Source organism: Acanthochromis polyacanthus, chromosome 12 (assembly GCF_021347895.1).
Source record: "Acanthochromis polyacanthus isolate Apoly-LR-REF ecotype Palm Island chromosome 12, KAUST_Apoly_ChrSc, whole genome shotgun sequence".
Lineage (NCBI taxonomy): Eukaryota > Metazoa > Chordata > Actinopteri > Pomacentridae > Acanthochromis > Acanthochromis polyacanthus.
Window position 1 is genome coordinate 4,545,530 of NC_067124.1, and position 144,179 is coordinate 4,689,708.

General features: G+C 40.3%; 1 protein-coding gene across 1 annotated transcript; it reads left to right on the forward strand.

Annotated features, from left to right (window-relative positions):
• The first annotated feature begins 43,222 nt into the window (after positions 1-43,222).
• On the forward strand, positions 43,223-109,935 carry gask1a (golgi associated kinase 1A). Its single transcript, XM_051956416.1, has 6 exons — positions 43,223-43,539; positions 69,101-70,228; positions 74,242-74,679; positions 103,368-103,490; positions 106,292-106,395; positions 108,364-109,935. Exons 1-6 carry the CDS (start codon positions 43,537-43,539, stop codon positions 108,566-108,568), a joined length of 2,001 nt encoding a protein of 666 aa, XP_051812376.1. The 5' UTR covers positions 43,223-43,536; the 3' UTR covers positions 108,569-109,935.
• The last annotated feature ends 34,244 nt before the right edge of the window (positions 109,936-144,179 follow it).

The window sequence follows — 144,179 nt, forward strand, 5'->3', positions numbered from 1 at the left end:
GGCAACAAATGGAAATCAGCTTTGTGCTAAATCCGACTTATTTGCTGCAACCTTGTGTAAACGTATGAGATTGTACATTCATTAATATGCACTGTCCCGTTCAAATAAATAAACAAATAAATAAATAAAGAAAGCTTTCACGAAGCTCAGAACTAGATTCTGCTGTTGGTCCATCCCCACCTGTTCCCCTGACCGCCAATGCTGAATATCTAACCATAAATGGAAGGAAAAAACCTAGCAAAACAGTAAATGTTTCATCCAGAACCGGACTTTTGTTGTATTGGCACTTCTCAGAGAGGCGTCTCTTTACAAGACTGGGTACTATATAGTGATAATGCAACATTTACAAAAACTATTTCAAAACTGTTATAAATGGATTATTTATTAGCTAACAAATCATCATTTAGTTGGTTTACTTTTACTGCTAACAGTGTCCAGATTGTAAATTGCAGATAAAACAAGCTTGCATTTTGGAGGGATTTTACTATGGTGAGTTCACTTCATTACTGTCAGTGTCTTTAGGTGTAAAAGATCTAATTATCTGAATAGTCCTACAGATATTGGAGTCCCAAACACACATATAACCACCAATTCCTACTTCGCAGAACTGATCATTGTTTTAGCTACTGGTTATAACTCCTAAACTAAACTGTATGAATTTTTTTTAGGTGCAAAGTGTCCATACAGGTACTTTTACTTCAGGTTTCTCACAAAAAGAGGAAGCAGGCTGGAAAAGGCACAAATAGGGAGAGGAAGCAGTGAGGAAGTACTTGACCTGATTCAGCATGGGAAAGTGACAGAGGTTTTGTGGTTGGTAAACATTGAGTAAAGGCTAAGTGGGAAACAAAAGAAGGTCTGACAGAAGAGTAGAGCAGGAAACTTCTATCATTCCTCCTTGAATTAGTGTCATAATTCTACATTCATCTCATGCAGTCTCTCTGTGGTAACCTTGCCAGACTGCTATTGCGGAAGGACCCTCCCAACAGGAAAGGGAAAATTTATTTCCCTTGCTGACCAGTGGTGGTAGTAGCGGCTGTTTTGGGTAGGTCATCTCTTCTTAATGAAACCCAGTGGGCTGGAAATCCATGTCGAGTCGTTGTTGGACGTTGTTGGCACTGATCGGTTTGGGTGGAATTCTTTTTTAAAATACCAAAAAGGAAATGGGTGATTTTGAATCCTTGCACATTCAAACAAGACTTTTCCTACAGTTGGAGCCTACAGAGCTTACAGTTAACTGGCATTTTAGATTTTTTTTTTTTTTAATTTTCCCCACTGGCCTGTAAGATTAATGATGCATGTAATTATAAGCAAGCTATGACCATTTCTAGAAAAACAAAACATAATCCTGCTTTTTGATTTCACCAAGCAAACCCTGTCTTTGGTCTAATATCTGGCCTGCTGTGAGTTTGTACGTACACATTTAGTCCTCATTAAATATCCATTTTTCCAATCAGTGCTTCAAAACCTCATCCTATTACAGTTGCTGTTGATGAACAGATGGAATCTGCAATTCATTGTGTGGTCCCTGTGTGTGTATGTGTGGCTTTGTTTTGAGAGGGTTTCGTGTAACTTTTGGTCAAGTGCTTTATGGATTTGTCATGTTGTAAATTGTCTGCGAATGCAGTCACTGCTGCATCTGAATGTCTGCATGCATGGGAGGGAGACAATGAGCACACAAGGCAATAATTCTTCCGAATGATGATCGAGGAGGCTTACGGAAAGTTGCCTCATATCATTTATGATACACAGTAAATGTGTTTTCTGGACTGCAGTCGTCTAGACGGTGTGAAACACACATTTCACAAACATAAACACAGTCATAACTCTGCACAAACACACTCTCTAATTACACACTTGGCCAGAAAGAGAGAATAAACAAATTTGGTTCAAGTTGTGCTTTTTGGTCTCACACTATTTTTGTGATTAGACCAAACAAATGTACAAATAAAACATAAAATACAAGTATTTGTACAGCCACATGAAACACTATGTGATATTTGAACATATGTTTCCAAACCCTGGGCATTAAACTGATGCTACATCATAACAACAAAGACAAGTGCTGCCTACAAAGAGACAGAAAACCACTACAAAGAAAAGCAATATTGTCAAAGAGTTATGAAAAATGATGACTAAAGTGGCAAACAAGCACAAAGAGTTTGCAAAATTAGTGCAAAGAGAGAGAGAAAGTGGCACAATAACAAACAAAAACTATTAAAATGAGGTAGAAGTGGAGCTCAGCAGTCAAAGGTTTTGATCAGAAGGACAGTGTCTTGCTCTACTTTGCAGAGCCATCAAAAGTCTTGCAGGTAGTAGCTGACATTGTCAGTTGTAATTGAATTATTCTTAAGTTGTACCTTTCTACAAGAGCAGACATGGCACTTTACACCTTTTAGTTCTCATTCATACACCAGTGGTGGGGCTGCTATTCAAGTCATTTGCCTGACATCAGGGGCAGCTTGGGGTGTCTTGGCTGGAGACTGAACTGCCAACCCTGTGATTAGTGAAGAACCCACTCTACCACCAGAGCTCAGCTGGGAAGGCAGACAACACCGCACTGATTTTCCTCTCAGTTGGAGAGGTGCTATATAAATAAACTGATCATGCCTATATGTCTAAAATAGGCTGTACAACACCCACAGTCCCTCTGGTCCAGCTGACCAAGAGCCTCCAGCTCTTCTGGCAGCAGGCCGTGACAGTGGTCAAAGGCTTAGTGAAGATCAAACACTCGCTTTAAGCCGAAAAGACAAACCAAAGCTCAATTAGCCCTGTGTACATAACCATCACCTGACTGTAATCACAGCACAGGGCATTCTGAGCAGAGGAGGACAGAACGGATTAACACAACTCTTCTCTTCTCTTCTCTTCTCTTCTCTTCTCTTCTCTTCTCTTCTCTTCTCTTCTCTTCTCTTCTCTTCTCTTCTCTTCTCTTCTCTTCTCTTCTCTTCTCTTCTCTTCTCTTCTCTTCTCTTCTCTTCTCTTCTCTTCATTTAATTAGGGGTCTTGCCAAACAGATTTATGGTTGTCTTCAAGTCATGTCTGCCTTAAATAAAAAAACTGACCAAAAGATGAGTACAACTATTTGACATTTACATAAAACTCTACTATTAACAAAGTTCCTGTGTATATTGTTTGTTTTCACATCAAGGCAATTGTACATGAACTTAATGAACTATAAAAGACCTCCTGTCCACATATGTGGACATGTTTTTATTTTTTAATCCCCCCCCCGCCCCCCCAAGGGGCATATTGTTAATACTAATAATAATACTAATATTACTACTTCTACTACTACTACTACTACTACAAATAATAATAATAATGATAGTAATTACAATGTAAATCTAGTAAAAAAAAAATAATGTAAATGTAATAAACATAATAATTAGATATTATCTAGTTATTATATTTATTGGTTACTCCTTATCCCAAGTAAGTAGAAAAAACTAAAATGCAAACCAAAACAAAGCTCGGGTCTTAGGAGGATAAATGTTTTCATCATTAAACGTAACTGAATTCAATAAATTCAATTCTCTTTACAGAGCTACAGTGTTTTTCCCAATCCAGTTCAAATTTCTTCCAATCATGTCAGTCTAACAACTCAAATATATTCAATATCTAATAACATGGGATATTTTTATTTATGTGGATATGTCAGCTTTGTCATTGCGTTGTAGCTAACTTACACTACGTCCACTGATTGCACTACTAAGAATCTTTTTAGATTACGTACTATAAATCACCAATAGAGCATCAGCATGTATCCAACATTTACGCCAATTCCAGGATCTTTCACAAGGTTAGACAGACACAGTGCTAGGGTTAGTTAGTAAAAAAAAAATACAAGAATGGCAGACAGAATGAAGCCACATTTGACAGGTCTACTTAAACATGAAAAACCCAATCGCATGTGCATTTGTGCTTCTTTTGGGTATTTTTGTGGTTTCCATCTTCCTCCAGTTTCATTAAGGTTTGTTTACATGTGTCTGTGTATATGTCTGCCGCTTGTCTGCATCGTAGCCTAGTACGAGTAAGGGGTGCTTGATGGTGTTTATCTTATATGAGTCTTTATTGGCTTTGAATGAGAAATTTTGTAAATGTGATGTAGATTATTTGTGCATTTTAAGAGCTGAGGTTGTTTTATTGTGCCATGTTCTCCTCCCCACCAGCATCTTGTCATGTGGATTAGTCCTCCAGCTGTACTCAGACCAAAGCCTGAATGAAAAAGATACAGAAGTCATAAGGAATTGATGAGGTTTTGGTTATATGCTGTCAAGGTTTAGCGGACTCTTGCTGTTTCTGTGAATTTGCATACTTCAGCTTTAAATGAGTATTGCATGACGGTCAGTGTCACTGTTAATTATTCATCAAATCATAGTTAATATGTAGGAAACCAATGCACTCTGGCCTCGCGCTCATTCCCACTCTGGCAGCCGGTCCTCTGAGCACTGCTGTTGTACTACATTGACTTTCTGTTGGCTCTGACTCTGGGAGCTTTCTCTGTCCACATGGTTTCCTCCCTCTTGTACAAAACATGTGTTCTTTAGAGTGGGGCTTAACCAGCCATCATACTGGATAAGATGCAGTGTGCTCTTACTGTAGCTTACTTTAACTGTACATCCTGTATGATTTACACAAGGCACATGCATTTTCTATAATGTTTAAATAGTTCTTCTTTGCCACATGCTAATGCTTTCCAGTTTTCTGTGCACAGCAACACGTAGTCACTATTTTGCAACACAGATCCTGGTTTCTGTTCCAGACATACTCCCAACACATTCTTACTCAAGAAAGACTCCCAGAAAAAAAGGAGTGTAGGAAACAAAGCCTAGACATGCTGAAAAAAAACTTCATGATCAACTCATGATTTAATGATTATGATGCTGACTGGGTGGTCAGAGGCTAACACTGATGGGTGGGACATAATTTAATCAGTGATAGGGGAATTAATCATCATCATGTTGGGACTGGGCAGAGGCATCTAGGCACGGATGTGGTGGCAATTTGGACATTTTCCCCTGACCCGTTTGGGTGGAGTAGTGCTGTACATCACGAAGATGGAAAAGGAGCAATGCACCAACCCTCTCTGAACATTACTCTAGTATTATGGATAGATAGATAGATAGATGATAGATAGTCTGCTCTACTTCTTCCTGTAGACAGCGTGAGTGTTGTTCTGAAGGTGACGGCATTAGTAGCTCTCCAGTATCTACAGTATGTCTCTTCTCCTAGGATGGAAATGATGTTGAAACTTCCCCTAGTCCCTCTAAAGTCCTGAATCCTCCCCTTCGTCTTGGTCACACAGTCAAGTTCAGATTGTGTAGGCAGTCTAATAAAAGTCACGGTAATTTTAATGTAAGCAACCTGCAGAAGTGGCGTTAGACCTGAAACCTTCCATTAATAGTGTCTGCAAGTGGGTGCAGCAATTATGACAGAAGCAAAGGACAAATCAGGTGATGCATTTATGAAGCTGACATGAGGAAGAGGTCAGGATTGATGCATGGGTCAGTGAACCATCGGACTTTAACAAATGAAACTTCTTTGTATTTTTGATTTCAAAGCTGTAGCCAGTGGTGTTTCTTTAAATAAGACTGTTCTATAAGAATAACTGTTTTTGTGATTATAATAACAAAGCACCTCATCAACATAGCACTTTAACTAAGTACTTATTTGACCCAGCCCATGGTCTTTCTACCACCATTTCACCACATTTTTATTGTTATAAACTTGGAGGTGTAAAAGGAAAGCTGTTAAGAGAATAAAGATTTTTTTTTTTGCTCTGCCATTCCTTAAACTCTAAACAGCTATGTTTTTTCCCACTTTTACAAGCCAGTCAGAAGCTCAAACTAATGCCGTGTTCTTGCTGAAGGGGGTGAGAACAGCAGCAGTTCATAGTTTATCAGTGCAAAGCAGCCCATTTTGAACAGCCTGAAATCCAGGAGTTCTACAATGATTGTGAAATGAACCATCTTTCCAGTTATTTGAGGTGAAAAATTGAAAGCCATGTTCTGGGGACATGTGAGACTTTGATTAATTTGCTGAAAAGGGGCTCTGTATGAGACCTTTTAAATACTGAGTCACAAGCAGTGTTGTGAAACCGAGCAGTTTCACAAGCATTCATATTTCAACGCATGCGAATCCCGATTCATTAACAAGCCATCCACCATATGTGCTAAGGGTGACGATATATGTAATCATGGGACTTCCCATCATGCACTTAGTTCTGTAGAAGCCTCTTGGATTAGAAGTCTTCAAGAATGGATTACAGCAACAGGGACAAGTTGTGTTCTTGGCAACTCAGACTTGGCAACTTGGGAGTCTGAAGATGGAAGAAAACACGATAGTACATTCATTCAATTTACAACCAGCAGTATTCTTGCCTCACATCACCACTGTCCACCTTTATTCTGAGACAAAATAATCTCAATACAGAAATTCATCACTTTTGCCTGTGCTTACTGTGAAGATATAAACATTTATTAGCAGTCCGTCACATTGCCTGTACTTGTTTATATGTACGTGTATTGGGTGGTGAGATCAAATCGAGCTGACACAAAACAACATTAGCATTCATTTATCGTTGTGTTTTTGGCATCATGACATGTGATATTCACTCCAGTACTGTCGAATAGTACGTGCATGTGGCAACAGTAATGTAGAAGCACTGGAAAGTATGAGCAAATGTGTCTTTGATTAATGATTACTGCTCGCAATCCACACACACACACACACACACACACACACACACACACACACACACACACACACACACACACACACACACACATACACACACACACACACATGTTTGTACTTCTATCTTAGTGAGGACATCCATAGGCGTAATGCATTTCCTAGAGCCTTACCCTAACCTTAACCATCACAACTGATTGCCTAACCCTAATCCTTACCCTAACCCTAACCAAACCTCAATTCATACCTGTTCTCTAAAAACAAGTCTTCACCCTCAAACATGGCTGTTTCAAAGTGAGGACCGGCCAAAATGTCCTCATTTTGTAAAAATGTCCTCACTTTGATAGTTAAATGCAGAAAATGGTACTCACCATGTAGCAAGTACAAGAAAACACACACACACACACACACACACACACACACACACACACACACACACACACACACACACACACACACACACACACACACACACACACACAGTCCTAGAAAAGAATCCCCACAGGTCCAATACTCTTTTCCCAGAGATTATTTGAATTCTGAGGTTTTCTCAGAATAAAATGTCTCTGAGTGGTTGGAAGAGATCAATAGTATTTACAGTAAGTGCTTACACCAATTCTGCAGAAATCGGTATCTTGGCAGAAAAGTGAAGAACACCAAAAAATGGAGCTTCAGTTGCTTACTCATAGTCGCAGTCTGCACCTGCAGCTTTACTGCTCACTGTGTCTGTGGGCAGATTAGTTCAGACTGATTAATAACTGACAACCACACAGAACCAAACCCACATGCGTGACAGCAGACACCCACATAGTTTGCTCGTATTAGCCCTTCCTGTCTCATTTTTTAAGTCAAAACAAAGCTGTTGTATAAACTAGGTTGTGCTGTGGCTTTACTCATCCCCCTTGTCATCACCTTGCTCTCCACGTGTGTCTTCCACCAGAACCTCTTCAGTCTATGTACAGCCCATAATTCAGAATTGTGTCAACATTGTGGTTGACTCTCCAGTTCCAATGCAGCTCAGCTGTCTGCGAGCAAAAAATCAGCAGCTGTGTACTCTGTGTGAGTTCTTCATCAGAACTGACAGTTAAGACTTTTGTTCTCGTTTGTACGTCTATTGTCTGAATCAGCTTAGGACTGAAGTGATCACACCGAATAACAGTGAGTACATTCACAAGTACAATCAATTTCCTAGTCTAAGTCTCCTCCTGGTTTTGCTCATTGTTGGAATGTTTCAATGAAAATAAATGACTGTGATCATTCAGCATGAAACCATAGTGTGATTCTGATTTCCTACTGGGGCATCAGTGTACTTTCAGTATTGGGTGATATTCATCTTTCAGTCCACAGTCTGTTGTCTTTGTCCATCCAACATCCAGGCAGTCGTGTTGCTGCACTGACTCATGGGTGGTATTGTGATGCTGTGCACATGCATAGAAGATGTACATCTGCAGGGGGACAAGTCTTTTCAAACTTTATTTTGAGGCAAAGTCATTAAATGCTTAAAGCTTTTTAAAGTCATATTTACATGTGTTTTTTTGGTCCTGGTGAGCATTGCAACTCTGGCTTTCACACCATTCCTTTCAATAGGTTCCTGGTCCTGCTAGCCTGAAAAATATCTAATAGCTGCTGAGTGATGGGAGTTAGCCTTGAGGACTTAGGTAACATGCATGCAAAAATTACTTACCAAACATTATTCTGCAAGTGACATAAATGGGATAAATCAGGAAATCAGGAAGTGTTTTAATTTAAATGATTATAATTGCAAATGCTTTGTGAAGTACTTCAAAATACAAAACGTTCCACGAGTGTGACATCCCCAGCTTAACCAGCAAACAGGCTAAAAAGGTAACAAGGTAGCAAGCTAGCAGGTGCTGAATGTTCTGTCAGACTCTAATACACGATCTGGTGACTTCTGAAGCTCTCACTCCTCATGCTTCCTGACTACAACTCAGCATGTAGGGAACTGTAGAGGGTGACGAGTCTGTACAAAAGCTACACAATCTAACTGATTGTAATAGCATCAGTTAAATGTCTCCTGGGTGACTTGAACCCAGAACTCCCTGGATTGATGGCATTAGCATCAGTTGGATTGTAAAGGTTTGTAGTGCTTAACAGCCTCAATTACCAGAAGGCAAATACTGTAAATCAGTCACCACCTGCACTCTGCAAAGCTAAACTTTGGCAGGCAGGACTCGAGTGAGTTTGCAATCCTTCTTAAAGTTGGAATGCTTCATTTTGCACAGCTGGCAGTATGTCTGATAACATAGATTAGGAATAACACAGAGCTTTGGTCATGTCTGACTTGATTGTATGAACATAAGTCTATTTCCAGCTAATGGGCCTACAATATTTGGCTGGTTTTCATGGTTATGTCTATCGTTACACCTGCCAATACTAACATTGTATTCACCAAGTAAACTGTTGAGATTTGACAGCGTGATTGGGTAGTGGCTGTTGTAGCATAAGTCTTTTTATACCACAACAGTTTGCACATTTGTTGTTAAGGAACCTTATCAGTGTCATGTAGATTTATGTGTGTGTCAATAAAATGAACAAGTGAGCACAAGGATCCTGAATTGGTTTCTGGCTATCTGATAGTGACTTAACTTACTCATAACAATGCAGTTTACTGTATCTGAAGGAATATCGGAATTAGATTTTCACTTTTAATTCAACATGTGGACAATTGAATGGTTAATGTTAACTTGACAGCATTTATGTAGGGCATTAACCCAAGTTGCACCATTCACAGCAAGCTACCATGCAAGAAGTTGGTTCAGCATTCAGTAGAAAAATGTATTGTTTTGCATGGTTAACATAGTTGACCTGTTCCAGCTCTGAGTTCAGAGGTCTGGAAAATGCTTTACAACGCCATGATTTAGTACTAAAGGAACGCTACAGGGCATTTGTTAAAAATACAGACCCATCCGGCTGAGTGTGGCACTTTGCCAGGTGTATTTATTAGTGGTTGTACAGTCTACATGTACCCTGACAAAGAGACAGCAAAATCTAAGTCTAAATTTTATATTTTTCTTTCCTGGAGCTGTCTTATCACTTTCTACAATGTATCTGAAATATTTCCAGCTAGGAACTTCTCTGTAATTTCTTTGCTCATCGTACTGTAGAAAAACGATATACATCTAAAGTACTTCTTACATTTACCATATGTAGCTGTAGCATATATGCTGTGTTCTTTGAATACTTGCCGCATATCACAAGTTTCTTCTTAGTTTACCAGCTGAGTGTGTCTCAGTAGCATTGTGGTCAGTGCTGCCACTAGTGGTTCCCGGCACACAGTGTGTGGTGTGTATATAATCCTGTCAGAGCACTCAGGTTTTGTTATTCCCAAAATTTGTATTTTTTTTTAACTTTAAGGTCAAACTATACAGTTCAGGTATCCTGTGACAAATTATTTCCTGCCCCTCTGCCATCCTGCATTAGTATTGCACAATTTCTTGAACATTCCTCTTGCACTAGTGCAGTGGAGCAGCAAATAGAGCAGCGTTCAGCGCTTCTCTCCTCAGTAGTTCCATCTTTAATGATCTCTTTGTTCAGACATGTAGCCCACCTGGCTTGAATCTCATCCATGTAGCTGCCTCACTCCTGGACACTTGAGGTCAAACTCAACCCTTCTCTCTGTTGCCCCTTGGCTCGTTCCTTCTGCCCTTTCATTTCTGTTCTATCTCGCCCTGTTCTCCGTCATTGCCCTCTTCACATCTCTGTTTACTCCTGTTGTTAGGTCTGTCTCCATGGCGATCAATCTGGGCCCTCAGACCAACGTCTGGGCTTGGGAACGTATCTGGAGAGAACGAGTGGAAACGAAGAGGAGTGAGACAGAAAGAGAGAGAAAGCAAGGGAGAGAAAAAAAGAAAGAGAGACCCGATCGAAAACATTCTCCAGACATGGCAGCGCAAAATACATCTGTCTGGGAAAGCGAATTCAGCTCTCCAGCTTTAATTATCTTTTTAGACGCACATGGGGAAGCGAAGGATTCCAAAATGTAGGGACGAGTAGAGAGCAGCAAAGGAGATTCATTCTGCAGATTCCTACGACTTCTTCTACTTCACAGCGGAAAAACAAGTGTAAACAGAAACACACAGTCTACAAAGAAGAAGAAAAGATTATTAGAGATGAAGAATGGGAGAAGGCATGAGCAGGACTGTGTACAATAGATATCAATGTAATCGAAATACAAATAAATAAAAGCAGGAATCTCATTGCAGGATCGTCCTCTGCCAGTTAAGGAAGATAGAGGCCTTGAATGAACCTGCTGTGCAGAACAGCATCTGTTTGCCAGAAAGCAGCTCAAGCCTCCACCCAGACCAGCCCAACACTGAGATCATTGTTGTTCCACAGCCCTCGCCGGGCTCTAGCAGTGGGGCTCCACTGTGGTAGGTCCCCACTTGAATTTTACAGTATTTTCCAAAATCATTTCTGCTCTGTGAGATAATACACCACATAATATGATGGGCAGACTGATCAAATTGGAGGTAACTTAAAATTCCAGAAGTCACACAACAACATTCTATGATGTTTTAGGTAATGGTCCTTACCCTGCTGCAGTTAGAGGAGTCAAAGGAGAGGTCTGCTGAAAATAGTAAGAAGGAAAATAAAACTTTGAAAACCACAAGGGAAGCATAACAACTAACTAGTTGTGTAAGTGAAAATATTATTAAATCTGCATTCAAAAAAATAAAAAATCAGTCTTATCATCATTCGCTGTAGTTATTTTAAATAATACTTCACAAACTGTAAGGAAATAATGTTCAGACTTGTTTTTACTGGTTAATGCTAGATTTATAACAATTCTACTAAAAACACCACCAGGCTCCAAAAATACGCAGCTTTGTGAACCGCATTCTGCAAGTTTGAACCTTTGCAAAGTCATACCTATTTATCTATTTCCAGGCTTACAGCTACCTGGGAATGAGTCTGGATGCTCTACTTCCTCAAGAGGCTCAGGTCCTTCAATGTATGGAACCGCATGCTCCTGATGTTCTGTGGTGGTGAGAGCCATCTTCTTTGCTGTGGTGTGCTGGAGTGCAGGCATCAAGGAGAAGGACACCAACAGACTGAATAAACTCATCAGGAAAGTCAAATCTCTTGGTCGCCTATTGCCGTTTGTTGGTCACCCTGGAGGAGGTGGTGGAGCAGAGGATGGTGACCAAACTGCTGGCCATCATGGACAACACCTCCCATCCCCTCCATAAAATTGTGGCCAATCTGAGGAGCAGCTTCAGCAACAGATGGATACAAACAAACCTGCTGCTCCAAGGAACGCCACAGCAGGTCACTGCTCCCCACAGCAGTAAGACTTTTCAATGTGTCTGTGTCTGACAGATCACAAAAAGACTTATCACTATACCTGATGATGAAACCATTTTACAGACTGGACACTTTACATTCCAAATGTCATTCATTCAATCTGTAAACTTATCTGCACCGACTTATGTCAATTACACATCTAAGCACATTGTGTTCATTTGCACTTTTCTGTATCACTCTTGTATATTCAATTGATATTTTCTATATAAAATTTTGTATATATATATTTTTTATCTTATTTTATCTTATTTTTCTTACCTTCACTTTATACCCTAATATTCTGTGCTGTTGAATAGCCATACTGCTGCAACAACTGAGTTTCCCTCTGGGAATTAATAAAGTCAGTCTAAGTCTAAGTCTATTTTAGACCCTGGTTCCTCTGATGGAGCTACAGGTGAAGGTATCATTACTACCTCTCAGATGTTGACAGCTCAGGAGCTCTGACATTGTTTTAAGTACAAACACGTCCATCAAACTGTGTATTCAGCAACTATTTACAGTTTTTTATGATTGCATAAACACTAAAAACAAAAGAATCACATAATTATCAATACCTTACACTCAAGGAGCAAAACACAGGACCAGATTTTCACCACTATAAACACAAAGTCAGCCTCACACTTTTTGCAGAACAATACACACAGTCATTGGCAAAACACTAAACACACTTGTATACATTAGACACACACGTATATCATGATGTCACTTCCTTGCAATTCCACAGCACTGATGGACAAATCACCACACCCATGAGCCATTTGGTTAAACACCCACATCAGGGGGGTATTCCACGAAGCTGGCTTAGGTCTAAGCCTGGTTTATTTCGGTCAGCTTCGCTAACTTTAGTGAGAGTTTTGTTCCACCAACAAGGCTTAGGGCTAGCCTGGCTGGGTAACCATGGTAACTCAGCCAGAGCGACAAGCCTGGTCCGGGGCAGGCTAACAGTCAAGCTTACTTTAGCTCCATGTCAGAGAAGGTTCTGACGAGCCTCAGAAAGAACCTGTGAACCGCATGTTACACATTAAAATCATCTTGATCTGTAATCAATGATGTTCTTGTTCGGTGACATACATTGAGACCTTTTTAAAATAACGCCAGAATAACCGTGAATCAAACTATATCATATTACACTACACATTTTGTCACAGTGTGCAACTGTGGCTCAGTGGTTAGAGCGTAGTTAAGTAGATTAAATGTGGTTTCACTTTTCATTGCGCCGTGGGTTAGAATCCACCAGCGGTAAATACTTGGAAATATCTGATTTTCTTTCTTCTTTCACCCTCAAAGTGCAGTCAACACGTAACAGGAATAGGCACAGATTGTCTTAAAATAAGCAGGACACAACAGCCACAGTTTTCCAGAAAGAATACCTTCCTTTTACCAGCAGTCCAATCTGATCATGATGATAATCCAAAGGTGATGCCAAATGATGAGACAACTATTTTGTGTACAAGCTCATTTGTGTCTTCTCCCTTATTTAAATGGAGGGCACAGTAGCACTATCATCTCTAATAAAAATGACATCTCCTCTATAGGCCTACGTGTTTTTTTCTGTTTTTTTATTCAAAGTTTGAGTGTTTGATGAAACATCTCCACATGAAGTTTCCCCTTTTTTTCCAAAGTATTCCTACTTTGGTTATAGGTGTTACCTGCTGCTTTATTCATCTATGGTGGATATATATTTGTCAAATCAAGAACATGAATTAGGCCTACCAGAGTAAAAAGTGAAAACCACCATCACATTACACAAAACCAGGCTATGTTGTAGCCTCTTTCTCACATATATATATATGTATGTATGGCATGCCTATGTATATATATATATATATATATATATATGTTTATAAACACAGAAAAAATGTCTTCAATGGGTTTTGAAAAGCTTTATTTCATCAAGATTGATCTCCTCTGGGCCACAGTAGTGTGACAAACTTCAGGGTGAGGAAACAAAAGTCATCAACCACTGCAGTTGTGGGTTATCCCTAATCAGTGTCAAAAACTTGCCCTCTGAAAATTAAATTTTCAGACATGTGCGTGTGTACGCTCAGACTAAGTGCTTCATTAAAAAGAAAATAAACATTTGCGCATTTAAACGGTCGGCAATGCTTTGCCAGGCAGCGTCTGGAGCTTTATTTATCACAACCGTGTTGCCTTTTCTTGTGATAATCTTCCTGTAGTCCTCGTACAACTCCTTGAGAAGTTTCTGCTCCGCCGAAGAGAAAGTCTCCGCTCTGTTTTAGACATAATATCATCATTTCGACAATCGACACGTCGGGGCTTTTTATCTCCCCCGGACGCGCGCTCAGCTGCAGCTTGGATCAGCCTGGCTTGAATAAGCGTCTCTGAAAACAGCTGAGCCTCGTTCGTGGATCTACTTGCAGCTGAGATTAAAGTTGCCGCTTATTCAAGCCACGCTTACCGGCATAAGCCCAGCCTGTTTTAGCCAGCTTCGTGGAATACCCCTCAGGTGTGCAAACACATGATTGCTTTATTGTAGACACACCAATCAGGTTTGAGCACTATAAAAATGCAACAGGTGAGTTCACCTGCTTTCCACCAAAATGGAAGCAGCCAGAGGAAGACGAATGAGGATGAGAGGGGGAATCTGTGGAGGACGAGCAGGAGGTAGAGGCAGAGGTCGAGGAAGAGGAAGAGGAAGACCTGAAGCAGGAGGAGAACACCCTCAAAGAAGAAGAGGACCAAATTTGTCTAATGAGATTCGAGCAACACTAGTTGATCACGTTGTGAATCATGGATTGACGCTGAGGGAAGCTGGACTAAGAGTTCAGCCAAATCTTAGCAGATTTACAGTGGCATCTGTCATAAGGACATTTCCACAAGAAAACAGGTAAAAAAAAAAAAAAGTTGTCAACAGTTACAGTAATCAGCTGCTTGCTGTATTGTATGCACCATATCGGCACTTTTGATACCTCTTCCTGTGTCATTTTACAATAGCTTACATGTATTTTTTTCTACATAGGATTGAGGGCCGAGAACGACAAGGAGGAAGGGGACCTATACTCACACCAGAGCAGGAGACAGAAATCATAAACATGGTTTTGGCCAATAATGCCGTTAGGCTCAGAGAACTTCAAGCCAAAATTATTAGTGACAACACCATTTTCAATAATGTCCATCAGGTCTCTCTGACAACAATAGCACGCATCCTGAAAAAACATCAAGTTCACATGAAACAACTGTATCGAGTACCTTTTGAGAGGAATTCAGAGAGGATCAAACAGCTGCGGCATGAGTATGTGGAGGTATGTATTGTTCACTTTAACATTGTGATGTTACATACTGCACACGTAATCATTTTTACATGTAAATTTACTGCATAATAGACCTATGCTGAACTACACAATCTTGTCTTTCACTGTATTTCAGAGAGTTTTACAGATGGATGCTGAGGAAATCCCACATGAATTTATTTACATCGATGAGGCAGGGTTCAGCCTCAGTAAAGTCAGAAGGAGAGGCAGAAACATCATTGGCCACAGGGCTATAATTAATGTCCAAGGGCAACATGGGGGTAACATCACCCTTTGCGCAGCCATTTCCCTGAATGGGGTCCTCCACCGTCATGCTAATATGGGCCCTTACAACACAGATCAAATTATCAGATTTTTGGACAGATTGCACAACCTCCTCCCAGTAAATAACCAAATGCACCAGATCCACTACATTGTCATCTGGGACAATGTGTCATTCCACCACTCTGCTCTGGTCCAGAACTGGTTTCAGCACCATCCACTGTTTACAGTCCTATACCTTCCACCATACTCTCCATTTCTAAACCCCATCGAAGAATTTTTCTCGGCATGGCGGTGGAAAGTTTATGATCTCCGGCCCCAGACTCAGATGCCCCTCATTCAGGCCATGGAAGAGGCTTGTGACCAAACTGACGCTGCAGCTGTGCAAGGATGGATCCGTCATTCAAGACGGTTCTTCCCACGTTGTCTTGCCAGCGAAGATATTGCCTGTGATGTAGATGAAATTCTCTGGCTAGATCCAGCTAGGCGAAGAGATGTTTAGTATTTAATTTATTTTACTCAGATTTCTTTTTGTTTTCTTAATTTTCTTTACATATTTTTAACCTGTACTGGTAGTACAGTATTTTATTTGTCTATTTTGTGGGTTTACAGTGTTGGGATATGTTTTCTTGTGATTGTCTATGTTGACTGAAAGTGGTTATATGAAGAAAATTAAATCATATTTTCAAAAGTCTGCAGCATTGATCTTCTGATGTGTTTGAATTTACTATGTTGTATATTTGCACTTTCTCTGTGTACTTCACTTACAGTAATCTATTCACTGAGAGGTCCAGAGGTAGAATTGCCAAAGGTAGAACTGAGATTGGGATACCAGAGGTAGACCTGCCAAAAGTGTTTTAAGTTAAACACAGCAGTGTGTAACTGGTTGAAACAGAACTAAGCCTTATGAAATGTGTGTGTTTCATATGGTAACATAGTATGGTTTTTATAAATGTGTATATAGTTTTTACAATAGTGTTTCATTTTGCACAGGATCTGAAGTGTTTTCCATATTGTGTGTGTGGTTGTGCTAATTGTATGCAGTGTTTTGAAATTCCGAGCCCTGTTTTCAAAATCGTGTTTAAGCAATTGTAAAAAACTGTAACAGTAATAGCTAACTTAATGTCTTCATAATCTAAACCTTCAAAATTACAAATAAAAACAATGCTGTAATTCTAGATTGTGTGAGCATTGTGCATGTTGGGGCCCTTGGTTCAATTATTACCTTCACACGTTGGCTCTGTGTATGCTCTCTTTTTCTTTTTGTGTCCAGTGCATAGGATTTAAGAGGATCTATTGGCAGAAGTGGAAAGATGATCACGAGCACAACATGAGCCCACCATCCCCACTCCCTGTGTTTGGATAATGTTAAAAACAACAGCACTAAGAGGCGCTTTTGTTTCCCTGGATTTCATTACAGTGGTGGAATTATGCCTTGGGTAACACACACACACACACACACACACACACACACACACACACACACACACACACACACACACACACACACACACACACACACACACACACACACACACACACACACACACAGAACTCATGCTGTTTCTTATCCACAGCACAACAGTGGTCTGACAGTTGTTAAAACTAATGACATCACTCACACTGGAGCAGACTCCATGCAGACTGTTGTTATTGTTATTCCTTTGAAAATGTGCTGTGATGCTCTGTAGTGGCTGTTCATAGCAACTACATTTGGACTTTCCAGTCGATATCTCATGTTTTCATGTTTTTACAGACCCCAAATCAGACCCCACCGCCCACCATGAATTGCTGTAGTTAGATAAGTTATCTTCTGGCTAATTTCTCACTGTGTCAGCACACAGAACATTTTGTGTAATATTATCATTTATATATTTGTGATATTGTGTAACAGGACATTAGATGGGAATTTTCTCTCCTTGCCTGCATCTTTTCTCCTAATTAAATTTTATTAAACCTTCATTTAACCGGGTGAGTCCCGCTGAGATACACTGACCTCTTTTCCAAGGGAAGCCTGGCCAAGACAACAGTGTATGTTTTCTTTTTCCCTACATTTTTTTCAAGTTTAAAAAGATCCCATTTATCATATATATATGTATATGTGTGTGTGTATATATATATATATATATATATATATATATATATATATAAAATTTATTTTATTTTTTTTAGGGCTGCAAAGTGACGTAGTGGTTCGCACTTTCGCCTTGCAGCAAAAAGAACCCCGGTTGAAATCCCAGCCTGGGATCTTTCTGCATGGAGCTTGCATGTTCTCCCTGTGCATGCGTGGGTTTTCTCCGGGCACTCTAGCTTCCTCCCACAGTCCAAAAATATGCTGAGGTTAACTGATTACTCTAAATTGTCCGTAGGTGTGAATGTGAGTGTGACTGTGTGTCTGTATATGTAGCCCTGTGACAGACTGGTGACCTGTCCAGGGTGTCCCCTGCCTTCGCCCGAGTCAGCTGGGATAGGCTCCAGCATCCCCCGCGACCCTAGTTAGGATAAAGTGGTGTATAGAGAATGGATATTTTTTTTATTTCTCTTTAATCGTTCTTCCGTAGAATATCTTGATAGTTTCCATTAGAGTGTATACTTCAGTATTCATTGGTTGACTAATGTTTTCAATCTGTCCTGGCCCAAATGCAGCCAAAAAGGCCCAAGCCACACCACCAGCACCATGTTCCACAGATGGGGGTAAGGTTTAGATTCTTATGCTGCAGTGTTTTCCTTTCTCCAAACAGAATGCTTCACATTTAAACTAAAAACTTCTATTTTGGTCCTGTCCTTCCACGAAGCGTTTTTCCAGAAGCCTTTAGGCTTGACCATGTGATTTTAGTAAGCTGCAGATGTCCAGCAATGTTTCCTTTTGAAGAGCAGTGTTTCCTACTACACCATAACTGATGGTGAACATTAACATTAGACAGCAAAGGAATGCTCAGCATTTAGACTGGGACTATTAGATGGCTTGCATTTAAAGTGATCTTTGTTGGTTGCCCAGTCCTGAGAAGGTAACAGGTTTTGAATTTCCCTCAGTTGTACACAGTCTGTTTGGCTGTGAATTGACCTGGGAGGACATTTTAGATGACAATTTCAAATGGAAATTTCAGAATCATAATCAGAAAGTCTTTATTGCCAAGTGAGCACACACAAGGAACTTGACTTGGTGTATAGAGAGCAGCGCCTAGCAACAACAACAGACAGTAAAAGAATAAATAAACAAATCTCAATCTGTGTATTCTAAATAAGAAATGCTGCAAGTGTAAGTATAACAAGTACTGTGTAAAAGTAAGTGTAAAACCAGGGTAATAAATTAGAATAATTTTAAATTGCCATATTCCACATAAGAGTATTGCACATGAGGTTTGAATAATGTATATGTGTTGAATATTACACAGATATTGACAGAAGTCCGTAATGATTTTCTGGTTTATTGTTCATGAGGGATATGGCCTGAGGGACAGGGCCGGCCACTGGCATAAACACTCTATGCCGTTGTTTATAGCCACATCCACTAGAGGGGGCCACACCACAATAAGTGTGTGATTCACATTTTGTCCCTGTCTTTATTCCAATAAAACATAAATCGTCATGGTAACATATCAATTTAAACTGGCTTATTAGAAAACTATACGGGAAAAATACAGGAAAGAAAAAATAAACCAGCAGTCAGTTGGTGACTCCATGCTTCGTGCATAAGTTAGGCTACTGTGACACCACAGCCCGTTTCAAACTTGATCGATTACACTGGTCTGGAGAAGCCACAGATGGAAAAGCAGTAGCACTAGAGATGGCATCATGGCTCCAAAAAGGAAGTTCAGGAGTGGTGCTGAAGGACGAAAAAAGAAGAAGATGGAGATGGAAAGAAGAGCCCGAGATAAAGGTTATCATGTCACTCGACTTCACACAAATCTTTCCGATACAATCTCTCTCACTTGCTCTCTCACTCAAGCGCATGCAGTGCCACATCAATGCGCTCTAATGCAAGTAGCCTAAACTCTCCAACCTCGCACGCACAGCATGGCTGTCACAGAAAATTAAACATTTCAAATCTTTTAGTTAGCGAATACAAATGGCCTTAGGAGTCGTTTGGGTAGCCTGCCTTGATTTTGGTATTGCGATGCAATAATGTCGACAGCTTTTGAGCAGCCTTAGGATGGTGACACGGTTGCTGCTCCAGTAGGAGGCAACAAGCTAGGCAGCAATCAGGTATGGATACTGTAAAGAAGCTTTTCGAAACTTAAGCTGATAAAGACATACCTGCGATCATCGATGGCACAAGACCACCTCACAGGACTTGCTATTATTAGCATAAACCATGAGGTTGGCAAACAGGTGTCCTACGAGGATGTCATTGACGATTTTGCTTTAAAAAAAGCAAGGAGGCAAAGATTGTGAGATCATTCTTGCTGATGTTGGATGGTGGTGAAAGGATGAAGCTATAGTTTTTATAGTTTATAGTATAGTAGCCTATAGCTGTTCTTTAGTACAATTGTTAACATTTTTCACTATTTATTTTAAACTCTTTGCACTTTTATACTATAGCTTTATTTTCTATTTATTTGTCAGAATATTTTAGCTGTATAATTAGTGTTCATTTGTCATTGACTTTGATTTTTGACCTTGATATACGCAAGCTAATTGCTTTTCTGTAAATTTGTTGACTGTATTATTCAATATTTTGAATATTTTGCACTCTTACTGACCACTGCTATTTGTCAAAATATACTACGATTTTGGTGTTCATTTGTCATTGTTTTTACTTATAGACCTTGTTAAATCCAAGTTGATTGCTTTTACAGTTTAAATATGTTAACTTATTTTTTTTCTATTATTTTGAACACTTATTGGTAAGGTAGTGTCTACAGATACGGACCCGTACCCGTAGCCTGTGGCCTACGGATACGGCACTTTCCCTTAACATAAATATTAATGAGCCGGCTGATGAACGCGCTTCGTGATTGGCTGGTAATCCGACGGACATAAATATTAATGAGCCGGCGACGCTGATGAAGGCGCTTCCGTGATTCGAGGTGAATCTGCGGAATGAATGGGGGAACTAACAGCCAGCAAACTATAAGTATTTTTTTACCTTCAAAAGTAGCGACAGACTATTACATATTAACAACCTAAACAAAACCCTGACGTATTTTCTGCGTCTGTCAACACAGACACTGCACGTCAGTCACTTTAATGTTAGCGGACTCTGTTGAATGGCTAAGTTACATCACCACAAACAAATCTCACAATATCACAGTAAATCGAGTAAATGTTTTTTTTTAATTCATGCCGAATTAAAGAGCTGCTCCTCACCATTCACGAGTGTTTGTTTCATATTCGACATCCTTAATTTTATCTTGTAAATTAGCGTCCGAAATTAAATGGGAACATTTGCAATGGAGTTTGTCAGCCGCTTCCACCACTGAACGCGGTAAACTAATTAATAGGAACTGGACTTCAAACAATTTAGACACGGCGTCTAAAAGCGTAAAAACTACTTTGTCTACGTAAAGTGTGAGAGGAGACGGTGTATTTTTAGTTAAATTATACAATGTTCACCGTCAAAGTCATTCATATAAACTGCCTGTAATGTGCAGCAAATAGTAGTTAACCATCGCCAGCTCTTCAGTGACCTTAACACGTCCGTACCTCTAGTACAGATGCTACGGGTACGGGTCCGTACCTCTAGCATCAACCTATTGGTAATTGTCTCTACCGTTTTAAGGATACATTTTTTTAAAAATAAATATTTGCTGTTAATCATGTGCATGTGTGTTTTAACCCAATTACAAGCTGTGCACATGATTTGGTAGTTGCCCTGTGCATGTTTTGGGGCCACAAAAAAAATCTTGCTTAGGGCCACCAAAGTCCTAGGGCCGGCCCTGCTGAGGGAAGAAATGAAAGAAAGAAATTTGTGAGTTTCAGTATCTGTTCCATTAATTTTAGTCTTTACAGTTTTTTATTACTTTAATGCAGTCATTTGCTAGCCATTTCTCCTTTGCTTTTTGTTAACTATTAGCTACAGCTGTTTACTCATCGCCCTACTTCTCATATCACGTTGTGTCATTACTTTCAGCATTTTTTCCCTAAACATTTCTTAATTTTAAGCAAATTCATTTTACCTTTAACTTGATGCACAAGTTTATTTTTAATTTGAGGCAACGATAAGCAATTTTTGCTCATACCTTTAACTTTAGAAGGCAAAATTTTTGAAAGTATAATTTCCACTTGTACTAGAGTTCACACTGCGTTCTTGATATTTTTAATGAAACAAGGATCTGAGGTGTATTCCATCGTCCACTGCCAGGGTTTAAAGCTGTCAAGTAAATATATTTGGGAAACAAGTACAATATCTGCCTCTGAAATAAGTATAAAGTAGCAGTATATGTATTTTAGAACTGTATTGTGAGTGCAACACTTCAGTAATTACTTCCCTCGACTGGTACAAATGGATTCAGTATCACATCAAAACATATAACAGAAAGGTTGAGACATTACTTCAAGAGTGAGACAGCAGAAGAAGAGGAAAAATTTAAAAGGAGAGAAGTGACAGTTTAACGAAAAGAGGATGTGGAACAAATTATGATGAGTATAAAAGCTGTGGCTGGGTTTTCCCTGCACCTATCAACATACAGAACTTATCTGATAACACTTCAAACATGCATTTATGAAACAAGGCCCCATTTGTTATCTCTGACTGTGAGTCATGGGCTGGTAGGTTTATGGTGGGAGTCTCCAGCGGCATGCTTTGGGAGTCTCTGCAGATTCTAATGAAACTGGCCCTGACCAGCTGTGAATCTCGCAACAAGACGGTTATATAACTGCAGCAGTGTTGACAAAGACGTGTTTGATGTGTTGCTCACAGGTTGAAGACTTCCAGGTTTCACACGCTCAGAAGGAGAGAAACCAGGGACAGTGAGGCTCTATAACTAATGTTATGAACTAATGTTTCATCATATATTCCCTCTAAGCTATAGATTTTACTGAACATGTCAGAGATACAGCAGATTTAGGTATTCACTCCTTCCTTTAGTCGAACTAATGATTCTCTGGGTACAGCACATGAATGTAGTTTGAATGATGGAGCAGATTGCTGGTGCTGTTCCAAACTGCTGATAATGTACAGTAGTGTAAAATCTGAGGAATCCTGCCAGAAAACAAAGCTCCCACTGTGTGGCAGGGAAATATCTTCTCTATCCGCCTTCTCTGTGGTTTGGAAATATTCTAACAGAATGGAGTAATGCACTTGAGAAGTGTGCACATATGCACTGTACATGCGCACACACCCAGTTACTAAACTGGACGCACACTTTGCAGCACAAAAACTCATGTCATTGTTCTCTACACACACAGAGCGTCCTGTTTAATGGACTTTTTATTCAGCTCAAACGTCACGGAGCGTGAGCCGTTGGGGTCGTGTGGTTGGGTAGGTCAGGGTGAAGGTTCAGAGGTCGTCGGAATCCAGTGAAACAGCTGATTGTATGGTGGGTCTGTAGTGCTAAACATCAATAATGAATATGTGGGCAGCAGAGAGGCAGAAAGGTCAGAAACCATCAGCTGAGCTTTCTGCCATCACACTGTTTTTCACACACACTTTCATGGATTCAAGTAATTTACACGCAGGTTTTAATCAGGAGCTCTTCTTCTCATATGTTGTGGTTCTGTAGTTGTGCACTTGTGAGATACAATATACAGTATGCTGACATGAAAAAAGTCAGCAGCTCCTTTGCCAAATCAAACAGTTCACTTCCTAATGCTATGCTAAATTATTCCTCCTTTTTTGAACGACACACACTTTTACAGTGTTTCCACTATGATGAGAAGCAATCCCATTAATGTTTGAAAAGGACAAGTTGAACATTTGGAGCAGCACTGTGTTCTTGGGCCTGGATGACATCAGAGTTTAACCCTAAAATCACCATAGCAGAGCAACATGTGTGTGATCAGTTTCATGGTTTTCATTTGAAAAATACACCAACATCGCCACCTATAGGCGGACATTCTTCAACACCTCTCACAGCAGGCTAACCGGGTTAGCCATGCTACATGCTACAACACTACAGACACTTTAGAGGGATAAGGGATATTACATGAATCAGCCGGTTCCTTGACAGCTATTCTCATTTTTTTTTATTGCTGCTATTGATCTCTTACTAAGCTTATGCTATTTTTAATTTTTGCATAAATTTTTTCCAGCATTTTGGAGTATTTAAATATATGTGCTGCTGTATTGTCCTGTGATTTAACAACTAAACAAAATATAAATGTAGACCTCACTTTTTCTTTCAGCAAAAAACAAACAATGTTGGTGTCTGGTTTCTTTTACTTTTATCTCAAAGCCTTAGGTAACCAACAAAAGTATGTGGCTGCAACTGAGAGACCTCAGAAGGTTAAAGGGCCTTGTCTCAGTTATTGTTAGTAGGATTGCATTAAGGTTCTGGCAGGAACTTATTCAAAATCAGGTAAAATCTGTTTATTAAGTGCTTGTCAACTTTTACAGACTTAGGATGGTGGAAACGCTAATGTACTTATACACTGAGCCTGACTACCTGTTGACATAAATACAAAACTTCAAATGGCATATAGAGAGAATACAGTAAATGTGAAATGTTTCTGGTGTAAGAACTGTTTATATGACATTTGTAAGTGAAGATGTGTCAATTCTGTTGCTTAAATAAAGATTCTTGAACCACTGTAAATGGCTTCAAACTGAAGTCGTGGTAATGACATACAGTGCCTTGTGAAAGTATTCGGCCCCCTTGAACTTTTCAACCTTTCGCCACATTTCAGGCTTCAAACATAAAGATATAAAATTTTAATTTTTTGTCAAGAATCAACAACAATTGGGACACAGTCATGAAGTGGAATGAAATTTATTGGATATTTTATACTTTTTTAACAAATAAAAAACTGAAAAGTGGGGTGTGCAATATTATTCGGCCCCTTTACTTTCAGTGCAGCAAACTCACTCCAGAAGTTCAGTGAGGATCTCTGAATGATCCAGTGTTGTCCTAAATGACTGATGATGATAAATAGAATCCACCTGTGTGTAATCAAGTCTCCGTATAAATGCACCTGCTCTGTGATAGTCTCAGGGTTCTGTTTAAAGTGCAGAGAGCATCATGAAGACCAAGGAACACACCAGGCAGGTCCAAGATACTGTTGTGGAGATGTTTAAAGCCGGATTTGGATACAAAAAGATTTCCCAAGCTTTAAACATTTCAAGGAGCACTGCGCAAGCAATCATACTGAAATGGAAGGAGTATCAGACCACTGCAAATCTACCAAGACCCGGCCGTCCCTCTAAACTTTCACCTGGAACAAGGAGAAGACTGATCAGAGATGCAGCCAAGAGGCCCATGATCACTCTGGATGAACTGCAGAGATCTACAGCTGAGGTGGGAGAGTCTGTCCATAGGACAACAATCAGTCGTACACTGCACAAATCTGGCCTGTATGGAAGAGTGGCAAGAAGAAAGCCATTTCTCAAAGATATCCATAAAAAGTCTGGTTTGAAGTTTGCCACAAGCCACCTGGGAGACACACCAAACATGTGGAAGAAGGTGCTCTGGTCAGATGAAACCAAAATCAAACTTTTTGGCCACAATGCAAAATGATATGTTTGGCGTAAAAGCAACACAGCTCATCACCCTGAAGACACCATCCCCACTGTCAAACATGGTGGTGGCAGCCTCATGGTTTGGGCCTGCTTTTCTTCAGCAGGGACAGGGAAGATAGTTAAAATTGATGGGAAGATGAATGGAGCCAAATACAGGAGCATTCTGGAAGAAAACCTGTTGGAGTCTACAAAAGACCTGAGACTGGGATGGAGATTTATCTTCCAACAGGACAATGATCCAAAACATAAAGCCAAATCTACAATGGAATGGCTCACAAATAAACGTATCCAGGTGTTAGAATGGCCAAGTCAAAGTCCAGACCTGAATCCAATCGAGAATCTGTGGGCAGAGCTGAAGGCTGCTGTTCACAAACGCTCTCTATCCAACCTCACTGAGCTTGAGCTGTTTTGCAAGGAAGAATGGGCAAGAATTTCAGTCTCTCGATGTGCAAAACTGATAGAGACATACCCCAAGCGACTTGCAGCTGTAATTGCAACAAAAGGTGGCGCTACAAAGTATTAATGCAAGGGGGCCGAGTAATATTGCATGCCCCACTTTTCAGGTTTTTATTTGTTAAAAAAGTTTAAAATATCCAATCAGTTTCGTTCCACTTCACGATTGTGTCCCACCTGTTGTTGATTCTTGACAAAAAATTAAAGTTTTATATCTTTATGTTTGAAGCCTGAAATGTGGCGAAAGGTTGAAAAGTTCAAGGGGGCCAAATACTTTCACAAGGCACTGTAGCTGTGTGTTTCAACACTCATCATCCTATATCTATTAAGGCTGTTCTTCCCACTCACCTCAATCCACATCAATTTGCATACAGAGCAAACAAGGCAAACAGGTCAACGGAAGATGCCATCATGACATCTCTCCACACAGCCCTCACACACCTGGAGAGACGTAACACCTACACACGTGGACAAAATTGTTGGTACCCCTCAGTTAAAGAAGGAAAAACCCACAATTCTCACTGAAATCACTTGAAACTCACAAAAGTAACAATAAATAAAAATTTATTGAAAATTAAATAATCAAAAACAGCCATTACTTTTGAATTGTTGATTAACATAATTATTTAAAAAAACAAACTAATGAAACAGGCCTGGACAAAAATGATGGTACCTCTAGAAAAGATTGAAAACTATTTGACCAGAGTGACATGATTAACTCAGGTGTGTCATTTAATTGACATCACAGGTGTTTCCAAACTCATAATCAGTCAGTCTGCCTATTTAAAGGGAGACAAGTAGTCACCCTGCTGTTTGGTGAAAAGGTGTGTACCACACTGAACATGGACAACAGAAAGCGAAGGAGAGAATTGTCCCAGGACATCCGAAAAAAAATTATAGACAAACATCTTAAAGGTAAAGGCTATAAGACCATCTCTAAACAGCTTGAAGTTCCTGTGACAACAGTGGCTCATATTATTCAGAAGTTCAAGACCCACGGGACAGTAGCCAACCTCCCTGGACGTGGCCGCAAGAGGAAAATTGATGACAAATTGAAGAGACGGATCGTTGGAATTGTATCCAAAGAGCCCAGAGCAACCTCCAAAGAAATTAAAGGTGAACTCCAAGGCCAAGGTACATCAGTGTCAGATCGCACCATTCGTCGTTGTTTGAGCCAAAGTGGACTTCATGGGAGACGACCAAGGAGGACACCACTGCTGAAAAAACTCATAAAAAAGCCAGACTGGAATTTGCAAAAATGCATGTTGACAAGCCACAAAGCTTCTGGGAGAATGTCCTTTGGACAGATGAGACCAAACTGGAGCTTTTTGGTAAGGCACATCAACTCTATGTTCATAGACTCAAAAACCAAGCATACGAAGAAAAGAACACTGTCCCTACGGTGAAACATGGAGGAGGCTCAGTAATGTTTTGGGGCTGCTTTGCTGCATCTGGCACAGGGTGTCTTGAAAGTGTGCAAGGTACGATGAAATCTGAAGACTATCAAGGCATTCTGGAGAGAAATGTGCTGCCTAGTGTCAGAAAGCTTGGTCTCAGTCGCAGGTCATGGGTCTTCCAACAGGACAACCATCCAAAACACACAGCCAAAAACACCCAAGAATGGCTGAGAGAAAAGCGTTGGACTATTCTAAAGTGGCCTTCTATGAGCCCAGATCTGAATCCCATTGAACATATGTGGAAGGAGCTGAAACATGCCATTTGGAGAAGACACCCATCAAACCTGAGACAACTGGAGCTGTTTGCTCATGAGGAGTGGGCCAAAATACCTGTTGACAGCTGCAGAACGCTCATTGACAAATACAGAAATCGTTTAATTGCAGTGATTGCCTCAAAAGGTTGTGCAACAAAATATTAAGTTATGGGTACCATCATTTTTGTCCAGCCCTATTTCATTAGTTTGTTTTTTTAAATAATTATGTTAATCAACAATTCAAAAGTGATGGCTGATTTTGATTATTTAATTTTCAATAAATTTTTATTTATTGTTACTTTTGTGAGTTTCAAGTGATTTCAGTGAGAATTGTGGGTTTTTCCTTCTTTAACTGAGGGGTACCAACAATTTTGTCCACGTGTGTATGTGAGGATTCTGTTTGTGGATTTCACCTCTGCCTTCAGTACACTTCTGCCTCACAAACTGGTTATGAAGTTCAGCAACCTTGGGCTCGGCAGCTCACTGTGCTCCTGGATATTGAACCTCAGCAACAGACTCCAGAACGTCAGGATCAGAGACCACATCTCCTCCACTCTCATCCTGAACACCGGTGCTCCTCTGGGGTGTGTCCTCAGCCCCCTATTATATTCTCTGTTCACACATGACTGCTCTCCTGTCCACCCCATCAACACCATCGTCAAGTTTGCTGATAATATCACCACCATAGGACCAATCAGAGACAACGATGAATCAGCCACAGGGAAGAGGTCCAGCGTCTGCGGCGATGGTGTCATCACAACAGCCTGAACCTCAACACCGGAAAAACCAAAGAGATGATCATGGACTTCAGGAGATCAGAGCAAATAGAGCACTTCCTCCTCTGCATTGATGGAGAGGAGGTAGAGAGGGTGGAGAGCTTCAGGTTCCTCAGGGTCCACATCTCTGTGGACTTTACATGGTCCACCCACATCTCACACCAGGTGGGGAGGGCCCAACAGAGACTGTACTTCCTCAGGAAGTTGCGCCAGGCTCATCTAACCCAAAAGCTGCTCACAGACTTCTACCAGTCCACCACTGAGAGTCTACTGAGCTACTGCTGTACAGTGTGGCTCAGCTGCTGCACTCAGAGGACAGGAAGGACCTGCAACAGGTTGTGAGAGCTGCAGAGCAGGTGATCGGGACCACACTACCCCTTACCCCCCACCCTTCACCTTCCTAAAAACATTTACACCGGCAGACTTCAGAGGAAAGCCAGGGACTCCTCACGGCCAGGACATTCTCTGTTCTCCCCCCTACGCTTAGGCAGATGCTACAGGACACATAGAGCCAAAACCAACAGACTCAAAAACAGCTTTTACCCACAAACTGTCAAATGTCTGCTCCCTTCCCCTTGAACGATGATATCACATGGCTATAAGTGCAATATTCCTGTTTAAGTGCAATATTTATGGTTCTGTAGAGTATTCATATTATGTGCAATAAACATGCCTGGAGCAGGTCTCTAACCACACTACTGATTCTACACTGTATATATGCTTAGATTGTGGTCCATATTTGCTCTTTAGCATATGTTTCAGTTGTATTTATATTCAGTCTGTGTTTAATATTGCTTTGTATAGTTTATTTCTAATGCTAAGCTGATTTTCATCGTTTTTATAACAGTGACAATAAAGAGCTATTCTATTCTATTCTATTTACCACATTTATCATTTTTAAACAGTCTATAAGCACTTGAGGGCGTCATAAGGTTTGCTGGTATATATATTAATATGAAAACTAATTCATATGAACAAAGTTTTAATAGTTTTACTTTTACAAGTCATCAAGTTTGTATTTGCAAATCTTCAAGAGCAGTCTGCAGTTACATTTTGGTCCAGATGTCTTGCAGTCCTTTTCCATCAGAAAGGATGTCAAACAGTCCATTGGGAGGGTTCTCCCTGATGAATTAAAAGCTATTTTGGAAAACAAGCAACATTTTGTTTAGAGGGAGAATTTTCCATAACCTGGCAGCCCCAAAATTGTTTTTTACAAATAGCTAATGACTCATCTTGAAAGCTGTAAATTATGTTAAATAATCATTTCTAAAGCTTGTTAACTGTATATGATCACTGTATACTGACATGTAGATTAATTCTTTACTGGGTTTTCTTTATGAATACACAGAATCCTCCAAATGTGCTTAGAATTAGTTATGTAAATGTGAAACTGCGGCACAATTTCAGAAAGGCAGTGAGGAGGAAATGAGACAAACCTCTTCTTTTTCAGATTGTTCGTGGTATTATAATAAATCTCAAATCTTCTAGAAAAGTTTTGTGTGGTCTTCATTATTTATAACAGCAGCATGAGTTAAAAAGTAGCCCCTACTTTTGGCAGTCTGATTTTCCACCATATTTGCCAGACTTCTGAAACACACTCTGGCGGCAGCAGAGGTAGACAGGCAGTCGTTGAACACAAGATGGCGTCCTCAACCTTTTACAAGATCAGTACAGTATGTAGGCCACAGCCACGACAGAGGTCATTTCTATGAAAAACCTTAATTATCTGGCCCTGCTGATGAGTTAATGAATTCATTATTTTCTCGTGTCAGTTTATGAAATTACCACATCTCACAGGATCTCTCTGTCAAAATGTTGCTGCTACATATTGGAATACAGTCATCAAAAATGTAGTAGTAGCATTAGTAGTACCAGTAGTGCTGACACTAATTCACTCTCACACATTTAGACACATTCACGCCTCGAAGCTGTCCAGTACAGATAACCATAATCAGGACTGCTGGACAGTGATCAGCTCAGAGTACAGCAGCTGGAGGCTCAAGACCTTCCTCAATGTCACATCACTGGTATAAAATGGGAAAAGACTGCGCTTTGGCTCTCCCCACCCAGATTCGTTCTGAAACTGCATGATGAACCTTTTCTGCAAAACTTTCTGATAATAAACACCCACAATTATCAATTTTAACACTTGGAGATGGAAAATAATGCGTAAACGTATAAGAAATACATCAAAAATTATGTGATGTAGAGCAGGAAAAGTGACAGGATAGAGTGAATCAAAAAAGGAAAGCTGGATTTGAAACCAATGAATTCAGAGATATACCGCTGGCTGTACCATACAGAGATTGTCATCTTCATAGACTGGTGTGACAGCCATCACCTTATGCTGAATCTAAATAAAACCAAAGAAATGATATCTGGCCCCAGGTTACCCACGATTATGTGATCATTACCAACAGTGTGATTGAGCAGGAGAGGTTGTACGTATACCTGGGGAACCAAACTGATAGTTCATGTTGATTATCTGTGTGATAGAGTGACTCAAAGACTTCATTTTCTCTCCACACTGTTTAATCACGGTTACATTTGATAATGCTGTAATGGAGAGTGTCATCAGATACAGTGAGGCTGCATGGTACACCACCTTCCCAGTGCTGTCAAAGGCAGATACAAGCTGCTTGATTGAAACAGCAATGACAGGAAAAGTAAATGAATAAATAAACTAGAACAGCACTCAGAAAGCGCAATACTCCACCAAGGATGTTCATTCCCCATGTCATTGTCAGAAATGCAGCATTTTTTTAATGGAGTAATGTAACATTTTTTATTAGTTATTGATGATCAGAATGTGTCCAACTAATATAGATGTACCCACAAACAAAATGACCTTGTGCTGAGAACAGGTATATGTTATGCATGTGTACGTTATGTACAGATACTGAAACATGTGACCTAAATATGTAGCGGGGCACACGGGACTTGATGGGACTCAGAAACACCCCCACAATTTAATCAATTGTTCCTGGTATGATTTCCAAGGGATAAGTCCTGATAAGTCTGCAGCGATGGATTTGTAGTAGGATCACAATCATGTGATCATCAGCAGACAGCTGATGTAGAGTTCACTTGTTGTCATGGTTACAGTGACACCGTGCTGCTATCTCACAATGATACAGAAATCTTTAACAAATCCGTGGATCCAGACTATAAGCTGCATCGCTGCCAAATCTAATCATGTGGTCCTTGTGTCATTTCTGACCTTCCTTGAAAAGGTCTTCACATAACTCTGCTGCGTTCCTTGGTGGAGTAATAAATAAACAGTCAGATATGTACAGAAGAGGACCACTGTTTAGACTATGAACTACTGCCTTCAGGTAGATGGTACAGAGCCAGAAAATACAATATCAATCATTAAATACTGTCTTTTGATTTTCTTTAAACTTAATTTGCTATTTACTACTTGATGTACAGGATGGATCTCTGAACCCTGTTTTTTTCCCTACTGTTATTAATTAACTATTCTATGTAAGTTGCAATACTGTGCACCTGTAAGTGCAATATGCATGAAGGTTTTAACAAATATGTCAATATATATGTATGTTTTAGATTATATTGTTTTCCAATACAGTTTTGCATTTATGGGGCTTATTCTGTGCCTAGCTGTGTACTTTAGTTTTATCATCATGCCATCTGAACTTTGCACTACTGCAGAAGGCAAATTTGCATTTCCATACAATAAAGTATAGCTTATCATATATTAAAATAAACATTCTGTGTGGGGATGTGCTAATACTGGAAATATGTAAATGGTACATTAATGCACATATATGGAAATGCAATGTCTGTACAGTATGTACACAAATAAGCTACAACCACTCACAAATGAAGCAACTAATGTTGACCATCTCATAACAATGATGCATGTAAAGGCCTGGGATATATTTGGTAAAGTTAACCGTCGGTTGTAGTGGTCAACATGTTGAATCTGGCAGAAATGGGCAGATGTAAAGACCTAACCACTTTAATATGAGCCAAGTTTGTGGCCAGATGACTGGGTCAGACCATCTCTGAAATAGTGAGGCTTGCGAGGCGCTCCCAGTCAGCAGTGGTAAGTAACTGTGGGCAGTGGCCTGAGGAGGGACAAACCAAGAACCACCACATGATGTTAGCTGCCAAAGACTCATTTTGTAAAAGAGAAATAAGGTCTGGTACATTTGGGTTCAAATCAACAGGAAGAGCTACAAAGACACGAGTTGGAGAAAATCCTGAATTTAAGAGCTTATGATGGAAACAGTTCACCATGAAAAGTGTCACAGCTGGAACACAGGAGTAATGGAAGAAGGTCGACATGGATGACTGAGTGTCTGTGTGTGTTTAGAAAGTGACACGAGAATGCACTGTGGGGAGAAGACGAGCTGATGGAGGGAGTTTGATGCTCTGGGCAATGTTTTTTTTTTTTTGAGAAAACCAACATTATTGAAAGAAGTATTAAGATCCTTTACATACACTACTGTTCAAAAGTTTGGAGTCGCTTAGAAATATCCTTGTTTTTTGAAAAAATGAAGACAGCATTAAATGAATGATAAATCCAGTGCAGACATTGTTAATGTGGTAAATTCCTCTTCTAGCTGGAACCAGCTGATTTTTAATGGAATATCTCCATAGGGGTACAGAGGAACATTTCCAGCAACCATCACTCCTGTGTTCTAATGCTACACTGTGTTAGCTAATGGTGTTGAAAGGCTCACTGATGTTTAAAAAAAACCTTGTGCAGTTATGTTAGTGTTGTGTACCGTTCACCTTAATACTAAATTAGGTAAAACACCAACACATGTAGCACTGTCTTTTGCGGACCACCAACATGCCGCGTGCGAGGATCTCACTTCCGTTCTCATGCTTTCCTACGTCATCACGTAATGCGTATATCAACACATGACATCTCCCTTTTCCTTGGAATTAAGGTTTATCTTCACATACATGTATATGCATCTATTTTTGTTTTACATCAACTTGTCTCACTGTCTAACAATATGATTTTCTAACTGTCTCACAACCCAAATAACATTTTCTTATAACCATGAACCTTTTCTTAGAACCCATATGTTTTCCTTTATTTCACCACAAAATCATGAAACCTCTCAGGTGTTTTTTTTTTAACCCTCTGGGGTCTGGTTTGTTTCTCTGGACCCTGTGTGCCCTCTTGTGGTGTTAAAGTGTAAGTATCCATATTTTTGTTCATTTCATTTTCCTCCCTTTCAGGTGTTGTTTCTTGTCCATAGTGTCCTAAGGTCTCATTGGTCACATATTTCTTTACATGTGTTGTATTCCGGTGATAGCGAGCTCCAGTTGGTGATTCGACTATGACCTGGTTTCCAGTTTTGCTCACAACCTTGTGTGGTGTTGCCTTAAATAGTGTTGTAAACTTGTCCATTTTGTCTTGTTGTACCAGTACTGTGTCTCCTGTGTCCACTTTTGAGTACTGAGCTCCTCTTCGTTCATCTGCATACATCTTTGCTTTTCCTTTCTGTTCAGCATCTCTGTCACGTACATCCAAAGCAGTCGTTTTTGACTCACAAATGTCCGGCAACTTTCCTCTCATTTTCCGTTTGAACAGGAGTTCTGCTGGACTTTTTCCTGTGGTTGGATGTTCAGTGCTACGATAAGCAGTAACATATTTTCTCAGTTCCAGTCAAGTCCCTCAGCTTTCGCGATCCTGATTCTTTTCATCAGTGATGCGTTTTGGCGTTCCACTTCTCCATTCGCTTGATCCCATTTTGGTGTTGTTTTCTCATGTTTAATTCCATTGTCTTCACAATATTCCCTGAACAATTCAGATTTGAACTGCGGACCATTGTCAGATTTAATGGTAACTGAAAGTCCATGTCTACTGAAAACAGAATCAATAGAGTCATTCACTTTTTCAGTGATTGTAGATGTTTGTTTGTTTGTTTATTGTTTATTTCACAATTTTATTTACATTCATATTATATGTTGTTTTTTAAGTTGTGAAAAATGAACTCCCAAAAAGCTCACGCTTGCAGACAGGGGTCCATGTCCACCCTTCCACCAGTTAACAGTCTCTGTGAAATGAGGAACAGCTTGTCAACACCAAAGTGCACCCATAAACCATAATTAAATAACACAAAATTAAATATATATACATACACATATTCGTATGCACATATACATAAAATATAGAAGCAATACATGAAGACAGCGTGTCCTGCTTTTAGTCAGATGTAATAAACACAAATGTTTATAATGATAAGACTTTTGAGGTGAATCCTAAACAAAGTAAACACTTATTCGTCTCTTTCTTTTTTTTTAAATTTATTTAGTATTCATTTAGTTATATATCTCCCCAATAGTTGATTTTTGAGTTGCCTTTTAAATATTGACAATGTAGTGGATTGTGTTAGATTGTTATCCAACTCATTCCATATTTGTGGACCATTGTAACATATACTGTATTTAGTACAGGTCATTGTTCTATCCTTACCATGTAAAAGATGCTTATTTCTGGTTTCATATGGGTGAGAGGATGAGTGAATGGGAATGAGTTTACATAAATCAGTGTTCAATCCATAGAAAACATTATACATTGTGCAAGCAATGCTATAGATGTTACGTTCAGGAAGCTTCAATAGGCCACATCTATGGAAGAGAGGATTTGAGGGACAATTTCGCATAGACCATGTAATTGCTCTTACAGCTTTCTTTTGTAATATTAGGAGTTTGTTTGTATAGGTAGGATGTGTATTATTCCAGATAAAGTTACAGTAAATCAAATGAGACTCAAACAAAGATATATACAATGATAAAAGAGCATCAAAAGGAAGTAAGTGTCTAATTTTGAAAAAAATACCAGCAATTTTTGATAATTTTTTAACAAGTTCATTTATATGTGTTTTAAATTTTATAAATTGGTCAATATAAACTCCCAAGAATTTAATGGAATCAACTTTAGCAATAGCTCTGCCGTCAATAGTTATGTTCATATCATAATCTTCTACTCGACTGCTAGAACGGAAGACAATGTGAAAGGTCTTAGTGACATTTAATGATAACTTATTACATTTAAACCAGGTGTTAACCTTCGCTAATTCCCTATTTAAATTATTTTCAAGCTGGTCAATGTACTCATGTGACACAAAAAGATTTGTGTCATCTGCAAAAAGGATTTTATGAATATCAGTTGAACAGTTTACAAAATCGTTAACATAAGCAATAAACAATAAAGGTCCCAGAATGGAGCCCTGAGGGACACCATATTCTATATTTGCCATTTTAGAGTTAGTATCTTCTAAGTTTACATATGGCTGTCTTCCATAGACATAGTCCTTGAACCACTGAAGAGCAATACCCCTGACACCATAGTGTGATAATTTACCGAGTAAAATTGAAAAATCTATAGTGTCAAATGCCTTTGAGAGATCGAGAAATACACCAACACCAACTTCGCCTCTCTCAAAAGCATCATTAATTTTTCCAACAAGATCTAAAATAGCCATGCTTGTGTTTCTGTTTGTCCTAAAGCCGTATTGTGAGGAAGTTAATATACTATATTTATCAAGGTAACTTACAAGTCTGGAGTATACCACTCTTTCAAGTACCTTTGACATGGTTGGCAAAATTGATATTGGTCTATAATTTTGAATGTCGTTTTTATCCCCAGACTTGTATATTGGTATAATTTTTGCCACTTTGGCCTGAGTAGGAACAATACCATGTTGTAATGATAAATTAATAATGTGTGCTAGTGGCTCGGCTATGATGTTCACAATGGCTTTAAGAATCATGCTACTGATTCCATCGGCACCAGCCGTGTAGGAACTCTTCATTTTTGTAATGATGTTTATTATCTCATATTTGCAAGTGGATTTGAGGTAGCATGAGCCAGAATAAGAATTTTGCAAGTAATCTCTATAAGTTCCTCCTCTGGGTTGCTGAATTTGTTGGGATAGTTTTTTTCCAACCGTAGCAAAGAAATTATTAAAGTCATTTGCTATGTAGTCTAACTTATTGTAATTATCTGTTTGGGGTTGCTCTACAATGTCAGGGATAAGAGGCAATTTGTTATTACGGCCAAGAACTTCATTCAACACCTTCCACGATTTCTTCTGATCCCCAGATGCTTTTTTGAGTTGGTAGGTGAAATAGTTTTGTTTACTAGATCTTATTAAACTTGTTAGTTTATTCTTGTATTTTGTGTATGTCATTTTATTAATGGAGTTTGGATCCATCCTATATTGTTTGTACAGTTTGTCCTTGTGTTTGATAGATTTTAGAATTCCTTTTGTAATCCATGGATGTTTTTTCTTGTTTTGCTTAATATTCTTTTCAGGAATAATTATGTTTATAGAGTCAATGATTTCATCAATTAAATAATCATAAGCATAATTGGGGTCAGTGGTATTATATATTGCATCCCAACTTTTTGTTAGAAGATGTTGATTTAAGTTTGTCAGGATTTTATTATTAAGAATTTTTACTTTCCTCTTTACGCGTGGATTCTGGACTCTTTTAGCCCAATTTGTAAAAAATACAATAGGGTAGTGATCTGAAGTGTCAGATATAATGACACCTGATTCACAACCAATGTTTTCAATATTAGTTATTATGTTATCAATGACTGACTTACTTTTTCCTTTAACACATGTCATCACATCATATTCATAGTAGTGACTGTAGTAATCTACCAGTACAAGTACTGAGTGGTTTGATGGTAGCGGTCCAAGTATGTCTACAGCGACATCTTGCCAAGGTCCATCTGGTAAGGTAGTTACTCTCAGTGGTTCAGGTGGATCAGGTTTGGCCACTATTTGACATCCATGACACGCTTTGCAGTATTTTTCTGCAGCTTTGTCCATGCCAGGCCACCACACTTTTGTTTTGAGATGTTGCTTGGTTCCTACAATTCCTAAAAGTCCTTCATGAGCTAGTGAAAGTGCTTTAGCTCTGAGTTTTTCTGGCAATATTATGCGATTACCTCTTAAAACTATGTATCCTATCACACACAGTTCATTTGCAATGGGTGCGTATGCTTTGCATTTTTCAAAATGTCCATTTTCAATCACATTTCGCACCTCTGTTAGCTCTGGGTGTGTGGCAGAGGCTTCTTCAACCTCTCTTGTGGTAAGTGCTTTTGGAGTTGCATTTACTGCAATGAATCTCACATACTCCTCTGATTCATGTTTGTGTATTTCTTTTGGTGTTTCATCTGACAGCAGTCTTGACAATGAATCAGCAATGTTTTGTTTTCCAGCAATGTGCACCACTTTAAAGTCATATGGTTGTAGTCTGAGAACCCACCGTTCTATTCGCGCACATGGTTTAGATCTGTGACTGTATATGACCTCTAACGGCTTGTGGTCTGTGATTAGGTCAAACTTTCTACCATACACATATGGATGTAGTCTTTCACATGCCCAAACTAGTGCTAGGGCTTCTTTTTCTGTTTGAGAGTACCTGCGCTCGCAGTCTGTTAGGCTACGACTTACATAACATACTGGTACCTCTTCTCCATCCTGTTCTTGTACTAACACTGTGCCCAAACCTACCGGCCTTGCATCTGCTCTGACTTTGGTTGGGGCTCTTTTGTCAAAATAAGCTAGAGTACCTGCTCTGGCTAGTTCACTCTTTAAAGTTGCAAATGCTTCTTTTTGCTCTGGCCCGAATGTAAATGTTGTCTCTTTTCGAGTTAAACGTCTTAATGGCTCAGAGAGTGTAGCAAACTGTGGTATGAAGCTGCTGCTGAAGCCTACCAGTCCAAGGAAGCTTCTCACCTCTGCAGCATTCTTTGGTTATCTGGCTTCCACAACAGCTCTCACTCTTTCTTCTGTTGGACCAATGCCTTTTTGTGTCAGCAGTATTCCCATAAATACAAGTCTGTCCATGTTGAACTGACATTTTTCTGGGTTTAGTGTTAAACCACATTCGGAAAGTCTTTTCAAAACAGCATTCAGTCGCTGGTCATGCGTTTCCTGGTCTGGTGCATGTATGATCACGTCATCTGAGATGTTCTCAGTTCCTTCAGTGCCTGCTAGTGCATTAACAATCTCGTGTTGGTATTGGTCACTGGCTGACAAAACTCCAAATATCAGTCTTTTGCATCTGTAAACTGCGTTATGTACTGCAAACATTGTGATCTCTTTGGACTCTGGGGTTAGCTCCAGCTGATGGTAGCCTCACTTGAGATCTAGTTTACTGAAGACTGCAGAGCCATTCAATCCTTGGAGTATTTCATCCACTGTAGGAATGGGGTATCTTTTCCTGACTATTGCCTCATTTGCTTTTCTCATGTCCAAGCACATTCTGATATTTTTGTCACATTTCTTTGGGAGTACCACTACAGGATTTACCCAGGGTGTAGGTCCTTCTACACGTTCTACAATGTCCATGTCGATCAGTTTGTTTATCTTTTTCTCAACCGCATCCCTTAAATGGTAGGGTATGAGCCTTAGTGGTTGTGCTACTGGTTTGATGTTTGGGTCAATATACAGGCTTATCTGTTTAGTGTTTAGTTTTCCCACCCCGTTAAACACTTTTGGGTACTGCTCTTTAATAGTGTGTTTTAAGTCTGTGACAGCAGCCACATTTTAACCTATTTTCAGCACCCCTAGCTTTACAGCAGTCTTTTTCCCCAGGAGTGGTTCACCATTACCTCTTATCATAATGAAGTCAGCCTCATCAGTCCTATCGCCAATTTAGACTTCACATCTGAATGCTTCTTTAACCGATAGTGACTGTGTTGAGGAATATGCATGCAAATTCCTCGGCTCTTTGGGTATACATGAATGACACTATCTTTTCATCTTTTAGCTTTTACCATACGTTTTCTCCCATTATATTACTTGTAGCACCAGAATCTATTAACATTTTTAACTCTACTCCTCCTACTGAAAAAGTTATTTTCTCAGGTAGACCATCATCTTTTACAATGAATACATAATCATTTTGTTTTACTACAGTCACAGTTTGCTTCTTATGTCCTTTTGTTCGATACATTTTTGAGAAGTGGTCTTTACCATTGCACTTGTGACATGTTTGTCCTCGTGCTGGCCATTTGGGATCCTTACTGATATGATCAGTATAACCACATCTACACTGCTCAAAAAATTAAAGGAACACTTTGAAAATACATCATATTTCAATACAGGGAAAAAACAAACTAGATATTAGCATTGATATGGACTGGATAATGTGTTAGGAATGAAAAGTGCCACATTGTTTGATGGGAATGAAAATTATCAACCCCCAGGAGGGCTAAATTCAAGACACCCCAAAATCAAAGTGAAAAACTGATGTGGCAGGCTAGTCCATCTTGCTGAAATTCCTTGGCAGCAACTCAAAATGGTATTCAGTAGTTTGTATGGCCTCCATGTGCTTGTATGCATGACTGACGATGCCGGGACAAGCTCTGAATGAGACGACAGATGGTGTCCTGGGGAATCTCCTCCCAGAACTGGACCAGGGTATCGCTGAGCTCCTGGACAGTCTGAGGAACAACCTGATGGTGTCTGATGGAACAAAACATAATGTTCCAAAGGTGTTCTATTGGATTCAGGTCAGGAGAGCGTGGGGGCCAGCTAATGGTATCAGTTCCTTCATCTTCCAGGAACTGCATGAGTTCTCTTGCCACATAAGACTGGACATTGTCGTGCACCAGAAGGAATCCAGGACCACTGCACCAATGTAGGGTCTGACAATGGGTCAAAGGATTTCATCCTGATACCTAAAGGCAGTCAGAATGCCGTTGTCCAGCATGTAGAGGTCTGTGCGTCCCTCCATGGATATGCCTCCCCACACCATCACTGACCCACCACCAAACCGGTCATGCTGAACAATGTTACAGGCAGCATAACGTTCTCCACGTCTTCTCCAGACCCTTTCATGCCTGTCACATGCGCTCAGGGTGAACCTGCTCTCATCTGTAAAAAGCACAGGGCACCAGTGGTGGACTTGCAAATTCCTGTGTTCTATAGCAAATGCCAGCCGAGCTCCACGGTGCCAGTCAGCGAGCACAGCGGGCACTGGAGGACGCTGGGCCCTCAGACCACTCTCATTACATCTCTTTCTGATTGTTTGGTCAGAGACATTCACACCAGTGGTCTGCTGGAGGTCATTTTGTAGAGCTGTTGCAGTGCTCATCCTGTTCCTCCTTGCACAAAGGAGCAGATACCTGTCCTGCTGATGGGCTGAGGACCTTTGACAGCCCTGTCAAGCTCTCCCAGACTAACTGCCTGTCTCCTGGAATCTACTCCATGCTCTTGAGAATGTGCTGGGCGACACAGCAAACCCTCTGGTAATGGCACGCATTGATGTGCCATCCTGGAGGAGTTGGACTGTCTGTGGAACCTCTGTAGGGTCCAGGTATCGCCTCATGCTACCAGAAGTGACACTTACCCTAGCCAAATGCAAAACTAGTGAAAAACAGTCAGAAAACATTAGGAAGGAAAAAATGTCAGTGGCCTTCACCTGTAAACTCATTCCTGTTTTTGGGGTTGTCTCATTGTTACCCCTCTAGTGCATCTGTTGTTAATTTTATGAACACCAAAGCAGCTGAAACTGACTAAAAAGCTCCTCAGTTACTTACTTGACCAGATCAGTATCACACGTTTCACTGATTTGATGCAATACTTAGATTAAAAAGTGTTCCTTTAATTTTTTTGAGCAGTGTATAACAAAGTCTGTCTGCTTTATTCTCCTCTTTCATTTTTCCTTTTGGTTTTATGTACTTTCCTTTCTTTGTTGCTGAAATCCGGTTGACGGTGTCCTCTTCTTTCTTCTCCCCGGTGACACTCATAGCTGCCAACTGCTCCTCCACTCGTTCACATTGCGAGGTCACCTCCAATGTGTGAGCCAATGTTAAACCTGGACCTTCCTCAAGTAGCTTTCTCCGTGCATATTCAGAAATGCATTTACTCAGGATAGCGTCTCTTATTTGGTTATCTCTTTCTTCTTGAAAGTTAAAGTCTTTTGCAGCTTGCCTTATAAGCACGTACAAAATTGTTGCACAGTCTCACCTTGTTTTTGGGACAACTTGTGAAAAGTTTGGCGTGCAAATGCTGCATTTACTTGGGGAACAAAGTATGCGTTGAGTGCCGCCACCGCTGCCGTGTAGTCTGTCGCCTCACCCGTCTGTGGTAAGGTGGAGAAAACATCCTGCACATCCTGTCCGGCTAGGTGCAGTAAAAGAGCACGTCTCCGCTGCTTAATCGCATCCGTGGCATCATTTGTCAAAATAAGTCTTTTCCCGTCTGCATACAGCTCGAAAAATGTCAACCACGGTGTCCATCTTGGTCCGAGTGTAGCTGGATCCGTGTAGCAAGCGAACGGTGGAATACCTGACTCTTCCATACTGTTAGCTTAGCCTTTTGCTAACTTGCCGTATCGCCACCGATTTTCCTCTCTTCACCAAGCGAAAATCATGGTCCCCGTATTTCTCTTCCTCGTCTTCCTCGTCGCCATTGTTGTGTACCGTTCACCTTAATACTAAATTAGGTAAAACACCAAGACATGTAGCACTGTCTTTTTGGTACTTTTATTAAACAACTGCGGACCACCAACATGCCGCTTGCGAGGATCTCACTTCCGTTCCCATGCGTTCCTACGTCACCACGTAATGCGTATATCAATACATGACAGTTAGCACATGAATAAAAGTGTGAGCTTTCATGGAAAACATGAAATTGTCAGGGTGACCACAAACTTTTGAACGGCAGTGTAAGTAAGAAGAAGCAATCCAGCAAAGTAAAAACACTCCAAGTCCTGCATTAAACATCGCCTCTTAAGTAAATATAAATAAATATTAGCAGCAAAATGTAGTATTAAAGTTAAATGCCGGCATCTTCAGATCATTAATAGTGAGTATCAGCATGTGAGCAGACTGTTACTATTGAAGCTGCTGGGAGTGGAGCTAGTTTCAATCACATATATAAAAATACAGAGACACCAGATAAATCTGAGGGCTCTTTAGATGATTAATAGGAGAATAAATATGAAAAAAAGAAGTTGTGATATTCAAATCTCTTCTCAGCTTTTGGAATTTTTCTCTAATCTTTGATTTTGTGTGGGATATTGGATCATTTAAACATTTGAAATGAAATTATGTAAGAAGTTTAGAGGGAAAAAGCAAATTTGGATAAAGCTGTTGACTGAAACATCTGACATGTGACTACATGCTGCTTTTTCTATAGCATCAAAAGTCCAAATTTAAAAGCCTAAAAATGTGTTGCAGTATAATGTCATTTTAAATTGAACAAACGCTATGAAATAAATGTTGTAGCATAGAAAGCATGATATTTCCCTTTGAAATGCAGTGGAAGTATAAAACAGCATAACAAGGACATTCTCAAGTAAAGTACAAATGCTTCTATGCTCCTCTCAAATGCAGTATTTGAGTAAATGTACTTAGTTATTTTCCACCATTGGGATTCAGGTATTCGTGTGCAGAGCAGTTTGACATTTGCCATCAATTCAAACACTGTTGCAGACCATGTACACCCCTTCATGGCCAGAGTACTCATGAATGTACTCTGGTCAACTATGCACACAGGTCACAAGAAATGGTGTGAACAACATGATGAAGAGTTTAAAATGCTGCCTTGGCCTCCAAATTCCCAGATCTTACTTTGATCCAGCATCTGTGCCGGATACCACAGAACACATCAGAGATCTGTTAGAGTCTACGTGAGTCAGAGGTGTGTTGGCAGCTTGAAGACATTGTTCTGACTGATCAGTCTATCTGACGTGATAGACTGATAGTGGAGTCTACATCAGCATCATCAGTGGGCTAATTATTCCATGAACATATCTAAGGAATTATATCCGTTTGCTTTCCATAATAAAAGTAACAGCTTAAAATATAACGACTAGTTTGAATGAGTTGTAGAAGTGAAAAAAAATATGTTAATGTTACAATTTGAATTCAAATCTCCCCGAGAAGTCCCCCTATGGAATTATAAAACCCTGCTTTTCGTCGTTTCTTGTCAGTTTGGCCCTTTGCCAAACGCCTGGCTTGAGTTTTCTTCCAGCTGGGAGAGACGCTATTATGTGAAGGGGGAAGAATCTTCTCAGATTTCAAATCCAAGCAAACCGCGTTCCTCCTTAAAACACAGGGGCTTTTACTTTGAAATCGGCTTTCCCAGACGCTCGCGTGGAGCAGCGCGTTCCCCAGAGAGTACAGCGGGTCTCAACAGCCTGCTGATCAACTTAAAGTGTGCCGGGAAGAGAAGCAGCGTATGGTGATGTTACCTGTGCCAGTAAGTTGACTTTTTGAAAGCAGAAAAGCGTCTTCAGGAAGTCCTTGAAAACATTTTCAAACTTATTAGTAGTTGAGGGAGTCGCGCGCGGCAGCTGCAACTTCAGGACCACCGGCTGTCCGGAGTCTGAGAGGAGACCCGACAGCCCATAAATGACCTGTTCACAGACGCTGGAGGGGAATGCACTCGACCAGGGACACGAACCATGGTAAGACTCTTCTCTTCTTTTTATTTCCTGCTGCAGTTTCCCTTTCAGCCGTGCAGTTTGAGACCAGACCTGGGCTGACTGAAGCGGCAGATCTTGGACCTGCACGGTTCAGTTGAGGCGCAGACTTGACGATTATCAGCTGTTGCAGCAAAAAAAAAAAAAAAATGCATATATTTGTTAAATATATCAAATGTAGGTTTCCCCATCTGAGAATTACTCCTGGAAGAGGTTTTAAGATCCCGTGCAACACTGTTTAACCCTCCTATTATCTTTGGGGTCAACCTGACCCCATTCAATGTCTCTAACTAAATGAGATTGATATTTTTTTTTCCTTGATATTTAATGACTTTTCCTAATTGAATGGTCGAAACTTGGTAAATATAAAATGAATGTGATGCTATGTTTTCAGTGTCCTGTACACATGTTGTACACATCAGTGTTTTCTGGGGTCATTGTGACCCTGGGCTTTTAGCTGAAATATCAACATTTTACACTGTTTTGTTTTGGTTGTTTTGAAGTATATTGAGGTCAGTATAACATGCAATTATATAATCCTCAAAAGACCTTAGGGTCCTAAACTTTATGAAATTGTATTAATTTTTCCTGGGGTCACATTGACCCAAACATAATACATGTTACTATTCTTGATAACAGAAATTGTTTTTCATAATTATGCCAAGTTCCTTGGCGGAGTTTTGTGACGATCGGCATTATTTGTCTGTCTGTCTGTCTGTGGAGTACTGCACTGTCTGATTGCTTTTTTTGTTCCAAATGTTATAGAAAGCAAAAATATGTACTTTGAAATAATACAAAGCCATTAAAACACCAAAAAGAGACGTCTCTCCAATTTTAGGTCAGTCAGTGAGATTTTATTGTGATCTGCAACTTTCCATAGTCATGTAACAGGTTTTCTGGATGTATAAGGGGAGTGGTTGGAGGATTGTTTTATTGAGAGGGCTATTTAAGCAGTCAACAAACAGACATAAAGTATATGATACATAAACTTGGGGAACAATTTTAATTATAATAATTTTCTGAAGGTTTCAATTGCTGGAGTCAAATTGACCCCAAGGATAAAAGATGTTAGTACGTTTGAAGATAATGGAAGGGTAAAGTAGTTCACTGCAAGTATACACATCAAACCTCCATGACCCATATTTGTAGCATTTGTAGCTAGGAGATAAAAGCTGATGCTTGGGTAACCTCTAGATAAGCAACCTGGAAACCAGCCTGTGTTTTATGCTAAATCAAATAGTTGTTTGAGAGAAAATCAACAATTTACATAGAAACCCTAAATTCACTTTTACTAACTTGCCCTGTGTGAATATTTACAACACTGTCCTCAAATGTCACCTTTTTTGTGAAATATCCTGAGACTTCTTTTGCTAGGAGCCTCTTAAACTTTGTTAAAAGTCAAAAAATAGTCCATATAATACCACATTCAAGCTACACTGTATGATCATCTGTCTTAGCATTTTGTACAGAGAATGAGAAAAAAATGTCTTTTCACATTTGGAAATTGGAATTGGCACTAATTGGATAAGTAAGCTAGGTGTTCAAAGAGTTGATTAACAGAAGATGTATTGCGACTTCCTTCATGTATTCATGCTTTCTTTTTGTAACAACTTTATATTTTTCAAACAAAATTATGAAAAATAACTTTTTTCAGGACATTCCAACTTTTTTAAAAGCACTTGTAGTTGCTAGCCATGTGATGATCGTGACTAGCTTAGAATGCTAGGTGCTACAGGTATTATTGACTACCAAAGTGGGTTACGTGTAAGTTGTTTTGTTAGGTTTGTTAGATATTTGTTTTATTAAATGAATAGCTGCTGAGTGTATAGATGTCTCTTCCACTTCACAGTGATAATTAAAAAAAATCTTCTGGTCTTTTATTTACCACCATTGGGTTATAAGTAGGTAAATCAGCTGCGGACTTTGACATAGACAAAGACTTTACTGGCATCATAGTAACAATGTTTATCGCACCTTAGGTCCCAGAAGGTAGCGCTGGTGGTTTTTCAAGATTTTCTAAGAAACACAATGACCAACTGATTAATAAGGAAACTAATTGCTGATTAACAGTGATGGAAGTCTCTCCACAGTGTTTAGTTCTAGCAAATGCAAAATGTAGACAGATTGAATGACTACAACTGAGAGGAGAGGAAAAGCAGTCTCTTTGTGACTCATTGCAAATAGGTATTCCAGTGAACTAAATATAAGTTTGTAAGCCACTGTGTCACCTGAGGTTTGCATTCTGCAAAGTTATTTAAAAATGCTTAAACTTTGAAAAGAGCTTGGTTGGCACATCAAAACAGTGTTTTCTTATCATCTGACTGGTGATCATCCGTCTTTCAAGGAGTGCCTATAGTTTCACATTTCAAATTGGTTCCATATGCAGAGCAGACAGACTCCTGAGGTCTGAACCGCCACATGGAAACCAGTAGGGGAAACTCTCTGTCCATTCTTCTCTCCTCTCCTCTCCTCTCCTCTCCTCTCCTCTCCTCTCCTCTCCTCTCCTCTTCTCTTCTCTTCTCTTCTCTTCTCTTCTCTTCTCTTCTCTTCTCTTCTCTTCTCTTCTCTTCTCTTCTCTTCTCTATTTTTAGTAGTAGTCATATAAGTAATTGCTGCTGCACATTCAGTTCATTGAAGATGTCAGACTGACCCAAATACAGACATTCTGGAGTTACCTTCTGACCGTACACTGCAGCCTAAAGTTCAACAGTCCAGTCCTCTGCAGATCTCAGGTCTTGCTACTGCTGTTCCTCAGTTTACGGGGCCCACATTGGAATTCATTGCTGGGCACACAAAACCCCTCCAGAGCCACAGTATAGTCACTCTTTGTATGTTAAACACCAGGGACTGCTGCTCATTGTATTCTCAGCTGTGCTTTCCTGTTCCTTTGCTCCACGTCTGTGTGGGAGAGAGAAAGAAAAATAGAGGGTAGACATGCTTATGCTGATTGCAGAGATTTACTCTGCATCAGCTGAGCATGTCCATACACACTTCCTGAACTTTTCAAAATGACAGGAGTGCAGTTTGGTGTTTATTTGGCTTTCTTATGCACAGTACTACTATTTCAGAGTCAGCCGGTCTAGCCAGCACTAGGACCCAGAACTCTGCAGCCAAATCACCAAAATCAGCTGTAAACTCTTTCAACCATTACTTATCTTTTCACTAGGCCTGCAAAGCTAGCGTCATTAAAAACCATCCAACGTAGCTGTTACACCCACGCACACTGCCTTGTCTTAAGGATATATAATGGATATATTTGCAAAAGTATCCATACCTGCCGAAATTCCAGTTTAAAAGAAACAAGCAACTTTAAATTACAGGTAGTATCAGTCTCATCATGAACTCAGGTGTCTGGCTGTAATTAATGATTTTTGCCTGAGGTAGCACACTGGCTTTAATCCACGCACATTCATCCATATATACATGCATTTAAACCTCCTATACACTCGCACACACATTTATGTAGAATTTGCTGTGCTGTTGCATTATGAATGAACCACAAAATCTCAGCTTCCTTCACCTGTAGATGTGCAGTATGCTGCCAAATGGCCAGAGGAGAAAGTAAAGCAGATTCACCTCAGCGCTCACACATTCAGTCATCAAGCAGCTATTCTCAGTATCTTCATTAGCAGCACTATTGCAGTAAGTTGCTGCTTTGCAATATGTTGACATAAGTGTAAAATAGATCCAACAGAAGCGTTGTTCAGAAGTGTTTGTGTCCATACATACATCTACACCTGAAAAGAGTGGCTGCTGCTTTTAAACAGGCAATTTGTTTCATTAAAAAACATTTAACAGAAAGTACAAGAATTTAGTACAATTGTAAACCAAGCTAATCATCAGCATTTTAAAATTGCATTTTATTGTCACAATATGCGTATTTTTGCCAGTAACAACTTGTCACTTGGAAGTTTAACTCGTGATATGACATACACTACCAGCAAAAGTTTGGACTCTCCCTTAATTTTCCCGTATTTTTGTCAAAACAGCCCAATTAAGAGCTAACTTTAGCAATTTGCTATTTCTAATTATTGCAAGAAAATTCATGAGTATGCTGTGAACAAAATTTAATCAAGTATGGCACTCAAGTCGGGATATTTCTAAGCATTTACTGATGAAAGCATTACTAGAAGGTTTAGGTAGCAACACTACGCTATCTTTTGTTTGGTTAAAAACACTTAAAATATCTTTGCACAGGGTTGCATGTCCCCCGTAATAACTATGCCGTCCCAATAGAATGTTTTTCACACCTTGATTCACAGTTCTTTACTCTGTTCACAAATATTTTGCGTTACCTATTTGAGTTGATATAAAAGACTGACAATTTCTGGAAAGAAGAATATCTTTAGCTAATTTGAAAATGATCTAAATCTGAAGTAGCACAAAAATGGCCAGAAAACCTCAGTTCAGCAAAGAAAAAAGGATTGAAATTCAGGTTTTGAAAAAAGAAGGCTATTCTGCAAGACAAATTGCTGTTTAGTGGGACAGACATTCACACTACAACAAGACAACGATCCAAAGCACACCTCCAAACTGTGTCAGAGGTATTTGGCAAAGAAAGAGGAGGAGGGGAAGCTAAGGATTATGACTTGGCCAGCTCAATCCCCTGACCTGAACCCCATCGAACGTGCATGGGATGAAGAGGACAGAAACGTCAAGAACAAGAAACCCACAAGTGCTGCAAACCTTTATGAGATGTTGGCAAAAGCATGGGAGGAAATTTCAAGTGATTATCTCATGTCACTGATCGCAAGAATCCCTCGAATTTGTCAAGCAGTTATCAAAGTTAAAGGAGGCTATTTTGATGAGTCACAGATTTAGACAATTTATTAACGGTATTATATGCTAGATGCTTCAATTTTGTTTTCAGTGTTCTTATCTATAGTTCTACTGTGATTAGAAATGAAACATGACTAAATTGCGCTCATAATTTAGGTAATATGAACCAATCACAGAAAAATTAGGGGTGAGTCCAAACTTTTGCCTGGTAGTGTATGATCAGAAATGTTGTGCAAATATGGGGTTAGACTACCTGACATCAGCATGACAACAACCAGACCTAAGGGATGTGAAGGGGCACCACCAAAACTGAAGGTCAAAGTTAACATTTTATCCCATATAGCATAACTGATAGCAGACATACTTGGAATGTTTCCCTTAAGCAGTTTCCACAGTGTTTCCATTACAGTGATAGTTGGAGCACAGAGAATGTTTGTAGTGGTGTAACGGACTGTAGTCTCGCTATGATCCATACTCATTTGTATCCTCCATTGGGCACACATGTCAACTGCAGATTAATTGCAAAGTTAACCATCACAGCGTGAAACACAGTTTTACTCCTGCTGTTCTTTGTAAAATAAGTGGACCAGATTCACACTTGATAGTTTTTGCATTATCCTCCTTACAAACAAAGCAACAGCACTGAAACCATATCTGTGTCTTAGCGAGGAATAATTCCCATAATCTTGATGCATACTTTCCTTGACAAACTACAAAGCAGTTTACATGAATAGAACATGTTTAAAGCTGTTGGTAGTTACAACCACAGCAGTATTTGTCTCTCTGTATATACATATTTTGCATTGTATTTTAGTTGATCCCAAAAATGATCCAATTCTCTCACTCCACTCAAAAGCTGTGATCTGATCCAAACCATGAGTTTTGTGATCCGTAGCTTCCCTAATTCTTTGTTTACATTCTTTTTCCAGAAGTCAGACGCTGAAACCTCCCTCCTCTTAACTTCATACAGGTTGTGAAAGGCAGCAAGCTATGAGAATCAACCCTTTTTGACTTAGTTATTACCCAATCGAACATACTAAGCATCTTATCAGACAAAAATTCTGTGCAGTCTGAACTCAGCATGAATCTTTTTCAGTAAGTGTCCAGTAAGCTAGTGTCAGTTTGACCAATGAAACGTCTGATGACAAATATTTCACAACCTCATTTTCACAGCAGAAATAAAACAAAAGTGAGAACTCAAAACAAGAATGAATAAAAATACAAATGTTCAGAATGGACAATGTGATAATGAGCTAGCTGCTGGTTGCAGTCTGATTCAGTGACCTGCAGCGTCTGTGGAATCACATTGCAGCTCTGATAAGTACGAGTTTTGTCCTGGAAAATCTCTTTTTCAGAAGCTGCTGACCTCCTGTACTGCTGTTAATGAGAAGCTTCTGACAGTCAGTAATATTACGTCCCTGTTAGTAATGTTGTCTGATGGTAGCAGTGGCATCAAAACAGCTGAGAAAGTTGGAACATGTAGACACCAGTCAACATTTATATACTGGCCAGCTAATATTAATCTAACTGTCACTACTAATGCAAGACAGGTTATGTGGATGTGACGCTGACATTACTGTCCGTTAGATAGCTTTCATGTTCCATTCGATTATCTTTCCTGTTACAGGGACTGAGTCACTTCCAGGATTAACAATGACTCTCCATCTATATTGTCTCTAGATGTTCACCAAAAGATATCGCTGTATTAGTGCTCTCTGTCCAGATAGGAAACAGGACTTTACTGAGCAAGTCAGTGAATCCGGTTCTGAAGGAGTGGCTGGTCGTCAGTGGAGAGAGTAGGTAACTGTGATGATGTTTGGTAAGCAGAAAGTGGTTCTGTTTAAACAGCCAGAATTTGGAAATGATGATGCTACCACTGCCAACTGGACAGGAACATCAGGTGTCAGAATTAACACTGCAGTGAGCCAGTATACACAATACCAGGTATGTCACACTGGCTCATTGAAATGCAGTCATTATAAACTGTAGTCATTCCATTTGTGCTCCACCTGCAGTGACTTCTCAAAATGAATGTTGTGAACATGGCATCCTATTAACTGCATCTGTTGTTAGAACCTCATTTACACCTAGTATTAACAATATTAATCCCACTGACATCATGCGTCTGGGGAAAGGTGTAGATGCATATTGCATGTAGCAGTTTCTCAAGAAGAGCCTACATCGCTTCCTCAATCTGGTTTAGCCTGCCAAAGATCTGATGACAACGTGGGCAGAATCAAGATGATCAGATCATCAGAAAACTTACTTAAGTCTCTTCTCGGTCATTGGTTAAACCCCCAAAAACTCATGTCATTATTAATTTTCTGTGAAAATAATTGCTTCTCACATTGAAATGGCTCAGTTGTAAGTAGATCTATGAAGTTCCTCCACTTATATGTACGCTACTGGCCTCATCTCCAGCACACCGGCTAACCTGTAACTCTGCTCAAACACCATAAAACTACTCTGTCACCACACTGCCAAGTTATAATATTGGAGTGATTTAGCCATACATGCTTGAGCCAGAAACTGATTCTAAAGAAAAACAATGATATGGAAAGCACCATCCCAAATTAACATGGAATCTAAGATCTTTTAACAGATCTAAGATCTGTTATGTGTGAAACCGTGGCTGTCTGAACCGGTTTTGATGCAGTTTAGAAGTGGAAATACTCAAACATGGTGTTGACTGCTTATTTTACTCAGAAGAACGTGTAAGCAAGGTATAAATTTAGATTGTCACCAGAGAGGGTGAAAAGAGTTTGAGTAATCAGATGTCCTGATAAATCCAAATTTTCATTGTATGTTAATAGAAGTTGTAACCAGGATTATCTGAAATACTGGCAACATCTCTTGTTAACCACATTCTGCCACCAGCAAATAACGAGACAAGGCTGTATAAGCTCTATCAAACAGGTTCAAAAGGGTTGTATAAATTTCATCTTTTTAGTTAATTCAGCCAATTCAGGATGAATTCTGTGTCCCACTGCTATGGATTAACTTGGCTGATTCACCTAGACACTGCATTAAATGTGCAGAGGTGGTATCCTACCGGCTTTAAGGTTTATTTGACATATTTAGTATATATTGAAGCAAATAAACCCATAACAGTGAATAAAAAATGCCTAACAAGCACATTTACTAAAACAGCAGCCAGTGGCGAAGATGCAACCGCATGCTGTTCTGCTGCCTCTGCGTAGAAGGAATGAGCTTTTCCTGTCTTTGTGGCATCGACTTTGTAGTGTAATAAAACTGGGCAGAGAACAATAGGAGAGATTTCAGCACAGTGAAAGTGACTTCAGAGGCGCTCTGCCTCCCACTCAATCTGTCGCGAGTAGAACTCTGAAAGGGATGCTGTCCTCACAGCCATCTGCTGCGCGTCTCTGTGAGGAGGTGGCTTGTGTATCGATGAACACTCATGATGTGCATTATAACTTGTTTGAGTAAACCAAGTCATCAGCGATGAAAGAGAAAGGCTGAGGTGAGGAGAAGGTAGAGGAGTGTTAGGAGGGAATAAACAGAATGACAGATAAAAGGCTGGGATAAGTGTGGAAACATAGCTGTGTTTATAGTCAGTCTTTATCGTGGACGTGTCATAACAACTCAGTGCTAATAGCCATTTGCTTTATGATGCCTGATGGGTTTGCACCGGCTGTGTCCTCAGAGCCTTCAGACAAGGAGAGAGAGTCTTGTAAAAACACTACTGAGTAAGAATGTTAATCTCTTTCTTTCTCCTTCTTTCTATCCCTTTTTCCTCCAGCTTGTTTTTAAAAATGAAACAACCAGGTTGGTCGCCACACCATAAAAATGACACCTGTGAGGGCTGTGTCTGCAGGACGCTTTGTGAAATATCTACAAAGTCAAAGGATGACAGAGAATAGCAATAGGAAGGAGAACCAAGGAATGACAGCAGAAATTGTAAATAAGAGAGAGAGAGAGAGAGAGAGAAAGAGAGAGAGAAAGAGAGAGAGAGAGAGAGAGAGAGAGAGAGAGAGAATATTTCTAAGTGGCTGCTACAGCTGGGCAAATGTAGCTTGCTAGTAACGCAGCCCGAGGCTGCCAGTGTTTGTTGGTCCGTCAGTCAGCCCACAAGTGTTGCCCTTAATTTTGTTTTCTATCTGGCAATCTGTCAGTCTGTCTGTACAAAACTTTCATCCAAAGCAATATATCTTGACATGACTTGCCAGATTGCTGAGTTTTCCCCATGAAATTGCCCAGAAGAGGTTGTGACCTCCATGTTTTGAACAAACTCTTTTTTGCATTCTAGATGGGTCCAAAACAGGAAATCATGGCTATAAAAGGCTACAGATTCCTGATGCTAAGTAAATAGAACATTTGTCATTGCTACTTCATAACGCAAAAATCTAATGAACCCGCTGCTTAGATGTTGTTTTCAGTAACACTGTTAAAATGAAGATTTGCCCCCATCTTCCATTCAAACTAGTAGATAGATTGCAATGAAAGTTTGTACAGATATTCATGGTGATGAATCCCACTGACTCCAGTGATTCCGTGAGCCTTCCTCTCCCTCAGCCACGTTTGTGATTTTCGGATAAATATGTTAAAATGTATCTGTTGGGTTTTTATTTTAACCTTCGGAACCCCTAAACCCGCTGGCAGAAGATGTGAAAACAGGGAATTTCGACTTGCAGATGCTCCTTGTGAAGTGTTTTTTTTTTTCAGATTTTTTGTAAAATAAATAATTGTAGCTCATGTTATTTATTTATCTCCACATCTAAGTAGCCTCACTTAAAATAGTTTGTGAAAGTACTGCTCTAAGTTGTGAAGTAGAAAAATGCTTCCTGAAAGGTTTTTAGGAAGAACGATGAAAACAGAACTACAAGACAAATACTGAAATAAACAGCGGTGGCAGAAGTTATAAGTAAAAAGTTATGCATTCAAAGGTGAAAGTCTTACAAGGTGTAAAGTCTTGGGTATTTTTGAAAACCCAATAAAGCGGCAGTGCTGACCTGCAGGGCCACCGACCCTCAAAATGTAATACTAGTTCAGTCTCAGGAGGGTCACTAGGAAGAGAAGAGGGTTGTCCTTCTGGCGGTCATCCATCAGCACTGAAGATAAGTAATCACAATAAGGTCTAGCAAAAATAAGAGACAGAGCTTTTGCTGTCTGAACAAGAGTTACTTTTTCATCCATAGTTTAATTGATGCTTGAAGGGGTGTCATTTGACTGCAGCCCAAATGTAGCCTCTTTCTTGTGCGTCAGCAAATTATTTTGAAATGTCAACCTCGCCTATCGTTTGGCTGCCACTTCTCTTAGCAGTGGTCTGTCATGCAGCACCTTCCTCTTAGAATAATGGAATGTGTGTTGGGGAACAGATTCGACCACATGTGCAGTCCCATTGCAGCCATATGGAGAGAGAATTTTTGTGCCTCGGAGTAATTACTTTCAGAGCTGTGATTTGATGTCTGGGCTTCATTCAGCACACAGACATGGAGAATATAAAGCGCTGCAGTCTTTATTCTTTTGCCAAAGGGGGAAAAATCAAGTCTCTTCACTCACAACAAGGCTTTTTTTGACAAAGCTTTTCTCATTTTAAGGTGAGATTGGTTTGGGACTTGGAACAGAAAGAAATGTTTTGTGGCTGCCTGCGGTACATATTTTATTTTGAGGCAGGGCTTGGAAAATAGGCAACAGTCAAAGGCAGATGGACTTTATTCTTTACAGGAGGACATGTTTTAAATATAACTAGTAAAGGTTTCCCAGACAGAAAGGAAATGATCAACCATTAAACAATACATACATCAATGGAACACAGGTGTGATTGAGTGTTTTACACATTAAAAGACAAAGGTTTGTGTCAATTTATGTGCATCCTCAAACACAACTGTTTTACTGGGGTTGTCACTCTTTCAAAAAATCAACTTTGGATGATTTCAAGCTGGCACGTAACTCCAAATCCATATTGAATGGTTATTTATATAATATCTGTGTAATATAATACTATAATGCATCAGTTAACTTATATGCTGAATATTTGCAGCACCAAACAGAAATGCAGCCACAGTAAAGCACAACAATGCTGCATCCATTTTCATTGCAGTAGTACCATGTAGTTGTAGAGGTGGCGTAGTAGGTGTCATCTTCACTGAATAACACCTAGAAAAATGGTGGCAGATTGCACTTTTTAACAGATATAGACTGGTCCTGGTGCAGCGACCTTCAGGGTGGAGAAAGTAAACAGCTTAATTACATTGGGGCTTAATTACACTGTCAATAATAGGCAGAAGAGAAATATCAGTAGACATGTAATGAGATCATAACCTGCAGTTCCAAGATAGTTTTCAGTAATAAATTAACAACATATTTAGCATATCAAGGTCAAACTGATTCATTTTATGAAATCCTTCTGCTGGATCACTTCCTGTAAATTTGAGTTTGAGCAGATGTCTGTGTAGGTTCTCATTCATCCAGGTCATGGTTATCCAAAGTAGTTTAAATCAATCCACTGGACTTTAAGAAAGTTCCTTGAAGACGTTTCACCACTCATCAGGTTGCTCTTCTGGCTGTGTGGTGTGGGGTCTTTTGGGTGGACCAGTCTTTGCCTGAGGGTGTTATTTGGCTTAAAGAAAGACCGGGATCTGGTGTTTGTTGAAAATCCTCCTCAGTTTTTCAGACACACCAGACACATATGGGATCACTGTGTTGTTGCGCCTGCTCTCCTTCTCTTCGGTCTTCACTCGGTTCTCCTTTCTGGATCTTGTGTGAGCCTTCACAGAGGTCCAGTCAGGGTATCCACAAGTTTTCAGTGCCCCTTTCAGGTGTTTGTGTTCTTTTTCCTGGCCTTGGGTACTTGTGGGTAGCTTGTCAGCCCTGTGTTGCAGGGTCCTGATGACTCCTAGCTTGTGCTCCAGTGGCTGGTGAGAATCAAAAAGCAGGTACTGGTCTGTGTATGTTAGTTTCCTGTATACCCCAATGCTCAGACTTCTGTCCTCTTCTATGCGGACCTCACAATCCAAAAAGGGCAAAATGTTGTCCAGTACATCCTCTCTGGTGAACCTGATGTTGCTGTCCACCGAGTTGATGTGTTCAGTGAAAGTTTGCACCTCATGAATTCTGATCTTGGCGCATGTGTCGTCCACGTATCTGAACCAGTGGCTTGGTGTTTCACCGTTGAACGAGGTCAGGGCCCTGTGTTCCACTTCGTCCATGTATAGATTGGCCACAACAGGAGACACTGGCGAGCCCATGGCACATCCATGTTTCTGCCTATAGAAGCTCCCTCTGTACTGGAAATAGGTGGTGTTCAGGCAGCTCTTTATAGTTTAAATATTTAGTTTTTAAATTTCCAATCTTCATTTCTTTAACATCATCTGCTGCTTTAGGACATATGCACAAGACTGTACTATTCATTCTGGGAGTTGCGGTTGATTTTGCTAGACATCCTTCATATACAGTGTCCACAATGGTTAGTTTGGCTGTAATGAGTCAAATGTTGGACTGTGTACAGACCTCATGCCATACACGTTCTACTGTGCACATTACATAGTGTAGTGCCTTCTGTAGCGTCTAATGATGACCATTAGGAGGGAGACCTGAGACAGTTGTGACACACTGACAGTGTGCACATGGCAGGGAACGAGGCAAGGTTCAGGCTGGAAAATTTGTTTTTATAAATAGGAATCTCAACATGAACAAACTGTGAGTAATTTATATTCATCTCTATTGAGATGGGTCTTTACAGGACAGCTAATGAGTTGAGAATGTCCAGCGATCTGTCACCACACAGCATAGCTTCTAGGTGTGGTGAAAAACACAAAAATTAGAGAATATGCAAAAACATGCATGAGGTGCAAAGACAGCCTACAATGCACACACCAGTTTGCTGTTTGAAGGTCTTGTCAGTAGACAATTGCCAGATAGCCCACTGTCACACTCCAGCTACTAGGCTGACATATGATGGCAGACAGGTCACCATGCAGACAGACCACATACATACAGTCACAAGACAATAGATGACAGTTGATGCCCCACAAACAGAACAGGAAAAGACATCTCTGGGTTTTTCTTGCTCATGGTCTTTCTGCCCTACTTAATATGGATTCAGACAAGGCATGGAGAATATTATTCATATATTATACTCATATTTACCATTTTCTTTCTGAACGAAATTGTTCGCCATTAGCACATCCTGGACATATAAGTCATATGTTGCAGCTACTTCATCGTTAAAGCTCTCTCGTTCTGCTCTTAAAATTTGTATGTACATAAACTTACAGTTTTGGCCAACTGGTGGCGGCACAATACACTGTAAGCACTAAACCGACATAATATTACCATACAGCTAGCACGTTAGCAAGCACTTGTTTACACATTCACAAATGTTGATGTTAGATCTTGATTCCCGCTAACCCCAGAGGAACATATCTGTCTCTTTCGCAGTTGATCGCTCCATTTTTTTCTCCGGCTAGTTACTGTGTGGTTAATGAGAGCAGAAATTTACAGGTTGACCTGAAAGACGCGAAGCAGTAATGCTTTAAGTGAAAAATTTCAGTGGGCTCAGTGCGACGTTCATGTTACACTTCATTTTTTCAATGATATAAAACATAATGATCAATTGGTACTGTTTTAGTATTGACAACAGCAGTGACACCAGATGTGTCAAACACATCAATGAATTCACTCTTAATGTATTTATAAATGTGGATATTACATAATGTAATCAATCTCTTGCTGTCATTTAAAAAAAGTTATTTATAAAATGAAGTCTGCTCATAATCCATAGTTGGTGACTGACCATAGCTGTATGGCTGTTTATGTGTTCATGATTCATGCTCACAAACCATTTGCACAAAAGAATTAATAAAATGTGAAAAATATCAGTGTCAGATAATGAGTAGCTCACCTATAAATTCACACAATAAGTGCATCTCTCTGCGTTTGTATAGCAGCATATCCTGCTTGTTACCATAGAAGCTGGATGGAAGAAAGAGCAAAGGTGAAGGAAAATGTATGCCTGTCTTCAGCTCCATGTCCTGGCAGACGTGACAGTTTTCTTCTTCAGCACTCTTGTTATCGGGGTAAATGCTAACTACAACAGAGTGGAGGGCAAGAAAATGTGCTCACTATTATACTACTACTCACAACTAAGCATTACAATAAAACTGTATAATGTTAAGGTGTGAAAATGAGGGTTGTTTCAGTCTGAAGGGTACACATTTTTAAGACAGCTTTTTACAAATATGGGGAAAATTGCAGGACACAATGAGACACAATATTGAACTGCGTTATGGGACTTCAGGAATTCAGCATTTTGGAGTATGGCCCATTGTAGGAAATATAAGTAAATATATGTTGCTGTCTGCTCTGATGAGTTTCCTTTGTCATCCATCCTTGTTGGGATATCAGTGCCTGTTCGTCAGTCTGGACTGAAACATCTCAACAGCTGTTTAACAGATAGTCACGAAATTTGACAAAGTTATCTGTTTCCTCAAGGATGAGTTTTAGGAGCCTTGGGTAATCTCCCGACGTTTCGGCCAGTGTCACCATGAGGTTAAACGTCTCACTTGTGCAAGGAAATTTGAGCATTTGCTAGGTGAAGCAGCACACACTCTTGTGCAAAGTGAATGATTCTCTGGTGATAACCCGACTTTTCCTTCAGTATCACCTCAGGGTTCACATTTGTGGTTTGTTTCAGATTTTCACAATCCTCTTGGAATGATTTGTTGCAAACTTTAGTGATTCACGAGGGTTTCTTCTAGCATGATCATCAATTCAAAACAAGGTATGAAAACCCTGAATTTTAGACGAAAGGCCTCAATTGAGAGGTAAATGTGCTTTTTAGACAAAGCAGTAGAGATGATTTTCATGTTGTTACTTCAGTTGGTCCACCTGCCTTGAGTGATGAAGACTTGTTTTTCTACATGTCTATGTTCTTATGAGGGGCCTTGGGCCACTACCGATAGGCCTTAGTATACATGACAGTTTTATTATTTCCCATAACACACATAAACTGGCCACAGTGCTGAGACCATCAGTGGCTCAATCAGTCATTTTAGAGTGAGTTAAGTGTCATTTGATAACTGATTAATTGTCTAGTCATGTTTTTTAAGCAAAAAAAATCACAAAATTCTATGACAGCTTCTCAAATATGAATATTTACTTTGCAATAGCATACTTTCCATGTTTTAAGACATTTTAATGTTGTTAATTTGAACTTCTGGAATAATGGTTGACAGTTGTCTATATTGTCTGATATTTTACACATTGACTAATCAATTGATTATTTAAAAAAAAAATCTTTCTGAGATGTACTGACAGTGAAAACAATTGTTGGTTGTAGCTTTAATGATACCACCTACCCCAGATTTTCGTTGTGTAAACTGCTTGTTAAACAGAAAACATTGAGGCCTTGATGAAGAACAACTTTACAACAAATGTCCACAATATAAACTAAAACATTTGGGTCTTAAAACCACATTTTGACACAGACTCAAAGACCAGAACAACAAAATGGAGGTTGAAGACCCATTCTGGCAGGTATTGTACTTCAGATGAATAACTTTCTAATACATTTGTGTTTAATCAGATTATGTAGATAAGAACTCTACGCAGCGAACCTGGCACCTGCTGTAGATCTGGGGCTCTTGGGCAATTGCCTTCGTTGCCTGGCTGATAGTCTGGCCTTGATCAGTAATACCTTTTGAGAAATGAACTTTCTCTAGAAGATCTCTCCAAAGATTACTCTCCATTAGCAACATTTAACCTTCCCACCAAAGGCAAAGCACATCCCCAGCTGCAAAAATCCATTTTAGGTTTCACCTTTGTAATTTGATCAGACGGATGCTTTCCAGAGAAGAAAGTTGCTGACAGGAGAGCAGGACAGTGGACTGCTCGCATTTCACTCGACAGGAAGACTAGCGTTAGGTTTCTTCTTCAAAAAGGATCGCTCTGGAAATCTTTAGGTATACTTTAATTCAAAGGCCAGGATTGAAATACACAAATCCATGTGTGCTATATATGGAAATATGTAAAGGCATATGCAGGGTGGAGGTCACAGTGTATGATTGTCAATTGATTTACTGGGACATATGTTTAGCAATTCCACAATTAATTGATGTATCCATGATGTTTGCCCTTGGGCTAATATCTTATGTACAAAAACATTGCTTACTTCCGGTCTTTCTCCACCCTACAGTATCAAGTTCTATGTTTGAATACTGTGGCTTTCTGTATTATAAGGCTACCATTTCAACAAAGTTGCTTTGGGCTTCATTGCACTATAAGCATCATTGGGGTTTGACTGAGGAACACATTCTGATTACTGTGTTGAGCATGCTCAGTGCAGAAGTGGGTGGAAAAGTGCAACAAAATGACAGCTCCATCCAGTTAAGATGGTACGAGGGAAGATGATGGCATTTAGGATGAAAATTGCATCTTAGATCTTGCATTCATTAAATAATGTCCAAGTACCATGTTTTCTCGTCTTCGATGTGGTGTCAATCTATAATTTCATTCCATTGCTAAGAGCCGGCTTTCTCCTCTTCTTCTCCTATCTGTGTGTGACCATTAAACCAAAAACAAAACAGCAACAACTCTGTGCTAGCAACCTACCATACTGAAAACTCTCACCTGAGCTTTACTGTGAGGACTGTGTCTTCACTGTGGCAGTATGCCGGTGGAGCCATGATGTAGATATGCAGATATACGAGCTCTGGTGTTCACAGATCATTTTGTCACCATGTTCAGGCAGTTAGGCCGATTGGAAATCACAGCTGTGGTTATTACAGGGTGTTTAACAGAGGAGATATCAGTAGTTTTTAAGTTCTGAGGTTTTGTTTGGCATTTTTCAGTTCCAACCAGCTCTACAAATAGAGGGTTTGGTTGCGTGACAGAAAAACCACTGCGTGCTGCTTATAAGGCCACTGGGCGCTGCTGGTAGGGTTAATTACATAGTTGTAATTGAGGGTGAACTGCCATCAACTCAGAGATTCTTTCATGTGCATTAAAGAAAGTAGACAGTAGGAGGACAGTGTTTAGAGAGATCTCAGTAGGGAGGATAACAATCTGAGGCTAAAGAAGCATGGGGGTGGGGCAAAACCAGATTTTTAAAAGTGAGCTTGCTCTGTTTTAAATTAATGTAAACAGATTAAAGCTATTTGAGCATGTCGTCTTGGGCTGTATTAAATTTTCTGTTTCCTGACTTCTTAACATGAATTAATGGTTGATTCCAGCCTGTCATGCACGTTTTAATGAATATAAGTATTCCCATTTAGTTGATTTAAACACAGCAGCCGCAGCACTAAAACATCTTCTGTCCTCGATGCAGCAAAACCTCAGTTCAAAATACTGACATGTGAAAAGAAAGCCAGACAGCATCTTTCTTCCTCACCTTCTCTCTCTATGGCTTCTGGGCTTCCACTATTGTCAATGTAGAAAAATAGAATGGTATCAGTCTGTGATCTCTCAACTCATTTATATTTCATCTTTCATGTGTTGTCATCATACTCAGACACATTAGAAAATGAACTGAGCAGTTGCTGAATGCGTTCTCCGTCTTGGTATATCAGTTTGCTTTTGTTGCATTACTTTTGCATTCCTTTCATCTTTCTTCCAGTCTTTCTTTTGTGCTCTTCTTTGTTCATACGCTGTGAGAGAAAAAGAGGATATGACCACTTTCGTTAAGGTCTGCTCTCCACTGACAGACTGCTGTTGACAGATGAGGGACACACACACACACACACACACACACACACACACACACACACACACACACACACACACACACACACACACACACACACACACACACACACACACACACACACACACACACACACAAATACATGCTCCATCTCTTCCACAGAATCTATTTAGATGTTTCCTTTTTTAATCATTTCTTTAATCTAACCTCCTTTTTTCTCTATTCAACAGCCCTACATGTTTTACATCATTGATCAGCACATTGTCAGTAAAATCTTCTCTCTGCAGGAAAGCAGCATACTGGACTTACTGTAAAATATGCTGTATTTCAGTAGGTTTAAGCTTCTTTATTTGCTCTGCTTGGATTGTGTTTTATGTGTGAGATGTCCCAAAGTCATCCTGAGGATTAGTATAAGATCCCATGCAGCCTATCCTAATGAATCACTATTGGCTAAAGTAAAGTTGATCTAATCCAGATCTTGGAGTGTGCTGTAAACATTATGATCTAATATCTTTCCTGTTAGTCTAGCACCACGAACAGGTTTAGTTTGAGTGAAATGTCCTAATACCTGCCACAGATAGTCATTCTCTTGTCAGGATTAATAATAAAAGTAATAAAAACTTTGATGATTTCTCCATTTCCCATTTATAGCCATGGATGTTGCCCCTCTTCAGGCAACCAATCATATGCATGGGACTCATCACCCTGGAAACCAAGAAAATGGAGGAGCAGCTTCTTCTGGCAGTGTTTGCCTTTTCTGGGCTGTATGATACAATATGTGATTGAAATTACCACAATGAAGAGTGATGCCAGTCTATTATACAATGGTGATTAGAGTTCTGATATGTTGTCAGGATAGTGTTGTCATGGAAACAAAACCCACCCACAGCATTTTTTTTTGATGAAGCGTGGAGATGAAGCACTCCCCGGCGCCCTGCCAGCGCTTTTCTTCCAGAGAGAAAGACAATATGGACACACACCCTTAGGCATAAAAAGATTTCTGACAGTAATTGTTTGGATCACATGGTGCACTGGCAATAATCTTAGTAACAAACATCCTTAACCCAAAGTTTTAGGACAAAGATGCATACTGTTAGTTGCGGTGGCTTGACGTCTGTGTGTGCATGCAGGCATTTTTACCAGTGAATTGTGCTGAGGATAGATGGAAAACTAATTAGTCAGAATATCCAGAACTGTTCAACCACAAATCAGAAATATCTGCAAGCAGAAGTCACATTTGTTACAGAACCACAAAAATACAGTTTGAATTTATGGATAGCATAGCACCATGCTGTAATTTTGGTGACAGATCGTCATTGGCAAAATGGACACAAAGAGAAAAACTCAATTTTCATTGCTCTTCATTCAGCAAAGAAGGGTTATATGGAATGAAATGTGCATCACAGCTGCTATGATTGCTTCCTTTAGTTTGTTATCTGTACTTCTCTCCTATTTGTTGAAGGTCAGACCTGTCAAAACAGCTTCAGTGTCAATGTCATAGTCTCTGCATATGTGTCGTGTGAATTTACTTGATCTTCGCCCACAAATCCACTGAACACAATACATCTAGTGACATTATTATATTTAAACTGAATGTTAAGAACCCTGAAGTGATCTGTCCTGAGTTTCTTACTCCTTCTCTTTCAGTTCTCATACATAGGCTGTATTTTGCATGGTGGAGCATGGCTACTAATGAGTGGATGATGGCCATTAACACATGCATGATGTCTCTCTCTCAGGGGATTGAATGTCTCTCAGATTGAATTAAACCAAACAGTATTAACCAATTATTCTCCCAGTCTGTGAATCCTCTTTGATCCAGTTGGAGAGATACTCTTTGTTCAAGCAGAGACTGTGTGTGTGTGTGTGTGTGTGTGTTTGTGAGTAAATGTTATCAGTGTGTTCATGCGTGTGTTTGCTTGCTGATAATTGAAGCTGGCACAGACAGAGACCTCCTGACCTCATAAATTTCAAACATAATTCCAGCTTTGATGGCTCTATTAAACCAATCTCAACTACTGGCTCATTCTAGCTACATTTTGTAGCATCAACTCACAGCTCCCTGATGCTCTGATACTAAGTTCTCAGCATTCATATGGTGTTAAACCTTCTATTCTTTTTAATATGTAATCATTATTCGGTAAAGAACGATGTCTCAGTGCTTCTTCCTACTGCCTCTTTGCTACATTTAAACCACAGTATATGTAACTTGGATTTCTAGATAGAAAGAATGAAGTCAGTAGCAGTAACACAACACTTTACACCTATGCAGCATAAACTACAGGTTTCTTGTATATGAAAAATCATGTAAAGTAAATGAGTAATTTGAAAGTTTGTCTGTGCTTGTATTTATTTGAGCTAAACATGATTTTTGTCCTATTTTGGTCTATTGATCTACCACTTTGGTGGATTTGACTAAAATATCTCAATAGCTGTCGTATGGATTGAGATGACACTTGGTGAAAACATTCATGACACTCTGAGGATGAAATCTCCTAGCTTTGGCTGAATCACCATTAGATGACGTGTAACTTGCTACAGATTGCAAGCGGCCCATTGAGGATCAGTTTTAATAACTCTGGTAATCATCTTAACTGTTCTAACATTGATGCCACTGTGTTGAGTTTCTTCATGTATTTCAAACAGTGGTGACCAGATCATCTTGGATCAGGATCTAATAAATGTATAAAAACAGTGATTTTAACTGAAATCATTGCAGTGCAAAAAAAAAACTGAAGAGGTAAAAACAGATACATTGTTTGGTAGAGATGTGAAAATCAAAAAAAGGCATATGGCTGCACTAAAAGATTATGGGCTGTCACATTTGAATTATTAAGCAAGTCAGAAACAATTACAGCCCAATACCAGTTTACATTTAGCTCCACAAATTATTTATTCCTGGGCAAATCAGTATGGTGTGTAAACATGGCGTCTTACTTCTGACAGAACCAAACCGACCAATCACAGCATTTGAGGTGTGAGCCACCACGACATGTACACATCATGCTATAGCATAGGTGCAGTGTAGGTATGGTGCAGAAGTTTAAATGAAACTTAACGTGTTAATGTTTAGTAGGCGTATGTTACTATCATTATTATTTTTGTTCCCTTGTTAACACTGCATATTTACAATAAGCGGAGAGGCTTGATTTCTATCCAAAATGCTTCACAGAAAATCTGCATAAGATCTATTGTTATGTAAATTTTAGGATTTGATTCATCAGGGCAGACAGCTTGTAGCTGAAGTCTCTAAAGTTGGTGCCTTTAAGTAAATATTAGAAGAAGTTTTCATTGGAGAGGAAGAGAGTCCAACAAGACAACGTACTGAATGCATGGTACTAGTAAAATCACATGATGAAAACAATGAAGGAAATATGATGGAAATATATCATTTTGGACCAATGTTGTGATGCTCCATCAGGCGAGATTTGATTGTCTGTATCCTCGAAATGTCTCCCTGTATAGAGTCCATAGTCAGTACTTGTTCTTGCTCAGTTACACAATGACTTATTTTTCTGTTGTCAGACCACTGACTGAAAATATCTCCCACCTGACGCCTCTTAGGCTTTGACCGACATGTACTGAGTCCACCCTGCTGTTAGTAAGTCATTAAGTGTGTTTGTTCTAGCCATGTAGCACTAACTACAGCACAGATGGTTAGCTAATGCACTCACAACCTGATGGCCAGTTTCCAGTTGTTGATGTGAAGACCTCCATCTGCTGTGTTAAAGCTCCCCATAGTAGCACTGTTATGCTGACTTTGTGTCAGACTTAAAACACAGTTTTGGACAGAGCACATTCGCTTGTATGAGCATGCTGCTCAGTCAAGATTTCTGCTGTTGTTTGTCCTGTCTCTTAAAAACAGACCGATAAAAGGTCTCAGAGATGAGAAGGTGTAATGAGACAGTTTTCTGCCTCCAGATGTCCTCACCCCCTCCCTTCCCTTCCATCCTCTCTCGAGGCGAGCTGACTGGCTGCAGGACCTGTTGCGTGTCTCGACCTAATGCCACATACCTCTCTTGCAGCCCTCAGCTGGAGGAGAAGAAACAGGAGGGATATTAAGAAGAAAGGAAGGGAAAAAAACAAGCGCTAGGCAGCTGTCAAACAGCCAGACACCTGGCCTGTCAGAGTGGACACGAGGTTATTAGGGGAAGGGTTACACGTATGTGTACTATAGATATACATATGTGTATGTGTGTATGTGTGTGTGTGCGTGTGTGTGTGTGTGTGTGTGTGTGTAAGGGGAGCTTGCCAGTGAGAGTCAGAGAGAGAGAGTGGAACCAGACAAAGAGGGAGGAACACAGACACAAATAACCTGTCAGAAAATAAAGACAACTTGAAGAGATAAGAAGTGGAAAATAACTTAAGCTTGCCAGTAATGGTGTCATTTTTATTTTTGAAAGAACAGAGAAATGTTACAATAACTAGCTCTGTAACCTCATATCTTTTCAGAATGTGTGATTCTTATCGCAGCAGCAGAACAAACCCTGTCTGTGTGTCTATGCGTGTGTGTGTGTGTGTGTGTGTGTGTGTGTGTGTGTGTGTGTGTGTGTGTGTGTGTGTGTGTGTGTGTGTGTGTGTGTGTGTTAACATTTTGTCTGACACTGGTGTTTTCATAATGTGCTTTCACGGAGTTTTTCTTTCAGTGTTTATTCTGGAGGTCAAAGTGCATGACAGCATAGTCAAAACACAAGAAAGCTGCAAGTACATCTAACCACATGAAACATACAGTGGATTTATTTCCCTGTCTCCAACGACCTCCTCAGTGGCCTGCCTCTGTTTGTTTGCTGTAAAGAGGTGTTGAAGGCAACACCACTGTCTCCTGTTGACACATTCACACTAAGCTATGCTAAGCTGTACATGTCTGGACGCTAATTAGCGCTGCTCAGCCAAAACAAGTGCAAACACAGGGGAGGATGTAGGATGAAAGGAGAGATGGCTCACCGCTGAAGGAAAGCAAGAGTGAAGCAATTACGTGTTAGAATGCAGTGACTTGTGTGTTTGTTTTTGTAATAATATCAGTGGTTGTAATGTCAGGCCTGTGCATACAGAGGAGTAACTGTTGTGCCAGGTTTTAGTAGGCTAACACATGTTGGATGGTGCCCTCTGCCATTAGTAAAGAGACCAGAGGAGCAAATGTGGGACTTTTGTAGTTGCAGCAGCCTCAAACGATAATTCCAGTTTATTTAACCCTGGAACTTATTTCTTTGTTGTTTTTTTACTATGATCAGACCAAAGCAGATTTATCTGGATGAAAATCATGGAGAGGCAATGTTGTAATTTCCAGTTTGACGCCATGCTGGCAGTGTTGCCTCACCCAGACACTGTGATACAGAAGTGTGTCCATGACTTACTTTCTTTGATACTGGAGATATTTTATGACAACATCTATGGAGATAAGGATTAGCCTGAGGCAGTTGCTGATGACAAATTAGTTTTTGTGGCATTCATTAGTCAGATCATTTGAAAGCATATTCGGAGCATGGAAAGTTGTAACAGCAGTCAAAATGTGCCCATTTGGCTTCCCAAGACAAGTTAGATTTGCTCTCATACTTCAGCTACCTCTACCAAGCTGCTATAAAGGCAAAAGTGATTTTCTGGGACAAATTTGGAAAAGCTGAAGATCCCACAGAGAAAAGGAAAAAGGTATCACAACTTTTAAAAGCTGACAGATGCTTTTAAAGTCTTTGTCCAGAACCAGAGTGGCTCCAGCGCAGAAACAAAAACAAAGTGTTGTATGCCCATCCACACTCGACGGTGGAGATGTACACACAGTAGCTGTGAGTACATGACTAATTGGTTATTACTGTGACAGGTAATTAGGGCTCAGTAGGTGTCAGAAGTTACAGAGACTGTGTGCATGATAAAACAGTAAAGATGTGAAACTTTGACCAATTAGCCACAACATTAAAACCACTGACAGGTCAAATAAATAACTTTGATCATCATATTTCAAAGCAATGTTGTGGTAGGAAACCTTGGGTCCTTGCATTCATGTGGGTGTCACTTTGACAGTTATCATCCAGCTAAACATGGTTCCAAACCAGATACTTTCTCCATGTTTGTGTCCTTTTTCCTGAGACATCAAAGTGACGTGTTGTAGTTGTAGTAATTGGTAATAATACATTCACTGGCTGATGTGCTTCCATTAGCTCGTCTGTTCCAGGTCACACCAGTACTTTGAACTTGTTAAACTTAGACAGAATTTGAATTACAGATTTTACCACTAAGACTGAATAGCAGTTTTTAAAAAATAGCAGGCATGATATAATATAAAAGGATTTTTTTTAACTTTAAGAAGACTATGTTTATATCATCGACTATTTAGTGACGACCTAAAGATGTAAGGTGTGACTTTCATAGCCACCTTTATACGGCATTTCAATGAAGGTAAAGTCAGTAAGATGACTCTGCCATCATACCGCTACTGGAGTGAGGCTGCAGTAGACAAGAGGGTAGATTTGCTGTGAAACCTCAGTGGTGTTAAATATAAATAAGCAATTTAGAGGTCCGTAGAGACTGCCGGTCCTCTCAGCAGTGATCTCATTCATCTCTATTGATTCACCAGAATCTCACTCTAAATGCAGTAATGATTCAGTGACATTAAATTGCTCCATGTTGCACCTTTGATCAATTGCAGACTGACTATGAAGTCTCTATAGAGTACTGTGGATTCTATAGCACTGTTCACAAAACATGTTTAAAATGGTTTCTACAGTGGTTATATATATATTTTAGTCTGACACGTACATTATAAGTCTCACACTGGGACTGTTTAGATAAAATATGTATAAAATGTCTGGGTCCTCTCTGCACAGAGAGTCTGGTTTAGGGCCTTCCAGTCCAGGGGAAGAATAATGGGATCCTTTCACAGGTAGAGGGATCTGGGAATGTTGTTAACAGCTCTGAGATGAGGAAGACGTCTCAAGGGCCTGAAACATTCCTTCACCTGAATGGAGGAAAAGAGAGGATGATGGAAAAGAAGGGGGGAGAGAGTTATCTGGGTCAACCTGGCAGCCTTTCACCTATGGCTTTGCGTATAGATGAGGATTAAAAAGTGGGGCATTCAGATAGAGCGTACACTGTTTGCTTCATGTTGGTGTTGCTTATGCTGTTTTGGCAGGATTCCAGTTTGTGGGAGTGAAAGGAAGCTTCTTATTGGGATAGGTGGTCTATGCTTCCTCTCTTACTGCTAATCTTTCCACTGGTAGGCCACCCTGTCTGCACAGGAGCTGCCAGTCTTTTCTGAAACAATTTTTTTTTTGTAGTTTTAACTCAGACAGCTCTCCTGTCACACAGGATACATGTTGCTATAGAGTCTTTTTGTAGCACAAAATGCAACAATACATCATTGTAGTCTCTATTTTAGTTTTTTTTATTTGAATGTTAGCTTCATAGGGTTTTGCTACCTCTGTTTAAAGGCATCACATGGAAGGAGTGAAGAATACAGAAAATATAGAGCCAGCAATTTGAATTTGTGCAGTAAAATCACTTTTATACAGCCTTCAGTAAGAGTACAGTAAGCTGTATTTGAGCAGTGGCAGTGTATTGTGTGAAATATGGCTTTTCCCTCTTGCTGTGCAGTGTGTGCAGACAGCAGCACTGAATTATGGGCATGTCACAATCGTATTGGTCTCAGATGGATAAGTCCAATTCTGCTGTAAGCTACTGGAAACACACAGCCGAGTGACACAAGCTTTATACTCTGCTGCTTCCATATTCAGACTTGTGCAACACAAACAGGATGCTTTAGCTCTGATCACTCTTTGTTTTTAAATTCATGATTTTTTTCTCTCATTTTCATTTTAGTCAGTTAAATGGTGACTCAAAGGTCATACATCAGTACTGTGTTCTGCCCAGAACTCAACTGAATAATGTGCCAAAATCACAATATGCTTTTCTACTGATTTTCACTCCCAGAGTGTGAATCACATTTGCTTTCCACATGCCAGGAGCCCAGAGATCTCAGTACAGCCTTTGGGTAACCCCACAGGAATCTGAGTGCTCTGTTTAGTGCAAATGCTATCTTTGAAATTTATGATCCCCTCGGTTGTAATCATGGTTCTGTTGGTCTCCCTCTAACTTGTACTTTGTTTTTCCGTGCAGGTCTGGCGAGTGTGGTCAAAACTCTGCTTTGGTCAAAAATGGATCCTCCTCATTTCCCCTCTCTTCCTACTCTTCCTCATGGTATTCGTGATGACAGTCACTCTTCCCCTACCTCTTCCGCCTGCTGACATTGACCGGCGGTCATCCCGAGCGCTGAGCTCTGCAGTAGGGTTCAGATCCAAGCCCAGGATTGTGGAGGCCCCTCCAGTCGCTGCCTTCCAGTATCCATTCAGTCACATCCACAGCGGTGCCTGGAGAACCAGCACCGCAAAAGAGAGGTTTAAACATTTAGTGCCATCTAAACCTTTTGGGGACGCTGCTGGCAGTGACAAAAACAGCATCAAGGAAAGAAATCACACTGGTAAACACAGAAATAAACTGAAAAGCAAAGGCATCCCCTCCAAAAGAAAAGACGCCATCCAGCCAACCAGAAATCACCATCCCAATTCCCCAGAGTTTACAGTCAACAGACCAGAGTCAAAGCATAGAATTAAGCCGAGCAACCACAGTGCTGTGGTAAAGCACACTGCACAGACTTACATTTATCTAGAAAGAAGTAAATCCACACCAGCACATATTCCTGCTCTAGCACATACAATAATAAGGGACAGAAGAATTGCAGGCCAACAGGCAGGAGGATGGGATGATAGACAAACAAACGTGAATGCATACATGGATAAACATGGCAGCCATACAAGTACAAAGCCAGCAGAACACCACCAGGAAAAACACAGAGAAGAAATAAAACACTCTGGGAAATCTGATCAACTAGATAAGGAGCAGCAGGCTGTGAAAAAGACCCCCAAGGAGCTCAGACAACACCATAATCTCTTCGAGGATCCCTCTAAAGCCATGAAGAATCCTGAAGAAAAGGCTGAGTCCAAGCCTAAGGAATCCATAAAGAAAGATGACAGTGGCTGGTGCCGGAGCTTTAAAGAGCAGGACTTTGCAGACAGTGACCACAGGAGGATCCGAGTTAGTACAAATCTGCAGCCTCTCACCTGGTTCAGCAAAGATGACATCCAGAAGATGGAGCTCCTTGCTGGGGGTCAGGTGGTCAGCAAGGCCAGGGTGCCAGCGCATGGACAGGTGCTACAAGTGGTGCTGGATCCTCCAGCACACCAGCAGGTACGCTGTTTGACTCATTTTGATTTCAAGTTGGGAAGAACCTTCAGAATTTTGGAAAGCAAAACTGGCAACCACATACAGTGACCATTAGCTCCATGTTGAACCACCGTTAGTCATTATTACAGCTGTCACATGTCAGAAGTCAGCTAAATTCCCTAAATGTTTGCTTATGAATTATCTCCAAATATATACACTGACCAGGCATAACATTATGACCACCTGTTTAATATTGTGTTTGTCCTTTTTGCTGCCTAAACAGTCCTGACCCGTCAAGGCCTGGACTCCACTAGACCCCTGAGGGTGTGCTGTGGTATCTGGCACCAAGATAGGAACACATCCTTTAAGTCCTGGAAGTTGTGAGGTGGGGCCTCCATGGATCAGACTTGTTCGTCCAACACATCCCACAGATGCTGGATTAGATTGAGATCTGGGGAATTTGGAGGCCAAGTCAACACCTCAAACTCATTGTTGTGCTCCTCAAACCATTCCTGAACCATTTTTATGTTGTGGCATGGTGCATTATCCAACTGATAGGGGCCACAGCCATCAGGGAATGCCATTTCCATGAAAGGGTGTACGTCAGGGGTGTCAAACATATGGCCCGCTGGCCTAAACCAGCCTGCCAGAGGGTCCAATCCCGCCCACAGGTCGACTTTGCAAAGTGTAAAAATTACAAAGAAGACATCAACTCCAAATTGTACATTTGTTAAATCAGAAATTTAAAATAATTTCTAGACCTTGACAAGTTGTTTTGATCATACAGTTAAAAACTACATTGTTCAGTTCCAGATACCTGACTGAATGTTTTGTGCTTTTGTAGATACTCTTTGATCTGTAAGGTGTAGTGCACATGTGTAAATGATAAACTGAGGCATAACATTGTTGAAACTTTTCTTAGGAAATTTCAGGATGTTCATGATGTTTTGTAAAAGATAGTGCCTTACATGTGAACTTTTTCAGTGTACTTTTATGCACTAAAACAAGGGGAAATTTTGGAGTTTTCATTATTTATAGGCTGGTATGCTCTGATTTTATTGGTCACTTAAGATCAAATTGGGCTGAATGTGAGTGAGATTTTCAGTGTTATTCACTTCACCTGTCAGTGGTTACAATGTTATGCCCGATCGGTGTATAATCCATGCAGGTGAGTTAAATTGTAAACTTCGTGCTAATCGCCTCACCATGGTACTGCCCCTTGGAATTCAGCATGTTTGCCATATTTTTTAAAGAGCTCAAAAATCAAGATGCTACACCAGCTGTAAGTAGATTTTTAAGGGATACAAGCCACAACTGTTTTTCACATCAGGCATTGATATTTCACACTAACTTGGAATCTCATGTTACATTTGCATAGAGTGTGGTGGTACTCATGCAGTTTGATGTCAGCTAAGCCCTTTTCAGACATAGGAAATGTAACATTGCTGACTTACTCATTCTTTATTCAGGCATAGGTCACTTTAATGTTTGTGTTCCTCACAGATTCATTATACACATACACATACACACAAGGACATCTGCTCAAACACTCACCCGTCATAGTGGTATGTGAAAATCAGATGTTTTGATCTGACAGAAATACTGCTGCAGAGGGAAAGAAAGAAATCCAGAAGTTTAAAGTGCAGGTTTGATGGAACATTGATTGAGGACAATAAAGAACCCAAAAATGAAGGCAGAGAATGACAATTATTCTTATTCTTATTGTTTCGGTCTGGAACAGGTGCACGATACATATCACAAACACAATTATCCATGGTATAATTGTGTTTGTGATAAGTAAAGGTCTTGAGTCTTGAATCTTGAAACAAGCTCCCCGCTGCAAAGCCTCTGCAGTAACATACTGCACAGATGTGGAAGGAGGACGTGCGTGCTGTGTGTTAAAGTAGAAGTGTTAAAGTGTTACAGTAACCTCTCCACTAAGTCAACTGTTTCCAGCCAAAGCTATAAGTTACACACACAAGTTACTTCCTCACTAAGTTGACAGCAGGTAACCGAAGTTTCCATAAAAACAAAAAACAAACACGCAAGCAGCAGGCTCATCAGCTGAGATGACTGACTGGTCGCTGGGGTTCTGGAGCGCTCAAGCTACAGCTGGGCCTACACAGACCATCTCCCCACACAGTGGATTCAAAAATCCACTACAGAAGCAAGATGGCACACTATCACCAGAGGCCATAACTACATCAGTACATCAGCATCATCTTGTGCATGACTATTTGTAAATGCCTAAACATGCAGATGAGACCTGCTATGTTGAATAATAGGTTAATGTTACGAGGTCCAACTGAGAAAATGCTGTTGGAACTTCTATCCAAAAGTGACCAGGGTGGTCTGTCAGACATTCAGATGCAGTCTGATTGACAGAAAGGAGCAGAGATATTTCTGAGAGATGTGTTTAGCCCTTATTAACTGAACTGATGATAAATTTCTTACATCTGAAAGAAGTTGCTACTATTTTAGGTGGCGACCCAAAAAGCTCAATGACAATGAAACAACCACTCTGTTAGGCAGTTATATGTTCTCCTAGAAGATACAAGTGTATGCAGCAGAGTTAGGGAGGCTTAGAGGTTTCTTACCCAAATGGACATTAATAAAATACATTATTTAAGTATGCAAAAACAATAAAATGTTAACATTCACATTAAAGATGTAATTCAATGATGTTGGCTAAGATTATAGTATTACCTATTAGTCCATACTGAGTTCAGTGTTGCACTTGGGTTATTGGAAATCACCTGCCAGTGGAGACATGAAGACTAAGGCTGGTGATATCCCACGAAAAGATGAAAACCAACAATGTCTCTGTATTGGATGTGTGTGGGTGTATCAGATATGTGACCGCTCTGCTGTAGAGCTCTAATATTGACTAAACAACTAAAACACACACACACACACACACACACACACACACACACACACACACACACACACACACACACACACACACACACACACACACACACACACACACACACACTGTAGTTCATTCTGATTAAGTCCAACATATGCAGTCATTAGAAAAGCTCAGGTATTTTATATATTATATGGAGTCACAGCTATACAATGATATTGTAACACAGACAAATGTTAATGCAGAATTGGTGTTTTCTGTGTTCACAACACAGGAACATTCTCTGGGTCTGCTGACAGATTTTCAGACTGCATGGAAGAAAAGGGAAATATACAGTAACTTTGAAATGGTCAGCAACAATGTTAAATACGTTTAATCTGTCAGTTAATGAGCTTAAAAGATTTGACACTTTACAGTAGCAGAGCTGTAGCACCATTTGTGCTCCAGTTGCATGAAGTCCTCAAAAGCTGGAACCTTGCCAGCAAGTTGATTTCTCGCGATATTTGTGAGTTCACAAATCTCTCAAGAAACCATCTTGCTCCGCTCCCGCATTCACTGTTCGTACAGAACCAAGTTGGCACGGGCCAATCACGCAGCAGTATTCGTGTGTGGGGCAGGATATCCGGGTGTGAAGACGACACCAAGTGCCAGTAGATCAAAACAAACATGGCAACGGAGGACAACGATCGTGTAGATGCTGCTATTAAGTCAGTTTTAGCTGAATCTCCTATCGCTTCTTTGAAGGAAGAACGAGAGGCGCTTTGCGCATTTCTGGATGGTAAAGATGTTTGTGCTTTTTTACCTACGGGTTTTGGTAAGAGTTTAATCTACCAATTGGCTCCGCTCGTTGTGAAGATCCCGCGATTGGCTAAAAACAAACCTGTCAGAGGCGGGACATACTGTTGCATTGTCCAATCCGTGCCTCTTTCCTCCGAACGGATTTACATGGAGCGGTCCCAGATTGATATTGTGGAGTACTATCAAGTACTACACAATTATTAATCTGGCTATTGCCAGGTTACAAAAGCTGCCCTCTGTGTAGAAGATGTGGACATGGTGTTTTTAATTATAGACTGGATAAAAAGTTGTCATTTCATTGTTTAAGACACGTTAACGTCTCATAAATGAACTCAAAATCATCTGAATTTCCATCTGTTCATCACAGCAGCCATCACTGATGAGAGATTTACATCAGCACGGTGCTGGACAAAGACTTCAAACTACCCACAGCGAACGCTGCCAGCATGGACACTGCTCCCTCATCAAACGCACAGATGACTGGTTTGAGGTGTTCGCCTTCCACCTGGACAGGGTGCTTGGACTCAACAGAAGCCTCCCTGCAGTTCTGCGGAATTTCCACAGTGAAGTTCTGCCTTACCGGTACATCAGTGGCACCCCTAGACCTGCAGTGTGGTGGGACCCAGATATTCAGCACCTCGCTGAAAAGGACAATGACCAGAACTCAGTACAGCTCACCTGGGTTCAGTACCAGAAGCTGCTGCAGGCCCGCTGTGGGAGCCACACAGACCAGAGGTCCGCCCATTGTGTAGGAGTCCAGCACTCAGAATGGGGGAGACTGGCTCTCTTTGACTTCTTATTACAGGTAAGAGAAGTGATTTTTCTCATACTGTGGCTTTCTTCTGTGGGTGAGAGACATAACCATACACTCAAGTACTATAATCTTTTAATTATTGTAGAGGGAGAAATAAATGTTTTCCAGCACAGGAAGAGGTAATTGACTTAAGAACTGGTGGGAGGAAGGATTCCTACATAAAACAGCAAAGGGTGTGAGGCATTGGGCTGTTTTCCATTAGGAGAATTTTACAGTAAAATGCCTTCAGACATTTTCAACTGATCTGAGATGCAGCTTAATCTCTTTTTCTCTCTAATGTGCACTGTACTCTCTCACCAAGATGCACTCTGGCAACAAAATTCGGCACCAGTTGATTTAACATGAATCACTCCTTGGCATCAATGTAACTCAGCCAGTACCCTTAAAAGTATCACGTTTGTAAGAAAAAGACTCTGGATGACTGCTACAACTGGCAGCGCAAGAGTCACATGGTCAGAGAGGTAGTCAACATGCAACAGTTTACTGCCTGATGAGGACTGTGGTTGTTTTTTCCTTTCTTCAGATTGCATTTGTAAAAAAAAAAAAAAAGAAATTAAAGAAAGAAGAAAAGAGACAGGTTTATTAGTTTTTCAATTTTCTCTGTCGAGTTTTTGATATTAGCCGTTTTCTCCAAAGCAAGCAGACAAGTTGTAGAGCCTAGTAAAAACCATAGGCTGTATATAAAGTCTTTATATACAGTCTATGGCAAAAACTAGCTTACTGACACATTGGCCAGTTTTCCACCGCTGAGTCCCTCAAAGTAGCCTACTTGGTTGTGGGTCATTCCAGAGTTGGAGGACATTTTACGTGCCTCCCATCAAATGTCAAATAATCCATGCAGAAAATACTAAAACATGTAGTTGCTGAAATTAACTTGTCCTGAGACCAAATCTAAAAAAATCTAGGAGAAAATAATGTTTGAAAATCTTTTTAAAATAAGGCATTTTTCTCATTTCCCACCCCCTGATGACCAAATTGAATCTCAAATAAAACTGTTAAAATTCATTTTAAGCCTCCTTTTTGGTATCATTTATTTCATTGATGTCTCCTGTAATTGTGAGAAGATTTTTTTAATTAACATAATATTCTAAATAATAATTATTGTGAATGGAACATGTGTCCCACAACAACCCTGTTAGCACAACCTTTTTAGCTGGTAGAAGAAAACAGTGAATCACATGAAATGCAGGAATTAACATCACCAAGCAGTTTTCCTAAAGAATGGGCAGAGCAAAGCTATGTCCTCTTTTCTACTTGTCATATTTTTATAACATTGTCGGCCTTGATTGAATGTCTCACTCTACCTTATGCAACCCTGTTATGCATATTATCAGTTCTGTACAAATTCATTTTTCTTTTTCTTGATTTGTTTCCATCAGCCAGTTTGTCCTCTTGGTCAGCAGTAACAGCTAGCTAAATATCTAGCTTCTACTGCTGAGAAAAAGATCACATTAGCGTGGATTAGCAACCCTGTTACTGTGATTAGAGTAGGATTAGCAAACAACAAATAAAACATGGGATAAAAAAGATACCAATTATGTGTAAGCTGAGTCAATCAAGCCTTTGATAGTTGATTAACTTTTACTGATGAATATGTAGCAGAGTATTATAAAAGAGAAGGTCTGTTTTTCAAAAATCATTGAAGCCCAAATGTCCCCCAATTATGGAATATGACTCTTATTTACTAAACTGCAATTAGTATGCTAGCTGTCTAAGTTTCTAACTCCACAGTAAATTCAAAGGTATTCAGCTTCTGAAACAGAAAAAGGATAAAGGCAATGAAAAGACTTGTCCAATATTTGGATATTTGCTTCACAAAGTGCACAAAGCACATCGCTGTATAAACCTGTGCATTCATTTGCTCCTGAATGGGAAGGGAAGACACTGACTGAATGAGAACAATGCATGTCTGGTTTCTCACACTCAGACAGAACACACTCTAGATGTCCTTGCTGGTTGAGCTGTTTAGGTAGGCAATCAAAGATGTGAGATAAAATCCCATCATAACAATTAATTTCCTTTAAGCACAACATCTCCTGAACAGCTTCTTATGAGGATTAAAAGAGAGCAGCAGCATTTCAGCAATAAGGCATGTGACTGTAGAGATAATATACGGTAATAATATACCAACATGATGACTGGTTATTACATTCTACAGTCAGAAAAGCATCTACTTAACTGTGACCCAATAGACTGCATCTAATGGGCTGGGTTTAATGAAGAGCTGTGGTGGTGCTTATGTAAAATATGTATAACGTACAAAGCATCGATTATCTATAAATCTGTGCACACAAGGCTTTATGCTTACAGACATAAGGTAGCCTCTCAGTAGCCACTCATATCCTGAGCAAACTATTGAGTGTTTTAAGGAGATGGCAGACTGAAGAAATGAACAGTTATGACTATATTGAAGTACTGCAAATGTAAATTTTTTCTTCTTTTTCTTACATCTCTCTCATTCACTAACTGAAAGTGCAGTTCAAGCACGTAAAAAAGGTCAATATGGCTCAGCTATTTAAATGAGTCTGGTGATGTGGTCGTCGGTGTTTATTGCAGTGCTGGCAGTTTATAATATCACAGCTTTTGCACAGTTTTCCCGGTAACCAATAGTGGTAATTGTTGCATCCGTGTCTATTGGCAGTAATTCTGGTCAGCATATTCAAGGCCACTTGCCTAGTGTATCCCAGCATGCAGTGGGTGTGAAAACATCTGTAATTGCTCCTTCCACTGAGTACAGCGTGTTCTACCTTAAAACGTCTTGATTCCTCAAGAGAGAAAGATGCAAGCGAGATGCATATCAGAATCAGAAACAGCTTCAATGGCCAAGTACATACACAGCATGTTGTATTTTATTATATACACATAGAAGCTGGTTTTGGCTGTTGGTGTCACCCTAGGAATAAGGAAAGAGAATAATAAAAAAAAGTATAGAAAGAAGACGAGAAAGAAAGAAAAAATACACTACTCACAAGAAGTTAGCGATATTATTTACATGAGTGCTATTCCTATTTGGTCTGAATTTTATTGAAATAAGTAATAGTACCCTTTGATATTACTATTAATGAATGAGAAGAAGCACCATTTTCATTAGTGCCAATATTTATTACCACAACAATTTAGACAACAACAAAGACAGTCCCAAATAACTAAAATTGGCAGAGTCGGTAGCGGGTGTTTCCACCATTTGCCGCAATGACAAATTGACAGTGACGTCTCATGCTCCTAACTAGCCTCATGATGTTGTTCTGAGGTAATGCATTCCACTCCTCCACAAGTGCTAAACGCAGTTCTGCCAGGTCACGTGGGGGTACGAGCATCCAGTCGCTGCTGGTCCCAGACCTGCTCTATAGGGTTCAGGTCAGGGGCATTGCTGGCCATACCATATGAAGCACTCCAACTTCCTAAAGTGTAGCTGTGACAATTCTGGCACCATGTGGTGGAGCATTACCATCCATGAACAGAAAGTTGGGGGTGTGCTGGCAGAATTGGGGGATGATGATGGGTTCTATGATGTCTCTGAGGTGAGAATGTGCAGTGACTGAGCCATCTACAATCTACCTCCTCCGTCAAAGCGAATCCTGGGGACCATGTTGACCTCGGCGTATCGCTCACCCTGCCTTCTCCAGCAACGCTGATGACCATCATTTCTGTGCAAGGTGACCCGACACTCATCAGTTAACAGGACGGTAGACCACTGCTGCATTGTCAGGTCACATGGTATTGTGCCCACTGCAAACGGTCACAGTGGTGTAAAAATGGTAAATGGTTGTATTTATATAGCGCTTTTATCCAAAGCGCTTTTCATGATACGTCACATTCACCCATTCACACACTGATGGCGGAAGCTGCCATGCAAGGCGCTAACCACGACCCACCAGGAGCAATTAGGCATTCGGTGTCTTGCTCAGGGACACCTCAACATGAGCTCGACGGGCCGAGGATCGAACCGGCAACCTTCCAGTTACAAGACAGCCACTCTACCCACCGAGCCATGCCGCCCCAGTGTGTCTTGGTGTCAGTGGAGTCACCTGCAATGGTCGTCTGGCATTCAAGCCAAAGGGGTGGAGTCAGTTGTGAATGGTTTTTCTGGAAACCCTAGTACTCCTCACTTCTCGTAAACAGGCCTGCAGCTGTGTGGCAGTTGCATAACGGTGTCTGAGTGCATAGGTCCTTAGGTACTGGTCATCATTGCGGTCCATCATTTATGGGGCTCCACTCCTGGGTCTGTCACCAACACTGCCAGTAGTTCTAAGTTTTTCTACAAGTCTGCTGATGACACTCTGAGACACACCAAGTTCACGAGCAACATCTGACTGCCTGCTACCGACCTGAAGGCGCACTATGGCCAGCTAGCGCTGCTCGTCCGTTGCAGTTTTTTACAATTGCTTAAACACGATTTTGAAAACAGGGCTCGGAATTTCAAAACACTACACACAATTCAATCAATCAATCAATCAAACTTTATTTGTATAGCACTTTTCATACAAAATTTGTAGCACAAAGTGCTTTACATAGAAATAAAAGGACAAAATAAATTAAAAATGAGAAATACAACCACCCCTCCACCACCCACCAATCCACATACAGCAAACACACTCACTTACACACACACACACACACACATAAAAAGATATGTGGGACAGATTTTAACATAAAAACATAAAAAGAGGACTGAGGAAACGCCATCTGTCATTAAAAATGAGGGAACACTGGAGCTAAGACTAAAATAACAATAAAAATAAATAAAAATGAATAAATAAATAAATAAATAAGATCAAATGGTATTGATAAATAGGATTAGCTAAAAGCCAGACTAAAAAGGTAGGTCTTGAGTTTTCTTTTAAAAATATGAACAGTAGGTGCTGCCCTCAGGTCATCAGGTAGGCTGTTCCACAGACGGGGGCCGTAATAATAAAAAGAGGCTTAACCGTATGTTTTAGTTCTGACTTTAGGGACTATTAAAAGACCACTACCTGAAGACCTGAGGGCTCTACTGGGTTCATAGGGTAAAAGCAAATTGGATAAATAAAAAGGAGCAAGACCATTTAAAGACTTAAAAACTAGTAAAAGAATCTTAAAATCAATTCTAAAAGATATAGGCAGCCAATGCAGAGACTTTAAAATCGGGGTAATGTGAGCTCTCCTTCTGGTCTTCGTCAGCATGCGTGCAGCTGAATTTTGCAGCAGCTGTAGCTGTGAAATGTTCTTTTTTGGAAGACCAGAAAGAAGAGCATTGCAATAGTCAATTCTACACGTAATAAAAGCGTGAATAAGAGTCTCTGCATTGGCCTGAGAGAGAAACTGGTGCACTCTGGAGATGTTCTTTAAATGATAAAATGATTTTTTCGTAATATCTCTGATGTGCAGGTCAAAGCTAAGGTCTGAATCAAATAAAACTCCAAGATTTTTGACCTGCTGACATGGATTAAAAGACAGTGCTCGGAGTTTGCTCTCCAGTTTCTCTCTCTGTGGACCTGTACCAATGACTGAAACCTGGGTTTTGTCCTGGTTGAGCTGAAGAAAGTTGTCTGTCATCCAAGACCTGACATCTAAAATACAATTAAAAAGGGCATCGATGGGCCCTGAGTCATCAGGAGACACAGCGATGTAAAGTTGCGTGTCATCAGCATAGCTATGAAAGTTGATGCCGTGTCTCCTGATGACATCACCTAAAGGCAACATATAAATATTAAAAAGTGTGGGACCTAAAATTGAACCCTGGGGGATCCCACAGTTAACATTATAGAGTCCTGACTGGCATTCCCCCATGTTCACATAAAACTTTCTGTCAGTGAGATATGATTTAAACCAATTAAAAACCGTACCAGAGATTCCAATAAAGCCAGTGAGTCTACAGCCATGGCCATAAGTTTGGACACAAGTACCATGACGCTTGTGAATCTCAGAAAATACCACAAAATTGTCACTTACAATATAAATACCAGTCATAGCCATCAACCAAAATGAAATAGTATTTAATTTTGGTTGATGCTCCCAGCCCTATAGGAATGGCTAGTGTGACGTCACGGACCACTTCCGTGTCCTACGCCGCGGCGCACCGAATGAAAACACAATGGCAGTAGTGAAAGAACCGGTCACCTTTTTCACTGTGACATCTTATTTTGCGGATTTTCCGAAGTCGGTAAAGCGAGGTCTTAACTCTTACAACTCAAACAGAGTTGTAAATGTTAGTGTGCTGGCAGGTGGTTTTAAAGGGAAAGTGCAGGCGTCAATGAAAAAGAAAACTTACAGTGTTGAAGTAAGCTAACAAACACAGGATGTCAGAAATAAAGCGAGCTTTATCATCTGTGTGAGGTTAAATGTTGTTTATTTGGCTTTGTTAGAGTTGTTATGTTAGATTAGAAAATTTTGAGTTAACTCAAGAAATGTCTATCATGCTCAGTTTGACAGCTCACATGGCAGCACCCTCGAGCGCTAACTTGTGCGGGGAGCACATGGCTAATTTGCATATGTAAATAACTATGCATCTCTTTACACTAATCATGAATCCATAACAGTTAAAATAATCTTAGACAAACATTTTTAGCAAGTCAGTCCAAGGATTGGACTCAATTAAATCCAAGTCACATAGACCCATATCCTAGTCAAGTCGAGTATTTTGGGCAGATTGGTCAAGCAAGTCCAAGTCCCCAAAACTAGGACAAAAGTCTCCCTCGGCAGACTTTATTCTTATAAATTAAAAGTATAAACTTATTATCAGAGACTTTAATCTTGACCACTTTTAGTTTCTTTTGTAATGTGGCCCAAACACTCCTCGTAACACAAAAAGATAACATGATTCAAGCGGCTAATACTAGCTAGCGCACATTAGCTCCCGGCGCTAAATGTATTTTCTAAGATTAGAAATCCGATTTACCTTATCAGTGTCAGCCATCTTCTCTTCTCCTTTTCATCCAGAGGAAAGCGGTAGAAAGATATCGTTTTATTTACATCATTTCTATTGTTGCAACACGGGACACAACACAGCACCATTATATCGTTGGTTTGGTAGGACACGGAAGTGACGTTTTTGGACACGATGATGTAGTTACTAGCCATCCCCATTAAGGTGCAGCCCGTCTGCCCCGAACAGATGAGCCCTGTCCCAAAAGCTGTTAAAATTGTCTATGAAGCCCAGACCCAGGCTCAGCAACCTGCTGAATCTCCCCAGTCCTCTGCCACAGGTGGGGGTGGGGCCGGAGATGAAGGCTTGGAGATGGAGCTGTCTGATGATGCTGAACAGATGGAGAAAGTCCTGTTTTAAAATTTCCGACTGCTGTTTGGAGATGTCGTTGGTGCCTGCATGGATCAGGACTGTGCCAGCCTCGGGATGTGCCTGCACAATACCTGGGATTTTGTCTGCGATGTCGAGGACAGTGGCACCAGAGAAGGACAAGGTGAGAGCACCTCTCACCCGAATGTTCCTCAGGATGGAGTCTCCAACGATGAGGGTCCTCGGAGCCGTCCGCTGGTGAGGGCGCTTGGCCGTCTCCTCGGATGAGCGGCCAAGTGGAGACCGTAGAGGGGGGCGGAGGGGCGACACCACCGGATGGCTCGCGCGGGCTGAGCCTCTCCTCTTCACGGCCTCTCTCAGCAGCTTGCGGCGGGCCGAGGAAGCCGACTTGGCGGCCTCAGGTGGGTGACGAGAAGCGTGCGCCTCCAGAGGGGGGAACTCCTGCATGCTGAGGATGTCGAACCTGTTGGTCAGTGGAAGCTCTGAGGGCGAGGAAAAAGCCGTGTCCCACTGCGCAGTCCCCCCCTGAGAAGTGTTCGTGCCTCCGCTGACATGCCCTCACCGGCCCGACACCCCGCACCGCACTGGGTCCAGGGCGGGGGGTGAAATGGAAGGAGGCAGGTGGGGAGGCCCATGCCGGTGGATGATGAGCAGATGCCCCCCTTTTGCTGCGGTAATCCACTGCAATCCATGTTTCCGTGTGATGGAGTGGAGCTCACGGGGGCCTTGGGTTTAGCCCCGAGCCGGAGCCAGTGATCACCCGGAGATGAGAGTCGAGATGGAGGCCTGGCGGCAACGGCAGTGGGGGCCGGAGGCCTGGCTGGAACAGTAGCAGGAGCCAGGCGAGGTGGAGACGCGGTGGCCGGTAAGGCGGCAACGTAGGGGGCCGTGTCATCCAGGCCATCGGCGCTGGTGGTGGCTGGACCGGGGCTGAGTACGATTGTATCCAGTTACCTTTCAGCATCCTGGATTTTGTAAAGAGTGGATATTCTTTGCTCCAATTCCAGTATTTTCCTGCTGAGGCCGGCACAGCTTTCGCAGCTGGATGGCGAGGTAAGGGGTGCCATGTTGAACAACACCGCTTTTTAAAGTGATTTCCGAACCGTCTGAAAGCAGATCAAGTCCAGAAAAAAAAAAAACACAAACCGTCCTGATTAAAATCCAGCAGGCGAATCGATCAACTGCTGACAGTCAGTAATGGCGGCGGTCCGAAGTATTTATCCGTATCTTATTTATCCGTAATTAACACAACCACACACACAATATGGAAAACACTTCAGATCCTGTGCAAAATGAAACACTATTGTAAAAACTATATACACATTTATAAAAACCATACTATGTTACCATATGAAACACACACATTTCATAAGGCTTAGTTCTGTTTCAACCAGTTACACACTGCTGTGTTTAACTTAAAACACTTTTGGCAGGTCTACCTCTGGTATCCCAATCTCAGTTCTACCTTTGGCAATTCTACCTCTGGACCTCTCAGTGAATAGATTACTGTAAGTGAAGTACACAGAGAAAGTGCAAATATACAACATAGTAAATTCAAACACATCAGAAGATCAATGCTGCAGACTTTTGAAAATATGATTTAATTTTCTTCATATAACCACTTTCAGTCAACATAGACAATCACAAGAAAACATATCCCAACACTGTAAACCCACAAAATAGACAAAAAATACTGTACTACCAGTACAGGTTAAAAATATGTAAAGAAAATGAAGAAAACAAAAAGAAATCTGAGTAAAACAAATTAAATACTAAACATCTCTTCGCCTAGCTGGATCTGGCCAGAGAATTTCATCTACATCACAGGCAATATCTTCGCTGGCAAGACAACGTGGGAAGAACCGTCTTGAATGACGGATCCATCCTTGCACAGCTGCAGCGTCAGTTTGGTCACAAGCCTCTTCCATGGCCTGAATGAGGGGCATCTGAGTCTGGGGCCGGAGATCATAAACTTTCCACCGCCATGCCGAGAAAAATTCTTCGATGGGGTTTAGAAATGGAGAGTATGGTGGAAGGTATAGGACTGTAAACAGTGGATGGTGCTGAAACCAGTTCTGGACCAGAGCAGAGTGGTGGAATGACACATTGTCCCAGATGACAATGTAGTGGATCTGGTGCATTTGGTTATTTACTGGGAGGAGGTTGTGCAATCTGTCCAAAAATCTGATAATTTGATCTGTGTTGTAAGGGCCCATATTAGCATGACGGTGGAGGACCCCATTCAGGGAAATGGCTGCGCAAAGGGTGATGTTACCCCCATGTTGCCCTTGGACATTAATTATAGCCCTGTGGCCAATGATGTTTCTGCCTCTCCTTCTGACTTTACTGAGGCTGAACCCTGCCTCATCGATGTAAATAAATTCATGTGGGATTTCCTCAGCATCCATCTGTAAAACTCTCTGAAATACAGTGAAAGACAAGATTGTGTAGTTCAGCATAGGTCTATTATGCAGTAAATTTACATGTAAAAATGATTACGTGTGCAGTATGTAACATCACAATGTTAAAGTGAACAATACATACCTCCACATACTCATGCCGCAGCTGTTTGATCCTCTCTGAATTCCTCTCAAAAGGTACTCGATACAGTTGTTTCATGTGAACTTGATGTTTTTTCAGGATGCGTGCTATTGTTGTCAGAGAGACCTGATAGACATTATTGAAAATGGTGTTGTCACTGATAATTTTGGCTTGAAGTTCTCTGAGCCTAACGGTGTTATTGGCCAAAACCATGTTTATGATTTCTGTCTCCTGCTCTGGTGTGAGTATAGGTCCCCTTCCTCCTTGTCGTTCTCGGCCCTCAATCCTATGTAGAAAAAAAATACATGTAAGCTATTGTAAAATGACACAGGAAGAGGTATCAAAAGTGCCGATATGGTGCATACAATACAGCAAGCAGCTGATTACTGTAACTGTTGACAACTTTTTTTTTTTTTTACCTGTTTTCTAGTGGAAATGTCCTTATAACAGATGCCACTGTAAATCTGCTAAGATTTGGCTGAACTCTTAGTCCAGCTTCCCTCAGCGTCAATCCATGATTCACGACGTGATCAACTAGTGTTGCTCGAATCTCATTAGACAAATTTGGTCCTCTTCTCCTTTGAGGGTGTTCTCCTCCTGCTTCAGGTCTTCCTCTTCCTCTTCCTCGACCTCTGCCTCTACCTCCTGCTCGTCCTCCACAGATTCCCCCTCTCATCCTCATTCGTCTTCCTCTGGCTCCTTCCATTTTGGTGGAAAGCAGGGGGACTCACCTGTTGCATTTTTATAGTGCTCAAACCTGATTGGTGTGTCTACAATAAAGCAATCATGTGTTTGCACACCTGATGTGGGTGTTTAACCAAATGGCTCATGGGTGTGGTGATTTGTCCATCAGTGCTGTGGAATTGCAAGGAAGTGACATCATGATATACGTCTGTGTCTAATGTATACAAGTGTGTTTAGTGTTTTGCAAATGACTGTGTGTATTGTTCTGCAAAAAGTGTGAGGCTGACTTTGTGTTTATAGTGGTGAAAATCTGGTCCTGTGTTTTGCTCCTTGAGTGTAAGGTATTGATAATTATGTGATTCTTTTGTTTTTAGTGTTTATGCAATCATGAAAAACTGTAAGTGACGTCATGTGTTCATGGCTGCTTGAATGATGAACTGGGAATGACTTACTGACAATACCAGCTTTTTATACCCCCAGAATGTTGAAATTGATGCCACATTGAAAAGGGTTGTCTTTTTGTATGTTTTGGTATTGGCCCCAATATGTAAGGCGCCCTGTACACAGTGAGACCATTACAGGAAAACACAAAATGAGGTGTACCTAGCACCCTAATACAATTGCCTCCCTATCCCCAAAATCACTGAAGTGAAACAATCACCTTATGTATGAAATCCACTGAGGACCTCACAACATCCCTAACTTATTGTGAGTAGTGTAGTTGTCATAAAAATAAATTTAAAACAACATACACAGATATTTCTGAAGCTAGAAAGGAATATATAAACACAGTAGTGCAAAATGCTAATTGCTAGAGTGATAATACAGTGCAGAAAGCAGAGAATGCTGTTCTTAGTGCAGAAAGTACTCTACATATCCACTGGTATATTGTGTATTGTGCAGATGTAGAGGAATAGCTCAGGTGTTTATTAGGGTGATGGCTGTGGGGAAGAAGCTGTTCTTGTGTCTCGTGGTTTTTGTGAACATGACTCTGTAGCGCCTGCCAGAGGGGAGGGGGGAGAACACTGAGGGGTGAGTGGGGTCTCTGATGATGTACCCTCTTCTTGGTTCTAGTGTTGAACAGTTCCTGGATGGAGGTCAGGGAGGCTCCAGTGATGTTCAGTGTGTAGTCTGTTTCTGTCCTGCTGTGTGGCTGATCCAAACCACACAGTGACGGATTGGATGACATGGGTACATTTGTACATTTTGAAGATGTATGTTTTACTATAATTAATACTGTGTTGTATTTGATTGATGAAATATTTTTTACATCAAACTTTAGTTCAATATCCAATGTATAACAGATCTGAAACATCAAACCACAAGGAGCATGGCATAAATTTCTAAAACCCTTGACGGTTTAAACCCTGGGCCAAATGCACTGTGAAACATGTTCTGTATTGCAGCCTAAATATATTGTTTCTAACTACAATTGTAATTTCTAATTGATTAATTGTGTAGCCCTAATTGAAGCAGAAATGTTGTGTTAATTGTTCAGATGTGTAATAGAAGTAAATAGAAACTAGTTACAATTCATAACATTAATGTTGATTGCATTCCATTTCGGTGAAGCGGTTCAAGAGTCCTGGTATTATGTAAAGTGTGTTAGCCCACTGGCATGAGAGCAGATTCAGTGTTTCCTGCTTTAATATGTCAGATAGACTAATCTGATAAAAGGTCTCATAATGCATGTTAAGTAGATGATTGTGGTTTATGATTTATGGTAATGGCCAGTTTCCAGGTAGATTAAAGGTCCCATAGGATATCCCTTTTTAACAAAGAAAGTCAAGTCTCACATGTCCCCTGAAAGTGCACTTCAAACTTCAGGTCAAAATACAGCACAGATCATTCACTCTCACTAGTCTTTAGTACCTGGTGTTAGCTTTGTTCCAAGCGGGCTGTTTTAGTATCTGTAGCTTTAAATCCAACCCAGCTGCTACTTCCTACACTTTTCAGGGAGAGGACAGAGACACACTTTCTGATGTGTGAAGAATAAAATAATGAAGGGGCAGGGCACAAAATTGTTTCCCAACACGATGAAAAACTGGATTTTGCACAATATGGCCCCTTTAAATAGTTCCACCATTTAATGCTTTAGTTAGGCCTTTTCTGCTGAGAACTTTACTAACCTGTAGCTGGACATCCAGCACGTCTCCCAGGTTCTGATTTAGTTCCACTGTCCAGATGTTTTTGGGTGGAGTGCGTGGGAACTTGCAGGGTTAACACCATAACTGGTCAAGCAGCTGTTGCTCATGATTCAAACAGCTGTATCATCATGTGCTGATCAATACAGTATATTGATGCTTTCATTTCTGTTCCAGGACTTTAATATTCAAAGATTCATATCGGAACTCATAATTTGGAGTGTGTGGGTATTTTATCATCAACATGGGACAAGGTAGAAAGTAAATATACTACCAGCAAGATCTTAACTAAACCATGGGCAGCTGATAGGAACTAAGTCTCATTCTGCCTGTCATAGTCACACGTCACATCTACTGTTCTATAAATGCATGATCCATTGAAGCCGGTCTGAAGAGGAGAAGAAAGGTGCTGCTAGGGTGAGAGGCTCTGATGCTGTGGTGGTTGCGTCATTTACCCAGAAGCATGCAGATTCCAAAATCAGCGCCGACATTTGATGCTGGCAGTAACATCTCACCAGCTAGTTGTGTCCTTGTGATGAAAAGAGACTCCACAGCTTTTTTGGGGATCCAGGCGCAGCATCCAATAGATCTTAAGCGTCTGTCTTTGAGCAAAATAGCCTCTTTCACTTCCAGATGTTTTACTATTTTATCTGTCTTTCCTCAGCATTTTTAACAAGATTTAGAAAAAAACTAAACACTAAGGCTGCCAGGCTTAGTTCCCCAGAGAAAACACACAAATCTCAGCTGTGTTTGTTTGACAAGAGGCAATCTGCACTGTAATGTTCCTGCATACAGCCAGGATCCACGCTGCATATGATACACAATATACACATAATGCAGCTATAATGCTGAAAAACTGATGTGCAAAATATGCTTGTGTCTTGCTGTAGTCTGTTACTAGAATTTGAATAAAGATCACCAGAATTTGCAAGGACAGCTACATTACCATATTTCAGAATAGACTGTACCACTAGCAATTTCTTGATGGTGCATGTTTAACTCCAGTTGATTATCCTGAATAAATTCTGAGGTCATATCACAGACAACTCAAAGAATAATGAATAGAAACTGGCTTCGTGAAGACTCTTTCTTGGCGGCATAGTCCATATGGATTCGTTCCTGACGTGAATACTTTTGTCAGAGTGCAATTAGACATCATATAATTAATTTTGGGCTGATGAAAAAGGTAGAGGGCAAAACTGACAGGCTTATTTCTACATAATGGCTCAGCTTAATGACCGCATACCAGAAGTGTGTGTGTGCATTTTTGCTTGTGTGCACAAGACTGTGTTGAGGGTAGTGGTGTCTCACTGGCTGTGTGTATGGATGTGGTGCCGTCAGTTCAATTAAAAATCCAATACTGCTCTGGGTCTGGATATTAGTGTGCCTCCTTTCCCCCCTCTCTTTCTCTTTGTGTGTGTATGTGTGTGTGTGTGTGCATGTGTGTGTGTAGCTTGTTCATGAGGTGTCAGCCGCTAATGATGCTGCCAGAGCTGTTGTTTCAGGATTAAAAGATATGCAAGTATTACAGATAGATAGATAGATTGATAGATAGATAGAGCTCAGTTTGGTATGTCAGTTCCAACAGAATTTTAAAAATATTGAGGATAGATGGAATTATATCATGCCATTAATATGTGAAAGTCAACTCAGTCGATTCCTGACACACACACACACACTGTAGACTTGAGAAGAAAAAAAATGAAAATCTTTCATGTCAAACAAGTAGCTTTCTTGGGGCGGGAATTAATGGAACGCAGACTCCAGTTTCTTAGTTCAGTGCTTGTGTAAAACATGCTTTTTTTAGAACAGGTTGATTGCTTGGCCTCTGGTATTGCTGCTTGACAACTGAATAACAATGCGGGATTGCGCACGGTGTAATGTTGCGATACCTTAACAGCAGCAGTGCAGAAATAGCTTTGTCTTTCTTGACAAGTATTCAGTCAAACGACTTCACACTCAACATTGCACTTCCTCTGGTCTCCAGCATTACACCTTTAAAGTGTGAAGTAGACAAAATGAGAAGTTGTCAAGAAAAATGAGCACATACATACACACACCCACACACCTACACACACACACACACACACACACACACACACACACACACACACACACACACACACACACACACACACCCATCCTCCTGTGTTTATGTAGAATTTTTGGTCTCATTTTCACGTGAGAATATATATGGAATGATATGATTCAAATTACTACAGCAATATTGAATAGGTGAGGGAGTTGCACAGTGCTGTAGTGGTTAGCACTTTCGCCTTGCAGCAAGATACTTGGCTCGCATCCCGGCTTTCCCTGGATCTTTCTGCATGGAGTTTGCATCTTCTCTCTGTGCATCCGTGAGTTTTCTACAGGTTCTTCAGCTTCCTCCCACAGTCCAAAAACATGCTGAGGTTAACTGATGATTCTAAATTGTCTGTAGATGTGAATGTGAGTGTGATTGTTTGTCTCTATATGTAGTCCTATGATAGACTGATGACCTGTCCAGGTGAACCTTCACCCTAAGTCAGCTGGGATAGACTCCAGCCCCCCGTGACCCTAGTGAAGATTAAGTGGTGTATAGAGGATGGATGAATGGATGGACGGATGGATGGATGGATGAATGGCTGGCTGAGTTTGGAGTTGGGCAGCTTGGCACAGTCACATTTTTTTACTATGATTTAGCACCTCTGAACAGTGGCACAGTTCAATAAGAACATTGCAGGAAATCGTGTTGGTTCTTGCATCATATGACAGTCATGGCTGGACAATAAAAACAGCTCAACAAAACCAAATGAGAATTTCCATAGTAGCATTCTCACTGTAGTTAAGGAAGCAATCATTTCTTCTGTTAAAAATATAGTAAATTTACTTTTGTTTCCGCAGTGTGTTGCCTATACTTTGTTTAGTTCTGATTAAGAAGGTAAGATTCAGTTCCCCATATCTAGGTGTGTTTACATGCACAACACAAAGCAATGACTACAAATACTGTGATAAAAGCAATGGTCTGGCTGCTTACATCAGAGCTCCCCCCAATAATCCTGTTTACAACAGAAATATTTCCGTGATTGCCCAGAGGAAAGAGTGTTTGAGGTGGTGCAAAAACAAACAAACAAAACATTATTTTTGACACCTTTGATGAGGTTCAGGATGCAAATAATTTCACTATAAAAATGTGGAATCCATGAGTAATTGTGTATCGGTTCTGTGGGATTGGAACCATGCAGATTTGTGTACCTAGTTTGTCAGACCCTGGAGATGCAATATGTGAAGATGAATTACTAAACATACACACAGTGATGTTGCCATCATTTCAGAAGATATTAAGCTGACCTATGTACATTTACTTTGTACAGACTTACCCAAATATAGCCTTTCCCTAACCTTAAGTTTCTTTGTTTGATTTCAAACAGAGTTATATTCCTGCAAGTACACACTCGCCTACATACACCTTGTTAATGCTGCATCATCTAAAGGGATCCTGAAATCTGTGATGTTGTGTCGTACAGAATTCAACCCCATTGGATTTGAAATTTAAATACAAAGGTAAGGCAGGGGGTGTAATGTTCAATGTGGTTCCTGATAAATCGAGTAATCACAGAAATTTTAAACTTCACAAAAGTAAACAAAAAAAGGTCTGTAATAGACATGCGCATTCAGTGAAAAAAAACACAAATCAAATCAGTACAAATCAACATCCACAAATGTGCTCAGAAAACACAAAGAAAAGGAACCTTCAGAACTTGATTGAGAAGAATTTCATTTTTTTCAGTATTACAGTAATTCAGTGATAGATTGTCTGTACATCCACAGATATTTTATAATTACAAGTACTAAAGCTAATTCGACATTTCTCTACAGTCAAGGAATCTTATATGTGTGTCTGCCCTTCAGTGTTGTCAACAGCTGTTCAACAGATCTTTTTTTAAAATTGGCAGTTGTATTGCTGAGGACCTCTGGAAGTGTAACATCAGATATGAAGTTGTTGGTATAGCTGGTTCTTTCAGGTTGTGGGGGGAGGATGGGGGTGGGGGGGGGGGGTGGCGGGTGGTCATGGGGGAAGTGGGGCTGTGGGCCGGTGGGGCGCCGTGGGGGTCTGCTATGGCCCGTTCTGCTGCGCGGGCCTTGGGGCTCTGGCTGTGTCGGTGGGGGTCGCTCCGGGCTCCTGGGCTGGGTCTCCGCTTGGTGGCTCCTGCGGGGGGGCTGTGTGGACCTCCTTGGGCTGGAGGAGACAGTTCCCTCCTTTTGGTGGAGGTTTTCATGCATGCCAGACCCACCACACCGGCACCTACCAAAACTCAATAGAGTGTGTTCCTCCGGTCGCTGAGTCAGTGGAGGTTGCTGGGTTAGTGTCTGTGGATCTCACTCTGCTTTATCTGTCCTTCTTGTGGTCTCCTGACATCTTCATGATTGATCCAGTTGGGACTTTGTCATATTAGGTGTTTGTGAAGGGTTTTAGATTTGTAAATGGTTTTAAGGTGTGAATTAAAGAGTACAAACAAATAAAATGCACTTTTTCTCTTAGAACACTGTCTATGCCTCACCTTTCTGTCTGTCCTGTGTTTGTTTTATGTTTCACTTGGGTGTGCACAGCCCTCAATGGCATAATGCAGGAAACAGCTTGAAATAAACATGATAGGTTAATTTGCCATGAGGGCCGGTGATGGTCACAGTCACAAAGAAGAAAAAAATTGCACATGAAGCTTAAGCAATGACACCATGGTTGGTTGGTGTCATTTTTGAGCGGACTTGCAGACAAAAAAAAAAAAAAAAAGAAATCTGTGAGCAGCATGCTGTTTTTGAAGGGAACTGCACTAGAACCGGGCTGCACCGTGGAATACTGGTTAACACTTTCACCTTGCAGCAAGAAGATCCCCGGTTCAAATCCTGGCCTGAGCCTGGGATCTTTCTGCATGGAGTTTGCATGTTCTCCCTGTGCATGCGTGGGTTTTCTCCAGGTACTCCGGCTTCCTCCCACAGTCCAAAACCATGCTGAGGTTAATTGGTTACTCTAAATTGCCCGTAGGTGTGAATGTGAGTGTGATTGTTTGTCTGTATATGTAGCCCTGCGACAGACTGGTGACCTGTCCAGGGTGTCCCCTGCCTTTGCCCGAGTCAGCTGGGATAGGCTCCAGCACCCCCCGCAACCCGAGTGATGATGAAGCGGTACATAGAGAATGGATGGATGGATGGATGGACTGCACTAGAACCTCTAATAAGCAGCGAATATGCTAGTGATGCTAAACATGCTAGCTATGTGTTACAGCTCTGCTCTAATGCAAACCAGTGGGAGATGTCATCACATGCTACACCAATCCTTCCAGTCTATGGGTCCAGCATGTTTGATGTGGACGTGGTCAGGACAACCACAGTAACTGCACAGTGCAGCATGGAGGTGGGAGTGTGCTGCACCAGAGCTACATTCCTGCAAACTTTCTGGCAAAGTGACATTTATAGATGGCACCACAACTGCACATTTGTAGACGTTTGTACCCAATTTCTACAGTGATCTCAAACACATTGTTTCAATGACACAAACATTTCTATAGAAGAAAAAATGGAAACCATGGCTTGGCAAAGCATGTCCCCAATTTATTAGAAGACCTTTGGAGTTAGTGCAACAAAACTCCTCTCGAAAAGAACAGCTGAAAAGAATTACTTGTGAAGAATGGTAGTACCGTACTTTTATCCACAGATCTGAGACAGACTGATACCATCTATGTCTGGGAAAAACAGTTCTGTCATCTGAAAGAAAGGCCGACACATAAAACATTCAAAGATAAATTGACTGAATCCAGGAAGCGTATACTTAGGTGTGACAATTAGTGATAATGACTCAGGGTGTGCTTAGTGTTGTTTTATACTGTACATGAGCACATACTGTGAATACATTTCTTTCAGACTTTTTTCCAGCAGATCTATTGTTGAACATCTCACTGCATTGTTGAACATATCATGGTTATTTTCACATTTCACCTCCTCACTGTTGAGCCTGCTCTGACACACTCCGCTTACACTGCAGAGGCTGCACCCCACTGCTGATTTTACAACCTCCAGTAGTAATTTGGCCCTGCTTTGTTCTGTCCACACAGTGAGATGGAATGTGTATCTAACACCCATCTACAGTGTGTGTGGGATTGAATATGAATAACCCATGAGGCAGCTCTCTCCCCCTCACTGCCAGAAGTCAATCCCTGTAACAGGGCCAAGCTCTAATAGCCTCCTATTGATCTGCTGAGAGCCGATGAGAGCGCCTCTGAACACTTGTTCCTACCTGCTCCCTTAACACCTCCCTTGGCTCTGATAGCAGGGAACCAAACACCAAAGGTGCAGGAAGAGCAGTGTGAAGGACACACACCCACTCACCCATTCACATACACACACACACACACACACACACACACACACACACACAATGGAGGTGGAGGACACCCTGGGGAGGATAAGGGGACTGTGGATAAGGTGACAATTGGAGTGCAGGTTTTAAAAAAATGAAAGGTACACTGTTCCAGACTGCTACCTAGCTGTTCCTTCTATAGCTGCCAGGAAAAATCGACCAGAGCTCAGCGTGCTCAGCCAACACGGTCTCACGGGGATTCGTGAAACTGTTACGTAAATTTTTTGTTTCTTTTTCGTGCGCACCAACACGATTTCGTCATGTTTTTCGTGCCGCTCACCACGAAATGTTTTTCGTGTTGCTCACAACGAAACCCGCTGTGGTAATCACAGCTGAAAGTGGTTTATACCAGCGGATTCATGACGATCTAAGCTGTCCATCGGCGTATACTGCTTGTGTGATCGCGTTTGCGGCCGCCGGCCGCCGGACATTCTTGAAATTCCTATGCAAATTGGGGAAAAAAAAAAAAAAAAAAAAAAAAAAAAAAAAAGGTAAGTGTACCACCGGGTTATGGTTATGGTTAGGGTTATGGTTAGGGACGATGTCATGCAAAATATAGCGTTGGATTCGCCATGGTTTTACATTAAAAATATAATACACACATTCGTTTGAAATACGTTCTGGGTGGCACGAAAAGTCCGCCGTTTAAAATACATTGGTGCGCATTTCGTGGTGAGCGGCACGAAAAACATGACGAAATCGTGTTGGTGCGCACGAAACCGAAACTAAAACTTACGTGACAGTTTCACGAATCCTCGTGAGATCGGGCTGGCTCAGCGGGTTTGTGATGGACTCAGATTATATTCTGAAATCATTTAACAGTGTGATCAAATCAGTCTGAAGTCCTGACAGCAGCATCCAGCTACACCTGACCCACCATGCTAAAGTGCTGGAAGAAGCAAGGAAAAACTGAATTTAAATGTTAATAACATAGGGTTTAAAGGTCTATCCGACTGGTAGGTTCAATGCTTTCTTTAAGTTTCCAGCAGTGTGTTTATTAGTTTATAAATATATTGAGCTGTCAGTATGTCTGTACAAAATGTCCAATGTCATCCTCTGGAGAGCATGAATATTATTATTGTCATGATTCATTGTCCTAATTACTATTACCTGGATCTATAGGGTTTGGTTTTGGATGGTTAGTGTATGGCAAGTCTCTCAGCAGAAAAGGATCCACTTTCCATTACACAGTGTGTGACTTAAACTAAATACAAGCTTCTATATCTGTAGTCTGTGTCTTATATCTTAATTTTTTATATTTTTTTTTCTGAAGAGCATACAAGAAATCTGTGATTTAAATGATGTTGAACAGTCTGTTAAAACAGTCAGACCTGCGACTTTGGAACAGTTTGCTGGAAATCTGAATGTTTTCTTGATGAGATTTAAGGTGAATGTTTTTGTTGTCCAACGTGATTTTTGCAAAACTAGCAGAGCAGCTAAAGGGATGAATATGCTCATCAGTCGGTCAGATTACCATTTTGATGCAGACCTAACTGACTACTACTAGACTGACAGACATGAAAGTTGGATCATATTCATGACACATCCAGAGGTTGAACCTTACCGACATTATAATGTTGATATTTTGCATTATAAGGAAATATATCGACAATTGTGGTATTCATAGATTCATGTTCTTGAAAGGAAAAGTTTGAACAATTTTGGTGGTAAAAGTAAAAATTTTGGTCTGGCTCAGCTGTACTTTGTTTTTATTGATGATTAAAGAATGTCATCACGCTAACATGAAAAACTAAAATAGAAAACATCGTGCCTACTAAACATCAACTTGTTATCATTATCGCAGTACGTTAGCTTAGCATTTAGCATACATCTAAGAGTGCTTTCACACCTACGCCTTTTGGTCCGCTTAAAGCGGACTGGAGTCTGCAACACCAGCAAGTACGGTTCGTTTGGGCTGGTGTGAAAGCAGACCAGATGTTTTTGGTGCGGACTAAAGAACCGGACCGAGACCACCTTCAGGAGGTGGTCTCGGTCCGCTTCTATGTGAACTCCAGTTCGGTTCGCTCCTGGTGAGAACACAAACCTGTCTCCATTCGGACCGGCTTGATGGCGCAGCAGACTTTTTAGTCTACGGGAGCTTCCGTAGCAACCTGCACGGGGAATTTTGGGATAACGATAACGTCTTGCAATGCATCTCCTCTGTGCCAAAAACGACTGTGTAATGTTCTCGTACCGAATGCGAGCTTCATGCTGGAACAACAGCAGTATTTGTGCTTGCTGCATAAAGCAATGATACGAATATATGGCAACAAGAAGGAACAGGAGAGCATAGTTCATTGTTTACGAACAAACCTCGATCCATGGAATAAACACAGCCTGTTGTTTTCTTCTGGGATTTTTCCCTCTTCACATGCTGCGCCAATCAGCGTTCACCTACGTCATTATTTTTGTGAACAGCGCCGCCAAACGACTTGGGGGAGATATAACATTCATCTTAGTTGGTTCAACTGCGAAAACACTGGTGTGAATGCGAACCGAACCAGTTGAAATTAGCAACATTGTAACAACTTTTGGGTCCAAACGAACCACTCTAACGGACTAACAGGTGTGAAAGCACCCTAAGTCTCAGACCTGCTGGCACTGCTGCAGACTCTTAGTCTTGTTTAGCATGCATAGTGTCATTTTTGAATATACTCCATTTTGACACCTTAATATTAATTTTCCCTGCTTTGTATTATAGTGTAATGGGATTTGTAAAATAGCTATGAACTGAGCAAATATTTTGAAAGCAGAGGAAAGAGCAACACCTACACAAAGTCAAATTTCATTAGAATCAAACCTCAAAAAAGATAAGGTTGTACATGCTGCCCACACTGCTTGACTGACTATTGAATACTCAGAGGTTCAAAGAAGAAACAGAGCAGCCATGAAAGGGAAGCAAAGAAACATAAACACAGAGGATGCTAATGGAGAACAAAGCAAGTATGCAGATAAGGTGAAATAAGCTTTAAGTGGGTTGAAAGAATGATGTTAATTGACCGGCTGAACATGTAGAGGCATTCACGCAGAGCATCACTATGCTGAATATGGAGACTTGTAGTAGAAAATGTATTTCAGCAAATCAGACTCCCCAGATACTCTTTACAGTTTGTTCCACTTTAATTTTGTGTTGACTCTGACCGCAGCAGAGCTCCACATGTTGTCTTTCCCTGAGGCTTGCTGGTGTTCAATGGCAGTGTAAGTCAATATTGGCTCAGTCTCCAGAAGGCTGCTGGACGGAGCTCAAAATCACTATACTCCAGTGTGGGAGTGAAATGTGGCAGCAGGGTGAGAAGTCTCCTAAAAGCACCACACAAGTGAGAAGGAACAGCGATTGTGCACCTTTGCTGAACAACAAAACACACAAACCCCTTCTCTCTGTTCTTCACACACACACACACACACACACACACACACACACACACACACACACACACACACACACACACACACACACACACTGTTGACCGGAGGGCACCAGGGTCGTGTGCGTCACACATCCTTGCACAAGCGTGCTGATGCATACAAAACTCCCATACTGCATATACACACCAACTCTCACTAGCAGCCAATCCCTTCAGTCGACCTGAGGGCAGATCTCATCAAGGTTGTGTCTGTTTGTTTCTCACTTTGTCAGTCTCTCACTTTAACAGCAGGGACTAAATCACAAGGTCCTCACACTGACAAGATTCTCTCATATTATTAATCATTTTGCTGGCTGCAAAGTGGAAGAGCTCTCTTCAGCTTCTGGTTCTCCCCAGCAGACTGCATGGTTTGATACTTTTCACCTACAAGATGATGAAAGATTTTTAATGAAATTCTTGTCTTTTACAACTGCATCCAATATTGGTAATTCTGCTATCATGCCTATTGGCGAAGACATTATTGCCAGTGATTTGTAAACCTCAGCTACATTACCACGACACACACTTTACCAAGGGACTAAGAACCCTTTGAGGAACTCACTTCCTCTGTATTTTTCTACAGGAAAATGATCTAAATGAGTTGCCAGGGAGACAGTTTACCTCAAAAGTCCCAGTTTGGGAGAGAGTACTATACAGGAGCTTACAGCAATTATAATAGCAATTTTTCAAAGCCCGCAAGAGATCCTGCTGAAATCCTATTTTAGATAGACTGTCAGTGAAATCCAGGCCTTTTACACAAGGGATAGACATTCAGGAGGAATATGAAGGTCTGCAGTAAAATTAAGTTAAGGTCGTCTACGCCTTTACTTTCTGACACATCAGAAGACTAATTTTTAGATTTTTTCATACATTTGGATTGCAGGAAATGAAGAAACAAGGCTGTAGATAACACAGTGCAGAAGAAACCCTTTGGTCCAGGAAAAGTTCTGAACATTAATTTCTTAAACTTTACAAGTGTCTAAGACTTTGGAAGGAATCACAGCTATGATAAGAGATGTTTTAGGACAAGAAGCACATCAAATGATGTGACAATTTTGGAGTGAACCTCCCGGTTAGGTAATCTTGTGCCAAAAAGAAAATGAAGACATCCTTCACCCAGGTCACAATAATCCTTCATGTAATCTCCAAAACTTTCTGCAGCAGAACCAGAGAGTATGTGGTGTTATATTGTGAACAGAAATCTACTATGAAGTGTGTTCAGATGTCAGACTGATGTGTCAGTACTGTTACAAATCTTTTGAGCAGATAGTTGGGTGGAATTTTCCCAAACCACAAACGTGTCCTGAGATGCTCCTAACTCCAACTTAATTTGTACATTCTTGGCAGTGTTTGGACATCAGGGCTGCAGACCAACTTTTTCCATTAGTAGCTTTGGTGCCAGAGATCTTAATGGGGAGAGACTCACCACTTACAGGGTCGTGAATAGTAATCTATGGGAGAATTACATAATGCCAGAGATGGCAGTTTTATGACACGTTCTGCCTATTCCCCCACAAAGTCAATCATCAGCTTTATTTCAGTCGAACCGGAGAACGTCAAGCCAAACGGGTTGTTGCAGTGATGCACACAGTGTTGTTACAGTATGCATGCAAAGTAGAAGTCCATGTGGAAAAAGACTTTATCGACCTTATTTTGTGGCAGTCACCAAACCAATTTCTATCAAATTGGACTCGTGACTCCATACACGTCATTTTTTATGACTTGGCAGTCATTGAAATTACAGTTATAGCTTTCTCCCCATTCATTTAGATAAGGGCCTGGTCTTGTCAGACAAAATAACCGCCCTAGGATGTGACCAAGATGGGTGGCTGGCACAAAATTGAAGAGTAGAACTTTAATTGATGTGCAACACAGCACGCTCAGGTTCTTTTCATCTTAACCAATGCTTTGGTAGTAAATAGCTAATTATTCCTTCAAGGGACGTGGCAGAGTTATGTGACGATCAGTGTTGGTTTGTCTGTCTGTCTGTCTGTAAGCAACATTTCTCAACAACGAACAGATTTGGATGAAATTTTCAGTGAAGGTCAGAAATGACACAAGGACCGAGTGATTAGATTTTGGCAGTAGTACGGCTTATAGTCTGGATCCACGGATTTGTTAAAGATTTCTGTATCATTGGAAGATAGTGGTGAAGATAACCATGACAAGTTAACACTACATCAGCTGCCTGCTAATGATCACATGATTGTGATGCTACTACAAATCGACCGCTGCAGACCACAAATTGTTTAAAGATTTCATCCATCAGAAAAAATACAGCGACTGAGCAGCCTTGGCGGAGTACTGTGCTGTCTGAGTGCTTTTCTTGTTTACTGATGTAACAATTTGTTTTTTTTTATCTCAAAGGAAAAACTCACAAAGTCAAGTAACTCTGAGACAGTGTGTGCACTACCAAGCAACGCTAGCTTGACCCCTCTTAGTCTGACTCACTGGATGCTGGCTGTGGGCATGAGTCTGCCGCTGGCCACCGTCGGCCTTTTTTCAAAATCCTCTTCACAACCTGAAACAGCAACAACCTCTGGACTAGCCACCGACCGCAATGAAAAAGTCAGGTTTTACGGTAATCATGCAGTAAGGCAGCCTTGCTGTTTATTTAATGACAGCATTCATCTCTCAGTGTGCAACGCTTCCACCAACACAATTGTACTATTACCATATTGAGGCAGCTCATGTGCTCCCCTGAAAACCAGATTTTTTATTTTCAAGGGTTTTTAAAACATTGATAGTATGCTTTCTTTTTTTTCTTTTTCTTTTTTTTTTTACAAGCTTTTCTGTTTTACTGTACTTTCATCACCATGGATCAGGTCTAAAATTGGGCCAATGTTAATGTATGACTCATGCACCAGGGTGATTCATCGTTTATTCCTTTTATTAAAGATATGGACGTGCATGCTGTTCTTCCCAACAATATCAAAGCATGGCAGCGCAATATCATAAATTTCACTGTAACTCTGAGATCAGCAAGAAAACTAATTTTCTTAATGCCAACCTCCTTAAAATAGAAATAATCTTCCATTCAAATTTCTCTTGCTAGAAATAATGATAAATATAAGCTCAACTGAGTGCTGTCTAAAGGTTGAATCTGTTATTTCTGACCATAAATGAAAAAGTAAGCTTCCCAAAAGTCATGGTGTATAGCATATAAGAGAAAAACACATTAAGGTGCTGCTGGTCCCTCAGTTCCTGAATAATTTATTGTTGCACGCTGGTATTGTGCTTTACAAGTGTTTCATGTTTAAAGTTTGTGATTGTGATGGTAATCTTAGCTTTCACACTTCAATAAGTACATACAAAACATACACCATCGTTCAAAAGTTTAGGGTCACTGAGAAATGTCCTTATTTTTGAAAGAAAAGCAGTTTTTTTTCAATGACGATAACATTAAATGAATACATACAGTCTAGACATTGTTAATGTGGTAAATGGCTATTCCACCTGGAAACGGCTGATTTTTAATGGAATATCTCCATAGGGGTACAGAGGAACATTTCCAGCAACCATCACTCCTGTGTTCTAATGCTACATTGTGTTAGCTAATGGTGTTGAAAGGCTCACTGATGATTAGAAAACCCTTGTGCAGTTATGTTAGCACATGAATAAAGTGTGAGTTTTCATGGAGAACATGAGATTGCCTTGGTGACCTCAAACTTTTGAACGGTAGTGTACGTTCCTTTCCTGAAACATCTCAGACATGTTTCCTACCTGAGCCACTCCTGTCAGACAGTAGATCTGCCTTTTTCAACACTAAAACCACTCCTGATTCCTCGTAAAATTGTTCTAGTCAGAAATTAGGGACTGTCATGGCACAAGAGGATCTGAATGATCTTTTCTATTGACAGATGAATCAGTAGCTTGTTGCATCATCATCCAGGGCAAAGTGAGAATCAGAGTAGTTCAGGACCTGTTGCAGGGAGATGTTGTTCTACACACAATGCTCCCCATCCTGCCTTGTTATGATGATGATTGCATCACATTCAATCTTTTATTCTCTATTTTACTCACATGCATGCACATTCTCACCCAATCCTAGTGTTTCACATGAGCAGCACATTTTGTGGCACTGTTGCACCTAGTTCAAAAATTTCATCGCATTCTCTCCAAAAATGGTCACAAAATGTGACTAAGTGGTTGCAGTCTGGAACCTTGGCAAACTTTCAGTTCTAACGAGACCAGGCTATGAATTGTAGTTGTAAGTCTCAGTGTAGCCCTCATCGTTGATTCTCTTGCCTTTTCTGTGATCTCACATGAACATAGATACTGAATGTAAGTCTGTTTTTACACTGATAACTGCATACGATTATCTGTCAGACGGGGAGCCAGAAGCAGAGCACTGACTGGAGGGATGAGCCAACGCTGGCAGCTTTTCAACAAGATCTACAGTGGAAATCAGTGAGCACTAATCAGAAGCTGAAAGCCCGCTTCTGCCTCATAACTATTTTTTGTGATCTTTGTTCCAAATCATTTTGTCGAAAAACGGCCACATTTGGTTTGCAAAATGGAGAGGATGACACAGTGACAGCAGAAATTCTTCAAGAAAAAGAAATGCACTTACATATATTTATATGAATCTGACAAAAAAAACAATATTATGATCAGATTGATTACTTTTAGTTTGACCATTATAAATGTATGTAGTTTGTGTTAATATTTGTCCTTTGGCTACACTTTAAATTGCTTTTATTTTCCTTGCTACACAATGTGTTTTCCCCCTATTTTAGAGAAACGTTCGCTGTGTGATTCCACAGAAGGATTTGGGCTTTTGAATGAATAACAGTAATTAGTTGATCTATTCTTTCATCCATCCTTCACTTGGTCTTTTAGTTTTTATTTGTCCTTGTTAAGATGCCAATGATATTTTGTTTTGTCACAGTTTTCATTGATGAAAGTAACACTATCTCTAAAAAAGCTGAGAGACAAAACTAGAGGCAAAAAAGTCAACAAAAATAGAGTTCTGCATAATTTCCCCACTTAGAAGTACCGTATACGTTTGTGTTAACAGCTCCCAACGCTAAGTAGCTTCTTGAACCTTTGTGCTTTTTCAAACATTATACCATTTTTAAGCTGCCATCTGTGCTTTTGCTGCATATTCATACATATTCTTTTAATTTTATTACCATGATTATGCATTCCTGTCTTAGCCAATACAAACGGTCTCAACGGTCCAAAATGCTCCAGTAAAACTCCTCACTAAATCACAAAGAATCCACATTACACCTGTTTTATTATCCCTACCTGGTTAGCTGTACATTTTAATTTAAATGATGACTTTTGTGGTTGTTCCCTGATTATATTGCTGGAATGATAATTGCTTACAAGCCCTGAATGCAGCCTGAGATCCTCAGGCAATGGTGTCATCGTAATTCAAGATTATAAACATGAAAAAACGAGCTTTTGGGCCCCTTGAATCCAGAAAGACCTGCCAGAGATCAGGGAATCTAACTCTGCTTTTTTTAAAATCAATTAATATTGTTTTACATTTTTCCTTTGTGTTTTAGTATAATTACTCCACCAAGGAATCTTATGTGACGATCAGTGTACGTTTGTCCGTCTGTTTGTCTGTCTGTTAGCAACATTACTCAAAAACGAAGCAACGGATTTGGATGAAATTTTCAGAGAAGGTCAGAAATGACACAAGGACCAAGTGATTAGATTCTGGCAGTGATGAGGCTTCTAGTCTGGATCCACTGATTTGTTAAAGATTTCTGGATCATTGTGAGATAGCAGCACAGTGTCACTGGAACCATGACAACAAGTAAACACTACGTCAGCTGCCTGCTGATGATCACATGATTGTGATCCTACTACAAATCCACCTCTGAGGACTTATCAGGACTTATCCATCAGAAATGACACAAGGAACAATGATTAAATTGTGGGGGTGTTTCTGAGTCCCATCAGTTCCCACCGCCTGCTACATATTTAGGCCACACCATTCTGTATCCGTACATAATGTAAACATGAATAACACACACCTGTGCTCAGCGCAAGGTCATTTTGTTTGTGGGTACATCTATGTTAAAGGGCCACATTCTATGTTGCCGTGATTTCTGCCACAAATTTTTTCAAGATTTCAACAGTCAGAAATGATACGACTCTAAGTGCTTTTCTTGTTATATTTTTACCATATTTTTTGTCATTTTATTATAATTTTTTCATTGTATAAAACTGTCACTTGTTTTTTTTTAAGTGTGATATAAAAAAGTTCTTTTTGTTTCATTATTATCATTAATTATATGTTCTTTGTCTGTTTTTTGTAGATAAACGACCGTCTTGACAGGTGCTGCTGTGGTTTCACACCTGATCTGACAGAACTCTGTGTGGAGAATCTGCTGCATGCGAAGTGTGGCAACACCAAGGACCTGAAGCTGGTTCACATCTTGGTATGTATCAAAACCAGTGCTAATGCTGTTTGATCCTATTTGATCCCATCTGACAGTAAACTGTAAATGTTCCACTGTGTGCCATAATTATTACCATTTGTATTGAGGCACTCAAAAGTAAAGATTAATCAGTTATCCTCAGTCAAGACGGCAAGTTCACTGATGTGTGTTGGTTGATGTGCATGAATTAAAAGAAAACACTTTTCTTTTGCTGCACCAATTTGTTGTTTAGTATCACAACTTTAAATGTCTCTGTTGTTCTTGTTGTCAGATTGTTATTCATAATATCAGTGGGAATGAAGAAAAGAAACTCCACCTTAGCTACACTGTGGGGTTTTTTTTATTGCTCAACATTTTATATAACTGTCATTTTCCATGGCAACACAAGATAATGCATCTATATTTATATGATACAACATGAGCACATATTAAACTCTCAGCAGCATCTAGCTGGCAAATAAGCTCTCAGGCAGGCAGATGGTTCTGAGCAGGAGCTGATTATTGTGCATGTACTTTATGCTTGTTGTCACAGTATGTAAGAACAAATAAAGCCTGTTAGTGAGAGAACCAGGAGGAGCCTTTTATTCTGCTGTTCAGCTGCTGTTAAAGGCCTCCCAGTATCACTTGGCTGCTAAAGCTTTAGAGCAGATATAGTTTTTGGTTGTTTTCATGCTATGGAGTGAGGCTGATGTTTGAATAATCTTACTTGAGTATTACTTACCACTTCAAAAATGCCATTTTATTGATTTGTAGACATCACTTTAACTGGAACATATTCGATTTTCACATTAAAAATGTATTCAAATTAATGAAAATACTGGAGTAAAAAAAAAGCAAAAATGTAAGAGAGAGCAGTGAACACAGACTTCTAAGTGATGACATGATATATGAAGCATGTGACTTCACAATCTGCTGTAGCTTCTTTTTCACTGGAGAGATGAAGACCAACAAGTGAACGGTAACCTTCCTCAGTAATACAACGGCTCATGTCACCCCGCTGTGTTCAGATCGCTTCACTGGCTTCCAGTTGCTGCCCACATGAAATTCAAAACTCTCACACTTGCATTCAAAACTACAGTGAAAACAGCTCCCTCCTATTATCCAGGTTGTTTTCTCCTGACTCGATCCTTGCTTGTGTTCTCTCTACTTTCAGATGTACATCGTTCTGGATAGAAGCGTCTGCTAAATGAAATTGTAAATTGTAGAATTGTAATACTGACCAGTTCATTTCACTGTGTTTTCTACGTTCCTGTCCACTGTTTGAGTTCTGACTAGAGCTCTTTGTGTTTGTTGCAGGGCAGGTAGAATACAGTAGATTTAATTGGGGCTTTTTTTGCTGAAAGTCGTACATCTGCACCTGCTCAAGACGAGGTTGATCAGAGCTGTGAGACTCAACCAGAGCAGTAAAGTGAAGCTCTTTAAAAACTCGACCAGAGACCTGCAGTTCATTCAGAACTGCTGTTAAGGCCAGTAGAATGGATCTTTACATGGGCTTCCTTGTGGCAAAGAGCAGATTTTAAAGCTTGACATTGGGACTTTTACATATATACATTTATCCATTACATTCAACCCCGTACCAAATAAATTCACCTCATACTTAATAAACCTATCACCTACAGGTACATCTCCTTGTATCTCACAGTATAGCAGAGTATTAAATGTGGTTTCTCTGGCAATGTTCCAGTGATAGTGTGCCAGTACTGATGTGTTTCATGTAAACCAGCTATTACTGGAGTGGAACAACTGTAGCACAATGATGGAGTAGGCTACAGCAGCAAGGAATATGATGTAATCTATGGTGGAAATCCATAGGAAGAACTGTTTCTTTTTTTTTTCAATAATATGTTTATTGGGAGAAGAAATGTTTCTAATGCTCCTGATAAAAAGAATCCTACCGTTGAGAGAAATGATTAGTCTTTAAAAAGAAAGCAATCAACAGCACGGCATAAGTCTCCAGCACACATTAACTGTGTTTGTGCAATTACTTTCACTGCCAGAAGGGGGAGACAAAAGTTCTGCACTGCAGGTTCAAAAGTAAACTATATGGTGTCATTTAAAATCCGCCATCCAGCTGGTCTGGGACAGGTCTGCTTTCTGTCACCAGAGTCCAAACTAACTGGAGCATTCATTTCTTATGCTCTACATATCTGCAACAAACTCCCAGAAACTTTAAGTTTTGCATTTCATTAGGTTAAAGTTAGGACTACTTCTTCATAACTGGCTCTGAGCTGAAACTGGACTACAGTTTTTATTGTCCTTGTTTTTTTCCCCTTGATTTAAGTGTCTTTTTAAATTGTGTCTTATGTTGCCTTGCTGATCATACAAATACAATGGACTAGCAATGTCACACCACTGAAAATGATGCCTAAATGATTCATACAGATTTGATACAGCTTAGAGTGATTAGTTCTACATGTATGTTTAACATGCTAACTGTAAAAATGTCAAATGTGCTTTAAATTTACGTTTTCTACGTTCATAGACACAACACATGTTGACAAAATGTTAATAAATTGTTATTTAATTTGAATTATATTCGCTTAAACTCTGGAAAAAATATATGGATGAAAAATGAAAAAGAACAAACCAGGGGTAGGACAACGGTAGCTCTTCAGAAAGAGTAAAAACTCACCTCTAAATAATAGTTTTACGCAGTGTCACCTGTTTTTCCTTCTGACAGTGTGTGTGTGTGTGTGTGTGTGTGTGTGTGTGTGTGTGTGTGTGTGTGTGTGTGTGTGTGTGTGTGTGTGTGTGTGTGTGTGTGTGTGTGTGTGTGTGTGTGTGTGTGTGTGTGTGTTCAGGTGAGGAAGGCGGATCCCTCCAGACTGGTGTTCATAGACAATGCTGGCAGACCTCAGCAGTCCACCGACAACCTCAACTTCAGGCTGGTTGAGGGCATTGATGAGTGAGTACAAAGCACCAGCTCTGTCAGAGCAAGAGAATGCAAATGTGAAGTTGTTTTTTTTCTTCCAATTGTTTTGTTGTTGTTGTTATTGTTTTCCTTCATTCAAGCAGCGAGGCTCAACAAATTACAGAGCACAGATTCAGAAACTCATTTTAGCTCACAGTGGGCAGAAACACTGATGTGAGGAAATGTTTCAGAAGAAAAACACATCTAACAACATATTTCCCTGGTGAACAGCTTTCAAATCAGCAGCACAGAAACGTCCACTGGAAGCTTGTTAGGATTTTGTTACAATGTCTGTCTGATTAGATTAGTGTGCTTTCAATTAGCCTGCTATTCAATATGCTGAATGAATCAGGACTGATAGAAATTCCCCATTGTCTGTCACTTAGGATTACTAAGCTGTTCCATAAAATTCTCTTAAATATCTTAAGTCTGGATTCAGAGCTGAATGAAAATAGAATGTTTCACGTTGCTGAAGAATGTGGAGGTAAATAAAAGGCAAAGTTGTTATTTATGAGGAATGTAGAATGACGTATTTTACTTTCACTCAAAGTCCAACAGTTTCTTAGAAAACCTTCATCTACAGTCAGTTTATTTTCACTTCATTGTGTGGCCATTTAACTTGATATTGACACGTTTGGCATTTTCACCATTAATATAGACTGAATAACTCAAAATGACAAAGTAAAAACCAGAAGCTCATCTGGTCAAACAGGAATGTAACCAAAATTTACAGAAAAGCGGGATCATCATCAGCAGAACATGCAATTCATAGACAGCCAAAATAGGTGAAAAAATAGAAATTTTTGTCAAACTATAGTCTCGTAACCCTAGGTGTATCTCCACACTTCATTTTTGTGGTGTCCCATATAGTCTATTTCCCAAAATACATGGTTTATAATCAAACTAAAACAACAGTGTGACTTCAGTTACTTCATCTCTTTTTAAATCAGCCTTCCCATTTTGGTTCAGAAAACAATTATTTTCTGGTTAAAAAAGTTTACTCTTGGTAATTTGATGAGCTCATTTTCTGTTCAGCAACACTTTGAGCTGTGACAAGTTGTTTTATTACAATTGACCGATGAAGAATGTGTAACAAAGCAAACAGAACACAACTAATCCAGGGTCAAACAGTAGCCAATCCAAGCAAAATTAGTGGAACCTGTCAAAAAAATAAAGGGAGTATAAAGTATATACTAAGTGCCAAAAACTACTACATGAATTGGGTGATTTTTATCAGCTTATCTTTATTATTATTGGTCTTTATAAAAGCAAAAAGAAAAGAAGAAGAAAAAACTTCATTCAAAGTTGATACTTTCTGGTACCTACCCCGGTTTTTATTGATCATTGTAAATAAAGATTCATTCACTGATTTTGACCTTCCAGCAAAATCTGATTTTGTCTGGCTCTTCCAGTATCTAAAAACAATCCTTGAAGCCCCAACTAAGGCTGCCAGAGCAGGTCCAGGTTATTGTTTGGATATGATTGTTGCAGGAGTCAATCCTTGTGTTTTGTGGGACTCTCTGAGCTTTCTTCTTGTACCATCTCACTCCCATCAAGAGTAAATATGTTTTTGCACATTCAAAATATACAACTTAAATGTGGGGATTGCCTTAAAATGTTAATGCATTACAACAGAAAGAATCCTTTTATATTTTTGATCATCCACAGGCTTTCTTCTTGTGCCACCCTCAGGCCAAACTGCCAGTCTTCAGAGGCCTGGGAGTTTTTATTCTAGCAGCATGCTCAGGGCAAATTTTACACCTTTCATAGTAAAGCACTTTCTCATTTTAAAATGTTGTGTACAAATCACACCTTTATTCCTGCCACTGGAAAAAGGCTGTGAGAAAAACTGCTTTAGATTTTCCTTCTGTCCTATATGGCAGTGTGTATTAAACATCACAGCCACTGGTAAAGTGGGTTTACACATTAACACGTCCAATCCAATGCTGTTTCTGTCATCAGGTTTCCAGAAAAAGCAGTGTCAGTGCTCCACTCAGGCTGTCTGGAAAATCTTCTTCTACGCTCCCTTTACACTGACAGGGAATTCTGGGACAGCCACGGCGGGGCCGGCGGTCTCAGGCCTCTCATCCAAGTGGTGCAGCAACGAGGAAATATTCTCCTGCAGCACATCAGGGACAAGAAGCTCCGACTCAAGAGGGACTTGTGACTGAGCTGGAAAGGCCAAACTGGAGTAGAAAATAAACTCACTGAGCAGGTTGAACTGCTGAAGATGACATTTCCTCAGTGTGATCAAAGAGAGCTCAGTCTGGAGCAGAAGAGAAAGAACAGCAGCCTTCAGAGATGAAATGAGCCTGGAAATCGAAAAGCACGTCCAGATGGAATCGAAAAAGTTTTCCGATAATGCATTGAAAACGACTGTCAAGGTCATTTATGAGGTTATTTTTGTAATATATTTTTCTCACTGAAAGGAAATAACACGATCAGAAATGTGCAGAAGCACAATGTAAGGAAAATTCTACTAGTGACTTTTGCCCAGGGATCATGTAGTTATTTAAAATCTATAAAGAAATCGTAATCATTTCATTGAACTGCATGACTCTTGGGGGGATCCGTCCATAATCAAGGATAGGCAGTGTTTTGTGAACTGTGGTGGTGTTAAAAACCTTCATCAGTCAGCATCTAAAGTGACCAGTGTTTTATTTGAAGGTACTGTGTGTTTTAATGCTGCTGGGGCTACAGCTCAACAGCTAATTGCTGTCTCACTTATCACCTGAAATTAAGATGGCGTTCCAGTGGTGAATGGACCTAACAGATCAGATTTATCCCAATATAAACCCAACTATGTAAAGCTCAAATATAGGACAACTTAGGAAAAACCTGTCAGATAATTTTGTTGCACAAATTTTGGGAGAAATTATTCCATATTGCAACAATAGTCTGAGTTTTCCTAATTTTTTCCTGACCAATTCCACACAACAACTAACTTTGGATTGCTTATATAGCTCCAGTTAGGTCACTGAAACCTTCCCATCTTACCATGAAAGCTTTGTCTGTTGTCAGTGTAGCTGCTTTGGCCAGTTTTCATTCGTTCTGCACCAGTTCTGCAAACAGAATCAGACAGAAACCTGAAGGGAATGCATGTGTCAGTGTGTTTACCCCGTTGGAAAAAAAACTATACACAGAATAGTTTGATCATTTGCACCATATGAAATACCCCTGTAGCTCTGTCTGTTGTTCACCATGTCTGGCACTCCAAACAGCATCATGTTTTCCATTTAAGCCTTCCATCTGCACTCACCAGCATCTCACCAAATGTCCTCTCACTGAGGCAAATTATACTCCCATTTCCTCAGCAACAGGGAGTGCAAATTCAGATTTTTCTCCCCAAGCAATTTAGTGGAAAGATATTTTTCCTTTCTATTTTAATATTTTACAGGGAGCTAGCAGCAGCAGATTGAGTGACTGATTTGGATGTCTGTTTTTATGAGATAAGCCTTTAATCGAGGGATTAAAAATGGTGGTCAGGAAATAGCTTCTGGACTGGATCCTGGAAGTCTTCCATATACATATACATATATATATATATATATATATATGTATATATATATATATATATATATATATATATATATATATATATATATACATATGTTGATACTTTTTTTTTTAACTTTTTTTCTATACTTTTACAAAAGGCCTGTCCTTCAGCATTGTTGAAATGTGCAGCCATTTACAGCTGAGGAAGAAAGAAAAGGAATGAAAGTTGGATGAAATTCAAGTGTCATTAGGGAAGGAATAGAGCCGAGGCTTTTCTGTCTGAGTGACGCATTTCTTAAGCTGGACTGTCACAAAACATTCCTTTAGTATTTGGGTCTTGTGAAAAGCTCGAGTGATATCACTTGAAGCTGTTTCATTTCTTACCCGTTCTGAATTAAAATTCCAGTCATATTCGTCGTTCTTGGATTAATGACATTTTCTATGGCTCCCTCTTTCATCACCGAATAAATGGCTCTAATGAGAAGTGGTTTGAATGTGTGATCATGTCTTTATCCCCACTTGATCTCTTTTACATTAAATGTTTGGCCTTTTTTTTTCCATTCGTCAAACCAGCAGAAGTGTGCTGGTCGCTGCTGGTTTTTGCTATTTTTACACATTTTTGCTCCAGCTCATTAAGCCCCATCTGGATTATACCATACTTAATGCATTCATATACACAGAGTAAAGCTTTCATGCTGTGCTGCTACAGGACAGCGGTCGAAAATAGGATTGTGTGTGAAAAAAAATGACACCAAAATAGGTGGGAATGGTAGCAATTTATGTGGGTGAAAAAAGTATCAAAACAGCTGAACTGGGATGAGATGAAACGTGACACTAGGCTTCAAGTAGCTCATTAAAGAAAACCAAAAAAGCACAGAAAGACACCAAGCCCACTACGTAAACCCATCTAGAATTAATGCTCAACACAGGGCCATACTTAAGATTCTACAACAGCCATAAATCCAGGTCAGTCTGCATTTTTTATTATTTGATTTACAGTTTGCCTCCCATTCACATACACTAGGTGTCATGGATGGCTCTACCAGGCTGAGGACTAGGGTTCAGTCCCTTCTTTACAACTAGTGTGGATTTGTGAATCACTAACCTTTTAATAAATGGAAAACTCACCCTGCCTCCTGAGTCGAGCCACCTCTGTATTAAACGGCTTTCTACAAAACTGGGAAATAAATTCTGCTTTGAAAATACCTATTTTTTTCACCACACTACTCACATTGCTCTTGAGATGGGAGGTCATGCAGCTGAGATCAAGATTCCTCACCTATTGCCTCCATAACACATCCAATGCTACCCAAGCAGCCAGTACCATGGCTAGAGACATCCATCCATTATGTACACACAGCTTAATCCTCATTAGGGTTGTGGGAGGCTGGAGTCTGTCCCAGCTGACTTAGGGTGAAGGCAGGGGACACCTGACAGGTAACAGTCTATCACAGGACTACATATAGAGATAAACAATCACATTCACACCTACAGACAAATTAGAATCATTAATTAACCTCAGCATGTTTTTGGACGGGCTGCACAGTGTTTAGCACAGTGGTCTAGTGGTTAGCACTTTCGCCTTGCAGCAAAAAGATCTCCGGTTCAAATCCCGGTCTTGGGCTCCATGTTCTCCCTGTGCATGCGTGGGTTTTCTCCGGATACTCCGGCTTCCTCCCACAGTCCAAAAATATGCTGAGGTTTATTGGTTACTCTAAATTGCCCGTAGGTGTGAATGTGAGTGTGATTGTGTGTCTGTATATGCAGCCCTGCGACAGACTAGCGACCTGTCCAGGGTGTCCCCTGCCTTCGCCCGAGTCAGCTGGGATAGACTCCAGCACCCCCCGCGACCCTAGTGAGGATAAAGCGGTGTATAGAGAATAGATGGATGGATGGATGTTTTTGGACTGTGGAAGGAAGCCAAAGAACCAGGAGAAAATATACACATGGACAGGTAGAACATGGAAACTCCATGCAGAAAGATCTGGGGAAGACGTGGACGTGAACTGTGCATGACGACAGTGCTAACCACCAAGACACTGTGCAGCTCCGGTTTGACACAGAGGTTTGGAAATCAGCTGCAGCATTTATCTTCCCCTAATTCTACTACCAGACCCTACAGTTTCTTATTTTTCCTTTTTTCGTACTGCCTTAAAAAGCTGCCACACTAAAAGTAGACAATGTTTTGTGGTAATGCAGCAGTGCAGCTTGACTTGGACTAATATAAGGACAACCGGACCTCAGTGATGGTTCCAGCCACATGAACGAGGACTTGACTAGAGATTGTAAACCTACATCTGCTTCTGTTCATCTTTTCAGTGATTAAACATGAAATACTCTGGCTTCAGCTCTGTTTTTCTAATTTATTCGTTACATTCTATACAAATTCCATCTCAATGGAAATATTTGAAAAGGCAGCATCAGAAGCTGTTTCTTCATTATATATATATTGTCCATATGCTCCTGCTTCTCTAAACTCAGAGTCCAAATGTGTGCTTGTGTCGTCACCATTTAAGCTAATGCATCTCAGAGGCAAATTAGATTTGGTGCTCGGTACACTGTGTACTGCTGTGGGAGCAGCTTAGCCTTGTTCCTGTTTGAGGTGACTTACATTAAATGAATATATGCCTCCCGTGTAAGCTTAAAAAACAAACATGTAAATGTATTTTCCTGTGAGCTACTGAGAGCACAGGAGACGGAGGGTGATAGACGGCAAACATAAATGGCCAGCTGCTCATGACTCATCCATAAAAGCTATCATCATGGAGCAGTATGGTGAAGGTCATTATCTGGCGCAGCGCAAAAAGAATGGGCCATTATAAGAGGCAGAGGCGAGCCACGGGCCTGCTGCTGCTAGCTCCAGGCTGGGATTTAAACATGTGAATCAGAGTGCTGCTCTCTGGGAGAAAGGAGGCCATGTTGGTAATGAGGGTATCTTTTGCTCCTTTATTTGGATGATATAAAATTTTGCATTAGCTTCATTTTCAACGATATTACTGTGGGCACATTCATTCATCCAGAGTTCATGAGCAGCCTCTGTTTTCATCAGAGTCTGGATTTTTCTGCTGGCCAGCTGGGAACACAAATTGATCTGAACTAAATAAACAGTTGAGTTCAAATTCAGGTGTCTTTTTCTGACAGAAGTCAGGCGAATGTTTTCATTGTCATGGCCACAGGTTGTCATTGTGATTGCTTCTGAAGAGGACGGGTCTTACAGCCAACGTACACAGGATCCAGCTGCGCTACATTCCACTTCCATCAGGCAATCAAACCAGTCTGTCCAGTGGCTCAGTCTCACACTCTGCTGGTTTCCAAGTTTTGCTATTTTTCTGTGTTTGGTCTTTTTTTTTTCTTTATTGGCCAGAGCAGCTCCTGTCACTTAAATACACAAGCTCACTGCAGCTAAAGAAAGCCCAGACAAATAGACAAAATGCAGGAAAACATGTTCATCAACTGGACACAGCAAGTGTAGCATTTAGAAAAAAGTGAGAAAATAACCAAACACAGAAGGTACAAATACAGACAATCAAATACCCCATACTGGAGCATGGAATACACCTGTACAGGTGATAAACATCCATATTTATTGTCAGTTTACTCAGTCCTGAAAAATAAACAATTCAAAATGCTCATGCCTGCGGTTTGCACCTAAACATGTTTTGCACACTTACATACAGTTATATCCAGGCCAGTTTAAAGTCCACAGTGCTACACAAATATACACATCCTGCCACTGATGTACAAATATTTCTACCACAGTTCCTCTTCCTGTTTGGGTGCATGTGTGAAGGACAGTCACTTTTTCAAAATGAATTGATACCATTCGTAAAATGTTCTTTGCAAAAAATAAATAACTGCCTTGCTCCAATTTGTGTAAAATATCTGAAAAACAAATACCTCCAGTTGAAGCTTTATGCATCCTCAAGGCGAGTCTTTTTGAGTCTGCAAATATTTTTCAGCATTTATCTGGACTGAGGGAGCAAACCTTCAGTGTCAGTGAAAGCAGTGATTTTAACGTTCACTTACATGAGGAATCAACACTAACGAGCAGCTGTGCCCAACATGCTAACCCCAACTGTGTCCTCACTAGATCCTTACATGCTTAACAGTAATCTTTATTGAAGACTTGGGTCTCTGAAATTGACAGCATTGTGTTAAAAACATTGATTTTTCTTTATTGGATTAGATTTATATTACTTTCTAACATATAACACTCAACTGGAACACATGAGTTTTGGACAAATTTGTTCATCTTCTCTGCAGAGAAAAGCCAACAGCAGTCCTTGCTACCAGATATATTTTGACTCAGAGTGTTCACAGAGAGGAGGGCTTCATTGTCAACGTGTATGTGGCAGAAGGACACATACACGTTGAAATAAAATGGTAATAAATTAAAAATATTTATGCACCAGTTGAAACTGACATTGTGGTGGGCCAAACAAATAGTCATAATGCAAGAGAAACCCTGTTTATCATGTTTACTAGACTGCAGGAACCTTTTTAGACACAGAAGTATACTGTTACACAGGTCATTACAATACTGCTGCATAATTAATTTGCATTAAGTGAAGAATTGCATTTTTAGAAATGGTAGACTGCAATACAGACACTTTCATTCTGTTTTAAGGCATTACATAATGTACACAATCTACATTTAGAATTCAGATATTAAAATGTTAATTTCATGCTCTACTACTCTCCCAGACTTGTAGGCATCCATTCTAATGACAACTGTTTCTGCCTAAAACCCAAATAGCTTTGTGTTTATATATATATATATATACACACTCTTTTGGCTCTCACACATTTGAAGACAAAAATATTTAGCACAAACAGAATGCAGATTTTCCTTCACTTTTAATGTAAATGCTGAAAGTGAATCTGTGTCAGAAGTGCAGAACATAAAAGCAGTGAGTCTAGCTCAGACATTTCATCCCCACAGCCAGCATGTTCATCTGGATGTCAGCCTCAGTGCTCCTCTCCCTGATCACTGCTCCATTCATGACTCTCATTTCAAACTGTAGTAATGACTGCTGGAGGCCACCAGCGATTAAAAGAACATTTACACACTTTCTGCTCGTGCCTCTCAGCTAATAATGATGTTTTCTCGGCAGGCAACAGCAAGCCATAAATAAGAGAGCTCAGCTGCTCTCCAGCTTCCAACCATGGAGGAGACTAAGTGGATCAGAGATAGGTCAAAGCCTCAAGCCTCCTCTCTTCTCTTTTCTTGTCTTTTACACCCTGGTTTCTGTTCCAGTTCTCCTCTCTTATCTGCACTCCTTTCAGCCATCCTAAGTCCAGATTTTGCTAACTGCAGCTCTTCAGGCAGAATCCCAGTTTGCAAGCAGCTGACAAGTTTCCATTAACACTCTTTTACATCTGGCTGTTACTTAAAGTATTAAAACTGCTAAATGCAGTAATGTCCTCTGTGACTTTTATGCTATTATATTTTAAATCATGAGGTTATAATTAAAGACAAGTGGAGTTAAAGGTACAACATTTGTAGAGCGAAGTAGAAAGTGATGTGGAAAAAATATAAAACGCTTACACAAAGTATCTCAAATTACATCTGTGCAGTGATTGAATAAAAGTATCCAGTTACATAAACCACTGGCTGACAGGAGCATGTTAACATTGTTACAGTAAGCATGTTACATGTAGACTCCTGGCGTTCTTTTCCTCTGGGGACGAAATAACTTTATGCTGAACTGATATGAGAAGAATCTTCTCATGTCTTATTCACTGTGTCTCCTGATTTGCTCGACTAATTTTATTTTCCTTGCACATAAGAGGGATAAAAGACGTGTGGAGTTAACCTTGTGCTGCAGACTTTGTTCTATTTAGAGGGCATTCAATTCAAACTGGTGTTGTTCAAACTTGGCCCGCTTTGAGCACTGTAATTCCAATCAGTCACGGTTTGAATGTCACAGCCTGTCTGAGTGTTGCTGCTGACTGTGTGCATCCTTGTATCTTCTAACGGCTGTTTCCTGCAGGACAATGCACCAAGTCACAAAGGAAAAGTTGTGTTCTAAACGTGACAGTGGATTCAGTGGCCTCCCCAGTATTTGGATATGAATCCAGGAGAACACCTTTGGGATGTAAGACTGTGTGGAATGGGAGATTCATAGCATCAGTCTGTCTTCAGATCTGCAGAAATTATCACATTCATTAACATGGAGCAAAGTCCCAAAAGACAGTTTCCAACATCCTGTGGAATCCATGACAACGAGAGCTGAGGCCAGTATGAGTGCAGCGTTCCTTATGAAATGCTCTCTGATTGCATGTGGCACCAGTGTCTGTATGAATATATCCTGATTAAGGTCTGATGACCAGAACATTGTTCATAGAGTGATGACAAGTGTGAAAGGTTTATCAGTTCCTTCAATGGCCAGAACTTGTCATCTGGTGTCCAAACTCTTTACAGAACATGCGGCAAACAGTTCAGATTCAACTGGTTTGAGGCCAAAATTTAGGTTTCCACTACATCAGTTCTGAAGTTATAGTATGGTTATGATGATGACATCTTTGCCTGTTAAAAGCCAACAGTGCATCACTGATGTGTTTTCCAGGACATGCAGATTCCTGGACCCGAACCCTGACAATGAACACGGCGCCTGCACAAGCTTCAACAACTAGTCATTATAAATTATGTCCCACATCATTATAATCATTATAAAATCTTATGACAATTAGTGTTGTATTTGTTACTTTACAGAAGGGCAAAAGTTGGGTTTTGTGGTATAAATTTATCACCAAATCAGGTACACTACCGGTCGGTCAAAAGTTTTAGAACACCACAATTTTTCAAAAATTTTTTTTTTGTTGGAAATTATGCATGTTAATGTCTCATTCATGTCTCATACACTGTAATACTGAATGACAGCATAGAGCAAATAAACAAATGAGGTTAAAAAATCAATGTAGAAACTAAAATGTATTGTAAACTAAAAAATCAATGTAGAAACTAAAATGTATTGTAAACTTTTGACTCATCAATTTCTGATTCATCAGTCCATAATACCTTCTTTTTCCAGTATTTAGTAGTTCATTGGTGGTGTTCCATGGCCCAGGCAAGCCTCTTTTTCTTATTCTGACGTCTTAGCAATGACTTTCTTGCTGCAACTCGACCTGTCAAACCTTAAACTCCACGTCTTCTGTTCACAGTTGAAACTACGACCACTATGAAGCTGATTGAAGCTGTTGTCCTGTGAGCTCCTATCATCAAGCTGTTGATTCTCACAAACTTGTCTTCTGATTCTGTCGTGTCTTTCGGTCTTCCAGACCTCTTCCTGTCAGAGTTTCCTCCAGTTTCTGAGCCTTTTGATGGAGAACAAAACTGAACTGACTGACACCTTGACTTTCTGTGCAGTTTCTGTGTAGAAAAGATCTACATTTTTAAGTGCTCTGGTGGTCTGTCTGTCTTCTATTGTTAATTGTTTTTTCCTCTCCGTTTTAATAGCAACACACTATTTCCTGCAGTACAATGCTGTTGTTAACCCATTTCCTGTTACTAGAAAATGGTCTTTGTGTATAATTCTGAAATATACATAATTTTTCTGTTTTGGGTAACCTTACCCTTATATTTTTCTTTTTTTTACCTTTTTTTTTATACCTCTAGCAGTTCATCACTTACCTTTGTACCATGCAGCTATTAATTGGACTTGAGCTACTTGAACTTTAATAAATTTGGAAAAATTGGGGCATTCTAAAACTTTAACTGGTAGCGTATGTAGTAAGAACAGGGCCCCAGAAAATGATCCTCTGCCTTCAACTACAGTCAAACATGTGGATTCTTAATCATAATAGAACTATATGGAGAAACAGCACCCTTTAAGGAGCTGCACTGAGCCGTTCAGCCTGTAACATCTGTGCTTGCAATCACAGAACAAAATGTTTACTTACAGTCAATACAAACCCACAGTATGCATCTGACTCTTTGTCAGTGCTCAATCTCCTGATAATGGCAACATATTAATAACAGCATTAGTGTTTGAGAAGCGCAGACGCGCCGAGCAGAATAAAAACAACATTAAACATTCAACAGAGGACAAGGATACACACTGGGATACAAAATGTTATTTTTCTCAGCCCACACTCCTCTCATGGCTCACTCATTATCCCAGACTGTGGAAAGTATTAACTAATTGCGGTGGAGGTGCCGCCAAGAAGCCAGACAAATATATTGGTTTGATCGAAACCAGTCGGAGACGTCAGCTGTTTCCTGTCACCAAATTATAAAAACGCTCCACCCAACAGCTTTGCCACACTGCCACGTGTGCAGTCCAAGCCAAAAGAAGAATAGCAGTTTAAAAAGGGAGTCTACATGTTTTGAGCTAGTAAAACACTCTTGTGGTTTTCATTCTGTACATCTAAAAATGCATTACACACCTCTAACTGTACCTTCTTTTGTCCTCTCATGCCGCAGTGTTGCAGTGAGGATTATGTGCTATAACAGTAATGTGAGCACACCTTGTGGTCCTTTGATATGACACCACCGCTGTGAAGATTCATGTAAAGGTGACTGCTGCTCTCTCCCTGCAGGGCCCCATCACTTCTTTACAGGTGACATGATATGACAGGAGCCGACACATTAGCCCCCTGCCAGCCACATATTAACCACACGCCAGCCTGCAGTGCAGACATGAGGCACTGACCTACCTGCACTCACTCTGTGCATTGCAGTGTGCCTTACACTGTATTCATGTCAGTATTTATATTTAGATAGATATATAGCAAAAGCTGAGCCGACTATGGTCAAAATACATTCAATTAAATATTAAAATTTCTGTATGCATATTTTTGACACAGCAAATTTTGTCATATTACCAGAGCACCTATAATAAATCTATGAAAGAATCAAAATACATGATTACTTTTGTGACAAAGATGCATGTGTTTCAATGACTCCATCCTAAAAAAAATGAGAGCAATAGAAGTTATTGGAATCCAAGCCTGCTATGATAAACATTACATGGTATATATACACCACTGTTCACCCAGGCAATTCCATGTTTTCCATGAGAATTCACACTTTTATCCATGTGCTAACATAACTGCACAAGGGTTTTCTAATCACCAATGAGCCTTTCAACAGCATTAGCTAACACAATGTAGCATTAGAACACAGGAGTGATGGTTGCTGGAAATGTTCCTCTGTACCCCTATGGAGATATTCCAGCTAAAATAATCATTTACCACATTAACAGTGTCTACACTGGATTTATCATTCATTTAACCTCATTGGAGTCATTGGTGCCCAAGGCTGCTACACATTCCTTCATGACAATATTATGATGATGATGATGATGATTATAACATCCAGCATAAAGAAAGCCAAATGATTGTTCATACTGATGACAAATTCCAATAATAGTCCTTCATTAATGCTTGGTCTCTACTAGCCACTTAGAAAATACATGAAAATACATAATATATTATAATAATATAATCAAAATATGTACTCATTTCATCTGTCAGAAAGTACACTGTGGAGACTGACTTTTTAATTTCAAACTGCTGCTGGAGACAAGTGAGTCAGTCAGAACAACAGTGAAGGTTGTCAAACCAAAAAAAATGAGCTGAAAGATGCTAAAACGCTCAGCAGAGTTGGGGGATAATTCTCTGTGGGTTCATAACTGCAGGTGACCTCTTTGACATGACGTAGAGTCATGTGGAGCATTTCCAGTATGCACCTAACAAGAATGAGGGTTGTTGAGTTGAAAACCCACGCTAAAACATGTCAGCAGCACTGCTAAGGGCAGCATATTTTGTCCATGCTCACAGCTGTACTTTTTTGTTGTCCTCCTAGAAAATATGCTAATGGACAGCAGCAGCAGCAGCTAACATTATCGAAAGACAAGATGCTACTAATTAGAGCAACAGGTGAAGCAACAGTAAGAAGCTGATTATTTCTGGCAAAATAATAATGACTTCATTTGCACATTCATCCCTCATTTCGCATTAATGTTTAGTTTTCATTCTTTGTCTCATACTGTAACATCTTCTTTTGGTTCAGTTTTTCATGAGAAATGGGATGTACACAAATGTAATCATCAGTTTTATTGATTAAACTAACATTAGCATCAGTGCTGGAGAAAGCCCCTGCTGGATCCATAGCTAGTTGTAGACTTCAGAGTGTAATATTTCACAGAACAAGGTGATGATGAGCTTCTACAATAACTACTTCTCATTTGACCACTGATGAAAGCTAAATAACTGTGAGCTGCTTCAAAGCAGGTGAACGGGAGACCAGGACCGCTGCTTGACTGAATGCACCAGTGTAGTAACGTGTGAGCAGCTCAAATGAAGTTTTGTGTATGAGTGTGTTGAATTATTCTTTAAATACAGATTCCACCTTTTTTTTTAGCATGAAATTACCATCTGGAGGCTTGAAAAGTGCTTCTAAGAAGTTTGCAGTGTAGGATCCACCAGCCATTATCAACAGTGGAACAGGACAGGACACCTTCACAGCCACAGAGGAGACGAGGCTTGCTTTGATCAGTACAGCTGAGACATCAAGACACTGCAAACAAAGACACTTTCCACATCTGGCCCAGAGATACAAAGGGACAAATCAGCAGGAGAGCACCAGATCAAACTTTAAACGATGCCCCTGCACGGACTGGTTTAAACCCCTACTCACTATCTGGCCAATAAAAGGAACCAAATGGGCACCAATACTCATTCTGACTGGGATGACAACTTCAAAGAGATTCCATTCACTGACAAGGAACTCTGAACTCAAGTCAGAACCAACAAAGGCAATCATCTCACAATTATTGACTAAACTCATTTTATATATATCCATTTCATAGAACAAGTGAACTTTCTAATAACTTCATGGTCAACATATATCTTGCCTTGTCTTGAATCCTCTGTTTTACTTGTATTAGTATCAATGTCATAATTTTAACATGTCTGCCAGTCAGATATGATCATGTTTGGTATCATTTTAATCAGCTATCTATCAGTCATGCTCCTAGATAAACCATGTTCACCAAATTTCAGTATTTTGGAAAGTTACAAAAATTACCTGAAATTGGAACTCTGTGAGGGACATCTGGACATTAGCCCTCCCTGACAGAGGATGTACCAGACCCCTGCTGAGTTAATGATATGCAAAGGTCCACTTTAAAAGACCACATCTGAAAGCACCATTTTGAGACCTCTTTTACCACCCTGAGTCTCTTTTACCATTTGGAGTCCTCCTTTACCATCACAGTCAAGAGGCTTCCAACCCAAGAATTCTCCTACCTGAGAATGATCCAGACTCCGAGGCTCCACTCTGTTCACCGCTGTTCCGACCCACATCAACCAAGGTCGACCGGACCATCCACCAAGGCAGCATCATCATCATCATCATCGCAGGAGTAGCAGCAATCTACCATTCTAGTTTAAAATTGAACCAGAGGCCTAAACCTGATTACAGCTCATTTGAAAATCTCACTCTTAGTCTCTCTCATCCAAATTTGAAAGCTCAGAAACCAGTTTTATTTGTTGTTATATATCGTCCTCCTGCTCCTTATTCTGAGTTTTTATCTCAATTCTCAAACTTTTTATCTGAATTAGTGCTCAGTTCAGACAAAGTTATTATTGCGGGTGACTTTAACATTCATGTTGACATAGACAGCGACAGCCTTACAACAGCTTTTAATTCATTATTAGACTCAATTGGGTTTTCTCAACATGTAAATAAACCAACTCATAGTTTTAATCACACTCTTGACCTTGTCCTGACTTATGGCATAGAAATTAAAGAGTTAACAGTATTTTCCCAGAACCCTCTTCTTTCTGACCATTTTATGATAACGTTTCAATTTAAAGTAAAGGATTGTTTAGCAGCTGAGAACAAATATCATTACAGTAGGTGTTTGTCTGACAATTCAGTATCTAAATTTAAGGAAATAATACCATCACTGTTTACTTCAGCAACATTTACTGATAAATCAGAAGGCAGATATTATTATTTTACCCCCACAGAAGTGGATTATCATGTTAATAATGCTTCAGCCTCACTGCGTACAACTCTTGATAGTGTTGCACCTGTAAAAAAGAAAGTTATATCTCAGAGAAGAGTTGCTCCTTGGTACAATTCCCAGCTGCGGACTTTAAAGCAGGCATCCCGAAAGCTGGAAAGAAAGTGGTATTCCACTAATTCAGAGGAAGTGTATGTGGCTTGGAAAAATAGTCTAGTAATCTATAAAAAAAGCTCTTCGTAATGCCAGGACAACTTATTTTTCATCTTTAATAGATGAGAACAAGAACAACCCTAGGTTTCTCTTTAGCACTGTAGCCAGGCTGACAAAGAGTTAGAGCTCTGTTGAACCTTGTATTCCTTTAGCTTTAACCAGTAACGACTTCATGAGCTTCTTTACACAGAAAATAGTTCTGATTAGAGATAAAATTAATCTGGCCCTTCCTACAAATGTCACAGATGCTTTTGAATTGGCTGTTAGACCTGATGAATCTTTAGAATTCTTCACTCCTATATGTCTCTCTGAACTAATTTCAACAGTTTCTACATCCAAACCATCAACATGTCTTTTAGATCCTATCCCAACTAGACTCTTCAAGGAGATTTTACCTTTAATTAATTCTTCAGTGTTAGATCTGATTAATCTCTCTCTAGTAACAGGCTATGTACCACAGACTTTTAAGGTTGCTGTCATCAAACCTTTGCTTAAAAAGCCCACTTTAGATCCAGATGTGTTAGCTAACTATAGACCGATATCCAACCTACCATTTCTCTCTAAAATTCTGGAAAGAACAGTTGCAAATCAATTATGTGAACACTTACAAAGGAATAATTTGTTTGAAGTGTTTCAGTCAGGCTTCAGAGTGCATCATAGCACAGAGACAGCTCTGGTGAAAGTTACTAATGACCTTCTCATAGCATCAGATAATGGACTAGTCTCTATACTTGTTTTGTTAGATCTTAGTGCAGCGTTTGACACAATTGACCACAAAATTTTATTACAGCGTCTAGAACATTCAATTGGCATTAAAGGGACAGCACTGGACTGGTTTAAATCCTACTTATCAGATAGGTTCCAGTTTGTGCATGTCAACAATAACTCTTCTGAGCATACTAAAGTTAATCATGGAGTTCCTCAGGGTTCTGTCTTAGGACCTATACTTTTCACATTATACATGCTTCCTTTAGGCAATATTATTAGGAAGCATTGTATTAACTTCCATTGTTATGCAGATGACACACAATTGTATTTATCTATGAAGTCAGATGAAACTGATCAGTTAGCTAGACTGCAAGATTGTCTTAAGGACATTAAAACCTGGATGACTTTTAACTTCCTACTGCTAAATTCAGACAAAACTGAAGTCATTATATTTGGCCCCAAACATCTTAGAAACTCGCTTTCAAAGCAAATAGTTACTCTGGATGGCATCACATTGGCCTCCAGTACTACTGTGAGGAATCTTGGAGTTATTTTTGACCAGGACATGTCCTTTAACTCACACATAAAGCAAGTCTGTAGGACTTCCTTTTTTCACCTGCGTAATATTGTAAAAATCAGGAACATTCTGTCTCAGAGTGATGCAGTAAAATTAGTTCATGCTTTTGTTACTTCCAGGCTTGGCTATTGCAATTCCTTATTATCGGGTTGTCCAAATAGCTCTCTCAAACATCTACAGTTGATCCAAAACGCTGCTGCGAGAGTACTGACAGGAGTTAGCAAGAGAGATCATATTTCCCCTATACTTGCTTCTCTTCACTGGCTTCCTGTTAAATCCAGAATAGAATTTAAAATCCTTCTTCTGACATATAAAGCTCTTAATAACCAATCTCCATCATATCTTAAAGATCTGATAGTACCTTATTATCCTAGTAGAACTCTTCGCTCTCAAGCTGCAGGCTTACTTGTTGTTCCTAGAATTTCTAAAAGTAGAATGGGAGGCAGAGCCTTCAGTTATCAGGCGCCTCTCCTGTGGAACCTGCTCCCAGTTTGGGTTCTGGAGGCAGACACCCTCTCTATTTTTAAGACCAGGCTTAAAACGTTCCTTTTTGACAAATCTTATAGTTGGGGCTGACTGGGTGACCCACAGGGGTTCGGCTTGTGTCTTCATTTGCACAGCTGACTCCCTCTTGGACGTCCCTTCGTTCTGCCTCTAGTCATGCTGCTATAGGCCTAGGCTGCTGGGGGACTTTTCTTGACGCACTGAGCCCTTCTCTATCTACCTTTACATTTAACATGTATACCGTTATTGCAGTACATTCACTCTGTTTCCCCCTGTGCTATTTCTCCGAGTGTCCCTGGTCCCAGAGCTGGATGCTTCAGATCTGCGGTTGATGTTCCACCAACTGGTCCAGTCTCCATCGTGTCCGCTGTGGGATGCTGCTGCTGACCTTCCTCCAGCCCTCTGCTTCCAACTCCCTTTTTCCACCAGTCAACTCTGCATCGCCTTCACTATACTGTTATGCTAACTTACATACTGTTTGAATTTTACTGCTAGCTATATATGGAGTATGTTTAATGTCAGAGCCGTACATCATAAGAGTAAATTATGAGTCAGTTTTCAATGTTAGCTTATACTTTGTCTGTGTCACATATCCTGTCATGCATGTATCCAAATGTGTTGTGTTTTCCTTGCTTTCCCACCCCTCCCTCTCCTCCCATCCCTCCCCCTTGCCCTCTTCTGTCCTTCTCAACCCGCCCGGCCAGCAGGCAGATGGGTCCCCCCTATATAGAGCCGGGTTCTGCTCGAGGTTTCTTCCCTGTTAAAAGGCTGTTTTCCTTGCCACTGTCGCCTTTGGGCTTGCTCTGGGGGTCAGGCATATGGGTTCTGTAAAGCGTCTTGAGACGATTTGACTGTAATTGACGCTATATAAATAAAATTGAATTGAATTGAATCGCGGCACACAAGTACCTTTCAGTCACTGGAACTTAGTGCAACTTTCTCAAATTATCTTTCCAAAGATAAAATTCAAAGGCTAACAAATTAGCTTACTATCAAATTGATGGCTGCTTTCAGGTGTGGTCTGTTTATCCCTTTTCCCTCAGAACTCCATATTTCAAGCATCATATTAATCCCAGTGTTACGTTGAAATATTGTGTTCTCTTCCTTCCCTTTTCCCATCATTCACATCTCACCCTCTTATTTGTTTTGTGTTGTTGTTCGTCTTAATGTGTGTTATTGTTGTAGTTATTGTTTTGTTTTGTTTTGTTTCATAAATGTACATAAATATAAGTTCAGTGCCTCAATTGTTTTGTTGTTCACATTTTGGTCCCTAACTTGTATAGATTCCAGCTACTTCAATTTTTTACCTAACCTCTCAAGCTAAATAATTCCCCTTATAATTCCTGAAGTTCTTCTTGACACGCAACAAGAAGTGTTTCATCTGCTAATTATTATATTTGTCTAATCTAAATACTTTGCTGGTCGAATATCAGGTAGACTATATAATAATTCTGTATAAAACCCTTAATTAACCCCATTTGAGCAAACATTAACCCTACATTAATATTGGTGGAGAAACATTATTATAATCTTATGATTATAATTGTTGGAGAAACTATTTAACCCTTAGAAACATATATGAAGAAATCCTACAGCAGGTTGCGCCTTTTCATAACATACACAGTTTCAAATAACAACAGGTTTAAGGAATGAATCAGTAGCCCATGGTGACAGAACACTAAAATCCAATTCTCTTATTTGGCATTGATCTTGTGTTAAACTTGTATTCATGAAATGTACGACTCAAGTGTCTCACTGTGAACTCTTTGTAGCCATGAATCTCTGTCATAAATAGAATGTCTAGCAATCTTTTTTTTAAGTCATGAAAATGTTTTCTACATTCTGAACCAAAAATTAACAGTGGTGACTAGATTCTGCTTCTGCAATGTTTTGAGAAGGTTGTATGAAGTTTCTGGAAAAGTCCCATTGGAATCCGCTGTAAATGCTGTGAATTCAGCAGCACAAAGGAAGGAGCTAGTTTACAGAAGCTACTCACAAGTCTGCAGGGAGTGAGGATGTGGTAGTGAAACTCCAGATTCTCAGTGGAGAATTTATTTAAGTGAGCTTTTCTGTTTTGCAGAGTGCAATCTCTGTAGCTGACTGACAGTCTGCTCTCTGCGTTTTTGATGATTTGATGTTCATGACATGACAGAATGTAATTTTAAGAACTTAATTAACAACATTAATGTAACAGTTGACAGCCATAATGTCATTTTTAAGTGTAGACATTAATAGGCAAAACTTCCCAGGATGCATCCTGATCAGATATCTGAACCACATCAGCTGTCTCAGTTTGAGCCAAAGGAGCAGCAGCTCTTCTCTGAGCTCCCTCCAGATGTCTGAGCTCTTTACACTATCAGCAAGACTGAGACGAGTACAAAGGAAGCTCATTTTGTTTATGGATTCTTTTCGTTACTCCCCAAAGCACAACACAATAAATGATAACTAGGACATAGAATGACTGTAAATGGGACATTTTACCCTGATGCTCAGCTGTCTCTTTATCATAATGGTCTTGTGAAATCTACCATTTGATCTCACACTCCATTTTACTCTCACTCATGGACAAGATGTCAGGATACTTGGGGCAACGTCTCACTCCCAACCACATGGAGAGAATTGAACGAATGAGCTGCTTCTGCCTCTCAGAGAATTGCTTTAATATAGTGGAGATGGTTTGAACTTCTTTATGATCCTTTTTGTGATCAAGTGTTGTTGTAACCAGTAGCTCCTCATTGGATCTCCAAAGGCAACCTAGCTCCAGGGAAGGGGCCAAACTGAGATCCATTCACAAAACCACAATGGAACAACAAATCTGGAGCTGTGTCACCTCATCTGAAACAGAATGACTGGGGCTCCCTTCATCTTGGAAGGGAAGCCGCTGGCAAGCATTTGGTGGTGGGACCTTGAATGAAGAGGCCTGGTCAGGCTCAATCAAGAAAATATTCTGGAGCCACTCCAAGACAGGAAAGACCTTGAGATTGGGTATTCTGAGCTGGACAGCGGATGCATGCAGGCTCTTCCTGAATCTGGACATCTGTAATTAGCTTTATATGTCACGCCCTCTCCCTCTCCGGTGCTCTGGCTCCGCTGATTACGAGCTGCTGTGGACGAGCCCAGCTGCTCGTGATCAGTAATCAGCGGCTGATAAAAGCCTGGCTCTGCCACAGCTCTGACGCTGGACCATTGCATGCTGCACTCTGTTCCACGCACGGCGCTCCCCAGACTTTGTCTCTCCATGTGGATTACCTCGTCTGCGTCTCACCCCGGAATCCTTCGTCTGCTCGTCACTCCTCCGTCTGCTCCCGGTCTGCATGCTTCTCTGTCCTCGCCATGTTCCCTCCACTGGCCCCCTCAACTCTGCCTGTGTCCTGTCTCCCCAAACACTGGACATTCAGTGAGTCCCCCCCCCTCCTGTTTGATTTAGTTTATCCTCCACCACGGCCCCGCGCCGTTGTCCTAGTTTAGTTACCATTCTGTCCCTGTTCCGTTCATTCCCCGTGCCTCCCTTCTGGAGCGCCTTTCTGTTTGTGTTCAATAAATTCTTCACTAAATTCACCTGCCTGTCTGCCGCCTGCTGCCTGGGTTCTAACCACCACAGATCCTTAACATTATAGTGGTATTTATAATCATTTAATGTTCTTTTGTCTTTTAAACTGACAGGAAAAACATTTTTTTCCTTTGGAAAATGAATGAACTAATAATTATCCCAAAGGATATATTCTTTCTGTGTTTCCATCACAAGCTAAACAGCAGTTACACTAAAGCAGATTTTTTAGTTTTAAAGTGGACCTTTGAGCTTTTGGAGAAGCTGTTTACTATCTGTTAATTGTATATTTGATCTCTCGAGATCTGTTGTCTTATGTTGAGGTGTGACTAAAAGAATACGGTGCTCAGAATTTCTCTTCAGATGATAGAGGCACATTTCTTCATCATTATAAAATGTGGATTAATGTGTCCCCGTCCTACATCAGACACCAAAATACCAAAACAACTTGGCTTAGTGATAAAGCAGCCACTTACTGCTCGACTACCACCTTGTTAATGTGTCATTAGTTCCTGCTAGAAGATACTTTAAGGGAATGAGATCACAGCCCTGAGCAGCCGTGAATAATGAAAATTATCCCAGTCTGCTCTGGTGGAAAGCAAGCTGCTGAGTGGCATGGCATCACCCTGGCTTGTTTGGTTTGGTCTCAGAGTCTTGGCTATTGTTGCTTGAGGTGCTGCCAACAAGGCTGGCACAGCTGATGCTCCCAACTCCTGCACTGATCTTGTGTCTCTGGCATGGCAGCCTGACAGCAGCTGACTTCACTGTTTCCTGCTGAACGCTGCCAAACCATCAACTTATTATTCCAACTCTGTACCTTGGTCCAGTGAAATATTCCAAACATCGTGGTCAGCTAACATTGTGTTCATTCCATTTGTTCCCACGGCAAATTCGGTCAGGTTAACCTCTCATGGGGTTTAACAAGGGATACATGAAAGAGAACACGGACAGGCACTTGGCAGCATCTTTAGATCCAGATTTATGGGTGTAACATTCCATTTTCAGTCTAAGAAGTCACACCTTGAAGTGAAACATCTGCAGGATCTGCTTTCTGCCATGCTGTTTTCCTTTATAATTTCAGTATATGCACACATGTACAGGAAGATAGTGAAGCTTACTTGTACTTACACTAATTTATATTTACACACACACACACACACACACACACACACACACACACACACACACACACACACACACACACACACACACACACACACACACACACACACACATGTTTGTACTTCTATCTTAGTGAGGACATTTCCTAGAGCCTTACCCTAACCTTAACCATCACAACTGATTGCCTAAACTTAATCCTTACCCTAACCAAACCTCAATTCATACCTGTTCTCTAAAAACAAGTCTTCACCCTCAAACATGGCTGTTTCAAAGTGAGGACCGGCCAAAATGTCCTCACTTTGTAAAAATGTCCTCACTTTGATAGTTAAACGCAGAAAATGGTACTCACCATGTAGCAAGTACAAGAACACACACACACACACACACACACACACACAACTCTTGACATGGAAAGTGACAGTGATGCATATTTCATCAGTTGTCTGGATGCAGGAGTTGCATTGATGCCTTCTTGAATTTTCAGACTCTGGGAGCCAAAAGAAAACAGTGGATGATTGAGCCTGCCATAGAACACATTGTCATTATCTTCAGATAAATCAGTCACAATTCATTGTAAACTTTGTCCTGGAGCAGGTTTGAATTTAATGAACTCTTTGCGTTACCACAAAACATAAATCTACTTAGAACACGCATTAAACTGCAAACTGAGCTGCTGACTGGAACTGGATTTTCCCATGTGGGTCTCTCAGACGCGAGGATGATCCAAAGCAGTCCAATCAGTGGGTAACGTTGGTTCAGACTACAAAATATCAACATGAAAACAGCCCAACCAAAAAGTTGTCGGGACTGAACATCGAAGTGAGGCAGAATAAGTGAGGGTTTATTTCCATGTAGTTTGTGAATACGAGACAACCAGCACAATAAACCCCACTTTAAATTACTGACAGTCTAACTTTACATATTCTTGCAGTTCTTGTTACTGACAGCCATTAATCATGACAAAAGTAACATTAACTTTGCATCAATCCATACTATTTTTGATGCTTGTTAATAGTCATTAAGATTAGGCCACAAATCTGCTGCTTTTTTGGTTTCTTCCTAGAAAATATGTTAATCGACCATGCCAGCAGCTAACATAGTCAAAAAACAAGATGCTACTAATTAGAGCAACAGGTGAAGCAACAGCAAGAAGCTAATTATTTCTGGCAAAATAATATTTTTGGCAGCAGAGGATACTGTTTTACTAACAAGGATCAGGTCACTAAATGTAACTAGCTCATATCATAACTACTTCATTTGCGCATGCATTCCACTTTTTGCATTAATGTTTCATTTTTATTCTTTGTCTCTTAGTGTAATACCTTCTTTCGGTTCAGTTTTTCATGAGAAATGGGATGTATACGAATGCTAATCATCAGTTTTATGGATGAACTTAGCATCAGTGCTGATGAAAGTCCCTGCAGGATCCATAGGTGGTTGAAGGATGCAAACATCAACAATGCAATATCATTGAACTTTTCATTAATAGTCTCACTATCTGTATAATCATTGTTCAAGTGGGATATTTATAGTGCAATACATCTGTTATATCTGTTTACGTTTACATTCAGTTCGCTTTCTGTGAATCTGTTTCTTGATTTTAGCCTACAGTTTACATTTTGTATTTGTGTTATTTTATTGTATTTATTTATTTTTCTTTTCTTTTTTTAGGCACTATTCCTTGGCATCCACTTAGACACTTCACACACCCAGACACTTTGAATTTTCTACTTTGTATTCTTTTTGATTTCTCTGTGTAATCAGGTATATTCCACTAACCTTTGTTTATTGTATTGTGCTCTGGCAAAATAATTTCCTCCGTGATGAATAAAGTTGATCTTATCTTAATAACTTTAATAAAAATGAAAGGAACAGTTAGGTTCTCTTGCAGTGTATCTTCGATTGTTCTTTATTATAAAGGGCTCTCTATGCTATTATTTCTGACTTTTAACAGGTTGGCTAAAAAGGCCTTTCCTTTCTTTTCTAAAATAATGCAGTTTGACATCAGAAAGAATAGCTCTGCAGCACTTTGTGAGGCACTGTGGAGGCTGCAGCTGGAGCTGAGCAGATCACAGATTAGTTTATGTCACCTCATAGTTTATGTTTTGGGGTGAGAAATGTGATTTACAGGATCTTTGCAGCTGCTGACCTGAGCTCCATTCAGCCTTCCTATTCAATAGCCTTCATTTCACTCTGATACTTTCATCTTCTCAGCAAAAGAAAGTATGACAATGCTTTTGTCAAAGCCTCAGAACTAAGTGTATGTGAGCGAGTCATTTCTTCTTTGCTTTCCTGCTGTGTATTTCAGAAACAGGCGAGGTTAGAGGAGTTATTGAAGGCTTGTAGATGGACTGTCTGAAGGTGTTTCAGTTAGTCTGGCAGCTCCTTCAGAGTTGTCTTGTTCTGCTCCAGTCAGCCTCTCACTCACGTCGTTGGCTGTCAGCTCACCTGGCAGCCGGTTCCACCTCAAGAGCTGCACCATCATGTTTTTCCTGCAAGGACACAGAAGATATCAGGAATCATTACAGGACATGAAGCAATATTTACAAGAGTTTTTTTTGGTGTTTTTACTAAAGCACAAAAGGTTTTGACGAGTTTGAAATGGCATTCTCAGACAGTACAGATCGAACAAAGCTACCATGAAACCATGTTGAAGGTTGAAGTCACACTAAAGTCAAGCTCTTGTAGCTCTGTGATGCTGTAAAGCTCATTTTCATAGTGAGGTTATTGGAGTTTTTTTTTTTTTAATTATTAATGATCTGGCATGGGCTGCACAGAGGGTCAGTGGTTAGCACTGTTGCCTTGCAGCTAGATGATCACCACACACACATACATTTGGTGGTGATGAAGCTGCATGAAAAGTGACAGTTCATGCCATTAAATAAAGTCCCTGTAGGAAAACAAGAATGTCTGTCCCTAATAAAAAGCTCTGAATAAATTTAATCCAGAACTCTAGATGTAAATGTGAGATGTTACATGAAAACAAAGCAGGATTCATTACTGCAGGTTAGCATGGTGGCATGATGTGAGAGCACAGTGTGACTACTAGAGAAGGAGTACTGATCCAGTACAGCACACAGATTCATTGTTAGACTGTGAGATACTAAATGCTTACTGTATTTCTTTAGAAACTCCAAGGAATAAACTTTGCTGCTTGCAGCTCTATCATGGCAAAGATATTACAATTCTTGTGCTGGAAAATGGAGTTATTGTACATCCAGCAACTGATGACAGAAGCACACACATACATACAAGCAGCTTGAGAAGGTAAAAATAAGACTTTTATTTAAAGAGCGCCGGCCCTTGAATGAGGTGTTGACACCTGATGGCTGTGGAGGCAAACGATCTCCAGTACAGAATAAAATAATACACCATAGGCCAAAATAGAAGCATAGATGATCATACAACAGGAGCACATTTTTATATTTTAATAGATCACAGAAGATTCAGTCTGTAAAAACACACCATAAAAGTATTTTTAAAGTAGATATCGTCATGTGCAGCCTAATATCAGGTCGGTAAATCCCCTTTATTTTTTAGTCCAAACTAAAAACTGCCTTTGTGGACTTCAAGAACTGGCTTATGCTGAGCTTTAAAAACAACAAGTAAAGTTTCAAAATCAATCCTACAAGTATATGGTAACCAGTGAAATGATTCCACAGTGGGTGTGACTGAGTGCTACCTCCAGTCCTGCTGGCTGCATTCTGTACTGGTTGCAGTTTCACTAAAGAGGTTTTTGCTCCACACAGTGAAAGGTGATAAGTAATTCATGAAGGTATGAATAACAGCTTGTAGGTTTGGAACAGGAATGCTTTGGTTTTCGAGATTCTCTGAAGGTGGCTGAAACAAGGCTGCATAACTGAGCTGCTCTGACGGGTGAAGCTGATATTTAGGTGAAATAAAACATCGCCAACATTTGTACAAGTGATATGCAAGCAAGAACCAAAGTTACTAGAAATTTTCACGTTTATACCATTAGCACCAATTAAAAATATTTTAGTTTTTCTTGGTGTAATTGTAATAAATGAACAAACATCTCTCTGGATGTGGTCAGGACAGGCTAAAAGAAAGATAATCTCATTGAAATTGTTGGGGGAGCAGTTAAAATAGATTAGTCATCTGCATAAAGGTGAAGACTGATGGTATATACTTCCTGCTGGTAAGGCGCTTCCAATCAAAACAATATCAAAATACATAGTCTGGTGATGTTGTAAAGCAGCCTAGGCTCATGGGAGTCAATGTTTTCACTGCCACTAACAAGACTTAGGTAGAAATCATGTGTCTGGCAAAAGTAATGTATCAGCATTATGTCATTTCATTTTAACAAAATAGCTGCAAGTGACATTAACTAATGTAATGTTAACTTATCAATTACCATTAGATGGGTTTGCTACCTGGCTGCACAGTGGCTTGGAGGTTATCACCGTCGCTTTGCAAGGATCTTCCTACATGGAGTTTGCATGTTCTCCCTGTACATGCGTGGATTTTCTCCTGGTACTCCACCTTCCTCCCACAGCCCAAAAGCATGCTGAGGTTAACTGGTAACTCAAATTGTCTGCAGGTGTGAATGTGAGTGTGATTGTGTGTCTGTATATGTAGCCCTGTGACAGACTGGCGACCTGTCCAGGGTGTCCCCTGCCTTGGCCCGAGTCAGCTGGGATAGACTCCAGCCCCCTGCAACCCTGGTGAGGGTTAAACGGTGTATAGATGATGGATGGATTGAGTCCATTACCTGTAATGTGCCACATGTTGTAGTAGTCTAGCGCTGTTATCTATGAACAAAATTGTAATGTCATGAGTATAATAGTGACTGGTTAATACTGCGCAATGTGTAATTATATGAGAAAAAAGCATTGCTGGGTCTCATGAGACAGGAAGTCAGAAAGTGTGCCAAGGCAGGATCACACATGTTTATACTCACTGAATATCATTAAAGCTCTTGAAGTAACATTAGTCTCCACTGGTCATTAAGCTATACGAAAACTATCATACTAAAATAACTGAGATACATTATGACTGAGCAATAGAAACAATAGAATTGTCTTGTATATATTGTACATATTACTGTTACTATAATTATTATTATTACTGTACATATGCTTAGTGCAGCTTTGAAAGATGCTGCTGCTGTCACACTGGAAATTTCCCCTGATGTGGGGAGCAATAAAGGATTATCTTATCTTGTAATTTTGCCTCAAGTCACCGAATGCCCCACAAATCCTGTCTTTGAGGTAGGACCTATCAACCTGAACAACACACTAACAGTGCTGAAGCACGCTAGAAAACACATGCACTAACGCTCACTTACAAATTCCCTTATTTTGAAAGAAAAGCAGTTTTATTCAATGAAGATAACATTGAATGAATTATAAATCCAGTGTAGACATTGTTAATGTGGTAAATGACTATTGTAGCTGGAAATGGCTGATTTTTAATGGAATATCTCCATAGGGGTACAGAGGAACATTTCCAGCAACCATCACTCCTGTGTTCTAATGCTACATTGTGTTAGCTAATGGTGCTGAAAGGCTCATTGATGATTAGAAAACTTTTATGCAGTTATGTTAGCACATGGATAAAAGTGGGAGTTCTCATGGAAAACATGGAGTTACCTGGATGACCCCAAACTTTTGAACGGTAGTGTATGCCTACATAGTGTTAACATGAGTGACACATGGTCTGGGGCCTGTTTGTAATGGATCCGATTTGGTCCAGACTTTGAGAGAAACTTTGAATGTAAGTGTATCAAGTGCATGTTTCAGCTGTAAAAGAGTAATGGGCAAATATAAGAGATCTTTGGAAATACACATAAGCTGAGGGAGTGTAGCTTGATGTACAATTTCTGATTAGTTTTCTGATACATAGGTTGGATCTGGTTTGTTTAACTAAGAGAGAAAGACTCCAAAAGCAACTGTAATAATTGTTGGGTCATTTAAAGTGGCTATTCTATTCTATATATCAGTCATCTTTAACAAAAGAAATGTTAAGAGCTATCCAAATAAAGCTTTCAGTGTGCTCAAGCTAACATTTGATGTCTTCCTGCTCTATTGATAGTACTTCTCTATTTTATTTTGGAGATTGAATGGGATGGACAATATTTACAAGCACAGATTATTTAAACTTTAATTCCCTATTTTTCCGTCTTATTATGTTTGTTTGATGCAGTCAGTACGTTTCATCCTCTGGGGACCACAAATTTCAGCTTCAAAATTTATAGCAATTCATTGAGTTGTTATTAAGAGATTTCAGTTTGACTAAAGTGTTGGTTTGACTGACCAGCCAAGCATTATTGCCATCCAGGGACAAGGCTAAGGACAGTTGGACCGCCATGAAATTTAATGAGCACATTCATACTCCCCAGAGGAGGAACCCCTTCAGCATTGAACACTTTGTGACTGTCTTATCCCTACCAAACTCCAGCCAAAGTGGATCACTGTGGTTCCTTTAGAACACATAGGAATACAACATTTTTGTTCTAATAACCAGCAACTTTTAGTGGTTGCGTTTCTCTCTCTCTTTCAGGAGCTGCTAAAAATGGAGGTACAAAACTCCAAGGCCTTCAAGCCACCAGAGCATCCTTCTCCTCACATGATTTGTGACATTTCTTTAGCAGTTAACCAAATGATTTTATGCAGTGAGAAAGCTGAGGTAATAACAGTTCCACCACAGGGGTTTTAATTAGCTGTGTGATTTCGCCCTTTTTTATTTCCCTGTGTTGGTCTTCTGACAGAAGTTAAATGTGTGCCATATTTCAAACGAGCACATCACAATGTTTCAGGAAAGTGAGAAAATCTAGGAACTACAGTTGAGCATGCTGTATTTCATTCAGCGTTAAACTCTCTGGTCTGTGTGCTTCCTCAAATCCAATGTGGAGGCAGTTTTACTTCATGGGGTAGAAACCTGGAGGACTGACAGCATCACCCTCAGAAAGATGCAGACCTTCACTAACAGCTGTCTTGGAAGAATTCTCTGCATCAGTTTGCCAAACAAGGTCGGCAGTAGGCATCAGCCAATATGTTTTCAGGGCCAATAGCAATGCTGATAATTGGTAAAGAAGAAAGAATGATATCCAATATTTGGAACTGTTTTAACATCATGTGATAAGAGAGAAGCTGTCATTCATGACCAGGCTCCTTCATTAATAGAGGTGTCTATATCTGAATATGCAAAATAGCAGGAATGACTAAATTAGAACACCCTCCTCTGTTTATGTTTGTCTCCTGCAGTTCTGTCTGTTGTTCTTCTCTATTTTATTAATCTTTCACTGTTCTATCACTTTTGTTGCCAATTAAAGCTGCTGTCCGGAGTTTGAATTGCAGCGTCTCCCAAAACGCCGGTGGTCCCTCCCTCTGATTTCGCCCCTTTATTTGTGCACGCGCGCAGTACATGAGAGAAGTGCCCGGAGTGCTGCAGCATCTTGCCTGTTTTGCTGTTTTCCACTCTTCTGCATTTAGTACATTTAGTAAATAATAAAGGAATTACGTTAGAATGCTGTATTGAGTCTAACTTGTCCTAATACCAAAATAACATGAATCTGCTAGGACGAACGAGTAAAGTTTCAATATGTGATTACACTCGTGTATCCCTCTGGATGACGTTGTTTATCAAACTTAGTGCATTTACGCGTGTATATGTGTTACATTGTTTATTTATTTCTATCTAGAGTTCAGAATTGCATGACTCCTCTGACGAAGAGTATGTCCCAGACGCCCCAACATCTTCCTCCAGAGGTCGGGCATCTAAACGAAGTCGTCAGGCGGGCTATGGAGGGCCGTGGTCGGGGAGCGACGCGAGCACCCCGAGCCAAAAAACGCCCTGCAGTCTCTTGGCCTGACAAGCCGTGGGATTGGTAACTTTTCTAGAAGTTGCTGAGCCCTGATGCTCTCTCCTCCACAAGCAAAACAAATGTGCGTGCGGTTGCGTAGTGCGTAGCTCGCCCACCTCTGCATGGGCTTGCTTGCTGTGCGCGTAACCGTTGATTGACAGCATGACAAAGCTGAAGCTCGAACTTGATTGGTCGGCAGCGATCGGCGCTTTTTGGAATAACATGGGGGTCTATGAGAGGAAGGCGGAGCTCAGGAATACATTTTCATATCGCGTTATACTAACTTTATATTATAGTATCGAACTAGACTAACACATTTAAGCTTTGTTAAAAAATGATACATAAATTGAAAACAAACGGAAACTCCAGACAGCAGGTTTAAGGTCCATATCTTAAATCATTATTAAATATTGTTTTCTAGGCTCTGTTTCAGGGTAGTTTGTGGCCGCCTTCTAACTTAGCCTCTAGCCATGTGACAGTAAAATGATTCATTAGGCTATCATTTATCTATTTGTGCATTTAATACAAACATATCTTTGTTGTCGGGGAACAATTTTCATGTTCTTAGAGTAGCTTTGCTCTATCTCTGATGGAAGAGTTACCTAGGGGTCAAAAGGTGAAGGTTTGAGGCCAACCAGAGAAGATTACATCCATATAAGGTTTTTGTCTTTGGAAAGATGGACTCTGAATGGTCTAAATGACCTCCAGGTGGACTTTAGGGTGTTTTCACACCTACGCCTTTTGGTCCGCTTAAAGCGGACTGGAGTCCGCAACACCAGCAAGTACGGTTCGTTTGGGCTGGTGTGAAAGCAGACCAGATGTTTTTGGTGCGGACTAAAGAACCGGACCGAGACCTTCTCCACTTCTATGTGAACTCCAGTTCGGATCGCTCCTGGTGAGAACACAAACCTGTCTCCATTCAGACCGGCTTGATGGCGCAGCAGACTTTTTGGTCTACGGGAGCTTCCGTAGCAACCTGCACGGGGAATTTTGGGATAACGATAACATCTTGCAATGCATCTCCTCCGTGTCAAAAACAACTGTGTAATGTTCTCGTACCGAATGCGAGCTTCATGCTGGAACAACAGTAGTATTTGTGGTTGCTGCATAAAGCAATGATACGAATATATGGCAACAAGAACGAACAGGAGAGCATAGTTCATTGTTTACGAATAAACCTCGATCCATGGAATAAACACAGCCTGTTGTTTTCTTCCGGGATTTTTCCCTCTTCACATGCTGCGCCAATCAGCATTCTCCTACGTCATCTAAAACACCTTATTTTGTGAACAGCGCCGCCAAACGACTGGGGGGAGATATAACATTCATCTTCGTTGGTTCAACTGCGAAAACACTGGTGTGAATGCAAACTGAACCAGTTGAAATTAGCAACATCGTAACAACTTTTGGGTCCAAATGAACCACTCTAACGGACTAACAGGTGTGAAAGCACCCTTAAACTTACAAACTATGTAAAGCGAACCAGTAGAAAAAGAGTTTGTGTTCACTGTACAAGCTGCTGGAACATCTTCCTTTGGGGAGACAGGAGTGACGTGTCTCCTCCCACACTGAGAAAGGCCTTTACAAATGCAGTGATGTAATTTCATTCTCCAGATCGTTCACAGTAATAATTTTGCACAGCAGTATGTATGCTATCTTATTCAAGGGTAGATTCCAGGTGTGTAAAATATCCTCAACGGCCTTTGGCATAGCCTTAAGCTTGTTTTAGCTTTGACGTGTCCGCACGGTCCACATGGACGAATTACGTCATTTTAGCAGCCACACCTCCTCCCTTCTCAGGTGGAAAATTTCCTCACCTCCAAATTTTTCGAACACAGATGGAGACACGTGGCAAAGGCACAGTCTATGGGAAAACATGGCAGAAGAACAGGAGCTCCTAGCAGCAGAAGTTCAGAAATACAGGCATTTATACGATTCATCACACAGAGATCACCGTGATAACCAAGTTATGAACAATTCATGGCGTGAAATTTAAACTAATGGTTGAAATGCAGCTATTCAGTAAAATGCCATGTTGTAGGTTGTGTCAGCGATGACAAACCTCTTCTGCTCTAGTTTAGTACTGTGGTAGGCGTGTGTTTGCGATACACTGCTTGAGCCACAGTGAGAAGAGCAAAATTTACTAGTTTGTAGCTTGTGATTCTTGTTTTTGTCATTTCTGCTTGAGAGATATTTCTGAGACTGCAAAGTGACGACAGACACGGAAAGATGGCTGCATCAGATTTCAAGTACTACACTTATTTTTAGCAATAATGTGTCGATAAAAATACAGATACCAACTAGAAAAGCACTGAGAGAGCAGTACTCCACCAAGGCTGTTCATTCCCCCATATGGCATTGTCAGAAATGCAGAATTTTTTAGTGGAAATTCAGCATTTAATTATTAGTTGTTGATCAAAAATCGTGGCAACATGGAATGTGACCATTTAATATAGATGTACCCACAGACACAATGACCTTGCGCTGAGCACAGGTGTGTGTTCTGAATGTGTACGTTATGCAGGGATACCGAATCACGTGTCCTAAATATGTAGCGGGAGGCGGTAATTGATGGGACTCAGAAACACCCCCACAATTTAATCAATTGTTCCTTGCTTTGTTGTAGCATTTTCAGAATTCCTGAAAATGATACAACATTCTGGATTTGTAGTAGGATCACAATCATGTGATCGTCAGCAGGCAGCTGATGTAATGTTCACTTGTTTTATGGTTACAGCGAGGCCGTGCCGCTGTCTTGCAACGATACAGAAATCTTTAACAAATCCGTGGATCCAGACTATAAACCACATCCCTGCCAAAATCTAATGAGGTGGTCCTTGTGTCGTTTCTGACCCTCCCTGAAAATTTCATCCAAATCCATTAATCTGTTTTTGAGTAATTGTCGTCACATAACTACGCCAAGTTCCATGGCGGAGAAATAATGAGAAAAATGACAAACATTGGTCCGACAATCAGCCAGGCCGATAATCAGGCTATCCTTAATTAGCTCTACTGACACAAAACCCTCCAACTACCTGCTGAACAAGAAATAAAAGAAGGTGGCAAAGATGGATTGAGCTCTGTAGACAGGATTCCACAATGGAAATGATGCCAGAAAGAAGCACGTGGAGCAGAAAACTACAGACAGACAGCAGCTCGCAGGTGGAAGCAGCTGAAGAGACGGGCAAAGGGGAAGGAGCAGCCTTTGTCCCCGGAGAGACAATGGGCCAAAGTAAGTATGAAAGCCGTATTCCACACTGTAAAATATTCAAGCAGAACAGGAAGCGCTCATCCAGAGGTGCTTTCAATAAGGTGAAATATTCATGGAACCCCGACAGCTGGTGTAACAGTAAGCTGTTGTAAATCCTATGTTTATTTTGATATGAATTTTTCAGCACTCATTACCAGGACTAAATTGTCCATTATTTTTTCATACTTTCTCATTTTCAGCCAGGGTTTCAGGATGAATTATTAACTAATCATCAGCAGGATCTATTCAAAAGGTGTCTATAGCTCAGTCAGCACCACCCACCAGGCTGAATTCATTCCAACCTCCTGAATTGTTTTCCTGGGCCTTGTGGTGACTGCCTCCTTCAAGGAAAACATGAACATCCTCCCCAGGGATGCCCTCTGCTCTGCACTCACCTCCTTCTGATGGAGGAGTGTGGGGATGTCAGCAGTGTGTGTGTGTTTGTCGTAATGGTACACCACCTCATACCTTATTTATGCTGATGTCTCTGTACCGGTTCCCCTGGCTCAGAGGGTAAAATGTAGAGATGGATGGAGATTGCTGCGAATGAATGAATCAGGGAACAGAGCGGGGAAAAGAAGAGAACAGAATGACATGACGGATAAGTGGTGACTTAAGGATGTCAGGAGAAACCGTAAGATAACAGCAGATAGAGAGAGTGAACAGGAGGAAAAACAGGGGAGGGAAAAGGTGGAGGGGAGCAGAGCAGCTTTCTCTGCAGCCATCCGTCTCCATGAAGAGGTGATGCTGGAGCCTGCTGGAAGCTGCCTCATTAACCAGACTGAACACACAGATCCTCCCCTGGGTGTATTACTATAACAATGATGAGCTGTGTTTCACCATAATAAGTCATACGCACACAAGTGTAGACTGCCATGGTAGTAATGAGCAGAGGGGTGTAAGTGGTGCTGCATTCAGGGATGTAGAGCGTCGCCCCCTCTGTGCAGAATACTTATATACTAATACACCTAAAAACAGCCACACATTCTTATCAGCGCACATTTCAGCTGCATTTAATCATGTTGGAGACTTTTGTTCCCTGACTTCAGCCTTTAAGGCAGCGCTTCGTCCCTGGAAACAGAGATTCTCTAAGAAAACTTCACCAAGGATAAGCGCTGCCTATAGAACAAACTCCTCAGACCTGTGACCGGCGTCCTACATCACATACATGCAAATGTGAAGCCAACACAGCAATTTAAAAGTTTGTCAGTGACTTAAAAACATCTGGCATGTGCTGTAGGGAGGGAGGGTGAGGCAGTGGAGGGATTTTACATTTACTGTGACTTCAGTGGTTCAGTGGTTTGTTGAGGGAAGGTGTGTCTGCTCTCTGAGGTCTACTTCCTGCTTCTAAATTCCTGAGATCTCAGACAGGCAAGCTCAGTGTCCTCTTTTAAATCACTTCTATAGTCTCATTTTTATCATTTGGCTTTTCTTAACGGTTGCGTTTATTTTTATGATTTTACTGTGTTCTCATGGGATGTTACTCTTTTCTAGTTTTATTTCGTGTCCCTGTCTTCCTGCGATCTTTCTGTTCTCCTGTGCATGCGTGGGTTTTCTCCAGGTTCTCCGGCTTCCTCCCACAGTCCAAAAACACGCTGAGGTTTATTGGTGCTTCTAAATTGTCTGTAGGTGTGAATGCGAGTGTGATTGTTTGTCTCTATATGTAGCCCTGTGATAGACTGGTGGCCTGTCCAGGTGTCGTCTACCTTCAGTCAGCTGGGATAGACTCCAGCCCCTCCACGACCCTGATGAGGATTAAGCGATGTATACAGAATGGATGATGGATGGATGTTTTATCCTATTTGTTTTGAGTGTTTAAGCACTTTGCAACTGTACAGTTTGAAAGGTACTATTCAAATAAAGTTATTGTCATTATTATATCAATTTTAATTCAACATTTATTTTAATTCAATGCTAATAATTCCAAATTGGATTTTTTAAAATATACTAATTATAGTATTAAGTATTTTTCTGCTGAACATACAAAATTTGCATAAAATGATAATACTTATATGATAATAATAATAATAATACATTTTATTTCAAGCACCTTTCGAGGAACTCAAGGATATCAATACATTTGTTGCTTTTCATATAAACATGTGCATCTATAAAAATCTATTTGATGTTTTCCTCTTAATCTTATGGTAAGTCTGATCAGTTTTTTCGTTACGTCCAACATAATGCAGATTGTGTTTTAAAGAGTACAAAGATGCACTGCTTCAGAGGTTGAATCTTTCAGGTGTGTAGGTGTTGTAAGAGTTTTCTGGTGCTACCTGGGCTCCATTGTCTGAATTGTCCACATTTGCCCTTTTCTACTGTCACCACAGTCTTGTTACAGGAGCTCACTACGCTCTCATTGTGGGTGTTTTTTTTAAAAATTATTTCTGAGTAACTGGTCGACATAGTACATTTTTAGCTAAATAAATTAAACAAAAGTGCTTTGGAAATGAACAGTGGTGTGTATTTTATTTGTTATCCAAAATCAGACTGGTATTTCTTGAGCAACATTTTATTTACAGGCCAGATCTGTAAAATAACACTGTTTCTCTGCAAAGCATATAAAAAAACACCTATTACCGAATGTTTGTTATTTTTCTTTATATTTATTATATTTTGCAGTTTTTGTCTACAGTTTATTGTATCTACAGTGCCTCGAAAAAGTATTTCAAATTCTTATTTTTTAAAAAAATATTTCCCCCACTTAATGGTTTAAGACCATCCAAAAAATTAAATATTAGACAAAGATAACCAAAGTAAACACATTTTTTAAATAATGATTTAATGTTTTAAAGGGGGAATAAAGCTATTCAAATCTACTTGGCTCTATGTGAAAAAGTAATTGCCCCCCTTGTTAAACCATGACTGAACAGTAGCCAATCACATTTTCTGAAAAGCAAGTTTGATTTCACTGAGCACACCCAATCCTGATTACCTCCAGACCTGTTCAATCACGAAATCACTGAAATAGAACCTGTCTGACAAAATAAAGTCGGCCCCACAGATCTCAAAAAGCTGCAAACAATTCAAAAAAATTCAAGAACAGATTAAATATAAAGTAACTGACATCAGTAAAAGGTTACAAAGCCATTTCTAAAGCTTTAGGACTCCAGAGAACCACAGTGGGAGCTGTTATCCACAAATGGAGAAAACATGGAACCGTAATGAAGCTTACCTTCCAAAATTACCCCAAGAGCACAGCAACAACTCATCCTGGAGGTAACAAAGGAACCCAAGACAACCTCCAAAGACCTGCAGGCCTCCCTTGCCTCAGTTAAGGTCAGTGTTCATGACTCGGCAATAAGGAAGAGACTGGGCAGAAATGTCATCCATGGCAGAGTTCCAAGAGAAAACCACTGCTGAATGAAAAGAACATAAAAGCTGCTTTGGCAAACAAACATCTGAATGATCCCCAAGACTTTCGAGAGAATATTCTACGGACTGACGAGACGAAAGCTGAACTTTTTGGATGGTGTGTGTCTCGTTACATCTGGTGTAAAAGTAAGACAGCATTTCAGAAAAGTACATCACACTAACAGTCCAACATGGTGGTGGTAGTGTGATGGTCTGAGGACCCGGACGACTTGCTGTGATTGATGGAACCAGGAATTCTGCTCTCTTCCAGAAAATCCTGAAGGAGAACATTCGGCCATCAGTTCATGACCTCAAGCTGAACCTCACTTCGGTTCTGCAGCAGAACAATGATCCAAAACACACCAGCAAGTCAACTAATGGATGGCTTTAAAAAAAAAAACTAAATGAAGGTTTTGGAGTGGCCGAGTCCAGACTTGAATCTGACAGAAATGCTAGCATGACTTTAAAAAGGCCGTTCATGCTCAAAAACCCTCCAGTGTTGCTGAATTAAAACAATTCTGCAAAGAAGAGTGGGCAGAAATATCTCCACAGAGATGTGAAAGACTCATTGCCAGTTTTAGAAGGCGTTTGATTTCAGTTGTTGCTGTTGAAAGTGGCCCAACCAGTTTTAGGAAGGGGAGGCAATTACTTTTTCACACAGGGTCAGGTAGTTTTGAATAGTTTGCTTCTACTGAATAAATAAAATCATGATTTAAAAGTTCCATTTTGTGTTTACTTGGGTTATCTTTGTCTGATATTTACACGTGTTTGATGATCCTAAACATCAAAGTGGGGAAAATATGCAAAAAATAAGAATACGAGGAGAAAAATACTTTTTCACAGCACTGTATGTGGAGACTGATTACTCCACTCATTAACTGTTGTTAAGATATTGACACAAACTTCAGATATTCCCCTTTATTTTAAAACAGTAAACTATGTTTTCATACCTTTCCTACCTATCACATGGATTTTTGCCTGTTGCCAGAGGGCCTAGTTGGCCAGTTGGAAACCCACAGCGGATTACACACTGAAGTATCCTCACATGGACAGGGGTGTATGCTGATATATTGTAGAATATCCAGATTGAAAAAGTCGCAACATCGCAGTATAATAAAAATATGCCTGTCACGGATCGTATTGGCAAACCTGAGCAGAGAACACACCACCAAGGCAGAGACAGGATGAGCACAGGTTTATTGTGA

Excerpts from the sequence above, each read along its gene's own strand:
- gask1a (XM_051956416.1), top strand. Across the intron at positions 70,229-74,241 it reads ATCCTCCAGCACACCAGCAG|CAGCCATCACTGATGAGAGA; the intron begins GTACGCTGTTTG and ends TGTTCATCACAG. Across the intron at positions 106,396-108,363 it reads CTGGTTGAGGGCATTGATGA|GTTTCCAGAAAAAGCAGTGT; the intron begins GTGAGTACAAAG and ends TTCTGTCATCAG.